We start from the raw sequence: 144179 nt of genomic DNA, 5'->3' as shown, positions 1-144179 counted from the left end.
CTTCATTGGGTACCTCCCCATCTGTTGCTGCCTCTCAACGCACACGTTTTCATCTAATCTTGGATCCCCTCTGCTGCCTTGAAAAACTACTCTGCTCCATCTTCCAGGAATATGCAGTGCTTTCTAATTTCTCCAAATTTGTCAGTATAAGAATATTCAAAGGATTACTTAGTATGCAAAGTTTATTTTTTCCAGTGAAAGAATTTTCACACAGGTATTTCATTTTCAAATGGCAAAGGCAAGAGGGAAATCGAATGAACAATATCGAATGAGTTGCCGATAACATTCAACTGTTTATGGAGATTGAGGCAATTTTACCTTTTAGCTGTCTACATGTTGCTTGAAATTTGAAATTTTTATGCTAGAAAAAAAAAGATAGTTACCACTCTATTACGTTAAACATTTCAGGTGGTTGGCCTCACTAAATGTTACCAAGAGGTTTATTGAAATCACATCTAATATTTCCAATACTACAATTTTCTTTCTTGAAGAAGCTATTTGCTTAAAAATAAAGATATAAAAAATTAATTTTTGCCCCTGGCTGCTGTGGCTCAGTGGATTGAGTGTCGGCCTGCGAGCCAAGTGTCGCTGGTTCGATTCCCCATCACGGCACATGACTAGGTTGCATGTCAGGTCCCCAGTTGGGGGCACGAGTGAGAGGCAACCACACAGTGATGTTTCTCTCCCTCTCTTTCTCCTTTCCCCTCTCTTTTAAAATAAATAAATAAACAAAACAACAAACAAATAAATTAATTAATTAATTTTAAAAAATTAATTTTTAGTTCATGATATAATGTGGAGAATTGAGCATATTACACCCAGGATGTGTAGAGGTAAATTTTATAAACAAATACAACATTTTTTCATGAGAAACAAAAAATAGTTGATTTTCAAAGAGATAACTTTTTCCTAACCTAATTACTCACACATCAACACTATCAAAAAGTTGAGAGCGCACGCACACACACACGCACACACACGGAGTTTTACATTTTTTTTCCCAGAAATGAATATTCCTTAAAGTAAGCAGCTGATTTGTGATATCTTTGATATGGTGCTTCTATATATATATATTTTTTGAATCCTCATTAGAGGGTATGTTTATTAAATTTTAGACCGAGAGGAAGAAAAGAAGTGGGGGAAGGAGGGTTGAAAAGAGGGAAGAAGAGAGAGAGACAGAGAGAGAGATTCATTGCCTCCCATAAGATGCATAAGGATCAATCTCAAAACGTAGGTATGTGCCTTGACCAGGGATCAAACTGGCAACCTTTTTCTCATGTATAGGACAATGATCCAACCAACTGAGTCACACTGACCAGGGCAGGTATAGGTTATTTTTAAAAGTGGTTGGTCCTCTAGATGACAAAAGAACAAATATTCAAAATAAAATTTTTGAAATGCATATATATTTTTATTTTACTTACTATGTGCTTACATATCAAACTGATTTTGATGTGATACTTCATGACCTAATATTTTAATAATAAAACTACAATGCCAAATTGCTTGTCACTTAAGAAAAATGTAGCTAAACCTAACTTATTATTGTTTGATTGTTGAATATGAGACTTATTAGAAAGTGTATTAAAACAATACATTATGAAAATGCATGTTCAGTGTATTCTCCACATATGAAATTTATTAATTAAAAAATAAAACAGCATACCCAGATTAGAAATTAAGCATTCCATCTTATATTTGACATTTTAGTTAAATATTTGAAATATTAAACAATATTCTTTAATTTTTACCTTTTTAAATTTTGAGATAAGTTTACTGAAATAAGTGACATAATTTGTTTGATTTTTTAAATGTAGAGTAAATTAATAACATTTAACAATATTAAAAATACAAGGTTCTAATTTATTCTTTGATCTTTTTGAATTTTGAGATTTAGTGGAAGCATTTAAAATTAATTAAGTGACTCTGTGCATGTTTTAAAATGGTACTCTTCCCTTTGTTTTGCCAGTGTTACAAAGAGATCTTTCTCTTCTCTCACCATGAGAACCTGGTAGAGTTACTGGAGGTGAAGGTCATACATGTTTGGGAACCTCAAGAGAAAACATCCAGGAGTTTCTCACAAGTTAGTTCATCCTGACCCTTCACAATATTTGTTAAGTTATAATTTCACTGTTTCTACCATTCTGTACTTCTGTTCAGCGCAAGCGAATCTCAACTGTATTTTTCTGGATGTACTTCTCTCCAGATGCTGGGGTGACGGTTTGCCCTGTACTCCGTTCCAGGAATGGAAAAAAAAAAGTCTCTAACTATTACTCAAAAAAATGTTTTGTAAGGACAAGATTAGTGTCCTCCAAGTTTTTTATATATCAGATATGCAACTGGAAGATTGTTTTATTTTTTATTATTTTACAAAACAGAAAGCGCCCGTAGAGAGTTTGAATATATTTGTTATTAAGTAAAAACATATATGTGGGTTCTTGTATCTCTGTTCCTGAATGACTTTACACTTGCTTTAGAAAGAGAGAGAGCATACATTTTACTGTTGAAATACGTAGATCTGAACATAAGATGGCAAGTTTTAGAAGTCAGTATTATAGCAACCAAAATATGATTAAACGATGTATGCAATCTTAAGTAACCAATTTCTATTACATTTTGAAACCCAGGAATAGTAAATGTGTTTATCAGCTATAGCAGCTGGCTGAGTCATTGTGCATTTGCTACACATATATATTACTTATGGAGAAACCGGATTCTCAGGAAGTAAAAAAAAAAACAAGCCACAATATGTGTGTATCATACCACTATTCAGGTAGAATTGTGGGTTGCTGTAAGATGCTAAAAAATTGTGCTCTGTAGTATGTGAGTTATTTTAGAAAAATAGAAATAAATTAGAGAAACAATAAATTACACAAAATGACAAAAAAAAGTCTAAAATGATTTCCATAGTATTGTATAGAAAACATAACAACTCATATTTTTAAGATATGTATAAATTAAATTATGGTATTTTTCAATATTATTATTCTCATAAAAGATAACTACTTAAAAATAACAACAACGTATCCTTATCCTTATACAAACTACATAGCCTCACACTACATAACTTGAATATATGAATGCTAATATTTACAAATAAAATAACAGTTTATAAATTGACAAGACAAATTGAATAAACTTTAAAATTTGCTATTTTTATATATTGTTTGTCTTTTACATAATTTGTTTTTATTCTTTCTATTACCAGTCAAAAAGTCTATGTGCTGAATGCTTCAAAAGGCCAAAAGTCAAGTGTCTTCCTTTGATTAAGAAGGCATCCTTCAGGAAGAGGCAGGTAAGAACAGTTCCTCAAACCAATCTTTTGTTGTTGTTGACAATACTTCAGATGTGTCCAGGTCTCGCTTTTGCCCCCCATCTCCGAGCCCGCCCTGCCCTGCCCTTCACCATATTGTTATCCGTGTCCTTTAATCTCTTCCAGCCCTCTCACCACACTGCCCTCTGAGATCGATCAGTCTGTTTTATGTTTCCATGTTTCTGGCCCTATTTTGTTCTTTAGCTTGTTTTGTTTATTAGATCCCACATATGAATGAGATCATATGGTATCTGTCTTTTCACTGACTGGCTGATTTCACTTAGCATAATAATCTCCAGGTCCATTCCTGCTGTTGCAAAGGGTAAAAGTTTCTTCTTTTTTAACAGCCATATACATTTTTAGTGAGTACACGCACCACAGCTTTTATCCACTCATCTACTGAGGGGCACTTGGGTTGTTTCCAGATCTTGGTTATAACACTGCTATGAGCATACGGGTGCATATATTCTTTCTGATTGGTGTTTTAGGCTTTTTTTTTTTTTTTATGTTAAGGGAAGAAAAAATGGGAGGGGCAAGAAGTAATTTATAACCCACAGACTTTTGAGCACCTGGTTTATTGACCAGACTGATTTGAGTCTGCTTTTCAGGCTCCAGCAAATACTTGATAAACAATAATTGTTTTGTGCATTTTTTCTCACTGGCTTATGTGAAGCACCATCCTACAAGAAACTGTTCTTTTAAAGACTCAAGCTGCAAGCAGAATTCCTCTAATTATAAGCATGTATCTAGCAAGCACTATTACCCTGAAGGCAGTAGGTACAATGCAGACTGGGATTAAATGGAGTCAGAGAAAATGAGCATTTCACTCTCTCGCATTTCCAAGAGCTTAAATTTTATATTTTGTTACCCAAATATTCTAACCCAATTATCCAGATGTATCACAGGATCCAGAATAGCCCCATCAGAGCATCTTCCTGTAGTGACATGATAACTTGAAAATCAAATCTGTCCATTTGAAACTAGGCCCTAAACTGAAATCAGGCCCTAATAGTTTGTATTTTCGTTGTGGTGTGTGTGTGTGTGTGTGTGTGTGTGTGTGAGTGTGTGTGTGTGTGTGTGTGTGTGTGAGTGTGTGTGTGTGTGTGTGATTCAGGATATTACAACAGACCTCCTCATCTAACTCTTGAGACCACCAGACTAAACCAGATCAGATTGGTCCCAAAGGCTTCCAAGGTAAAGTTAGCAGCCAAGTGACCTTAAGCTGACCTCAGGAGCACAGCAGACACACAATTTATGGAACTGCGGTAACAGAGATGCTACTGCTGCTGAGCCCTTTAAAGGCTAGAGGTCTGTCAGTAAGAAAGATCTGGTGCTCCGTCCAAATATGGACACATACAGGAATAACCAAATGAAACATGACGGACTGGGATTTCTATGTTCCCTCTGGGCTTTCCCATTCTTACCTTAAATGGCTTAGTTCTAAGACTGTCGTCCATTCAGACCCCTTAAATTAGATTTCATAAATATGTATAGTTTCTCCTACCTTTATTTTAAAAATATACTCCCAGTCTTTATTCAGGGAACTGGTTTGAGCTTTGTCTCTGGTCATATCTGGCTATCTGAAAAATAAACCCCATTTCTCTGAAAAAAACAAAAACAAAACAAAAAATAAAAAAAACTGTTACCTCAGATATGGGTGCTTTGTGCATTATGAACAATGGATCCACTGCCTTTGTTCAGTAATATATTCAGAGAAAACCACAAGACTGTTGCTCGATATTCTATTCCAAACCCATTTTTCAAGCTTAAAGTAAATATGATTGGATATCTAATGGGTATTCATTTCTACCTTGATAATGTGAGGATTAAAAATAATGTTTCCCCTACCTTCAAGTTCTGTAGCTGAGCTAATGATCAAATAAACAGAAACAAATTAACAGGAGACAATATCCAAAGTTTATTATGTGAATCTGTTTGGTAGAATAGATAGCAAACCAAGGCAGAGAGAAGGAAGACATGCCTCACCCACTGACTCAGCAGTCCTGGACTAGTCCGATAAGAATGCCAGGTGTTCCCAAATACCATGCTGGCATAGGAGGATGAAATGCCTTTGGAGTTCTATGTATCATTTCCACCAACTGGTAAAGGAAGCCTTTGAAACTGTGTGTTCATGCCAAGGCCTGGAATGGAGAAGAGGAGGGGGTCCACAGTGCCCAAAGAAAAAGCCCATGAAACAATTGTGGTTAATTGCCTACCTTTGGCCACCATCTGGTTTATGAGGAGGTCCCTCGTACTTACCAAAAGAGCCCCTGAATAACTTTGGGTAACTGGCCCAACTTGAATAAACTGCCTCCTGTCATCTATCTGCTTTACAACAAGATGAACAAATGGGGTCGGGAGTAAGATAAAGATTCGGGCTACATGTGAGTAGTCACGCCCCCCCCCCCCCAGCGGGGGGTGGGGGGGTGAAGCTGGCACCACTTTTACCCACCAATCAATAGGTAAGTCCCTCACCTTATCTCTCCAACTATATACATCCTGAGGACAAAGGACTAAGGCTCTTACCACCCTTGCTTTTGCCTCCCAAGCCTACGCCTTTCACTCCCACCTTGGCAGGGCTCCTTCTGTTCCAAGAGCATGTATCCCAGTAAACTTTAGCTGCATGCTAACAGACTTGCTTATCTGTAATTCTTGACTGTGTTGGCAAGAAAAACTGAGTTTTACCAATACCAAATGCGTAATTGAGGTGCCATGAGAAGGAGACCCCAAATGCATTGGGCACTTGAGGTTTATATACCTTTATGGATGAAGGAGAAAAGGCGACAAGGTCTGGAATTTCAGAAGAGAAAAAAGGAAATTCACAGGTAGTGAAAATGAAATTGAACCCCCAGTGGCAAGAAAATTCTTGCTAAGCAACCTGGAAACAGACACAGAGGGGAATCTAGCTAAGAGGCCCCTGATTGAGTACTTTCTCTCTAAGGCTAAGCTGAATATGCTAAATTCCCCTTCCTAAAGCAGACTTTTTCATCTTAATCTCTTAGGCAGGAAAGATTTTCGGAGTCTTATTTTCTTTTAATCTTCACCCAAAGACACGCTTGTTGATTTTAGAGTGAGAGGAAAGGAGGGAGAAAGAGAGGGAAAAACACATCAATATGAAAGAGAAACATTAATCAGTTGTATCTTGTTCATGCCCTGACCGAGTTCCAAACCCACAACCAAGGCATGTGCCCCTAACGGGAACTGAACCCATGGCCTTTTGGTTTACCAGATGACACTCCAAACAACTAAGTCACACTGGCCAGGGTGAGTCTTCTATTTTTTTTTAATGATTGCCTTAGAATTAATATCTCAAAAGGCACATTTTTTTTTTTTTGTAGGAGAAAAATTTGGTCCTTTTCAAAAACTTTATAGTAGCCAATCTCAGGAAGAAGCCAAACTACAGAAAACAGACTAAAGAAATGAGAACAATCTGGGACCAGAGTGACATCACTAATCACCTGATCTTCTGAGTACACAGAAGCATGGACCAGACTAGTTTCTGTATTTTATTATGAATGAATGCGTTACATTTAAATCTATTTTTACTTTTCTTGCTACCAAATATGTATGCTCAAAGGTATCTTTCAGTAAAGGTAAAATCATGACTTTTAGAAAGTTGTAAAATAAACATGTATTAAGAATTTTCTTTAAATCATAAATGAAGGAATCAGATGGATCTATACAATCAGTTTAAAGGATAATGAAAAAGTAGACACATTTATAGATCAAGCATAAAAAATAAACTTGCTGAGGTCTGCTGAACTGTTTTAGGAGTGGATGGGGAGATTGGGGGCGGGGCAGTAAATGTCTCCTCAGGATAGAATTCTTTGAATCTCTGTTGCCATCAGTGCTTTACAATATATCTAATTTTATAATAATTCAAACACAACAAAAGACTTGAAACAGGTACACCAGATAAATGTGCTCATTCTAATCAATGATTAATTTTCTATTGGGGGCCTCATATGGGTAAACAAAAATTATTTGCTCCATTGAGAAATGGATAAGAAACCATTTTCTTTCTTCTTCATTTTTGTTGAGTGTTTCCTTAGAGACATAGTGAATCTGGCTCAAACATTGTATAGAGATAAATCTCTCTAGGGATTAAGCCCATTCTCCAGTTTTTACAATGTAGATTTATCTCCAAGTTTGCAGGTTTAATGACCTCTAAATATGTAAAAAATGCTCCAACAGAATAAGCTCAGGGATCTCTGAGGAGACATGCAGGAGAATATCAGGAGGTGCAACCCCTTTGTCCCTTAAGGAGATAAGAAAAGTTTTAATCATTCTTTTTCCTGCTTTACTGTTTAAACTTGTGTGATAGTCTGCCTGCCTTTTGGAATTCATTTTCATGCTACCTTATATGAATGTAAATCTGTTAATGCTTTACTCAGTAATTAACCATCATTTAACTGTCTTTTATATCAGTACAGAAGGGTCTTTTAGGAGTGTTTTATTTCCCTACCAATAACTAACAATTATTTTTGCCTATTCCATATTTACTTACATATCTTCATTGATATATATGATCTAGGGATTAAAATTATTTAGATGTTTAAAAAAAAAGAAAGAGGTGGCCATGGATCAATTATCGCTACGTCTTTATTTTGATGTAGTTTTTTAAAAAGTAATTTACTTTTGTGTTTACTTATTTTTAAATATTTTAAATATTATCTATTATGTTTTGAGAGAGAAGAAGGGATGAGAGAGGGAGAGGAAGATACTGATTTGCTGTTCCACTTATTTATGCATTTATTGGTTGACTCTTGTGTGTGTCCTGAAAAGGGATTGAACCCACAACATTGGCATATGAGGACAATGCTCTAACCAACTCAGCAAGACAACCTGGGCTTACTTACTTATTTTGACTTTATTTTATTGCTATGTAACTTAGGAAATAATCCCTTGAGATATTCAAATACTTGTATATTATCTGGAAATATATACTCTAAAATCTCCTGTGTTTTAGTTGCCCACTGTAACCCCAAATATTTTGGGTTTTAAAGAAAAACAAATAAAAATTTAATTAAATCTCCAGAAAGTTACATGTGTTACTTAGAAAGGACATTATGTGAGAATGTAGGCAATCTGAATAAAATATAAACTTTTAAAAATATTTTATTAATATTTATTCAATGTTTGTGAAAGTTGTACCATAACTGTAACATGTTTACAATAGAGAAAACAGGTTATGAAATACATACCAACTATACTATCTTCTTATCGTGTTTGTCTTGTTTCTTTGGACTGTATTTTTTTTCCTTGCCTTGACATGCCTTAAAAGTTTCTGTTGAAAGTCAATCAAGATGTATTCTGAATAGGAACTGAGGTTGAAGGCCTTCAGTGTTAGTTATGTTAATTTGGCCAGGAGTTAAGCTATAATTATGTTTGCTTCAGCTGTAGGTGCCAGATAAATCAATTCCTCTGTTATTTTTGTTTGTTTGTTTTTTTCTTTCTCTCCTTTTGTTTTTCTAATAACTTTTCTTTACATAAAGCCGTTCCCTTCTCTTTCAGCCGTGCTACTATAATGGAGTTGAGGGGGTGAGAAGGTATGGAGGAAGGGAAACCTTCTATAAGCTTATAATTAAATCTGTCTTTTAGTTGTACTGTGTTCCTGGGCTGTAACCGTCACAAGGGTTCTTAGATCCTCTCCCCTTAGGTGAGACAGGAAAACTAGAAAGGGCTAAAGTGGGGGACCTCTCCCTGGGTAAGATAAGGCTGCATATAGCCTTTTCTGCTAGAGAGTGGGTCTTGCGGATAATGCTCTGGTCACAAGTCACAATGTTTATTTTTCCTCTGTGCCAGTCAGTAAGGATTTTTTTTCTTAGCTCTTTATCATGAGAAGCTAATGCAGAGGAGATGTAGTCAATGATATTGTAATAACTCTATATGGTGTCAGATGGGTACTAGCCTTATCAGGGGATCATTATGTATATAAGTCACAAAAATGTCTAACCACTATACTGTACACCTGAAACTAATAACATGTCAACTTTAATTAAAAAAATAAAAGTCTGTAGGATTCCTAGAGATTATACCCACAAAAGTGTGGGGGGGGATGCTAAGGCTTTAGTTCCTTGGAGTTTTTCATTCACATACAAACCCCACTTAGCCTTCATCAATTCATGAAACTTAAGAATTAATTGTTCTTAGTTTATAGTTCCAGAGGCTTCTCTGCCATAAGAAAGTAGCTCTTAGCTGTGATCTTCAATATTTGTATATCTCTCCAGATTTCAGAGTGGCAGTTTGCCATGAGACCTCAATTCTCTAGTGGATCCAAAAATAATGTTGATTTTTTTCCAGGGTTCACAGCTTTTATTTTTTCTTGTTGTACAAATAGGAGTGACAAATTCTAAGCTCTTTACATGTCAGAAATGAAGTTCGTATTATGTGCTTCTTTCTATCCAGCCTGAACTTCTGGCTGTTTCTAACCAGTCTATTTTTTTTCTTTTTAAATGCTTACCCCAGCACACGTTCAATGATCTGAGAAAGAGAGAGAGAGAGAGAGAGAGAGAGAGAGTCAGAAAGAGTCAGACAGACAGACACAGAGACAGAGACATCGATGTGAAAAAGAAACATTGATTGGCTGCCTCCCATACACATCCCAACTGGGGATCAAACCCTCAACCTAGGTATGTGCCTTGACTGAGAATTGAACCTACAACTTTTGGTGTACAGGACCATATTCCAACCAACTGAGTCATCCATCCTGGGCTGGTCTCTTTTCTCACTTACTATCTACCCTGATTTTATAACACAGGTTTCAGAACTGGCTTTCAGGATCATAAATGTCCAATGGCATCTCATTGTACTTATCCTAAACAACCAAATGTTTTTTGCAAGTATCAAGGCCTCCATGACCAAGTGTCCTCAAACTCATCCCCACCTGCCTTACTATGTGCTGCTGGGCTTTCTTGTTGTGCTGAATAAGCCAGATTTGTTCCAGATTCTTCTGAACTATTGTACTTGGTGATTTCTCCACCATAAAACTTGTCAAGGTGGCTTCACCCTTCCCTTCATTTAGGTTTCTTGAAAATGTCTCTTTAAGATCATAGTCACTGTCTCACAGTTGTAACTGAAACCAACACCCAAATAGACCCACTGCACTATATATATAGTCCCACTAATAAGCTCCATTGGTGCAGGAAACCTTTCTCTCTTGTTTACTACTGCAAATTTGGCATCTAAGGTATATGTGAAAGGTAACTGGTAGAGGATCAATAGCATTGATTCTATGAATGAATACATATCTGATATCCAGAGAAATGTGCTTCTAAATGTTGAATGGCCAATGAAGTTGATGGGAACATAAAATCAGTAAAAGGACTTTGTATGTATAATACCTCTGAATTTTGGAAGAAGAATGCTCTTGTAAATTATTTATCATTCCTTTAGTAACTCTGTTGCTTATTATGTGATATGGACTTTTATAGTGATATAAGAGGTCTTACCTAAAAAGGAATTGTAAAAATACATGACAACACCCCTGTGGGTTAAATAAAGACAAAGAATTATATTATTATTTTTTGAGGTTGTTTTTATAATTCTTTATTTAAATTATTATTTATTTATTTGTTTGTTTATTTATTTATTTATTTTTAGAGAGGGGAGAAACATCACTGTGTGGTTGTCTCTCACTCCTGCCTCCAGCTGGGGACCTGACGTGCACCCTAGTCATGTGCCCTGACTGGGAATCGAACTAGTGACACTTGGCTCTCAGGGTTTTTTTAATTCTTAATTGCCTGTCAGCTTCTATGCATTGCTGTGTTAGTAAAGAATTCTGAGATTTATCGTTTAATTGGTCTTGCATTATTTCTGTTAGTCTACAAAAATTAAAAGAAATATTTTAAAATTTTACTGTCACATTCAAAGAAGAAGTCATGATCACAGTCTAAAATTGTATAATAAACTACTTATTCTATAGATATGTTTTGAGCAATTAAAACTCTTAAAGAAGAATTTCAAATATTGAAATATTGGATGTGGAAATTTCAGCATAAAGTTGCAATTCTTGGAATTGATATTCTCTGCACCCCAGGAAAACCATAGCATGCTGCTGAATTTGATCATTTTAATTCCTTAGAATATATGCTGGAGATTTGACACCAATATTATTTCATTTATGTCTATCCCATTAAATTTTATGGTGGTTGCCTCATCAATGTTATTTAAATTATAATAATATGTGACACCTTTCAAATATTAAAAAGTAAAAATTAAGTTAAAATATAGCTTTTTATTTTTGAAGAGGTAAGTGAATAACATAAGCAATAACTTCTTTTCTTAAACTGAACAGTGGAAGGGTCCTAAGAACTCACAGGCATGTTGACAGATCTGTCAAAATAAAATTAATGTTAGGAAAAAAATATCAAGGACTTTTAGAAAGTGGATAGGTTGATATTTATGTGGTAACAGAGACTCGGAGGAGAAGGAAAAAAATTCTCATAGGTGGGAACTACGGATGTTTAGGTAATTCTTTTAACTCTATTTGGTAGCCATTGAAGGAGAGTCAGATGAGCACCTGTTAGATTCAGCAGGTTGGCCTCTGATGTCTTTTTGAGCCCTGGCAGTGTGGTCATGGTTGGCAACAACAACATAAAGACAGGCTGTCCCCTTAATATTCCCTTTTATTTGCAATATTACATACCTCAAGAGTTAGAAGTAGATATGAGGGAATTTTTCTACAACATTTTTAATATCTAAGTAATCATTCCCATTATTAGCTTAAAATTAGTTCAAATCTTTGAAAGCTCTCCATTATTTTATAAAAGAAAATGAATATCCAGATAATTATGGGAATATGTTAATTTATCTTTTATTCCTTTGGAGATAGGTAAGAGCTTTGCTAGAGGGCATTAGCCAAGAATAAATTAAAATTGTATAATGACTATTACATTAAGTTTTGTTTGATGCTTTGTTTTAATTTTTAATATTAATAATGATTTTCAGTGTTGAAAAACACTAAATTTTGCTTAGAAAATGCTACCAGAGTATTTTTCTTTGTGTGTAGTCCAGCTTGGAAAATTGGATAATGAATCTACATGTGAAATAAATACAATTGGATGTTTGTAAAATGACTACATTTATTAGTTACATCATTAAAGAGAACTTCAGAATTCACATATGTTCTTTTCTATATACCTTCATCAGACAATTGATAGCACCTTCTAATTTTCATTCATCTTTTATGTAAGTGATCTACAAATATGAAGTTGATTGCCTCTAAACTTTCACTTCTATCATATTCAACGTCACAATCCTAACATAGTATTGAGTAGCTGAGGGCTAAATAAAGAAAATTGGTACATGAGTTCCTGAGTTTAGATTGGGAACAGACTATTAACCTATGGAAACTAGGAGATAATAAATATGTTGTTTTTAAGCCTATAGTTAACTTGATATTACCTTGTTATGCAGCACGAGAGATCTGTTTGTCTGCATTCTTCATAATATTCATGTCAAGAATGATTATTTTTTGCTAGGTGTAAACACCAAAATTCTGATTTCATATCTGAAATATGTGGAACTGAAGTACATTTATTGGTAACAAATTCATCAGAAATGAACTTTAAAATAAAGGTATAAGGTATGTATTAAAAATAGACAATAATTAATAAATGCTGACTTCATACATTATGCTATTTGCTTATATTTATCCTATAAGCTAACCTAATGAATAACTTACTTACTAGTTAATAACTTCATTATTAGTTAGTATGTGCATCACTCTCTATGTATGCAGTAAAGAATTGCATTAGCTCTAATTGTTATCAATCGCTACTGAACATAATTCCTTGCTTTTAACCGACAAAGTGAAAAACAACAGTACCAAAGCAATTAACACTTAATTACAAAAATATTAAATAGCAAAACATCACTTCAAATCCATAACCGATGAAATTATCACTTGAGTTTAAATAAATAACTCAAATAACTATTTTGGAGGAAATGTAGATAAACTCAGGGAAATGGTTACAATCTGTAGTTAAATATTTATATCTGGATATGCTTGCTTTCTCTTTCTCCGTGCATATGTAACTCTTTTAACAGTCATGCCAATTGAAAATATTACTATTTAATACATAGTACCTAGCACTAAAAAATATTTGTTTTGTTTCCGAACTTGGAAACTAAGAAAACTCCTACATTGTGCATGAGTGTGTATGAGGGAACGGGGTGGATAAGTCGCACAGTAAACTTTTAAGTCAACATAGCTATTAGTCCGGATTAGATAATGTAAATAAACTGTGCCTTTTACTTAATGACTTTGACTGTATATTGTAATATTGTTTAAATAGATCTCTATTATTAATTATGTAAATTTATCCATTGATTGCATGTCTGGTACCTAGATTCTTTAGAATACATATTCTTTTTTGCTCTATTTTCCTTATAAGTCCATCTCCTCTAATATTGGTAATTTCTTGAAGTATTCTGCTTACAGATTTAAATACAGTTTTACATATTATTATCAATTGACTCAATTACTGCTGAAATACAACTTATGTAACGTTCATTTTTATTTTAAAATGTCCCCTGTCATCTGCATGTTGTGCACTGAATTATTATACTTCACTGGGTGTTTCTTGTAACTTGCTCAGCTCACTGGGGATTGATTTACTGCCTATCTCTTCTCTAATCATTGACTTTAAATGAATATTTTATCTTATCTCTGAGTAATAGAAGGACATGTCTGTCTTTTTTTTCTTTCCTTTTTTCCTGCTGGACACAATAGATTCCAGACAAAGGGGATGTTAGGATAAACTTTTTATTTAATATGGTCTTTGAATTTAACTTTTTAAAATAATTCTAAATTCTCATTACACCTTATAGAATAAAGGGGCCATACAACTGTATTTAATGAGTTGAATCATAAATATATCATTTTTATATTCAATGCAAAGAAAAGTTTATTTTCACACTTCTAAAATCCCTCCAAAATGCTAGAAGATACAGTTACACAATGTGAACAGAAACAAGGGATGTTGAAAATTTGGTCAAAAAGATTATCAGTTTTCAAGAGGATTCAAAAAACATTTTATTAAACTTAAAAGCAAACAAATGAACCCTCCATAGTTCTTTGTAGCTTTGCATCCTTGCAGTCTGCTACAGCTAAGTACCAAATAACCAGTTTTAATTATTTTATTTAAATTATTTCAATGCAAACTTAAAAATGTATTTTAAATCAAAAGAGATTATAAAAGAAATTGTGAAATTGTTTAACCATAATGCTTAATAATATTTTATAAAATTTTCCAGTTCTAATTATCTATATTTAGAGTTCATATTTGTAATTTATTATATATGTTTCAAATTATATATACATATATGCATGATATTTGAATTTTTTGACATTTTTGAAATGTTCAACATTTAAGTATTTTTACCAATCCTGTTATGTCTAGTGTAGTATGCTTTAAGATGCCTTATAGAAAATACTGTCTTTTATTTCTAAACACATTAGTGATTTAGGAAAACAAAATTTTTGATTTACCATGTATCTCAATATATTTAAATTTTTTTGTTCACATTTAGATCTATTCAAAATATTTTTACACTAAACTAATAAAGTGATTAGTTTTGACTTACTTTTCAAATCTTCAATGTCACCTCACAAAAGTTTAATCCAAAATAATCTTAGTAGTGCACTTACTGACATAATTGTAAAAATATAAATAATTTCCCCAAAATCTCAGTATACTTTTTTCTGACAGCTATACTGAATTAAACAATAAAAATAAGTGTCAATTGAGTGCAAGGAGCAATTAAGTATTTTTAAATATTTGTGTAGTTACCATGTTAATCCTCAATGAAGCTTTCAGTTTGTCATGCTTTTCTTTCTCCTTCTACAGGGACTTAACAGGCCTATTATTTTGTATTTCACAAGCAAGTTTTATTTCCAGCTTAAAATTCATTATGTTGCCATGTCCTTATGACTTTTGATTTTCATTAGAGATCATTATACTATGGGGAAATAATCATATCTCAGAGACAATATAAGCAGGCTCTTCTCATCCTTGATTAAGTAGTATTGTATTCTTAAATTAATGTCTGAACACTGAGATCAATTAACATCTTTTAAAGAAAATATTTTTTGCCCAACACATTGCATTTAAATTGTCTTGAGAGTAGTTCATTGTCATAAAGTGTAATTTAAGAAAACCTTATCACTGTTTGGTTACAATGACATGGAAATTCTGATAAATGCTAACCCCTACAAACAGAGAAGAAAATAGGAAATGAAAAATCTCTTTAAGATGTTGAAATATTTTAGGATAGATTTTCATGTCTGATGATTAATGTGATAACATAAACTCACGTAGAAGGCTTACGGAATAATAAAGGAGAAATAATAGTGTCAGTGAGTGTTTTGCATCTCTGGAACATTTTGTCCAAAGGCTAGCATAGCTTTCTCTCAGGCAGTAATGCCGCTAACAAAAAATTCAAAGAGTGCTGTTGTCAGATGGACAAGATCAGGTAGAAGCATACATTTCTTATGTGGGTGAGAGAACGAAACACTCTTGAGAAAACCAACAACAGCAATGACAAAACACTTTACTTAGCTATGACTGAGTCTAAACTAAGAAGTGGCCCTTGGTCCTAGGCTCTAATGAGCAGATGTTTCCAACACATTTGGTAAGTTACAAACAACCTCAAGAGATGAACACTTTGATTTTTCACATCAACTCATCCTCACCTTTGCAATCCAAGTTCCGGTTCTGATTGTAATTGCGAAAATTGCTTTTTCCTCCAGCCACATGAGTAGATACTGAGAGTCACCCCAAGGAAGACATTGAATGATAGGTTGTGTGAAATCAACTCAAATCTCGGCCCAGTGACTCAGCCAAAGTAAGCACTTAGAACTTGACTTTAAGGAAAAATAGCATTGCTTTCACCTTAGGTGAAAGGGAATAAAACACCCAATAATTAAGAATCACAACTGATGCTTTAAAAGGTACATAAATGGAAACATACTCTCTATAACTGACATAGAATATAGACATTTCATGGACATCAGAGTTCAGGAAATACAGATGTTTTCTGGCTCATTAGAGGCATTTAAAAATGCCAATGTTTTGGAGAAAGCTTAAAAATTTTATCTTGTATATTTATCATCTGTTGACTGTTTTTATTCATAACATGTACCTGGATTTTGTGCATGTTTTGTAGCTTGTCCCAACAAACACACTATGCTTTTATTTTTTTATAATCTAAAGAAGTAAAGATTAGATATATATAGCTATTTGTAGTACAGACATGGTAACTTTTGCACAATACATAATACAAAAGTATGTGACTATTGGATTTGACTAAACTGCTTTGATAAAAGTGTAAATGGATATATGCCAACATACTATTAAATGAAAATATTGGGTATACATACAGTATTAAATATTTGATCTCCAATCTTTGAACAATGAAGTTTAACATTTCACCAGAAAAATTGGAACTTTTAGAGAAAATTTAAAATTGAGGAATATGAAAAATATTTTTCAGAAATATAACAATAGTACTGCTATTTATAGATATAAATACTAAAAACTTATTGTAAATACAATAATATTTTTAGTTGCAGGAATGATACAATGGAAAGTTCAAAGTAATTAAAAATACCCTAATTAGAATCATAGATCTTTCAACAATATTGTTGTAAAAAGCTTGCCAATTTAATTAATTTCTCTGTACTTGGATTATTATTTTAAATGGTAGTGAACATTCTAACCTAAAACCTTTGTTATGAAATATTTACAATTCAATGCAACAGAAAAGTCCTAAAGGCTGAACATGCAAAAGCATGCATTTGTTTCCCCTTATAAACATATGTCTGCCTTAATATGTGTTTAATAAATATACAAAAGGTAAAATTAAAGTGATTTAAAGTAATTCCATTATAATGCAGGAGCTCTAAAACAGGGGACTGCTTAAATGTTCATGGGATTCTGAAAAAGAACACCCATGCCGATGTGGACATGATATATATTACTTACATTACAGGAAAGTATACTGATGGCAGCAGATCAGTGTGAAGGAGACCATACCTCCTCCAGTCTGAGGTTTGTTACAAGGGGTTCCACACAAAGGAGGTCAGTGTCCAATGTGTGACTAAACTACAGGATCTCAGTGTGTACCTGCAGAAAGAAAAGATCAGGAAGCAGTCACATGACAAGAAAACATTCCCAAAAGGAGATAAGGAGGGAGTTAACAATCATTCCCAAAACAATACACATTCCTTCTGGCCAGGGTCGCTCTGGCCAGTCTCCTTCACAGGCGGTGGGAGAACCATGTCCAGCATTAACCCTACACCCATCCATGCATGTGTAAAATAAAATAATTAAAATGCAAATGCAGAAATCTAGTTGTTTTATTTTTACTCACTTTTTTTATATTACATCTCCCAATATCATTTTGTATGTAGGCAGTAGCAAAGACTAATTAAATTATGTATTCCTCATCAATATTAACTTTCAAATATAGCACAAATTGAATAAGTATTATTTACTATACAACATTGTGAGCACAGCTTCAATTTTTGAACTAATGCTTTTGTTTGTAACATCTGACTATTGAAAGATGCCACTTAATACTATTGGAATATTGCGTCCGTGGAATTTATATCTATTGGGTCGAGTTTTAGAGAAGTGCATCACATCTGAAATGGCTTAGATAATACTCATGTCTTATCAACATTCTAACTGATTTTTCATAGACATAAATTAGCTGGTTCTATTGTGTATACAAATGGGAAAAGAACCAAAATTTCCATGATATTTTGAATAAAAATAGCAAAGTAGGAGGACTATCCCATTAAAAAGTAATAAATACCTTGGGGTAATTTAGATCTTCTCATGCAGAGAAGACAAATCTGTATCCAGAGTGTTTACTTCATTAAATACAAAATGCTCTCCTTCTATAATGGAAGCAGTCTGATGTAACCAACCTGCCAATCACCCTGAAAAAGGGTGCCTAATCTGGGGCTTAGTGTTAGTCTTTGCTTCTGACAGACTATGTACTGACAGTCGGCCTTGGTGAGTGGCTGTCCATGTTGCTGAGGTTGTGCGGAACTTCCATTCCTGCCACTATGGCCACTGTGTTCATGAGTCCATCGGGCAGTTGTAGAGGTTGCTGGGGAAAGAAGCTGCCTTGTATCCTCAAAAGAGTTTATCTTATTCACTTGATTATTAAATTCATCTCTGATGGGTTAACCTTTTGGTCAGCATGCACAACTGGCAAACATACCTCCATGTTTTTGCTCATCCAGAGCCATTCACATACCTCTTTCCCAAATTTCTTTATTAGCACTTCTCCAGTCACATTCCTTCCCAGTCCCTGACTATGTAGCCAAGTCCATAAATCAACCAATGGGTCTGGCCATTTTTCACTCAGAGCAAAGTACAGCTTGAAGTTTTACCTGCTGGGCAGATTTTCCTCCACCATTGTCCTTCAAGAGTATTGTAGGAACGGGCTATAGGGCTCTAGCTAGCCACTTGAGGTGGTGCCTGCTATCTTGCATAGCCATTTGTAAACTTTTATGGTTTTCGATCCTCTTTTTCTCCCAGGACCAGGACAGGATCACACGTAGCATCTAGTTGTCATAACTCTTACAGTTCTACAGCCATTATATCTTAACACTGTTGAAAAATATAGGCCAGTTATTTTGTATGTCTATAAGATGACTTTGTCTGAAGTTTCCTAATGTTTAATTTCACATTATACTCTTCGTCAGGCACATCATACCATCTATACTGTGTCCTTCTTAGCGCCTTATGAATGAAGATACAGATCATTATTTCCCCAGTATTGATAAGTTAGCTTTGATCACTTAGTTAAGGAAGAGCTTACAAATTTCTTCCTCTGTAAATTTAATTAATAATTAATTAGTAACCATGCTATATGAGATTATATAAATATCCTGTTTCTTATTCAGCTTTAACCCATTAACTTTATTCTGTATTTTAAGAATTTTAGGTACTTGTATATGTATCTATATGTATAGATATAGATATAGATATGTTTATATTCTATTTTATTTCATTTAATGGGTTATATAATACATTGTGACATTATTTACTTTGATATTCAATATGTGAGGAATAGAACTTCCCATATATCCATTCAAATTATGTTCTTGTCCATCTTTCACGGATTGTGTTTGAGTCTAGTTATAGGGCTCTGCAAATAAAACCTAAAATAATTCAATAATATTTGAAAGAAAAGGCAATATATCTTAACCATTTATGTAACAGAATATTTTCAAAGGTTGAAGAAAAGCATTCTCTGAATTCCAGTGAGAAATAGTTGACAATGCCCTCACTTATTGTTGTGACCCAATGCTTTAGATATCAAAGGAAACCAAGTTAATATATTGGGCAGCAATAAAGAAGGAACCATTGGAAAAAACTCTAGCTTCTTTGACATCAAGCCTTGAATGCCTTGATAAAATCATAGAAAAACATTTACTGTACATTATATTTCTGGAATTCTTCCTAAGTCCATTGTCATTGCCATTAATGACAATTTGGGGGATTTACACAGTCATTGACATTAGATTATGAACAGTGAAATGAAATAAAAGAAAAGAAAATTGATGGCAGTTGTATAATAGTAGCATAAATGGTATCTTTAAGTTCTAAAATTATATATTTATTCAAATATGATTCCAACAAAACCATGAAAAAAGACACATAAAAATAGAAAAGAAACATCAGCAATCTGATTGGTAAGTATTACTTGAAACCATATACACTTTGATTTCTTGACTTACTATTTTAATAATATAAAAGTAATAGTAAGTTGGCATCTCTTAGCCATTCAAATGTTAGTTCTGATGTAACAGATATTAAAAACAAATCATTAAACACACAAGCAAAAAAAAAACCTTTTGGCTGTTATTTTGTTGATTTGTTGATGAATTTCTCCTTTTATAACTACTCACAGATAACAGGTGCTCAAATACTTCTTTCATGATTCCATTTATTCACATATATAAAATTTCTGGGTGATTAATGAAATTGTACAACTTTACAAAACTGTATGACTTATAAGTAACATTTAAATTGTGTAATGGATATTGAATATCCATGGTCTTGTGTCAACTGCTGCTAATGTGACCACCTCTGTGTTGCTTGCAATTGATTTCAGCAGATGCAACTTGAAAGTACCTCAATTCATAGTCATTCTACTTTCTTCTGGCCTGTGTTGATGTGCTTCTACACACACAACTCATAAAGGGCTCATGCACATGGGCAACAGCATGGCAATTGTGGGGTGAGGGTGTGGGTGGAGGTGGAAGACTGTATGAGGGATATAAGCAGGAATGGAAAACGACAATAAAAATAAACTCTTAAAAATGAATAAATAAATAAAAGCAAAAGGTGCTTAGTGAAAGAAAGTGGCTGAGATTGGACATCCTTAAGAGTGAAACATTTGTGAATTGGAAACTGTAGTTGATGAACCAAGCCCCACCACCACCACCAGAGTTTAGGAGAGTTTCAAGGGTTCCTACCAGATACCCCAATCTGTCCCACTTGAGGCAGCCATCCCAGCTCCATAGTGTATCTGCATGCTGGATTTCTGTTCCTTGCTCCATCCTTCTTGTCTTCCCTTTTCCCCTGGATTGCATTCCCTAGCTAAATGCTAGCAAAGAAGTCATTGCCTCCGTCTCCTCGTTCTGCAAAACCAGATGAGAAAATAGGACATCCTTTACATATAAATATTCTGCTGATTTAGATTTAACCATCGTGAACAATTTAAATTTGGATAAAATGCTGAAAAATAAGGCATAAGGTAAACTAAAGAAAAACTATTTAACTCTTTACATTCATTTATTTTTGCCTTTTTCTAAGACATTCTCTTGACATAATGAAAAAAGTGCACTACTAATAAGTGGTCTTTTTAAAGTGTCTTTAATCAGTATTGTACTAATTATGTTTCTAAGCATGTAATTGTCTTTGCTCTTCTGAAATAGGGAACAACAACAACAACAACAAAAAAAAAAAAAACTTCAGTCTTCATGAGAAAAAAAATTTGTCCCCTAATGGGAGAAAAACAATTTCTTTAAATTCCTGAAATTATAATCATATAGGTTTCTTCTAAACCATAATTACACTGTGTCCCTATAATTTATCTCAGTACAGATTTAGCTCAAGTTTTGTGTAAGATCATTTTATGGTGATAATACAATAGCTTCTCTTCACATAACTCTGCTATGGCTAAGACCCCTTGGCCCATATCGTCACAGAAGGCATGAAAAGTAAAGAAGTTGAATAGAAAGGGAGATATAAAATTATTAGTAATATTTTTTTAAATTAGCATTTCTGAAAGCTCCATTTGTACTTATTTTCATTTCCTATAAAATATCTCATTACTTGCATACTTTTCTGATTTCCTTGTATAAAAATACTTACTTTTAATATCAAGTTCTTAAGACAGTTACAGAAAATAGGAAATTATTGACATAAAAACACTCACTAACATGCCTTATTTCCTTCATTGAATATATACTACTTACGTACTGTATCCTTCAAAGAGGTATACATTTTAAGAAAAAAAACATTTATTTGATAAAGCATGAGCTTCTTTGTTAAAGTTACTTAAACTTACTTGTGTAAGTTTCCTGCAAAGTTCAAATTAAAATCTATTTTGTAAGCCCTTTTCAGTTCTATGTTGTACCAGAAGGTGGCAGGAGTAAGGCGCACAATTCCACAATCTTTGAAAAAAGTAGAAAAAATGTCCCTTTTCAATGCCTTGGGATGGCAGTCATTTTAACTCCTATGTATGCAGGTGTCTCAGACCACTCAGTTCTAGCCCTTAACAGATTTACCCCTTTCCTTAAGTCAGTCACGACTATAATGTGGTCACAAGTCACTGCCAAGTTCTAATAATGTGCAGTCTCTACCATAAAGAAGGTCCAAAGCATACGGTGCACATATATACATATATATTTAATTGGGGTGAGATTGCTTAATAAGATTAAGTGTAGATTTCTATGATACACAAACTGTATACTGCATTGTGTGCCCCCTGCCCAAAGTCAAGTCATCTTCCATCCTGTACATCCCACATATAGGTGAACTTACATGGTTCTCAGTTTTTTCTAACTGACTTATTCCACTTAGCGTAATATCCTCAAGATCCACTCATGTTGTTGCAAATGGTGGTATTTCATATTTTCATATGGATGAGGTATAGTCCATAGTATTTATGTGCATCTCTTTTTATCCAATCATCTATCAAATGACATTTTCTTTGTTTTCATGTCTTGGCACTGTGCATCGTGCTGCAATGAACATAGAGTTGTGTGTATCTTTGCTAATTAATGCTTTCAAGTTTTCAGGTAGATACTCGTAAAATTGACTGTACTCGGTCATATGGTAACTCTGTTTTTAATTTTTTGAGCAACCACCATACTCTCTTCCACAGCGACTGTACCGATTTACATCCCCACCAGCAGTGAATGAGAGTTCCTCTTTCTCCACACCCTCTCCAACACATGTTATTACTTGTCTTGTTGGTAACAGTCATTGTAACTGATGTGAGGAGGTTTTTTTTCGTGTTTCTCTAATAGCTAGTGAAGTGGAGATCTTTTCATATATCTGTTGGCCATTTATAGGTCTTCTTGGGAGAAGTGTCTGTTTATGTCCTCTGCTCATTTTTTAAATTGGATTGTTGATTTGTTTGGTGTTGAGTTGCACAAGTTCTTTATATATTTTGGATAAGAACCCCTTGTCGGAGTTGCTGTTTGTAAATATCATCTCCCATTCAATTCGTTGCCTGTTTGTCTTATTGTTGGCTTCTTTGTTGTGCAGAAGATTTTTAGTTTTATAGAATGCCATTTAGTTATTTCTGCCTTTATTTCTCATGCTTTTGGCATCAAATTCATAAAATCTTCCCTAACACCAAGGTCCATGAGTTTAGTGCCTATATTTTCTTCTATGTTATTTATTGCTTCAGATCTTATATTCAGTTTTTTGATCCGTTTTGAATTATCTTTCTTTGTATACGGGGACAAAGTGTAGTCTAGTTTCACTCTTTTGCATGTGGCTTTCCAATTTTCCCAGTGTTTACTGACAAGCCTTCTTTTCTCCATTGTGTGTGTTTGGCTTCTTTGTCAAAGGTATTTGACGATATGCGTAGGGTGGTATGTCTGGGGTTTCAGTTCTGTTCCATTGGTCTATGTGTCTGTTTTTCTGCCAGTAGCCTGCTGTTTTGATTATCATTACTCTGTAGGATAATTTGAGGTCAGGTAGTATGAAATTTCTGGTTTATTTCTTTTTTCTCAAGATTGCTTAGTTATCTGGGGTCTTTGTGGTCCATACAAATCTGATAAAGCAGGTCCAAAGCATATTTCGAATGTAAGTATAGATCATTTAAATTCTAGGTTATACCAAGCACTCTCTGGGATAATGACTCTATTCATATGACGAGGAAAAGACTGAAATAAAGCAATCTTGCCTTTGACATATCAAAGGTATTTTAGTACATAGTGTATTTTGCCTTGTTTTTGAACAAATGGGTGGTAAGTTATAAATTATATGCCTTATTTAAAATTATTAAAGTACTTAAGGTTTCTAAGGCTAGTCCTTCTTTGTCCTTGAAATCCTCTCATATGTTTCTGCTTCTATTTCCCTGTCAACAAATGAACACATACATAGGTGGTGGAAATGTATCTAAAATGGTTTTGTTATGTTGAGTGGGCTGAGTAATGTCTATATATATTTTATACTTCTATTCTCTGAATTTTCTTGCTAGGTCACTTTTCTTAACTGTCCCTACGTATCTTCCATGTAATCTTTCTAAAAGTATATAATCAGATTGGAATACAATGTAATATACTAAATTAATAAAATGATTGTCCTTATAAATTATATTTAATAATTATGTGTTTATTAAAGATACTAAAATTTTATTTTTTTGTATTATCAGCTTCTAAAAGGTTTACAAATATTTGTCTAAAAATTAAAATAAGGTAGTCACTTTAAAATTCCTGGCACATAATCAATATATATGAATTATATTTTAGTGTCCTTTCCCCATATTAAATGTGTATTCAAAAGTAAAAAATAGATTCTAAAATAAAATACCATGAAAATAATTTTAGCTTAATATCTTTTGTTATGAAATTACAGAAGACATTTTGGTCAATTAGAAGGGTGTGTACAATGTTATCAATTGCAATAAAAGATAAGAAAAACCATTTAAAATTTAATGACCAGCTATCTTAAGGCTTGCATAAGAATACATAAGGCATCCAGAGGCCAGTATACAAAATAATGGCAAAACATTAGGATAAGAATATTATATGATTTTTATGAAGTTCTTAATATTTGTCACAATACAAAAAGTGACTTTTTTCAGTTTAATTAAATAGAAGCTCTCAGTTGTAAAGTAACATATCTACAATTACACAATCAAAGGAATAATTGGTATTGCAACCTGGAAAAATACAGTTAAAAGCTATTGCTCTTTCTTTTGCTCATGTCACTGTTTCCGATACTGTGTACTTCTGTATTCATGCATCTTTCCTATGTTCCACTTTCCATCCCCAGAATTTCAGCCAAACACACAAATAGTTACACTACTTAAATGTCAGCCTGAACACTTCCCATTTTCAAAGTAATAATGTTGTTAACATTATTAAAATACCCTATTACTTCTATATTGCATTTTAACAATATAATAACCCTGATATGATTTGCAAAATAACACGATGATTAATATGTGAGAAACGTAGTTCTAATTTTAGTTTTATTTTTCTCCATATTACATGATTTAATTATTCCAACAACCATATAAGGCAATCATGACTATTGCAATTTATAGTCAAAAGTTGAGAGGGATAGAGAAATGCAGGACCATGACTGAGGTCACAATGCCAAAGTAGAACATACATTTGAATCTAGGCCATTTAGTCCAGCTCCTGTTTTTTTTTTTTTGTTTGTTTGTTTGTTTGTTTTTTTAAAGAAAATCTCAGTAGTGCAGATGCTGTTTGTAGGTGTAATTGGAAAACATATCTTTTTAGACCTGATACTCTGAGACTGCTCCTAAAAGAGCTAGTCAATCATCACAGCATAATTTGTAGGTGACAAGAGCGGGAACAAAGCAGGAATCAGCAGGGAGGAATAAAATGGAGGTCATGGTTGCCCAGGGGGGAAGAGTTGTTAGGACAAAAGCATGAAGCAGACCACTGACAAGAGAGTGGATTTCATTCGTAACACTCGTCTAACCTTAAAAAACGGTTAGGCCATTTGATTAGGAAGAAAGGCAAGAACAATTGCTAGTCTTAATGATGTGGTCATCTGACAAGGCAAGCTATAAAATGTGATTTCTGAATCAGCATATAATTGGTTTAAAAATAATATGGAAAGATTTGCCGTAGTATAAACTCTAACAGAATATCCATGCTAATATATATATACAGTCCATGTCAAATTCTGCTCTAAAGGTACTGGTTTGGCTCAGTGGATTGAGCGTCGGCCTGCGAGCTAAGTGTCGCTGGTTCGATCTTCCAGTCAGGGCACATCAGAGAAGGAAAACTCTGATTCCAAAAAACCTCCGCTGCCTTGCGGCATACCTCTTCAGGGGAAAGGCTAAGGGAGTAAACCCTGACAGAAAATCCGGAGCCGGAGTCCCTAAGGCGGTTTGACGTTGTAGTCAACACCGGCAACTCCTGCGGCGCACCTGAACCCAAGCTGTATTGACTCCGTCTTTCCCTTGGACCCTTCAGCTGCGAAGAGAGGGGGGGTCTGCTGCATGGGCAACAGCAGACCCTCCATATTACCCTGCCCAGGCTCTGTAGCTTCAGCGTCATCGCAAGATGTCGATTCAACACGGGAGGAGACAGATACCGTGTCACTCCCGAGTCGGACTGCACAGCCATTCTCGGCGGTGCAGATAGACTCTTAAGAAGCTACACCATCGTCTCTCGAGACGGACGGCTGCCGACGACGATATATATATTTTACCTTTAAATACTTTTAGTATGATTATCATTTTATTCTGTATCAGAAGTGTAGTCTCTCATGATAAAACTAATTTCAAAATCTTCTGTTATTTATTCATATTTTTGTTTTCTTTTTAATTTCTAATGTGAGACTCTTAAATAATATATTCCTCTAAGGAATATAAAGATGAAAGAAAATCTTGCTGGAATTTAAGAGTATCCAAACACCACAAGAATGTAAGATTAAAACCTCAAGTTTATATTTACAATAATAGTGCATGATTTTCTAATTTTTGCCTTAGCTAGCTGTGAAAGTTTCAGGAATTTCAAATCCATTTAAATTACATTTTTATGGAGATTTGATTATAGTCATTTCAAGCCTAACACATTTCAGCTTAAGTATTTCCAATTCACTTACATGGTAAAATTTTTCATTAGCATAAAACTATCAATGTAACAAAGTGTAAATACATTTCTTACAATGACTTTCTGATCAAACAAGTGTGAGAATACAAAAATGATTCAGAACTGAGAAGCTAATTGAAGTAAAAGTGCTTGAATCTATTAAAAGTTTTGATCCATCACTATCTGAGATGCTTCAATCAACTACATTTAAAGATGTCCCTCATTACTTACTTGGGGGATTGGTTCCAGTAACCCCATGGACACCAAAATCACAGGTCCTCATGCCCCTTGTATAAAGGTGTGATACAAAAGGTACAGTCAGTCCTCTGTACCATAGGATTCTCAATCATGGATCAAAAATACTGTTTTTATGCCATGATTTGTTGAATTTACTGTTGTAGAACCCACAGATACAGAGGATCAACTGTATTTTATCAGATTTTTACAAACACTTCATATAAAGCAGGAAACTTTCGAGAAGAAAATTAAGTATTCATTGGAAGATATTCACAGGTTGGTCTGGGATCTCACAAAGACAAAATGTAAATGCTAGTTGAATCTTTACCTTTCAATCAAGAGAGACATCAAGTTGTCTGGAAACCTCATCAATAAACTTCTACTTAATCTCCTCTGTCGCAAGTATGTTTCATTTTCACTATTATTTCATGGAAGCCTGGGAAACTGTTAATGTGGGCTCTTTGCTTTCCCAAAGAAACTTGGAATTCTATTAATAACATGTAAGAGATTAACGTACTTTATGAAAACACCTAGCTAGGATGGACAAACAATACCTCACACTTGTAGATTTAAAATATGAACAAAATGAGAAAAGAACAATTCAATCCATAAATTAATGCATGTGATAAAAATCATATAGTTTTATATGTCTTGTTATGTCTGTTGATCTTTGTATGTCTTATGTCAGTGCATTCTACTGACATAATTTCAGTTTGTGAAATTTCATCATTCATTATTTATTCATGAGTAAATCAACATATTTATTAAGAAGTCAATCCACTATATACTTGGAAACACTGAAACTCTCCAAAAAAAGCACAGTGAGATATTTATCCCCAAGTCTCAGAAGAAAAGTAGGGAGACTCATATGAGCTAAAATTTTATACCAAGCAAGGATATTATTAGAGTTCATTTTCATTCATCTGGAAATAGTGACAATACTATTCTACCTATTTAATTGCAATGAGACATATAATAATTTTTTTAAATGTTTAATTCTAAGTAAGAATGAAGAGATCCGAAACGGGAAGGAAAAGAAGGAAGCAGAAAAAGAAAAGTAGAAAAAAATAAGATGAAAGTTGTTTTAGAATGATTTAATTTTTTGAAATTTTGTTCTGAATGGCTTTACCAATATTTAATATTCAGATGTATAACTTATGTGAACAGAAAGTTCATCTTTTATTTCACTCTTGACTGGGAGTTTTCTATTGTGCAAACAAAAAAAAATTAATTCATTTTGTATTTTTGACATGTGTTTTTAAGCTATTAAATGCTTGACAGTTTAAAGAGTGCAAGCATTTATATTTTAATAAGATTTTAGAAAATTTATATAGATTTAATGCCTTATGAATTACAGCATACCTCTGCATGTTCTGTACAACTTGTTTTTTTGAAGGTCTCATTTAATATATTGCATCTCCTTTGCTGTAACAACCCATTACTATACGATTTAGTTTTATTGCTTTTTTGATAAGGCTATCTCCAAATTACAGCATGTCTAGAACTTGTTGGATCATAATTTAACTTTCATGGTGAAGAAACAACATATTAGTCCTATCTTGGCAGATTTATATTGACTTCATGTTTCAACTGGAATTATCTCCAAGCTATTAATTCTGGAGTATTTTATTTTTCCTCTGGTAATTAAATGGAGTAGAATCCCCATTTTTTCAGGGAGTCCAGAAAAAATATCTCTACAGCCTGACCCTTCTGATGTCTCCAGGACTTTTGTCATTGTTGTCGCTGTTATTTTTTTTTTTCTTATTTACTTTGGAAGCCTCATCTTCATTACACAAAGTTTAAGAATTATTTATCATTAAGATTTTTAAAATATTTTTCTACTACTTTTAAATATCCCGTCTTTTTATATGCATTATCAAAATGAAAGATTTGTTGAATGATTATTTTGGTTTGATGAGTTTACTTAATCATCCCATCTTATTCTCAATCTAAATTATATTAATGATGTATTTTCAAATGATGTATATATGTAGTATTGATATTCAAATATACATATATTTATTTAAAATGTAAATTACATAGTGCTTAGGGAAGTGCCTGTCTGTTGAACTCATGAAACTTTATATGTGTGTGTGTGTATATGTGTGTGTGTGTGTGTATATGTGTATATATATCCAAGTTGTTTTCAATAACAACCACACTTAATCAGTAATTGTTAATTGTACCTTATTGCCTAGACTTGGTTATGTAGACTTAGTTTTTAAGAGGGCTAACCACATTTCTAATTTGTTAGGTTATTTCATAGTATTCATAGGCTTCATTTAATTTCTTTTTGACCTATTTGTATAAAATGTAGAAGTCATAATAGAGAACTATGGCTCAAGAGAATAATAATTTAGTTCAAACTACAAATAATTCTGGGTAAATCTTACATAGGAAAATGAAATACACAATGAAGTTTTGTAGCTTTCTTTCAGACATTGCCAATGGAAGGCAGACGAGTGAAAGAAAAGTTGAATTAAAAAGGTCCAATGGGAAAGGTGAAACTCCTAGGCAGTACAATCCAATAGCTGGAATTAATCTTCAAAGATAAAGTAGGAACATCAACAGTAATTGGTAGTCAAACTGAGAATTAGAATTAGACCACAAAGATTTTGATGGCAGCTAATCGTTCATGACAGCCCAATGACTAAAATATAAGGAACGGTTGTTAAAGACTCACAAGATCTGTGTAGTCAAACTAATTAGACTTTGTTAAACAGGAATCAGACTTAAGCCAGTCCGACATATAAAAACCATGATGTCTCGTGCAATTTCTATAGCTGAACCAATAGAAACAGAATCTTGAAGTAGATAAATGAAGACCAGGTACAAGTACTGAAGAGTGCTGCAGTAGATTCAGAAGCATGCATGGTAAATCTTCCTTCCAGTTTTTCTGAGCCATCTAACTTTGCACCGAGTAAAGAGAAATGCACAGAAAATTGAGATATAATTGAACACTGACCCAGGGTCAATGTCAATACCTAGATTAAGAACAGTACTACAACGTGCTGTTTATCAAGGTTGAAATTTTGGAAAGGATTAGGCTATAAATGTATTTAGCCATAACTTGTCTACTGGTAGATCCAGTTTTTCTTTGGGTAATTTTTTGTAACTTACTGAGTGTTATAACAGAAGTGTTAATCAAACTCCAGATACCTCATAATAATTGTTTTACAAATGGAGTGCAATTTTTATTAAATGATTAAATGAAAATCTCTTAACATCTTTATTTCTACCAAAACAAATCAAAGTTAAAAATATATATTTAAGAAGTCTAAAAACTCATATAGACCTTTTTAATGCTTTTTACAACATGAGTTGACCCATGTTCTTCACTTTATTAAAGGCAATGAGCATAAATAGTAGAGTGCTATACAGATATACATTATTATTTAGAAATAATTGATTTGGCTGTGAAGCTATAGAAATCATGGTTAACTAAATTTTGAAGATTATGTTTGTAGGAAAATTTTTCTATTTCTAATTATAGAACTTTTGTTATTATAATTTAATATTTAAAAATATTAGTGAGGCTGTATAGTTGTATTTTTTCTAGTCGTTGGTTTATATACTTTCTCTATAAATATATTATGATGCATATTTTTTCTTATTAGCTATTTTAAACTGAGGAATATGCTGTTGTAATTTCACTTAGGTAGTTATTTATCTTTGCTTTGGACTTTGTTAGTGTTAGTGTTTCCATAAAAATTTATATAGTTCTTATGTACTAAAATTTATCATTTTTTCTTAAAGCATTTTGAATTTATATTTTGTTTAGGAAAGCTTTTGCTACCATTAGATTTTTAATGAAATTACCAAAGTGTTTTTCTTAAAAGTATTTGCAAACAAAATTGATGATTTTTAAGAAATGAAAAAAAGTCTTGAAAAACAGTGAAACTGACACAGGTAACAACAAAAAGTCTAAAATTCGTTAAAACAATTAAATAAATTTAATCTGCCATTAAAATTTATTCCACAAAATAATTTTGTACCCATTTGAATTCATCATGAAAGAAATACAAATAATTATGAAAAAAATTACACATCCTCAGAAATTTGCCAGAGAATTGAATAAGAGAAAATGCTTCCATATTAATTTAGTGTGGCCAACATTATCTCAATAGAAAAATAAGACAAGATATTACAAGAAAGAGAAAGTGTAAGTAAATTGTAACTGAAAACAGCAAGCAAAAAAACAGAAACAAAACAGAAATCTAAGACAATATATTTAGAAAACATAAATGCATCCATATATATTTTTAAAAGAAAAATAATTTATTTCATGCAGTTGATTCCTACTGCAGGCGTGCACATTTTTTTAAGATTTGAAAATGAGTTACTGACATTTAGGAAATTAAGGGATAAAAGAGACCAGGAAACTATTATGAAAAGAGATTTGGGAAAAACATTTGATAAAATTCAACATAAATTTCTAACACAAAACTAAGAAAAGTTGACACAAAAGAACATAAAAACACGTTTACAGTAGAAAACATTTAGCAAACATGGCTTACAAGACAAATCCAACTACTTTTTGTTATAAAATGTGAGTATAAAGGAAGAGAGTCACAGCTATTCATTTGCATATTATCTCTGGCTGTTTTTTTTTTGTTTTATTTTTTTTATTTTTTTGCTCCATTGTCATTGTCTTTAGTAGTGACAGAGACTATGTGAGCCCTAAAGATGAAAACATATATACCTATCCTTACATAGGCAAAGTTTGCTGACTCCAACCTACAATAAAAGATTTAAAATTTCTTAGTGATAGGATTAGAAATAAGAAATATTTCTGTTATTCTACTCATTATTTTAATAGCGTACCTAGCCATTCCATTGACAAGGAAATAATAAAGGGCATAAAGGCTGACAAATAGGAGATAAAATATTTTTCACATTTAATGTGGGATTTTTAATTTAATATTTATTATGTATTTTTTTCATTACCATTGAGTCCCCTTTTACCTCTTCTGCCCACCCCCTCAGCAATCACCACACTGTTGTCTGGGTCCATGAATCCTTTTTCCTTTTTGCCCAATCTCTCCACCCCCTAACCCCACGCCATTAGCTGTCATCTATCTGCTCTCCATCTACTTGGAGATCAGTTTTGGTTGTTAGTTCAATTTGTTCATTAGATTCTGCATATGAGCGAAATCATATGGTTTTTGTCTTTATCTGGTTTATTTCACTTAGTATAATGCTCTTCAGGTTCATCTGTGCTGTCACACAGGGTAATACGTTTTTCTTTTTTATGGTCGAGAGTATTCCATTGTGTAAATATCCATAGTTGTTTTATTCACTCATCTACTGATGGATACTTGGGCTGCTTCTGTATCTTGGCAATTGTAAATCATGCTGCAATGAACATAAACATAATTCTTTCAAACTAGTGTTTTGGGTTCCTTTGGATAAATACCCAGAAGTAGGATCACTGGGTCAAAAGGCAGATCCATTTTTCATTGTTCGAGGTATCACTGTACTGCTTTCCACAGTGGCTACACCAGTTCACATTCCCAGGAATAATGCAAAAGGGTCACCCTTTCTCCACATCCTCACCAGCACTTGTTTGTTGATTTATTGATGACAGCCATTTTGACAGGTAGGAGATGGTATCTCATTGTGGTTTTAATTTGCATCTCTCTGATGATTAATGACATTGAGCATCTTTTCATATGTCTATTGGTCACCTGTATGTCCTCTTTGGAGAAGTGTTTATTCAGGCCCTTTGCTCATCTCTGTATTCATATATAACATTCTGTGTGCATAAAAAATCTATAAGAGTTATAAAAACTAAAATATCTAATAAGTAAAATTATTATTAGATAAAGATCAATATAAACATCAACTTCATTCTTCTATTGCAGTACAGCAACAGGAATGAAAATATAAAAAAGATGTTTTCAAGATATTAAAGAAATTTAGTCACTTGAAATAGTTCTACTGAAAGGTATGCCAGGTCTTTATATAAAAAATAACATTGAGATAAAATATATAATACTACAATACACTGAGGTGTATAAGGTTTGTGTATTTGAATGTTCAATATTTTTAAAATTTCCTTCAACCAATTTGATCATGCTTAGCATACACGTAGGTTAAGATTTGGTAGAATCCAATAAAGGCCCCTAAATATTTTTAGGAGGAGAAGCAGAGTAAGAAATTGACCAACTTACTCCCAATGTACCATGAAATGCCAAGCAACAGGATAGTAAATAATAGCTTAAAAAAATATGATGGAGGACTTATACTACCACATTCATTATAAATCCAACTTGATAAGTAATTTTTGTGAAGAAAATTGTTAAAAGACTTTAAAGACCTAAAGTGATTAGAGGTGTTTTTTTATTTTTTTCCCCATAATAAGACTAAATATCATGCACATGTATCTCTCCTCAACATTTTTTCATAAAACTTAGTTATTTCTAAAATATATAGCGAAAGAAAGAAAGCTCCAGGACTAGCTAAGACACTCCAGAAGTAAAAGTAGTAGTTACTCAACTATCTTACTGGTATTTTGAGTTATCATAAAACAATTTAATTAAGTTAAGGTGGTATTTGGACAAGGTTAGAAATATAGATCATTGGAACTGAAGAGAGAAGCCATACAGAATTGTACATGCATGAACACATAATTTATAAGAAAGAGGACACTACTTTTTCAATTACATACTTTGATTAAATTCAATACCTATGTAAATAATAGTGAATATTTACTCCTACTCTACCATATGATATTAAATTAAGTTGGGTTATACATATGAAGGTAAAAAACTTAAAAGAGAAAAATATTTTTAAAGAATACATGTCAGAATTTCTTCGTGAATTTATATAGGAAAATATACTTAAAATGTATATTCAAACACTAACTAGAAATAAATGATTCATTTGGATACATTAAGTTAGGAACCTCTGTTCATCAATAAGCAATATTGAGAAAATTAATATACACCATAGAGTGAAGGAATATAGTTACAAAATTTATAACTAACATTGGTGCCATATTTACAGTGTATAAAAAGTTCTCTGGCTCAGCGGCTCTCAAGCTGGCTCGGGCTCTCTGGCTCCTGGGTGGGCTCTCTTTGGCTCTCAGGTTCTTCTTCCTTGAGGAAGCCTGGATGATTATGCTGCAGCTACCTGCATTTCCCAATGGATAGTATTTTGTATTTCCCTGGCTGGTTTGGCTCAGTGGATTGAGCGTCGGCCTGCGAGCTAAGTGTCGCTGGTTCGATCTTCCAGTCAGGGCACATCAGAGAAGGAAAACTCTGACTCCAAAAAACCTCCGCTGCCTTGTGGCATACCTCTTCAGGGGAAAGGCTAAGGGAGTAAACCCCGACAGAAAATCTGGAGCCGGAGTCCCTAAGGCGGTTTGACGTTGTAGTCAACACCGGCAACTCCTGCGGCGCACCTGAAGCCAAGCTGTATTGACTCCGTCTTTCCCTTGGACCCTTCAGCTGCGAAGAGAGGGGGGGTCTGCTGCATGGGCAACAGCAGACCCTCCATATTACCCTGCCCAGGCTCTGTAGCTTCAGCGTCATCGCAAGATGTCGATTCAACACGGGAGGAGACAGATACCGTGTCACTCCCGAGTCGGACTGCACAGCCATTCTCGGCGGTGCAGATAGACTCTTAAGAAGCTACACCATCATCTCTCGAGACGGACGACTGCCGACGACGACGACGATGTAAATGATAAGATAAATAACTAAAAAAATGTGCAAAATATGAATAAGCACTTCATAACTGATGTCATTCTAGTGGCCAAAAACAATTGAAAATGTGCTCAAGCTCATATTCATCAAGGGAATGCAAAATTAAAACTGAAGAATATTACTATTTACCTACAAACTGACTGAATATAAAAATTGACTACTGGTAGGATTGTAAGTTGTTTTTAAAATTCTGGAAACCATTTGGCAGTATATACAGAAATTGAACATGTGCATAACCTGTCAACAATCTCAATCCCTGGGCAACAAAACAATTGAAAATAACCTATATGTCTGAAAGTAACTTAAATACATAAATATAGTATAGAACAGGAATATTTATACAGCAATAAAAATTATTTAACTGCCAATATACAGGAACCATGAATGAATCTCACAAACTTCATATTGAGAGAAACATACCTAAATATATAGTTCAAACAAAATTATTTAATTTATATAAATTTAAATGACAAGCAAATGTGTTTATGGTGCTAGAATTTGGGATACTAGTTACCTCTAAGAAGGGAAATAATTAACATTTGATAGAGTTTCGCAGGGGCAGTATTGCAACTATGGACCCATCCGGTAGTTTGTGTTAATTCATCAAGCCATACACTGATGATATGTGACTTTTGTACATATAGGTCCAGCATCAGTAAAAGAGTCAATAAAATAATAAGAATGAAATGTTCCATGTGTCAGTATATAATAACCTCAAAATCAGGAGTGAGAATTCTGTATGCAAGATGTCTTGATTTGCACCCAGGCTCTGCCATTTACTATTTGTATAATCATAAATGATTTACTTACATCCTTCTTCACCTCTCTTTTACTACCTATACACTTAGAATACCGTAGTAATCCCTATTTCTTTTTGGAGATTAAATAAGCTAACTGATGTAATGCCTCTGAACAGGGCCTAGCACATATAAAGCTCAAATTACATGTCAAGAATTTCTGTTTATTGAGATTAAACTTTAGTAACAGAACAATTTGTTGAGCTGGTGTTTGTAAGGAAGCCAGTTAGTTGAGATTTCTGGTGAAAATGTGATTAGCATAATAAATAATGAAGCTACTCTGGTGGCCTTTTGACTCTTCTGATTCAACCGAGTCCTGGAGAACTGCCCAAAATAGGAGTAGTGGTTTCACAGGCATGTGACCTATGCAGTCCTAAAGGCTCCACACTTAGTTCAATGCCCTGTTGTTGACATCTTGCAATTGTTAGCAATTTTTGAACAAGGGACCTTGCATTTTCATTTAGCACTAGGACCTGAAAGCTATGTAAGTGACCCTGCTCAGAAGTGTTTGGTCAAATGCTTAATCTATGTAATGTCTACTGACTCATTTAAAGGAATCTGCATGGGGTGGGGAGGATGTATAGAGGTAGAGGAGAAAAAGCTATATTTTTAGTCCATTGGACAATTACTCACTATCTCTATTCACAGCCACCTATAAAGAATCCTAGTGCTTCCCTGGCCAGGTAGCTCAGTTGGTCGGAACATCGTCCCATACACCAAAAGGCTGAGGGCTTGATTCCTGGTCAGGGCATATAGTTAAGTTGCAGGTTCGATCCTTGGTCTGGGTGCATAAGAGAGACAATGGATAAATTACTCTCTCCCTCTCTCACACATTTTTTCCTTTCTCTCCCTCTCTCTCTCTCTCTCTTTTCCTTCCTCTCTCTCTAAAAATCAATAAACATATCCTTGGGTGAGGATAAATAAGAAACTCATTAATTAAAAAAAATAGGTCTAATACTCATGAGAATTATCACTACTCTTGAATTCCATCTCTGTCTACAGATGATTCTAAATTCTATAATAAAGCTGTGGGAATTCTTTTTACTAGGAGGTGATTATTAAAGGAAACTATATTCTGAATACAAATCTCATATTTTATAAAAAACAAGTATAAAGAACATATCTGAATATATTTGATTGATATATTTACTTTTAGGAAAGATCTCTAGCAATGTGAAAAGTTCAGTAAAAAATACTGAATATTTCTTTCATAATAAGTTCAAGATAATTGTAACTGACTCTAAAACAAGTATTGCTTCTTTTTGAAGCAACATTTCATCAATTATTTTGACATAATAAAACACATTGAAAATCTACGAGTTCAAAAAGTTAAGGTCTAAAGAGTTGTTGACATTTTGAAATAAGACAGGGAGGTTTAAAATTCAAAGGATGACTTCTTAATTTCTCATCAAGAAACTATGAAATTTGCTAATGTTTATACAGACTGAATATACTATTGCTTGAATTTTTGCTTCTTTTCTGAAAACTATAATGGATCTAAATGTAAAATTTATTAACAAGTCAAATTATCTTAATATTGAATTAATTTTATTTACTCAAGTACATTTCTCACACTACACGTTTATTATAGTTAATATTTTGAGAACATGTTTCTTCTGTTTTGTAGTGATGCCTACTATATCTAGTCTAAGCAAAGCTGAGACAACAGATTATTCATTGAAACTTATAAATAGAGTGACTTACGTAATTAACCTAAAAATATTACATGGTGTAGGAATAAGAAGAATATGACCGGGACTTGACATTAAACAAAATTCTAACTCAATACATTTTATTGGTTCAGTACAGCTATCAATCATTTCCATTGTTTAACACTAACTTTTCTGCCTGATCTTTAGAATATTTAGACTAATCTTTATGTAATTTTCTCCAGTTTATTTGAATGAAAATCTCAAATATAAGGAATAGCAGTGATTCCATAAACTATATATGCATAACATTAGACATAACATAGATAAGGATAGCTGAAAGATATATCACTATTCAAAATTTAGAATCTTACTAATGCTTACAGAGGACTGTTGTAATGGTACATAAACTCCCAAATAGATAATGAGTGACAGTAAATAGGTTATTGAAATTGCTACAAAAAATTACCTGCCCAACACCACTATGTTCCTAAGCAAGTCTTTATTCTTATTCTTAAACCCGTCTTACCCAAGCTCCAAGGCCATTCATTATAGAACTAGAGGTATGATTATGAAGAAATGATTTGCAAGGTCAATGTCAGCATATGCTGATGCAATTTCCAATTGTACTTTGTGCTAGTATTTTACAAAGCTAGACTAATTCATATATTTCACAGATGTATTATTAGATCTACAAGAGTTATTAAATCCCCAGGTTGTTTTTATCTGATTGTCATACATCTGTTTTCTTTCTTTCTTTCTTTCTTTCTTTCTTTCTTTCTTTCTTTCTTTCTTTCTTTCTTTCTTTCTTTCTTTCTTTCTTTCTTTCTTCCTTCCTTCCTTCCTTCCTTCCTTCCTTCCTTCCTTTCTTTCTTTCTTTATTTCTTTCTTTCTTCTTTCTTTCTTTCTTTCTTTTTCTTAACTCACCTTTCTTAACAGTTCTCCTCATGGTTATTATCTTCTCTTGAGACCTGAGAACCTAACTCATTTTCTTGGTTGTAATCTGTCCCCCTCTACACATCTGTCCTGGCCTCCAATAATTGTGGTGGATAGGTCTGCCATCTGCTTTTTCTTGTTTTGCTCTAAATATGCAACTTGCCCTTAGCTTCTCCTAGTTGAGTTGTATTCACATTTTTTACTCATCTGTTCATTTTTTTTAAATGAACATATAACTATATATAATTTTAATACTGTTTGTTAGTTTCCGAGAGCTGCTATAAAAGAGAACCACATGCTAGACGTCTTAAAACAAAAAATGTCTTACAGTTCTGGAGGTTGAAAGTATAAAATTAAGGTGTTCAGAGGTTTGGTTTCTTCTGGAAACCTTGAGAGAGAGTCTGTGCATTGCCTCTCTCCTAGCTTACAGCAGTTACCAGCAAAACTTGGTGTCCCCTGGCTTGTATATGCTTCACCTTTATCTCTGTCTCTGTCATCACTTGTCATCTCTCCCTTTGTGGCTGTGTGCCCCCTTCTCTCTTATAAAGACATCAAATCACATTGAATGAGCACCCACCTGAATTCATTATGACTTCATCTTGACCTATTTATATCTGTAAACACTTTGTTTACCAATAAGTGCATGTTTACATGTCCAGGGGATTAGGACTTAAACATGCATTTTTGGTGTATACAATTCAACAAACACTACTATGTCTAAATCACCTAATAACAAACACATTATAACAGGTAAATAAGAGTATTTATTATAAAACATAAACATTTACTATACATCAGAAATTGCTTTGGGCACATTATATATAACATAAAATATTCCTTACAATACATCAGAAAAACAGATATTACCATAATCTTTATGTTACCAAGCGAGTCAAGCTCTACATCAGAGTTCTTATTGCCTGGTCACAGAATTGATAAAGAAACAAAATTGGATTTGAACTTAATACCTACACCATACGCTTCCCAAATTTTTCAGAATACCTTTGTGCTTAGGCTAAAATCTAGCTAAATATTTTTCTGAGAATAAAGCATATCTAAAATTGAAACATATTATATCTAATACTAAATTTCACATTATTTTTATCTGACTTCATCAGTAGTTATCCATCTTTAACAACACCCTTTTCTTTGTTCAGGCTTCTAATATTACAACATATTTTCTATGCCAACTGTATAATGACATCAAACTCAGAAAAAAAATTTTTTGAGGTGAGAGTCCCAAAGCCAATTAAAAAACATAAAATGTAAAACCCAAAGTGAAACAAAGGTAATATATAGCTATTTATGCACTAGGGATACAATGGCCAGAAATTCAATCTATTACACATATGAAAAATGAAGCTTCTTCCAGAACACATAAATGGAAATGCTTAAAATTGTAGGTCGCACTGATGTGGAATAAAATTGAATTCCTTCAGTGACTGACCAAGGTACTGTCAAATCCAAGTCAGCAAACAATACATTGTGCATTTCAAAAGAAGGACCTCTCAACTAATGAATACAAATGTCTCATTTCAGCCAAAATATAAGAAGATGTATTGATACGAGACTGTTTTTTCCGTAATGGTCTGCCTCATTTCTAGTGATGGCCAACCTCTTCGTCATCCTCTAAGAATCAGAGTCACTAGGGAATATTAATAAAAATATTTTTGTTAAATCTTCTCTTTAAATTATAATTTACTGCTTCATCTCAAAAAAACATGCATAATTTGAATGAATCTTCCTAAGTCTTAGTCCAAAAGTTTTAGTTTACAATCTTCCTGAAAGCCTCCTTGCCTTCAGCTGAGCTCCAAGTCTTTTCTATGTGACCTAGAATATTACATTACAGTAAATTTTCCTCTTCTTAATTCATAAATCAAGATCATAAGCTGGTTTAAACTTACCTGATAGCAGAGTGGCTCATACCATTGTTAAAATAGAAAAAGGAAACAGCCATAGCTGCCCTGCTTTAGTGTCATTGTCTGAAGGTAAACTGGGTAATAATTGAAGCATTGTTCCCTTGGAAGAGAGACAGCTGTTTGTGTGCTTACTTGTTCGTTTGTTTTTCTTTTTATTGTTCTTATCAGTGCATGTGAAATACATTTGGTTTTGGAAATAAATATACATTAAAAATAACCATTGAAATTGTCAATAATTTTGCCATTGCCAATATACCTTTCCCTATTTTTACATGTACTAAATTTCACATGTTCTGCAGCTATTCTCTCAGGGTTCATGTTATAGTTATTTTTACATAGACAAGAAAGTCAGGTATACTAGAACGCCACTGAGACATCCATGGTTCTCAAACTCCAAATACGTAATTCCTTTGAAGTGTATGCAATTAATAATAATTATATCTTGAGTAATATGGACAGATATAGATAAAGTCCAAAGAAAAGGGAAAGTCTTGTGGCTTCATTGGAATCTCTTTGTCCTTTTATCAAGTAATTACACACCTGGCATGTATGAATGGTGGTTTTAAAAATAAAATGCAACTTCAGTTCAGAACAAGGATACGTTATATACATGAGGATCATCTATTAGAACAAGTGAAATTTGTTTTTCAAAGCTGCTTGCTTTGCTGACTCATAAACAAAATTATGTGGAAGGGGAAAATAATTGAAATGCTTAGAACTAACACCCATTCCATGAGAGGTGATTAATCCTACTTCAAAAGGAAAAAAACATATAGAATCTCAGAACTGAAGGTCACCTCCAGGCACAGCTAAGCTTATCTACTTGGAGCAGATTTTTTAAATCCTATATTTAACAATATTTGTGATTTATATCTCATACCTCTCTCTAGAAACATAACTGTTTAGTCAACTGTTTAATCAATAACATCTCCTTAGATCTATGGTTCTGTAATTTTATTATACATAAGAGTCACCTGAGAAGCCTGTTAGCATCATAGATTGTCAAGACCAACTTGCAATATCCTGTTTCATTTAATGCACTTGAAGGGTGCAATAATGGATAATATAACAGCTTCCTTGGTGAGTCTGGTGGTTTGTGGAACACACTTTGGGAAACACTGTACCCGGTTTACTCGGACTTCTTTAAAATCCTTTGCAATGACTTGCCAAATTTCTGACTCTGAAATCTTGCCACACTAAATATCCAAATACTATTGCTACCTATACAATTACAGGTGTATTACAAAAACCAGTAAAACTGTGAAATGGTCAGGCATATGTTAGTGCTCAGATTAACAGAACTGGTGACTTAACTTTAGGGCAACTAGCTCTTTATCATTGTCCTGGTGTTGTAATTTTCCACTTGTTTTATTTCTATCTGTGGTCTATTCTATTCCTGTATCTTTTATATCCAATGTAAATATCAAGTCCCTTATAACTTGCCAAGAGGATCTAACCTTTTTTGAGCTTTAAGTCTTTTTTACTAGTGCCATTTTGACTCTGCTGTAAGGTTGAGCTTTTCCATCGATCCTCAATAGCACAATAATGGCAACCTTTAAGTCTGCAACTCCACACATTAGAATTTCCTTCTTAAATTTCCCTCATGCAAACTGAAAAAATCCCAGCTACTAGCATTCCAAAGTCCCAATATTCTATTTATATAATTACATATTTCCATGGTACACGTTCTGTAACTAGTTTATATTATTCTTCAAATCAATGTCATGGAAGTAAAGTCAGGGGACTTCCTCAGTATCATACAGTTTGATTTGAAAAATAGACTTTGCTGAGAAAACATCTGAGTCAAGGGTAATAGAAAACACAAGTCCTTCATCCCAAAGATACATGCATTCAGTGGAAAATAATCTCATTCCATACCATTATTATCCATTCTTGTATGGCAGGAAAGAAAGCAACCTTGTCTATCTTAAAATTAACAGAATTTTTGGGCACTAAGCGTTAGCTGTTTCTAGGAGTTGTCAAATGAAATCCATCTGCTCATACTATGGAGAATTTGAGGTGCCTGCAAAGTGACAACTCTTCCTGTCACTGAGGAAAAAGACATCAAAACCTTTAGAAGTGAGATAATACGGCCTGACCTACTGAAAAAAAGGAGTGGTCACTGGCCCCTGCTAGATCAATCTCTAGGCCCTCCAGAAAAATATGAATGGCCTACTGTGGTCACTTTACACAATTCAAGGAGCAAAGGTTTACTTCTGTTTATCCAGACTGCCGTTCAACAACTGCCATTTCAGCCACAAATTCCACCTTACATGTAAGGAGAATCAGGATGAGGAATTTTGCTAAGTTATAGTACTTATGGTATGATGGCTTTTTAAATTGTATTTATTATATTAATACAAATTAAGTAAATGTATCACCACTTTTCTCTAATATATATTCAAGAAACACAAAACCTTTACAATTTGCCTATTAAAATCTTCATGTTCATAACTCTTTTGGAAGCCAAAAAATAGTGGAATAAACAAAGTTTAAGAGGGAACTATCTGACCTCTAGGCTGAGTTCACACATTATAAGGTAGATTCGACTTAACTTTTTAAATTTTTAATTTAATTTAATTTTTTAATAAAGTGAACAAATTGAATTTTAGGGTCACAAGATGACTACAAACATTTAAATTATATTCCACTAAGATGTTAAGGCAAGCCCCTTAAATTAACTCTATGCCAGCTGTTACTGGTATTTTTTTTACCACATCTTTAGGTGTTTTAACTTCTTAACAGAAAAATATCCAAATTCCATAAGATGGAATGTTTCTGGTACACATCTATCTACACAACATAATCACCTTACATATCGTACATTCTGGCTTTCAGTCACAATTTCTTCTAAATTGGTTTATTTTGCTAACAGCCATTTGCTCATTCTGAAATACCTCGAGTGTCTTGTTTCTTATTCTATCTCTGTACTGAGATTAATAATAGCTGACTGCTGTTCTCCTCCTTAATATTTCCAATTATTGAGTTAATATCACCCATTTATCTAGTTTTTCTTGAAGCTAAAAAATCTGAACTCATTGAGATGTTAAAGGCCATTCTCTGTTACTAATTTATCAATTTAAACTTACCCGTTTCTTCAGGAAAAAAATTATAAAATCCATATTCTAATGACAATTTTCTAATACAAATTATTTTAGTGAGAGTATAGCCACAGTGAAATAAACAACTCTATCCAAACAATTGGGGAATCGATGTAAACAATACATTTTATAGATGATGGAAAACGTGCAACAACAGAAGTAATAATTCTGGATCCCAAAGAGCTGGCCAAATTAAGCAAAGAGCTGTTATCACAGAGAGCTGTTTGGATATCTATGAATTACCCAGAAAAGAGGCAGCAATGACAAAAATTTGCTAGATACAAAGTAAAGTAACCACATCCTCTGAACCTCTCATCCTCATATCCCACCAGCACTTCACAATGAGCAAACGCAGGCAGAAGTGAGTTGGCGCAGACTAAGAAGAAACAACCTGTGAGACTCATCCCCCTGTGATGTTAAGCAGAATAAGTAATAGGACATAGGAAGTGTTTGTCACCCAGACTGCCATACGTATTAGTGGATAATGTTTATGACAATAATTATTGAATTTAAAAAATAGATGATATCCTCAGGACTAATTTCAGAATTTAAAAAAAAAAGTGTATTTCTCTTATTTTGATATTAAATAAATATAATATGATAATTATGTATGGATACAAAGCTAACATATAAACACTCAATATATTTATAAAGTATTGGGAGGAAATAGAAAAATCTCAGTTAAATATTCACATGTAGTTGTAGAACATCAGTAGGCACACAATTTATGATTAAGAAATGCATAGTACTCTTTAGTGAAAAAATATAAAATTGGGCTTAATAGAATAAATTCTATGATGACAGACATCAAGAGAGAGCCACATAGAGCTTTGAGGTGCAGGAGTTCAACAGATCCAACCTTGACTTCTCTCCCTACATATTTTAAGATTATGATTTCATTATTCTGCAGAATGCATTTTAAAATTCTTTGTTTATTTTTGAGAATAAATATTTTTAAATTAAATTTGTGCATTGCATTTGTAGATTAAATTTAGGAGACTTGACACATATGTGAACACCACGGAGTCTTCCTCTCAAAGAACAGAGCTGGGAGTCCAGGGAGTGCAAGGCAGTGAGAGTTCACAAAGAAAAGTGTCAGAGGTGAGAGCATCATCACACTGGCAGAACCCCAGGTGAATCCTTTTAAGTAGAAACTGTCCAAGGTCAATGTATATGTCTGCTGGCATTGCCATAACATAAAACCACTGAATGGTTGGTTTAGAATATAGAAATCTAGTTTTTCACAGTTCTATGTAAATAGCAGTTTTAATGTTCCTCCCATTAAACTATCATTTTTGTTTTGTTTTGTTTTACATTAATATACTTCTCTGTCTAGGCATCTTTGTATACAAGTGATATTGATATGTTAAGGTTTCTTATATTTGAGTCATAACAAGTTATGCATTTTTCTTATTGATAATATTTCAAATGAATGCTTTTCCTGCTTCATGAATTAATCAAAAATATGATTCATTTTTATAAAAATTATGATTGCATAACAAAGTGAAAACATCCCTTGCGGAAAAACAATAGCCATTAAGTCACGGTATGTAACAGCTACTTTTGGTACAAGTGTTCGCCAGCCCAGCACGATTGTTTTAGTTCCCCAAAGCTCCAAAGACTATCACAGCTCAATTCAAAGTCAGCTGCATCAAGCCCTTCAGACTTGCTTCTCATTTAACAGCTAAAGTTATCTAAATTGGTCTATTCCCACTTGCTGCAATTGATGGTCAGAAAGCATGTTTTGGCTTTTCCTTTTCCCTTTAATAGCCGCAGTCATCAAACATTTATTGCATCTACTGTTTACTAAGCACTTTGCTAGGCACTAGGGATGAAGAAATCAAATAAGACTTTGTCCCTGACTGCAAAGAGCTTGTAACCTAATTTACAAGTCTAAATATGACTTCCAAGCCTCGTAATGCTATGGTTCCTCTCAATATAAAAAGAAGTCCACTACTTTCTATCACCTAATTCCTGGTAAGACTGCTTTTGGGAAACATGAAGTCAATTTTGAGACCTAAAGGCAGATATTTAACATGTAGTACGCATTTTCTATGTACCAGGAAATATGCTAAAACCTTTACAAAAATAAAACAAATGATCCAAAAGCATCCATTTTATATTCAAAAATAACTTCTGGGAGACAGGTGAACCTCTCCATTTTACATTGGCAAAAACTGAGGCTTAGAGAGGAAAAATAATTTTCCCAAGGTGCCTGACACATCCATGGGAAATTCACCAGGATCCAGGATGCTTTCTCCACAGCCCATGCTCTGTTATCTAGTCTTGCTGCATTGCTGCTCGGGGACAAATCCACTTATGCTGATGAGAGGAAAGCCATTTCTAAAATAGTCCCAGAAATAGCGGCTTTATTTTAATCCTTAACTCAGTACACAGCAAGAATGGATATGAGGACTTGTCACCGGAATCAAGTTTAGTATTGTGATTGATGCCAGCTTTGTATCAGGCTACTCAGAGCCCATTGAAATTAGACTATACCTGACATCATAATGCATTTTGTTTTATAAGTGTTCTTTAGTGCCAGATTTCTTATAATCCTCAGAGCAGGTATAGTTTTCCAAAACAGAGAAATGTGAAGATAAAATGTGGGAATGATCTCAAACTAATGATAATATTGAATCTTGGAAAGTCACAATTTGGTTCTGGCTTGGACCTGTTCTTTAATTAGACCAGAAAATATACAGTTAAAATTAACAAGGGACATGCTATTTATTTTTTAATTTTTGGCTTATATGTTTTTTTTTTTGTTTGTTATGTTTTTTGGTCAGAGGCTACTGCAAAAATTATACTTTGAAGAAATGAAATTTCCAGATCTTGCAAATTAGTTGTCTGTTGGAACTTTATTACCCATTGAAGCTTGGTTTTTACCTTCCTCATCAGTTTCAAACAGCCTTTTTCCCTTGCTGTTCACAAAATTGGCCTTGATTTGTTTTTCTCCTGCTTTATTTATAAGGTTCTCTCATTTTTTTTTTTGAAAAATATGTGTTCTACCAACTATTTAATCGCTTGCTCAAGATAAACCTGACCTCTGATGTCTTCTTTGATTTATCATGACTCAGACAAGTTCTTTCCTACTTCATCTATTACCATATCCTCAAAACTTTTGCATTGGCTTTGAAGCTTAACAATATTTCATATGTATTTATTTTATATACCCTAGTACTTGAGCTCTTATTGCTATCTTCTATATTATACTGCATTATTCAGGCAATTCAATAGTTTCTTAAGAAGTGCTGTTTTTTGAGAATAATTTAAAAATAAAATCAGCCCTAGATGGTGTAGCTCAGTGGATTGAGGCTGGCGTGTGAACCAAAGGGTCACCAGTTCAATTCCTAGTCAGGGCATATGCTTGGTTTGCGGGCCAGGTCTACATTTGAGGGTGTGCGAGAGGCAAATTCACATTGATGTTTCTCTCCCTCTTTTTCTCTTTTTTTATGTAATTAATACATAAAAAATATCAAAGCATCTACTTTTATAACTATCAAACATTGTCCCAGATGTTCCATTATTTTTATTATATTTCAAGTCTACATAGTAAAATCACAATTGATTTACCTCACTTCATAGTTTACAAACTAAAACATGTCCACATATGTATTTTTCAATTGCTCTTAACTAAATTATGGAAAATAACAGTAATGTGTTGTGTTTTTCCAGTTTTGTAGTTTATGAGACCAACATAAAATAACTTCAATTGACTTTTTCAAAATTACATAAGTTTTAAGTTGCAAAAACAACACCAGAAATCAAATATTTAAATGACAAGCTTAACCTAATGTATTTGTAGTTCATCTGTGTGTTCTCCACTTTTGAAGGTATGTTAGCATGATATATTTATTTACCTGTTACTAAGTTTTTAAAATGTTAAAATAAGCATTTAAACATGGTCTTGTCTTTAAAAACACACACTTGTAAACCAATATCATGACTGCATTTTGTAGATATTATTCATTTGAATCACTAAAAATGACATCAGTGAATTTAAATGTTTAAACTTTTATTATAGATTGTAGACTACTTCATTAGAGGCCAACCACTCCAAAGCTTGCAAAATAATTCCATTAAAATGTCAAACCTCTTCTCAGTCCTTTCATCATTCAATTATGCCTGTTTGGAGTAGATGTAACCCATCAGCTCAGCTTTAATAGTAATGTACCATGTTTTCCTAATGGTATGAGTGAGATGTGAAATAACCCTTACCCTGCAAAATGGTCTTCAGAAAAAGTATGATCAAAAAGAACTGATGCTATTTGATCTTATAGCAGTACAAATCATTTGCAAACAGTGTTGCATTGACAAGTACATTTACCATTTCTCACCATCAGTTTTTCCACTTGTATGAAAAAGCATAATACATGGAATATTCTATATCAACAAATGGTATTTTCAGAAAAGATCATCTGAAGCCCCCCATTTTTTTTACAAATGGCATCATCACAGTTTATTTTATTCCTTTTTATTATTGTTTATTCTATTATTGTTGTCCCAAATTTTCCCCTTTTTCCCTCCTCCATATAGCCCACCCCTTGGCCCACTCCATTCCCACATCATTGTCCATGTTCATGGGTCATTCATACATGTTATTTGACTAATCTCTACCCCTTCTTTTAACCCACCCCCTTTCCTCTGGCAGCTGTCAGTCTGTTTCCTGTTTCCATGTCTCTGGTTCTAGTTTATTCATTAGGTTCCTCATATAAGTGAGATCATATGGTATTTGTCTTTCATTGCCTGGTTTATTTCACTTAACACAATAGTCTCCAGTTCCATCCATGTTGTTGCAAAAAGTAGGGATCCCTTCTTTCTTTCTGCTGCATAGTATTTCATTGTGTAAATGTACCACAGTTTTTTAATTCATTCATATGCTGGTAAGAACTTAGGCTGTTTCCAAAACTTGGTTATTGTAAACAGCACTGCTATGAACATAGGGCCACATACATTCTTTTGAATTGGTGTTTCAGGACTCTCAGCGTATATTCCCAGCAGTGGAATCACAGGGGTCAAAAGAAAGTTCCATTTTTAGTTTTTTGAGGACATTTCATACTGTTTTCTACAGTGGGTGCACCAGTTTGCATTCCTACCAACAGTGAACCCCTTTTTCAAGAAATGCTCAAATGCTGGGAAACTGCAACGTTAGTGTTTATGAGTCAGTTATACTACCGAATGACAAGAGCTTGCTTTGTTAAGACCAATGATTTTATATTAGAAATATTTCAGCATTTGGCAGCAGGAAGAAGGTTCTGCCATTCAGTCACTGAGAGTTATAAGTGTTCTAGGTCTGAAATATAAAAAGAAAAACATAAATGAAATCAAATATATCTCCCACTCTCAAAGAGCTTGACCTAATTGATGAATCAATACTATATGTAGACATAGAATTATCTGCAGACTAGAAAAATATAACTTAGATATTACAGAATTTAAGATAAGGGAAATTTACCTCAAAATTAGGAAATAATGGAAAATCTTCATGAACAAGATAGGAGGGTTTATGTTTACATATGCTTTAAATTTATACAGAAAGAGGATTCTGGTTAAAAGATACAAAATAAGCAGAGGAATGGATACAAGCGATTAGGGGGCATATGTGGAAGAAACTATGTAGGTCAGTTCTGCTGGTAGTGAGGTGTCATAAGAAGGAGCTTTAAAATTCATGTAGGACCAATTATTTGGGACATTAAATTCAACAGAACATCATTAACGCAAGACTAAAAGATTAGATTTTATTGTAGAAACTAAGAATCCAATGGAGATTTTAAATAGGAACAGAGTTCCTCTTAGAGAAATTTTGTCTGGTATCAACTTATACATTTGTTAAATGAGTTAGAAACTGAAATAAGAAAATTATCTTTGAGCTACTAAATTTTTTTTAAAATTCCCATCTGAGGACATGTTTATTGATTTTAGAGAGAGGGGAAAGGAGGGAGAGAGAGAAGGAGAGAAACATCCATAGGTCATCTTTTTCATGCGCCCTCACTGGGACCAAACCTGCAACCCAGGCACTCAAAATCAAAGTCTAATTGAGCAACTCCTACTTAGTAGTTAGAGAAACAAAGTGTGATCATGGATTTTATAATCAGTTCAAATTTCTTCAAGTATAAAACCAATATAAAAATGGTTTTAAAATGTGAGAACTCATTTTGTGCCCATGTGATTGTCTTGGGAAATTACTAGAGGATAAGCTTCAAGCAATCAAGAAATGACTTGGGAAATTATAGCTGAAGGACTAGCAGTGATAATTGAATATATTTATTTGTAGAGTAAAAATTAAAGCAAATATGAATATTAGAGCAACAGAAAGATTGCAAATGTTATATCCTCTAACCAGGTAAACTTGATTAAATTAAAACAAAGTAATTGAACGGTGACTATAGTCAATGATATTTTTGTGCATATTTGAAAGTTGCAAAGTGAGTAAATCATAAAAGTTCTCATCAGGAAAAATAATTTGAAAATGTGTATGGTGACAGATGGTAACTAAACTTATTGTCAATCCACTTATTATGTTCTACACTTAAAACTAATATAATGTTATATAACAATTATACCTTAATAAAATTAAAAAGAATGGCATCTCTAAAATTCTAAAAGGAATTTCAGAAAAAATTAGAGGATGCATGATTAAAAAGGTCTACTTAAAACTAGAAAAACAAAAATACAACCAATATTCAGATTTTGTTAACTTTTCTTTTAGTCTTTTCTATTCTTAAATTTGGTATTATTTCATTCTAAACTTTTTATATAGATGGCAAGAACATCTTTTTGTGCCAAAAACAATTTCTCCAATTTGAATTGTTTTATTAAAGTTAACTTTGAGATGATAAATATTGCTAGATTAAAGACAACACACATTTAAAAAATAAATTAAAAAGTTTAACTCAAGGAAAAACAAAAAAGAAAAAGGAAAGTAGAGTGAGCTCATAGATTGGCTCAACTATGTAATACTGAAAGTCAAATGATATCATTTAGTTGGAATACCAAGTTGAAATTTAAAAAAGGAAATGAAAATATGGATGTGTGAGCATTTCCTTGTCCTGGATATTGCACGAGATTGTACTTATAATACCTAGAATTTTGGGAGGAATTGGACAATTGTGATTAAAATATAGTAACAAAAATTCATTTATAAAAGGAAACAAACCACTTTTGTATGCACCTACATATTTATGTATATTTAATTATTCATTTATTCATTTCAACCTGTATAACATTTATAACCATATATATGCATTTTAAACCTATAGGTTATATATGTATATATCATGCATATATTAACTTTAACAACTGTATTATGACATTTGTTGTATTTACAGTTGAGCTATTTACATTTACCTCTAAAACATTCTTGTATATATTCTTGTATTTTTAGTACCTATGTACAAATTGTCTTGCACATATTAAATTGGAATTACTAGGTCAAAGATATGTCTATGTTCAAATATAAAAGTTTCCTAAAGATATTGGATCTACAAAATATTTTGACAGTTGTTTTAAAACTATATTAAATATTTAACTACTCTTTTGTTCAGTTTTTATGATAATAGATAAAATATATAATTAAGCTAGCAAACATTTGTTGACTACTAACTGTATGATGAATATAGCTGATATGAAACTGAATAAAATATGATGCTTTCAAGAAGATCACAAATTTGTTACAATTAATGGAATTACAGTAATGTATTAAAGTTGCATATATCATCGGTATGTTTTTTGTTATTAAAATCACTTTTTATTGCAGGATTTCAAAAAATAGATGGCTATATCCACTAATACCAGGAATATAAGAGTGAATAAAAATTAAATTTATTATCAAATTTGATTCAGATTTATTAATCAATATGTACAAACCATATTGCCTCATGATACTCCATTGATATCTAAATTCTCCATCTTTATTTAATTGCAGGTTTTAAGAAAAAAAGAGTAATGATGAATCAATAAGAGCTATACTGTTACTTAATAGATTAAGATAAATATAACTGGATAGAAGACAGAGAAACCATTTGCAGAGCAAATAAAAGCACAAAATAATTAATCTGAAATTCAAACCTTTATGTTGTATATCACTACTTCATCATTATCATATTTAATCTTGAGAGTACTTATCTAAGCCTTGAAAATAATTTATACATTAAAAAGACTGAAAACATTTTTAGAGCTTAATATTTTTTTCTTATGCATTTCAGTTGTATTTTTACATTTTTTGATATAATAAAGCATAATATGCTGAAAATGTTGCATATTTTCTTCCATATGCAATATTTATTTATTTATTTATTTATTTATTTATTTATTTATTTATTTATTTATTTTTGGTTTTTCAATTACAATTGTCCCCTTTTCTCCCAGTTTCTCTCCCCCATCCAACCCACCCCCTCTCCCGCAATCATAACCCTCCCCGTTGTCCATGTCCATGAGTCATTTATACACATTCTTTGACTAGACCCTTCCCTTACTTATCCCCCTTCTCTCCCTCTCCCTCCCCCCCTATTGACTGCTATTCTGCTATTTGTTCTATTTAGTTCTTTTGTTTGTGTTGTTCTTTAGTTTGCTGTATTAGGTGATATCATATGGTATTTTTCTTTCTTTGCCTGGCTTATTTCACTAAGCAAAATTCTTTCTAGTTCCATCCATGTTGTTGCAAATGGCAGGAGTTCCTTCTTTCTTTCTGCTACATAGTATTCCATTGTGTAAATGTACCACAGTTTTTTGATCCACTCATCTACAGATGGGCACTTAGGTTGTTTCCAGCACTTAGCTATTGTAAACAGGGCTGCAATGAACATAGGGGTGCATAAGTTCTTTTGAATTGGTGTTTTAAGATTCTTCAGGTATAATCCTAGTAGTGGAGTCGCTGGTTCAAAAGGCAGTTCCATTTTTAGTTTTTTGAGGTAATTCCATACTGTTCTCCATAGTGGCTGCACCAGTCTGCATTCCCACCAACAGTGCAGTAGGGTTCCCGTTTCTCCACATCCTTGCCAGCACTTGTTGTTTGTTGATTCGTTGATGATGGCCATTCTGACTGGTGTAAAATGGTATCTCATTGTGGTTTTTATTTGCATCTCCCTGATGGCTAATGATGTTGAGCATTTTTTCATGTGTCTATGGACCTTCTGTATGTCCTCTTCGGAGAAGTATTTGTTCAGGTCCTTTGCCCATTTTTTAATTGGGTTGTTAGTTTTCTTGATGTTGAGTTGTATCAGCTCTTTATATATTTTGGAAATCAGTCCCATGTCTGTGATGTCATTGGAAAATATGTTTTCCCATATGGTTGGTTTCCTTTTCATCTTGCTGATGTTTTCTTTTGCTGAGCAGAAACTCTTTAGTTTGATGTAATCCCATTTATTTATTTTTTCCTTTATTTCTCTTGCTTTAGGAGATGTATCCGTGAAGAAGTTGTTACGTGAGATATCTGATATTTTCTTGCCTATGTTTTCCTCTAGTATTTTTATGGTATCACGGCTTAAATTTAAGTCTTTGATCCATCTTGAGTTTATTCTCATGTGTGGTGTAAGTTGGTGGTCTAGTTTCATTTTTTTGCAGGTGCCTATCCAGTTCTCTCAGCACCATTTGTTAAAGAGGCTCTTCTCACTCCATTTTATGTTCTTGCCTCCTTTATCAAAGATTAGTTGACCATAGAGGCCTGGGTTTATTTCTGGACTCTCTATTCTGTTCCACTGATCTATATGTCTGTTCTTATGCCAGTACCATACTGTTTTGATTACAGTGGCTTTGTAGTATTGTTTGATATCTGGTGTTGTGATTCCTCCTGCTGTGTTCTTCTGTCTCAAGATTGCTTTTGCTATTCGGGGTCTTTTTTGGTTCCATATGAATTTATGGAGTATTTGTTCTAGGTCTGTGAAATATGTCATCGGTATTTTAATAGGGATTGCATTGAATCTGTAAATTGCTTTGGGTAGTATGGCCATTTTGATGATGTTGATTCTTCCCATCCAAGAACATGGTATTTGCTTCCATTTATTTGTATCTTCCTTAATTTCTTCCTTCAATGTTATGTAATTTTCAGAGTACAGGTCTTTTATCTCTTTGGTTAAGTTTACTCCTAGGTACTTTATTTTTCCTGTTGCTATAGTAAATGGTATTTTCTTTTTTGTTTCTGTCTCTGATATTTTATTGTTGGTGTACAGAAATGCCTTAGATTTCTGTATATTTATTTTGTACCCTGCTATTTTGCCAAATTCACTTATTATATCGAGTAGTCTTTTAGTGGAGTTTATAGGATTTTCTAGGTATACTATCATGTCATCTGCATATAATGAAAGTTTTACTTCCTCTTTCCCAATTTGGATGCATTTTATTTCTTTTTCTTGTCTGATTGCTGTGGCTAGGACTTCCAACACTATGTTGAATAGGAGTGGAGAGAGTGGACAAACTTGTCTAGTTCCTGAATTCAGGGGGAATGTTTTTAGTTTTTGTCCATTGAGTATGATGTTGGCCTCAGGTTTCTCATATATAGCCTTAATTATGTTAAGGTATGCTCCCTCTATTCCCATTTTGCTGAGTGTTTTCATCATAAATGGGTGTTGTACTTTATCAAATGCTTTTTCGGCATCTATTGATATGATCATGTGATTTTTGTCTTTCATTCTGTTTAGGTGATGTATTATATTTATTGATTTGCAAATATTAAACCATCCTTGCATCCCTGGAATGAAGCCCACTTGATCGTGATGTTCGATCTTTTTGATGTATTGCTGGATCCTGTTTGCCAATATTTTATTGAGGATTTTAGCATCTATGTTCATCAGTGATATTGGCCTGTAGTTTTCTTTCTTTGTTGTGTCTTGACCTGGTTTGGGGATTAGAATAAACTGGCTTCATAGAAAGAGTTTGGAATTTTCCCCTCTCTTGGATTTTTTGGAACAGTTTGAGGAGGATAGGAGTTAGTTCTTCCCTGAATGTTTTGTAGAATTCGCCTGTGAAGCCATCCGGTCCAGGGCTTTTGTGTGCAGGGAGATTTTGGATTACTGTTTCAATTTCCTTCTTTGTTATTGGTCTGTTGGGACTTTCCACTTCTTCTTGATTCAGTTTTGGAAGGTTGTATGTTTCTAGAAATTTGTCCATTTGTTCTAGATTGTCAAATTTCTTGCCATACAGTTGTCTGTAGTAATTTCTAACTATCATTTGTATTTCTGTGGTATCAGTTGTGATTTCTCCTCTTTCATATCTGATTTTGTTTATTTGGGTCTTCTCTCTTTTTTTCTTGATTAGACTGGCTAGAGGCTTCTTGATTTTGTTTATTTTTTCGAAGAACCAGTTCCTAGTTTTGTTGATCTTTTGGATTGTTTGTTTAGTCTCTATGTCATTTAGTTCTGCCCTGATCTTGATGATTTCCTTCCTTCTTCTTGCCCTACGCTTTGTTTGTTGTTGTTGTTCTAGTTCTTGTAGCATTATGGTTAGGTTTTTTATTTGAGATTCTTCTATCCTTTTCAGATATGCCTGTATTGCTATGAACTTCCCTCTCAAGACTGCTTTTGCTGTGTCCCACAGGTTTTGGGCTGTTGTGTGCTCATTATCATTAGTTTCTAGAAATTTCTTGATTTATTTTTTGATGTCATTGCTAATCCATTCATTATTTAATAGCATGTTATTCAATCTCCATGAGTTTCGGTGTCTTTGATTTTTTTCTCTGAGGTTGATTTCTAGTTTCAAGGCATTGTGATCTGAAAGATGCTTGATATGATTTCAATTTTCTTGAATTTGTTGAGGCTTGTTTTGTGTCCTATCATGTGGTCTACCTTTGAAAATGTCCCATGTGCATTTGAAAAGAATGTATATTTTGCTTCTTTGGGGTGGAAAGTTCTATATATATCAGTAAGGTCCATGTGGTTTAGTGTGTTGTTCAATGCCTGTATATCCTTGGTGTTTCTTTGCTTTGATGATCTATCTATTGTTGATAATGGAGTGTTGAAGTCCCCTACTATGAGTGTGTTGTTGTTGATATCTTTCTTGTGGTCTTCTAGTATTTGCTTTACGTATTTGGGTGCTTCTATGTTGGGTGCATATATGTTTATCAAAGTCATATCTTCTTGATGGATTGTTCCTTTAAGTATTATGAAATGTCCTTCTTTGTCTCTTTTTATTGCCCTTGCTTTGAAATCCATTTTGTCTGATATGAGGACTCCTACTCTGGCTTTTTTTTTCCTGTCCGTTTGCTTGGAATATTTTTTTATATTCCTTTACTTTCATTCTGTGTAAATCTTTTGTTTTGAGGTGTGTTTCTTGTAGACAGCAAATATGTGGGTCCTGTTTTCTTATCCATTCCGTTACCCTATGTCTTTTCATTGGAGCATTTAATCAATTTACATTTAAGGTTATTATTGACATATATTTATTCATTTCCCTTTGTATCTCTGTTCCTCTACTCTTTTTTTGTTTTTTTTTCTCTTCCTTTTTCTCAGAATATTCCCTTTAGCATCTCTTGCGGTGCTGGTTTGGTGGAGATGTATTCTTTCATGCTTCCTTTGTCTGAGAAACTCCTTATTCACCTTCTATTTTGAATGAGAACCTTGCTGGGTAGAGTATTCTTGGTTGTAGGCCTTTGTTTTTCATTACTTGAAATATTTTTGACCATTCCCTTCTGGCTTGTAATGTTTCTGTTGAGAAATCGGTCGATAGCCACCTGGTCGAGTCCTGTCTCAGCCAGCGGGCAGAGATCCGCTCTCCTCCCAACCCCTCTCCAGGGTATCCTGTGGTCGCCAAAAAGCCTTTGTGTCCTTCCAGCTGTGGCTCGGGCAGCCACCCCAGTCAGGAATCCCGTTTCGTCCCCTTTTTCTCCGCTATCCTCACTAAACAGGTTGTTCCCAGATGGATTTTCTCTAATCCAGCAGTGCCTTGGCTCAACTCCTGCCAGTGTCCAGCTGGTCACCGAGATGTTCTGTCTGCAATTAGCCCAAACTGCAGATGGGTCTCGGGAGCCTGAAACTGCAGCCTCCCCTCACTCCTCCGCCATCTTTTCAGGGCCCTAATTTTTTTTCTTAATCTTCAATTGAACACTCATCTAGTCCCCAAGCATTGCCAAATACATGTACAAGTTTATATAAAATTATATTACACTGAAACGTGATTTCACATATCCTCACCCTTATGTAAGAAAGTTGCATTTCCTTTAGATCTTTCATCAATTTGGATCTGAGACTTTTAATTTTTAGGTGATTATTAAAGAGAATAGTTCCTTTTTTGTTTATTTGTATTGTTTAAGCTATTACAGTTGTCCTCACTTTTCCCTCCTTTGCCCATCTGCACCCAGGCCCCCTGCCCATCACCTTCAGGGTGTCACCTCACTCATTTCTGTATCTATGGGTCATGTGTATATATTCTTTGGCCTATCCCCTCACCCTCTTTCATCCAGTGCCCCCTTCCCTCCTGCAGCTATCAGCCTGTTATATGTATTTATGCTTCTGTTTCTATTTTGTTTGTTAGTTTATTTTATTCATTAGACTCCACATATAAGTGAGAAGATATGGTATTTGTCTTTCTCGTTCTGACTTATTTCACTTAGTATAACACTCTCCAGGTCCATCCATGTTGTGCATAATGTAGGGCTTCCTCCCATTTTTCTTCTGTATAGTATTCCATAGTGTAAATGTACCACAACATTTTTACCCACTTCTCTACTGGTGGGCACTTAGGCTGTATCCAGTTCTTACCTATTGTAAATAATGATGTTATGAACATAGAAGTGCATATAATATTTTTAACAGGGTTTTCAATACTTAAAAAATATATTCCTAGGAATGGGATCACTGGGTCAAAGGGTAGTTCCACTTTTAATTCTTTGAGGAAATCCCATACTGTTTCCCACAGTGGCTGCACCAGTCTGCATGTCCATCAGTAGTGCACTAGACTTTCTTTTTCTCCACATCCTCATCAGCATTTGCTGTTTGTTGATTTGTTGATGGGAAAGTGGAGAGAAGTCAGTATCCAGAATCCAGGAATACAAAACCGTGTTCTTGTGAAGTACAATGTTACTTAAAGTAATAAATTTTACACAAGAACATAGCCAGACATGGTATGGCACAAGGGAGACTCATAGAAACAAACAACTGAATCCATGGTTTTCCCTTACTCTGATATTCTTCCTGAGTGTCTTAGTCTGGTCTGGCTTCTCTGTTAAATTATCCTAGAATGAGTGGTTTATAGACTATAGAAATGTATTGTTCACAGTCCTGGAGGCTGGGAGGTCTGTGTTCAAGGCATCAGTGGATTTGGTTTCAACTGAGAGCCACTCCCTGGTTCATAGATAGTTGTCTTCTTGCTGTGATCTCACGTGGAGAAAGAAATAAGAGGTCTGCTTTACTGCCCTGAGTTAATTATCTACAGTGTCCCACTTCCTAATAACATCACACTGGGGATTAGGTTTTAAAGTGTGAATTTAGTGGGGACACAACTATTCAATCTATATGATTCTGCCTTTTCAGCCCTGAAATTCGTACCTTTCTCACATACTAAATACACCCATTTGAGCAGAATATCCCCTAAAGTCCTAACTCGTTCCAGCATCAACTCAAATTCTACAGTCTGGAGTTTCTAAATATCATCTAAATCAGATATGGGTGAGACCAAGAATTCATCCAAACTCCTCTCCACCTGTGAATCTAAACATGTTATGTGCTTCTAAAACACAATCGCGGAACAAGTATAGAGTAGACATTTTTATTCCAAAAGGAGAAATGGGGAAAAAAATAAAAGAATTACAGGTCTAAGATAAATTCAGAATGTAATGGGAAAAGCAGCATTTAACTATCAGTTTCAAGAATAATCCTCTTTGGATGCTTTGCCTTCCAGGGCCACTGCAGTTGTCCCAACTCTGTTTATCTCATTGACAGGAATTTTCTTCCTGGAATTGTCCCAGATGACAGTTCTGTCTCAGATGATTTTCTTAATTTTCAACCTGAACATTTTGGGGAGAGGAGGCACAAAGAGTCTTTAGCCAAGGACTCCCCATTAACCAAAGCAAACCGAAAGCCAGAAAGCAAGGGTGGTAGTTGTTGTAACTCATATGGGTCAGCCTCTTAATATACAGAAAGTGATGGGGGAAATTGAAGAAAGGATCTCAAAGGCAAAATGAAAACATAATGGTGCACCATTTTTAATTAAAATGTAAATTATCAATTCAACTAATACTATTAGTTTTTAGATATTTATTACATGTTAACAATAAGCAAGTTATTGAGTTTGACTCGAGAAAATATAAACGTCGCATGATTACTTTTAAGAAATAACTATATTAAGAAAATATAATAAATATAAGTATATAAAAATATGTGAAAGAACTGACAACACACACATGCAATTATTCTTTTTTTAAGTATGTTTTATTGACTATGTTGTTACAGTAGTTTCAATTTTTTCCCCTTTGCTTCCCTCTGCCCAGTACCCCCCTTCCCTCCAGCAATCCCACCACCCTTAGTTCATGTCCATGGGCCATGCATATACATTCTTTGGCTTCACAATTTCCTGTATTACTCTTAACTTCCCTTTGTCTATTTTGTACTTATCAATTATGCTTCTTAATTCCTGCACCATTTCCCCATTTCTCCCCCTTCCCCATCTCAGCTGATAACCCTCTGAATGATCCCCATACCTATGATTCTGTTCCTGTTCTGGTCTTCTTTGTTGGATTTTGTTCTTATTTTTTATATTCAGTTGTTGATAGTTGTGAGTTTGTTGTCATTTTAATGTTCATAATTTTGATCTTCTTTTTCTTAATTACTTAAGTCCCTTTGACATTTTATATAATAATAGCTTGGTGATGATGAGCTCTTTTAGCTTTACCTTGTCTGGGAAGCACTTCATCTGTCCTTCAATTCTAAATGATAGCTTTGCTGGATAGAATAATCTTGGTTGTAAGTCCTTGTTTTTCATCACATTGAATACTTCTTTCTAGTCCCTTCTTGCCTGCAATGTTTCTTTGAGAAATCAGATGATAATCTTATAGGCACCCCTTTGTATGTAACTTTCTGCCTTTCTCTTGCTACTTTTAAGATTCTCTCTTTATCTTTAACCTTTGGCATTTTATTTATTTATTTTTAAAAATAATTTATTTGTTTGTTGTTTAGTTATTTATTTATTTTTAGAGAGAGTGGAAAGGAGAAGGAAAGGGAGAGAAACATCACTGTGTGGTTGCCTCCCACTCACGCCCAAAACTGGGTACCTGACGTACAACCTAGTTATGTGCCCTGACTGGGAATCAAACCAGTGACACTTGGGTCACAGGCTGACGCTCAATCCACTGAGCCACACGAGCCAGGGTTAACCTTTGGCATTTAAATCATGATGTTTCTTGGTGTGATCCTTTTTAGGTCTAGCTTGTTTGGGACTCTCTGTGCTTCCTGGACTTGTATGTCTATTTTCTTTGCCAAATTTGGGAAGTTTTCCTTCATTATTTTCTCACATAAGTTTTCAATTTCTTGCTCTACCTCTTCTCCTTCTGGTACCCCTTTGGTTTGGATGTTGACACATTTAAAGTTGTCCCAGAGGTTCCTAAGCCTCTCCTCATTTTTTTTTCAATTCTTGTTTCCTCATTTTGTAGTGGTTCACTTTTTTTTTCCTTCCTTATATTCCAAATCATTGATTTGAACCCCAGTTTCCTTCTCTTCACCTTTGGTTTTGTGTGGACTTTCCTTCATTTTATTTAGCACAGCCTTCAGTTCTTCCCTTATGCATTTGCCATACTTAAGCATATCTGTCAAGTCTGTGAGCATCTTTATCACCAGTGTTCTGAATTCTTCATCTGTTAGGTTGGCTGTCTCCTCATTTGTTAAGTTGGCTATCTCCTCGTCACTTAGTTCTCCCATTGGAACTTTGATTCGTTCCCCCTTTTGGGCCATACTTCTCTGTCTCCTCATCTTCACAGGCTCCTGTGTTTGTTTTCCTCTGTGACTTTGGTGGAACTGTCACCACTGTTACATTGTAAGGGGCAGAGCTTTAGGTATTCGTCAGTAGAGGGCGACCTGTTGCACCTGGTTTTGGCGCTGTGGGGGGGGGGGACCTGAGAGGGAACAATGCCACTTTCTCAGCTCTCGTCCCTTTTCTAGGCACTTCTCCCACTTCTGTATGAGACTGGCACCTCTCTAGCTGTTACCCTGGCCGTTGTTCCCAGAGTGGGTGGGTCTGCAAATGTTCTAGGACTGTGAGGGCTCTTTAAACAAGTGGACTCTGCTGAGAGATTGGCAGTTTCTTCCTCTGCCTGAACCCCTGTTGGTTTGCAGTCAGAAGCAATGAGGCTTTATTTTTCCTAGCACTGGAACCATAAGCTGCGTGATCTGGTCTGGTGGTGGAAGTGCTCGCCAGGTATCCCTCCTGACTTTTAAAAATGTGTGACTGTGCTTTCCAGTATCCTGCCACTGCCACCACTGCTGCTGCCACCACACCACATCCTCTCTGCCCCTGCTCCGCCCCTCCTACCTGTCTGGATGAGTATTTCTTCTTTATATCTTTGTTTGATGGACTTCCATACAGTTCCGTTTTCTGGAACTCCTGGTTGCCTCTAGTTTTGAGGTAGTTGTGTTCCTTCTTAGTTGTGGAGGGAGATGCAGCATCTCTGTCTACACCTCCATCTTTGCCTGAAGTTCACACGCAATTTTTCTTGATGCAAAGATGTGATGGATGCAATGATACTGGGCTTCACTCAATTCATGCCAAATTGCCCAAACTACCTTTGTGCTCCAGGAGTAGAAACATGAGTATTTTGGGAACACCAAGAAGTCCAGTGTCAGCAGTGATCTCCAGAATAATCAGAGGACCTTCATGAAGATAGTCTCAATGTGTCTGCTTTAGTCTGAAGAGTTGATTAATGTTTCTGCATTATTACAATAAGGACATTCTAAGATTTTTAAATTTATAAATATCCTTATTCCTTGAAGTCACTTTTATTAAATAAATTGATATATAGATAAATAAATAAGTAAAATGTAAAAAGATGATTTGAACTTTATCACATTTGTTTGATATTGAACATTTTTTTAAAGTTCAATTTAGGTAAGATTTGATGGGGCATTGGTATAAGTCAGCTTGTCAATATTTTCCCTACAACGTCTCTTCGAATTTTATGACTAAATTATTGATAATTTCAATTAAGTATATTATATAAGGCATGATGATTTAATCTGTGAAGCAGTAGAGAGATTGCTTTATCAATCATTTATTTCTATGTAATCAAACATGTTTTACAACCATTACAATTTGGAGGTAAAAGTATATAAATTAGACTGAATTTGGGGACAGACTGGAGACAGGAGAGGCTTTTAAATATAGCTGATGAGATTAATAATGATTTATTGTTTCAAACCTGATTATGTAACATAACTGCCACTTATTATAATTTTATTATCAAATCATAATGACTTTAAGCTATTTCCAAGAAAAAAAGTCAGCTTTTTTTTAAAAAAAGTCTTATTACACCAAAAAAATCAAAAAAGTACATTTAGAGGAGGAGTCAGGAGTTTCAAACTTCCTTTGAAAGCTGACCTACATATAGAGTGAAGCAAATGTAGGTTTGCAATTGTTCATATGGAAAATGATACAATAACTAATAAATAATACAAGAAAAAAATCCTTTGTTTTGTGCACTCATAACTGTGAACCTACTTTTGCCTGGCTTTGTATTTGGGTCAATATATTTTTTAAGTGTTTCTTTGAAGAGGGCTGTACTCTAGAAAACTAAGTTTACCAACTTTTGGTGTCAAACATTAATACCAATAATTAAAATGCTAAGAGGCATTTTATATAAATGTTCTTTAGAAAGTTGCTCAAGCATAGAGAAATGAAAGGGGAATTTTTACTTTGAGATGTCAATTATAGATTCTATTGAAAATACTACATAGCTTATTAAAATACTTAGAACCTCATTTAAGTTAATATTATTATGTAAAATGCCATTAAAATTTCCGGTTCTCCTGGTAATCAATGTTAAATGGAAGAATGGGTAAGCTCAACATTTAAGGAATCTTTCAAATTACTGCCAATCTTCTAAATAAAGACTTTTAATTATTTTGGCACATCCTAATTTATCATTCAATACAGAAAAGAAAATGATCTGAATAATACCATTGGTTCTAAAATTTCTGGATATACATAGAGAGTATGTGAACTATGAGAGGTAGAAATTGTGAGGAATTTTAAAGCAAACGATAGTAAGGAATCTCAAAATAATTTGGGTGGGGGTTGCAGCAAAGTAACTTTGCCTCTTTGTCTCTTAATCTGCAAAATACAAATGATGCTATTCCATATGCTGCTGTGTGTTTAAAATGAGAAAATTATGGGTGAAAGAATTTAAAAGCTATAGAGGGAAAACATAAGATTTCTTTCCAGTGGCAATGAATAAATTAGCATAATGCTATATGATAGGATAATTTTACAGGTTAAATGAGATAATGTAATAAAGTAAATAACAAAATGTTATCTACTAAAGAAAAATAAGCATTTATGATAGTGAGAAAGTAAAAATATACCACTTTGAGCTTATTTGTATCATTTTGTAAAGACAAATGGCATATTGAAATATATCACATTCTGTTTAATGAGTATAGAATGTATTGATTGAAATATATTCTTTAGTTTTATATTTCATATTCCATACCTAAAAATTAAAATTAAAAATCAACAAACATCTTGGCCTAAAACTTGTTTCTGTTTAGATCATTCAATCTTTCCCCTAATCTCTTTGGTCTCTCCTGCAGGAACATTAGTGCCGACTGCTTCTCTTTTCAAAGAATCTACTATCAACTTCAGGTAAACATTTAACAACTATCTGGTGGCTAATGTGTCTTGTATTTTATTTAAAAATATAATAAAAAATGGTTATAACAGGAAAAACATTGAAATGTGCAGCTCAGTGTTGTTTTAACTGTATGCTTGAGAATATATCCTTTATTAAACAAATTGTAGGCAGGTTGCCAAACAGGCACTGAAGTAAAGGCATAGGTTGGGCAAGACTTGCTTTCTCTGTCTGCACAAATGAAATATGAGTTTTCCAAGAAATTGAAATAGAAGTTTTGGAGAAGTTATATAATTTGATGAAACAATATTGCAAATACAATAGAAAATATAATTTATCTAGTGTAGCTCATTCTTTCAAATCTGAAAAGGCTTATTAAACATTACATTATGTAAAATTTGAAGAATTTTGTTTAAAAAGTATCATTCTATATATCTTCACTATTCTAACATTGATTTTCATCATGGCTCTCTATTCACTAACTTCAAAAACAAGTCAGAGCTTAATCAGTCTTTTCTTTCTTTTTCTTGGTGGAAGAACATCTGTATCACTAGAGAATCAGATCTAAATTGACCAAGACCAAAACCTCATAATATAGGTACTGAGTGAAGAATGTGATAAACTCAGGTGATTTTGAAATTAATAAAAAAGATAGACTACAAAATGACAAGACATAGCAGGTTAGACGCGAAGTCTGTTTGAGCTTCTTCATTCAGGATCAAAGTGACTTTTCAGTGCTGTGATAAACAAAGATCATGAAATAAAATGATGTTAAAAATCACAAGGAAAAAAAGATAACCTTGACACATTTGCCCTATTTCTGTGCTTTATTTGATATCTATCAGAACCAGCATAAATGACAATTACAAATATTTTGATAAATGGTTTTTCTTTTGTGAGTAATACAAAAAAGAATAAATACAAATAACAGCATTGAAGAGAAATAAAAATAATAGATTTTCAACAAGATGTTAAGTCATATTAATCTTGATGTCTTCTGAAGAATTTTCAGTGGTATAATTTAATAAACAAAAGAGTTCATGCTAATGTTACAACTTTGGATGTTCATTTTTAATATATGAGGAAAATAGTAGTAATGCAAGCAATGTAATTAAATATAACCTTTGCTTTTGGTAGTATTTAAAAATGTATTTGATGTGTTAAAAAATGTTTTAAAAAGATCATGTGTCCATTATATTACACCCCTGTTTAATTGAGAAAACCTGAAATATACTATATAAAGGATGCAATTAAAGATTTAATTTAATCTAAAAATTATTTCTGAAGAGTAGTAATTGGTACAAGATTGTGAAAGTATTTTTTGTGTCTCTGATTGTAATTCACATACATTAATGAGGGAAAATAGCCACTATTAAATCTCCTAAAGTATAAGTTGTTCATTTAATTATGTATTAAAACTTTACCAGTGTTATGCTAGGTCTGTGGATAAATATTGGGTTGACCAAAAAGTTCAGTTTTTTTTTTTTTTATTCCCATAAGATGACCCTAGTAGTGTTTAGTTGTGTTTAACTTCATTCAAAACAATTTTGTTAGATTTTACTGTGACAGCTGTCATATCAGCGTGTATTAAAAAAAAAAAAAAGTTATCGAAATTGGTGAATTTTTGTGTAGTCATTTTAATACTTAAGATGTAAGAAAATATGCAACATTTTCATTATATTATGCTTTATTATTTCAAGAGAGGCAAAACTCAACTGAAGCGCACACAAAAGAGGATTTGTGCAGTGAATGGCAAAGGTGTTGTGACTGGTGGGGTCAAATGTGTCTAAAGTGGGTTGTGAAGTTTCCTGCTGGAGATTTCTCACTGGAAGATGATCCGGTAGACCAGTTGAAGTTGCTAGCAATCAAATCAAGACACTGAGAATTATCGATGTTATACCGCACGGGAGAGAGCCAACATACACAAAATATCCAAATCAATAAAGTTATTGGTGAAAATGGAAAATGGGTTTTTATTTTATGGACAAAAGCCATACTTTTTTTTTGGCCCACCCAATAAGTAGAGGAGCAGAGGTCTGGTTCTTAACTCAAAATATAATGGAAGGAAAAAGAAAAAAGAAACACAGAAAATAAAATACTCTGTGATAATGCATGAAACAAGGAAAGAGCCAAGCATGGGAAGAAATGTACATTTACATCCACTCTGGCCTCTAATGACTTTCAGATACAGTCACAAATTGTCAACATGTCTCCCAAGGTCCTGCAAGGTCTGGCCCCTGAGCGATATGATGCTTGCTTACTCTTTCACCTTTTTTATATTATGTACAGTCACAAAATACTAGCCATACTGTCTTTCTATCAAATACTAGAATAGGCTGGGATTGGTCTCCTTGATTGGAGCTTCTGTACTTGCTATTCTTTTATGCCAACATTAATTTTGTATGATTCTTTCCGCAGGTGGCTCTTTTTCTCCTGGTGTCAACACTGATGTCAACCTTTCAGAAAAACTTTCTTCTCCTTAGTAACTAAAACAGTTTCTCTGCCTATTAGTTGTAAGATTGTATTCTTTTTATTCTTATAGTAATTCTTTATACAATTGTCTCTTTATTTGGTTGTCATCCACACTAGAATAGGTACATTATGAACGTAAAAAATGGATTTGTGATTTTGCCATGGCATCCTCAGTTCCTGGCATAACATTTAGCTGCCTTAACTTCCTCATTTGTACAGTGGGGATGGCTTATACTATGATGGTGAATTTGTAAATTACATGAGAAAATGCATCTAAATATATTTTTTTAAGTGCTAGGTTATAGTGGTCGCCAAAAATGTTAGTTATATATTTTTTCAGAACCTAAATCTTCTACATGCTACAAGTGTTTGGTTACAAAAGAAAACAAACTTGTGTTTAAAATACGTTTGCTATATAGAGATACAAAAGTTTTGTAGTTTATATATAATGGGTATTAATGGTATAATTTATATACTTAATGGATGGTATACACGTATAAATATACAATAATAATCGGTGATTTTTCTACCAGAAATTACTTATTTATTGAAATATTAAATGTGGCTTTCTATGATTTGAATAAAATTTTCTTAAGTATCATCAAATCAGAAATAAAATAAAGACAATCACATATTTCTAATTTTCTCCCCCACCTCCTCAGTGTGTGTATGTGTACATTTATGTTAATGAAAAGATCTTGTATATGAATAAAATAGGCTTTAATATAATATAAACTTATAAACGAAAATATGCTACTATTAGACAAATGTAAATTAAATGAGAAAATGGTGTGACTTTCGCTAACTTTCCAACTTTTGGCTGACATGCATATTTCTCATTATCAGATTAAAATTAAATTAGTATAATGATGGACAATTTCAAAATAAGATACCCTTGTAAAGAAAAACAGCTTGCATCTTTACTGCTTTCTTTAAAACCTGATTATTATAATTATTTGATAGTCTTTGTTACTGTAATTATTGAAATAATATATGAACCTGTGGTGAACCTATGGCATTATGGTTACAAGAGAGAGAAGGCAAGTGAGAGCAGTAACATGTATAATACCACTCACTTCTAAGAAAAGAAATAAATATAAAGCAATGCACTAAAAATAGTAAATATGAAAATCAGAAGAATTATAATACTTTTTAAAAGTCTTTTATTATACAGGACATGATTTCCATTATTATACCATATGCCTGGCAAAATAGTGATTTTAAGTGGAAGAGAAATTTCAAATGAGAAAGAATTCCTCGTTTGAAACAATGATTCAAGGCAAAATGGAAAGATCTAAAGATGTTCCCTAAACAACTTTTTTACTAAACCCAAGCGCCTCATTAGGCTACGACTGGTAGTGAAAAATCTTTTCTGAAACATTGTGCTTTAAAATGTATTCAAGTTGTCATTCTTTCATTTGAACATTAACAAAGCTATGACATTTCAATTTCCTAACTTTATAAAATGTAATAAAACAATACCATTTTATGTTTTATCTTCTCCCCTTCATCTCTGTCATATTTCATATAGTCATTTTCTAAATAACACTCTCTACTGCTGTTTGCTCTCAGTAGTAATTAAGTTTTCTTGTGATTTTTAAATAGTAGTCTTCTATGCTTCTTTAGTAATTTTATGCTCTATTTTCTCAATTAGTATTTGCAACTATGGTCAATATGCCAGTACAAGGAGGGCTCATAGCTTATATGTTATGATTTTTTAAAAATATGGACTATTTAGATGCCACTTGATGATAAAAAAGAAAGATACAGATTTATTGTAATATTATTCTCTAGTTTATATTTTCCTTCGGGTTTCTATCAGACTTAAGCCAATACAAATATATATCTGTTCAACTACTAATGCCTCCAAGGAACCTAGGATAGAAGCAGTTTAAAAAGTCAACCTACTATTTACTTTCTAAGTAACATGTTAGCATGTATGGAACTGGAATGATGGGCTGAACATGTATTCATGATCTTAATTGGCTAATCTGATAGATAACTAACCATCTCCCTTTAGTTTCTCTGCAGTTATTTTATACCTACTTTTTAAAAGGCATTGCAAATAACTTAAACAGTACCGTACTTTGAAAGGAAAACTATATTTTTATTAAAAATACTGAGAAACTCATTAAATCTGCAGCAAAGCTGAAATATTGTCAGGAACTCGAGACAATGGCTTTTAAGGAAAACTTATTATAAAAAGGTATCAACCATTTCAAAGTTTACTTTTCGGAGCACACCTTTTAATTGGCCTATTTTATATTATAATTCTCCTATGTTTTGTTCAAAAAAAAAAATAAGTGTACCTTGATTAACTTCTTCTGGGGAAATATAACCATAGTTTGAAAAGTAATTTCTTATTCAAAAAAAAATTTAAATGCATGCATTTTTATCAAAAGATAATTTGGGGCTAGTAATAATAATTCTCTATCATCATGACCTCTTTCACTTCCCAACCTCTTTTCAAACCATTATCTTTGGTATCTCAATTGTTTTCTTAGTGGCATAGTAGGTAGTTTTTGTTTATTTGTTTATTTATTTGTTTTGTCATGCAGGCAGCAGAAATAGGTGGAATTCAGCAAAAAAAATGCTTCTTATTTTACCGGTGAATTAACCAAAATACCACTCAACCTATATAACAACAAACAAACAAACAAAAACTCAGATGCTAATTAACAAAGCTTCATCCAAAATAAGACCCAGGAACTGCTCTGGTGAAAACACAACCGCATTGATGTACAGCCCCACACCTTGCAGATTTTACCACTTGAACTGAACATGAGATTCTGCAGAAAGCCCGTTACAACCATACCACAAATAATGCTGCAGTAATGGAACAGTTATGACCTCAACTTGACTGGCAACAGCAACAAAATAAAGTACATCAAACATTTAAAAATTTTACTTCATAAAAGTGAAAAGAGTATTCACTCTTTGAGAAAAAATCAAACTGTATATCTTAGAGACCATTGGTCCATATAATATAAAAGACTCATAACTTAATAAAAAGACAAACTAATAAAAATGAGCAAATGATTTGAATTTAAATTCCTTGAAAGAAATATAAATAGCAAAAAACACATGAAAAAATATGGCACTGTTGATGTGGCTCAGTGGATTGAGTGCTAGCCTGTGAATCAAAGGTCGTTGGTTTGATTCCCAGTCAGAGCACACACCTGGGTTGCAGGCCAGGTCCCCAGTTGTGGGTGTGTGAAAGGCAAACACATGTTGTTTTCCTCCCTTTCTTTCTCCCTCCTTTCCTCGTTCTCTAAAAATAAATAAATAAAATCTTTAAAAAAAGAAAATATATGCACTGTCATTAGTCCTTAATGAAATGCAAATCACAACTACAAAGCAATGGTATTTCACTTCAACTGGATTAGCTAAAATCAGAAGACAGGAGTTAACAAGTGCTGGTGACAATGGGAAAACTTGAAGCACGCATACCTTGCTAGTGCATCATAAACTGGTACAAACCAACTGGAAAAGTAATCTGGCAGCCCTTAAAATGTTTAAAACATACATTTACCGTATGATGCAACAGTTTTTTCTCTTAGATGTAGTCCCAAAAGAAGTAAAATCATATGTCCACAAAAGATTTTGTACACAAGTGTTTATATTAACTTTATACAGCATTATATGAAATTTACAGAATAGCCCCATATATTATATATAGAAAGGAAATTAGTGGTTGTCTAGGGTTGGAGAGGGAGAGGAATTGATTGCTAATGAGGACATTATGAGTGATGAAAATGTTCTAAATTTAGGTTTTTGTGATGATTATAAAACTCTATGAAAATACTGAGAAACATATTGTATTGTGCACTTTAAATGGCTGAATTTACGGCACTACATCTCAACAAATGTGTTAACAATACAAATGATCCATGAGAAAGAGTGTAATTTATTGGGAATATATAAAAATAGTATAGTCAATTAATTGAGGGATGATCTGCAAAGTGTTTTTTCTCTCATATGCAAGCAAATGAAGGTTTATTAAAACAATTAAACAAAAGCCAGACATACAGATCATGTTTTTAGCATATACATTTATAATTGTTTCAACTTTCTAAAATATTGAGACTTCAATATTTTTTGAAATATCTCTTTTTCTCTAGAAATATTGATTGCATTAATGTCTACTTTACTTGATATCAGTTTAGTCATTCCAGTTCTCTTTGATTACTGTTTATATAGTATACTGTATCCAATTCTCTTGAACTTTCAGACTTGATATTTGAATCTAAAGTATATCACAGGTAGAGGGTAGACAGTGTATCTTTAGATCATGTAGTCTCTTTATGCAGTCTGATAACTTTCACTTTTTGAATAGAATGATTTTTTTCATTTTTGAAAGTATCAATTTATATAGTCGAATAGATATAGTTGAATGTGTATATATATATGTATACACAAACATATGCATATGTATACAAATCTATACATATATGTAATATATTATAATTTTTCTCTTATCTATGTAATATATGTAATATATATGTGAGAGAAAAATTATAATCTTTTTTATTTTAAACACATATATGCCATTTTTTTGGTGCTTTTGATTATTTTCTGTGAATTCCAGTAAAAACATTTTTTACAATCCAGTTTTCTAACTTTATATTAATTTTTAACCTTCCATAAATGCTCATACTTGTTGCACATTTGGGTTTATTGTGACTTTTTAATTTGATTTTATCTGCCAGATCTTTTATTTATTTGCTCACCTAAGGGAGTTCTCTTACTATCTTGTAAAATTTCTATGTGCATTTCAGGGCTCAGATCACATACATATCACTCATTAACACTCTCTGAGCCCTAATCTCAGCATTATTGTCTCCCTGTAGTAGTTTATTTGCATTTCTATGGTATTACCTATTTTTGTCATTTATGCCTGTCTAAATTACTGCCTTTCTTTTAAAGTCAAGAAAAATACCTTTGGTTCCCATTTATTGTGAGCCTTGTGCAAGAATCAAAACAATACCCCCAATATACAAATGTTTAATAAATTTGAAGAATTGAATTCAGTGTTCTTATAACCAGTATTATTTTACAGATCAAGGTATATTATCACAAACCTGTTACACTCAATACATTTTAGTTATTATGGTTATTTTTGAGGTGACTCTGATGAGGAGGAGGAAAATGATCCAGGCATGATGAGTGATGTACTCAGGCTGTAAAGATTAATAAGACAGAGTCCTTCTCATTCTGTCTGTGAAACATGCATAAACAAATAATGTAACATGGTGTTTGAAAGGACTGAGCTTGACTTACTCACAGGGTACATGGGGCACTAAAGTAATATGTTTTCACTTTCACTGGTGGATGGTTTAGCAGTGAAACCTCATAAAAGAACAGTTGTTTTGAAAGATGAAAAGGATATTGCAGCTAAAGTAAGTTAAAAGCAACAAAAAACATAACATGATGTGTTTGAGGTATTACACTTCATCGTTATGGTTGTGGCCCAGGTTGCAAAGAATAAGCACATTATAAAAAATTTGTGCATATGGCACAGAGTATTTATTATACTGTAATTTTAGTTACTTGATCAGGTTTCCTTTTCATTAAACAAGTCTCCATTTGGAAACTGAAAATAATACAGGTAAAAGATGAAAGATAATAAGGTGTTTTGGAAAATATCTTCTTTGTAGTGAAAGATACAAGATGAAACTATGAGAAATATTAAGAAATTATAGTCAACAGAATTGTAGATCTGATCTCTAGAATTTGTAACTAAGGCCAATTTGATTTATATTAAAAAAAGAAAACTCACAATGTACATTACCAGGCAATGGGATGATATGATGTATTCATAACTCTCTGTGATTTTAGTTTTAATTAAAACTTACATAAAATATTTTAGTTTAGTTTAGTTTTAGTTTTACTGTTGACTCTGTTACAAGTGTCCCCATGTCCCCCCTTTGCCTGCCGCCATCCAGCCCCCCACTCCCTTTTCCTTGGAACATCACCACACTGTTCTCTGCATTCATGTGTTACACATATATGTTCTTTGTAAATCACTGGTGTGGTTTTCAGTATTATTTAATCATTAATTAAACTGTAAGGGAAAATACCAACTTGGCAGCAAATATATTCATTCTATTTGCTTAAAAGTAATCTCTGAAATATTGAACATAACCATTACGCACTGATGTCCAGAAAACTAAAGAGTCAGACAAGCTTCCTGGAAGTAGTCCTCCTGGAGACTGGAAGTTCTCAGTGATGCTTCCCTCAGAGAAATACACATTTTACTTTTTAGGATTTCTTACATGTTTCTGTTTGAAATACATTTTCACTGCTAAAATATTATTTACAAATAACTTGGTTTTTAAAAATGATTGATAGTAATCTTCCTATTTATAGAATGTAAATAAAATAGTTGCTTCAAAGTTATCAGAAATATCTTAGTGTAATTTATTATCCCATAATTAGCCACATCATAACATAACCAACTATTTTAAAAAATATTTTGGTACGATGTTATGCTTATGTTTACCAAAATATAAGCTTTAGAAAAGTTTATTCCCTAGCACTGATCTCAGTTTAAATTTGTTTTCTTGCCCATCCTTATTTTGCTACCATAATGGTACTTAAACAAGTACATATAACCTTGTATTGTTAAGAACTCTCCAGAAAGTCAATGTTCTGACATGTAAGCCTGCAACTGAATTCAAATTATATTTCTTTTACTCTCTTTTGGAAAATTTGGAAACATAATTTAGGAATCAATGAAGAAAATCACTAGTCCTCCAACACAGTGGTAGAAATGAGACCATAGAAGATTTTAAACTCTCCTGTCCCGGTTTAGAAATATTTCCTCAACATCTAGTACAATTTCAGAGATGGTGTTATGACTTTAATGTGTTCTAGAAGTTACTTATGTAATTAATCTAGTATCAATTTATGTATAAATGTGCAAGTGAAAAAATTTTTCTTGTTAATTTATTGTTTTTTCAAAGTTAAATAAATATTTAAATTCTATGCCCACATGTCTACTGCATTCTTTGACTGCTCTGGAAAAATAATGTATTTTTCTATTGAAAATTTGCTCATTTTTTAGGTGACTATTTCTATTTCTTACATATTTAACCAATATTTTCTTAGCTTTTGATAATGATTGAATAATCAAAACATAGTTAATTGAAAAATATGACTCGTCGTCGTCGGCAGCCATCCGTCTCGAGAGACGATGGCGTAGCTTCTTGAGAGTCTATCTGCACCGCCGAGAATGGCTGTGCAGTCCGACTCGGGAGTGACAATCCCTGCCGCACTTGGTACAGGTGAAGGCAGATGGCTGTTGTTGCTGCTGTTGACGCTGCTTCCGCCTCGATCTTTTCTGGGCCGCCTCCTCGTTGCGCGCAGCCTCTGCACGTGACGTACCTTGCCTGACCGCGAGCCTCCAGGCTAGGCGGTCGTCTGCTTGAACTTCCCATGTGTTGGGATTGATGGAGCATTGTGTCATGTCCTTTTTGCAGATGTCTTTGAACCGCAGTTTTGGGCGCCCTGTCATCCTCTGGCCTTCTGCTAGCTCGCCGTAGAGGAGGTCTTTGGGGATACGGCCTGCATCCATTCTTTTGACATGGCCGAGCCACCTGAGGCGTCTCTCGCTAAGAACTGCATGCAAACTGCTCATATTGGCTCGCTTCAGCACCTCGGTGTTGGGAACCTTATCCTGCCAGGCGACATGCAGGACGCGTCGCAGGCACCTCATGTGGAAGCTGTTGAGTTTCCTTTCGTGCCTTGCGTAGGTGGTCCACGTCTCGCTGCCATAGAGGAGAGTGCTGAGTACGCAGGCTTGGTAGATGCGCAGTCTGGTTTTCTCAGTGAGGCTGGAATTGTTCCACGCTCGCCGGTTCAGTCTGGCCATAACTGTGGCTGCCCTGGCGATTCTCCGGTTGACCTCCAAGTCGACTGACAGAGAGCTCGAGATGGTGGACCCGAGGTAAGTGAAGTCGTTGACAACCTCCAGGGTGTATCCGTCGATGGTGATGCATGGGGGAGTCCCCGTGCCTTGAGCCATAACGTTCGTCTTCGTCAGGCTGATGGCTAGTCCAAACTCCTTGCATGCGTGGGAAAGGCAAGTGACTAGCTGCTGGAGTCCCTCTTCGGAGTGTGATGTCAAAGCTGCGTCGTCGGCGAAGAGCATCTCACGGATGAGCACCTCTTTGACTTTGGTCTTGGCTCGTAGACGGGCCAGGTTGTAGAGCTTGCCATCGGATCTGGTGTGAATGAAGACACCCTCGCTGCAGTCCTTAAAGGCGTATTGGAGGAGCATGGAGAAGAAGATTCCGAACAGCGTAGGCGCGAGGACGCAGCCCTGCTTTACTCCGCTGCTGACTGGGAAGGCCTCAGAGGTTGCGCCGTTGTAGGACACCGTGCTGTGCATGTTGTCGTGAAAGGACATGACCACAGCAAGCAGATGTGGTGGACAGCCAATATTCCGTAGCAAGCTGAAGAGTCCGCTTCGACTGACCAGATCAAACGCCTTCGTGAGGTCGATAAAGGCGAGGTAGAGTGGTTTATGTTGCTCGTGACACTTCTCCTGCAGCTGGCGTAGGGAGAAGATCATGTCCACTGTTGATCGGCCAGCTCTGAAGCCACACTGGGACTCTGGGTAGACGCGGGAAGCAAGGGTCTGCAGGCGGGCAAGAGCGACCTGGGCGAATACTTTGCCGACGACGCTGAGGAGAGAGATGCCCCGGTAGTTGTTGCAGTCGCTGCGGTCTCCTTTGTTCTTGTACATGGTGATAATGTTGGCGTCTCTCATATCCTGGGGGATGTAACCCTCCTTCCAGCAGAGACAGAGTAGATGGTGGAGCGGCTGTAGCAGGACTGGTTTCCCGCTCTTTAGGATTTCTGGAGGGATTCCGTCGCTTCCTGGTGCTTTCCCGCAAGCGAGGCGGTCGATGGCTTTGCCGAGCTCTGCCGCAGTAGGTGGGGTGTCTAGCTCCTCCATGACTGGTAGGTCTGGGATGGCGTTAAGAGCAGTGTCTGTTACGGTGTTCTTCGTTGCGTACAGCTCGAGGTAGTGCTCGGTCCACCGCCGCATTTGCTGTTCCTGGTCAGTGATGACCTCACCTGTCTTGGACTTAAGGGGGGCGATCTTGGAGGGGATTGGGCCTGTTGCCTTCTTGATACCCTCATACATTCCTCGTGCGTTGCCTATATCGGCGGCTTCCTGAATGCTTCTGCACAGGTTTAGCCAATAGGTGTTGGCACAGTGGCGGGCGGTCTTCTGGACTTTGTTCCTGGCAGCCCGTAGAGCTTGAAGTGTACTGGGAGTGGGCGTGACCTTGTAAGCCAGTAGGGCCTTCCTCTTAGCCTCGATCACGGGTTCCATTTCTTCCCAGTGAGCCTCGTACCAGTCAGCGTTCTTCCGCTCTTTCTTCCAGTAAGCAATAATGGCGGAGTTGTATATGGCGTCGCGGAGACATGGCCAATTGGATTCGATAATGTCATCTGCCGCCACTCCCTCGCCGAGTGCATCTTCCATCTTGTTGATGAATTGCTGGGTCTTAACTGGGTTGCTGGCACAACTGGTGTTGATGCGTGGGCGACCCTTCATCTTGGAGTGGTGCAACCTCTTCGGCATTATGCGCACCTTGCTTACCACGAGGGCATGGTCCGTGTCGCAGTCTGCACTGTGGTAGCTGCGGGTGAGGAGGGTGCTGCCAATATCCGTTCTTCTGGTGATGACGAGGTCAAGCTGGTGCCAGTGGCGGGAGCGGGGGTGCCTCCATGACACCTGGTGGATCTCTTTGCACTTGAAGAATGTGTTTGTCACGCACAGGCCGTGGTGACACAAAAGTTCAAGCAGTCGCTGACCATTCTCATTGATCTTTCCTCTCCCAAAGTTTCCGAGGCAGGTGGGCCAGGCCATGTGGTCGGCTCCTACTCTTGCGTTGAAGTCTCCAAGGAGATAGAGAGCGTTACTTCTGGGAATCTTGGATAACGCTTCGTCCAGTGCATGGTAGAACTGTTCTTTCTCTTCGGTGGTGGCGCAGAGGGTTGGGGCATACGCGCTAAGAATGCTGACTGGGCCGAAAGTTGTTGACAATCGGAGGGTAAGTAATCTCTCTGTGCCTCCTGTGGGTGGCTCTATGGAGTTAACAAGCGTGTTCTTCACAGCGAACCCAACACCGTGCTGTCTTGGTTGGTCCGGAGACTTCCCTTGCCAGTAGAAGGTGTAGTTGGTTTCTCTCATAGTTCCGTTGTCGGCCAACCGGGTCTCCTGTAGAGCCGCAATGTCGATGTTTAGTCGTGCCAGTTCCCTATCGATGACAGCGGTTTTCCTGGCACCCTTGATCCACGGAAGGTCTGCAGTAAGTCCGGGACACATGGTCCTGATGTTCCAGCCAGCGAGGCGAAGAGCCGGAGGCTTCTTTCTTGTTGTTTGCTTGGAATTAACTGGTGCGGGTGTTTTGTGGCCCACTTTTCGAGAGGCGCCTCTCTGATCCCCACGCACCCAGTGGGGCAGGCGAGCCATGGCGAGACGGTAGCTGTCCAGTGAGGTGCGATGACCTCTCCCACCGTCAGAGGAGACCCCTGGCGCTCGTTTCCTTCGCCAATCGGATGAGCTTATAACCGGTATCTGTCTCCTCCCGTGTTGAGTCGACATCTTGCGATGACGCTGGAGTGTCCTCTCAAGTGAAACTGAAGCTACAGAGCCTGGGCAGGGTGATATGGAGGGTCTGCTGTTGCCCATGCAGCAGACCCCCCCTCTCTTCGCAGCTGAAGGGTCCAAGGGAAAGACAAAGTCAATACAGCTTGGCTTCAGGTGCGCCGCAGGAGTTGCCGGTGTTGACTACAATGTCAAACCGCCTTAGGGACTCCGGCTCCGGATTTTCTGTCGGGGTTTACTCCCTTAGCCTTTCCCCTGAAGAGGTATGCCGCAAGGCAGCGGAGGTTTTTTGGAGTCAGAGTTTTCCTTCTCTGATTTTAGAGATGTCCTTAAATTAACTCATTTATTTATTTTTAATTTACCTATCTATCATTATATATCTGTGAGTAGTGTTCTGAATCCTAAATGTTAATATATAATTCATCTGTGAAAGTATAATTAATAAATGTTAATATTTCACCAAATGATAAGCTCAAAAGGTAGTATATGGTAAAGTAATACAGCAATTATTCATAGTCAATAATTATACAACCAATAGTCATAGTCATTGATTTAATTTTGAGAGAAGACTAGCCCAGCTTTAAATGTTACTCAAAATTGACCTTTAAAACTATATACCCTTCATCAATCTTGTATGAGAGTTCCCATTTTTTTCCTTCACTAGTTTTTTAAATGATTTTATGTTTTACCAATTTCATTGTTGCATCAGTATTTGTTTTCCCTATTTTTGGTGAATTTGACCAGTATTCCATGTGCTTGAAGTAATTTAAATAATTTTATAAAGTAATATATTTATATTATAATTTTAATAGTGTGCTTTATATTTTATTTACTGATTTGTAAGTTCTTTATAAATGACAAAGATTAATTCTAAATCTTTTTACATATTTAAAAATTGTTTCTCTCTGCCTTTTAACACTATTCATGAATACTTCCAAAATAAATTTTATTGGGACTTTTATTAAGGTGTTATGGAATTTATAGGTTTATTGAAATGAAAATCAATGTCCTTTGATAACGTATCTTTACATCCAGGGAATTATCTACCTTTTTTATTTATGTCTCCCTATTAATATCAAATAAATTTTATAGTTTCATTCATACAGTATGGACACTAGTTTAGCATATTCCAAAATATTTCATAACTTTTGTTGCTAAAAAGTAGATAATTTTTATATCTAACTCATATTTTTTAATTTTGATAAGTAAAATGCTAATAAGCTTCACATATTCAGATGTCACTAAAGTAGACAGTCCTTAACACATCCATATCAATAAATATATCTCTTATATAAGATTGAAATTTGTAGAAGTATAAGGAAAAGTGATTTATAGGCCTATTAGAGACCAGCCTAAAGAGGCTGTGTATTATTCATCTCATAAATTATTATAAAAATTAAATGATATATATTATGAAACCTATAACCTGGATAGTATCATACATATATAAATAAAAAGCTAAATGTATTTTATGGTGATTAAATTCAATTAAGGAGAGACTTGCAACTGCAAACTTAATCCTGACTTTTTGAAAAATAATAAAATTGATAATCAATCATAAATTTAGTTTTTCTCAAATACATACAAGAGCACCCCTTCACTAAAGAGTGCAGAAGTTCTGTTTTATTTTAAAGAATAAAATTAAATTGCCTGTATTAAAGATTGCAATATACCTGTAAGGTTTTTAGATATTGAATCAATCAAATCTCACTAAATTAAAAAAATAATAATAAAAATCTTTGGTAAGCTAGAAATTAAAGGGTAATTTATTTTTCTTTTAAATAATATTTATAAAAATCTACAGAAACTATCATGTGAAAGGATTATTAGGACTTCTGGTATAATTACTAGGAGGCCTACTTCTCTTTGTGGCATTATTTTATAAATGGTGAAACAGGATTCAAGTGGTTAAGGTAAGTTGTCTAAGGATGTACAGCTAGACAGCAGCTAAACAGAGTTCAATCCAAGACTTTGGGATTCATAGCCAGATTCTTTACTATGGATTAGACTGTCTTTGATTTTATCAACTGAATATTGACTACTAAAATATTTTTATTTCTAATATTGAAAAAAAATTTCTCTAATTTAGACAAACACAAATGAAGCTCTGGTTCTCTGCTTCACTTCAATATACTATGTTTAACAGAGCGTGTTTAGTGTAGATAGGCCCTTGGCCAAATGCAAGGCTCTGAAGGACTGGAGAGGATGGACTTGAGCATGAACATTTTATTGAGCTAATTGGGGGAAACCTATAAAATGTCTTCCAGCAGGTGATAATTTGAGATCAAAATTGACAGAGTGGTTTGGCCCATTGAAAGGTTATTAATATATTCACCTTGACATCATTTAAGTGAATAAAGATGTCAGGTTTATTAAAATGTGTTACTGTAGGGTAACAATTGCTATTTACTAGTGGAACTCAATATAGTCTATGCACTGCAGCTATTCAAAATGGGAAAGTGTATATAATTTAATTGTAAGATATTAAAAGTAGAACAAAATGTTAGGTCTGTGGAAGTTAAACTGATTCATATTTGGATTTATTATTATTATTATCAGTTTACAGTTATCAATTATTTTATAACTTACTGCTTTCTCAATACATGGATTTTGAAATTATTTCTCAAAATAATTACAGAAAGAATCCTACCGTTATACCCTAAAACGGAGTATATGAAATACATCTGTTTAGGTACAGATATTCACATAAGTGGATTTTTATTTTGGCCTGTGTCATTTCAAAGCATACCTTTAGTCTATATGAACTTTGATGGCAAAATTATTTTAAAGTATAATTCAAGAATAGAATTTCAAAGATGTTAAGTAAATAAATGGGTTTAAAAATCTTAGAAAATAATTAGTTTAGGTTGAATTTAACCAGGACTTGATTAATTGTCTTAGTTCTAAATCAATTAATGAATTTGACTTTATTTTTAATGACAAATATTGCTGCAATATTTGATAGATTTTCCCTAGAATGAATAAAGGAATATAAAATATATATATTTGTTACTTCATATATTTTATTATTCCAAGAACATTTTAATGTATTTCTCTTGATTAACAACAATGTTCACAAAAAAAGACCAGTGCTTACCACCACAGTGCAACCTTGTTGACAACTAAAAAACGAAACAAACCCATGCATATTTAATATTTAATAACAATTTACAAAATTACAAATAATAATAATAGTAATGGATTGTGGTGTTTGAACTAAGTCACTTCTTGCTAATCACGTAGTTAAATAATAACACTAGAAAGTGTGTTAAAGCAAGATTTTGCAAGTGACTATATTATAATAAAATTTTTAAAAGACAACTAGATTTCAATAAACTTAAAGTAATTTAGCAATGTTGCTGCAAATGAAAGAAAATAATGACCTTATTCTTGTTGGAATATGATTAGTACTAGAGATGAAGGCAAATAAGAAAGGTGGTCTTAGGCTACCTAATCACTAATTAAAGTGCAAGAGGCTAACTGGGTTCATTTTATTAAGCATAAAATGTGGGTGAAATTACTTTCTTAAAATTAGAACTGTCTCTATTTTACAATCTTAATCCTACATTGCAGACCCAGCCTTTGATTAAAACAATGTTGATTTAGTTATATTATATGCTGAACACAATATATTAGGCATGATTTTTCTGTGTTCTAAATTTCAAAATTTAAACAAATTATTGCTAAAGTTTTTATCAAAAATTACATGTAGTCAATAGAATAAAATCACTTTTTTTCAATAGTATCAGAAAGTGAGCTTTTACAAATGCTCTACATTTATATGCAATTGAAATCTTGTTTACTAATTGTAAATACTTACTATAATTAATTAATAAAGCTAGATTATTTACTAAATACCATAAATATATCTCTGCCTCTTAAAACACAACTTTCTTGTACTCTCTGTAGCCTAATACACAATTATAAGCTTTCATTATTGTATTGGACACTGTTGTATTCAAGGGATGATTATTAAAGTTTTAAAAATAAAAACTTCAACTTCTGATTGAAATTTGGAACATTAAAATAACACTCGATCTAATGAGACTATTTTTACAAAATAAAATAATAATCATATACTTCATTGATGCTTTCAAAGAGCAATGGACATAAGAGAGCCTCAAAGAGCTGAATTTCACGGCGAATAAGCACCATGCTGGGAGGCAGAAAGCTGTTTCAATAATGGATGAAAGGGCATAATGTGTTCATTATAGAGTAACTATAGTTTTCCACGTTGTTAAGAGGTGTATATCTTTTAAACAGGGCAAAACTATAACCCATAAAAGAAAAAATAATATGTCCAATTTCATCAGAATAAAAATGTTACTTTCATCAAAGATGCCATTTTCGAAAATTGCAAGAACCAGACTGAAAGCAAATATTTCTAATAGTACTTGTATTAGAATACATAATTACTCCTAAAATCAATACTTAATACAAAAAAATATTTAAAATGAGTAAGAACTTAAGAGGTACTTCCCATCCACATGCAATATATAATTAGCCAATAAATACAAATAGAGATGAGCATCTTCATTATTCTTCAGAGGATTTTTAATTAAGTGATAATGAAATCTCAACCATAAAAATAAAAAATAAAACAAATTAAAAGTGTGATAATACCAAATGTTGGCAAAGAATTGGAATAACTATTGTAAAACAGTAGAACTTTTCTGAAAAAACAAAAACACAAAACTGCTTAATGTGTTTTTAAGGGTAAAAATATATCTTCTTTATGATCCTGCAATTTCACTCACAGTTATTTTGTGGACATGAGAAACATGACTTCAGACATTTATACAGTAATATTTTATATAACAGCTATTGCTAATATCCAAAGTATGGAAACAACCCAAATGTCAGCATGGAATAATGATAACACAGTGTGGGATATTCATTCAATAAAACATTTCTCAGCAATAAAAACATGCTAATTATATACAAAATGCCATGTATACATAAAAAAAATTATACCATATAAAGAAGGCAAAAAGAAAAAAATATTTTATTTCCACACTTCTATGAAGTTTTAAAAAAGGCTAAAGTAAACATAGAGTTCGCCTTGGAGTTTTAGAGGAGCGGTGCAGGCCATGGATTGACTTAGAAAAAGTCACTGATGGAAATTTGGGATAAGAAATGGTCTATAGGTTGATTGGTGGGATGGTAACAGGGGCATATTCATTTATCAAATGTATCAAAGTGTACATTTGAAATGGATATAATTTTGTGCAGGTAAGTTATGCATTATAAAAAAATGCAAATTGCAGTATAGAATACAGAGACCGGAAAATAGTGTCATATTGTGTATAATACACAGTTATTTATAATTCATTTCTGGAAAAAATAAATTTACTTGAGTCAAAGCAACAGAGCTTTAAAACTGAAATTTTTTCTTATATTCATCATCGTGATGGTGGCTAAAAGGAAAGAAGTTCAAGGGAATAGCAGGCATGTGAGGGAGATAAGATAGATCGATGCGTTCTCCAAGGAGCCAAGATGTTTTGGCCTGGGAATTTCTTGGGGATAGTTAATGCTGAGAACACTGTTTTCTAGTTGAGCAGGGAACTGAGTCTGAGGTTCTCAGGCTATTTTTGGTAGTTTCTTATGAATGAAACTATTATTGACAACAATATCATTTAATCTCATGTTTCCAACTAAAACTAAAACTAAAGCTAAAACTATCCCTCAACATTTAACTGGATTTCGATATTTATGCTCAATTTTCTCAGAGACTTTTTATTGCTTAGCCAATTTAATATCATGTTCTGAATTTGTGGAACCAGACATATTTTTATCTACTAACTAGACTTTAATAGATGGTCTCAAAATATGTGACAACAGACCCACAAATTTAAAATCCATGATTTTATTTAAAAATGTAAAGCGCTTTGTTGATTTTTTTTGCAAAAGGTGGCTTGGTACATATAATGTTTATGGAATCTGGGTGAAAAATCATGATTTTTCTGTTAGTGCTCATGGCGTTTGGCTCCAGATTGTAAGGCTTTGACATTTCCTGGTCGTAAGTTCACGGTGGCTGTGTGCGTGCTATACATCTGCTTGCCCTTCAGGAATGCCCGTGCCCCTTTGTCTATTGCTTTGTACTCTACATGCAAACAGTCCTGTTGCCCAGCTCTGTTGTTTGCTCCCTATCATGCCATATGCACCTTCAAGGGAGCACAGTCACCTGGCTTTCTTTTTGCTCTCTGGGAATACACCAGCTTTAAATTGCCTGCCTCTCTCAATCCTGCTAACCATTGTTAAATGCTCTTCTAAGCCGGTTAAACAAACTTAACCCCTAATTGACTGTAGCTAGATCATGTCTAAGTTAGGGTATCCGTCCTAGTGATGTATCTTGTGTCTTAGGAGGGTTTCCCCATATCATCAAACTCCTGCCCTAATTTTATCTCGTCCTTAGTTTTGCGCCCTCAAAGACAGGCTCAGTGTTCTCCGGTTCCGGTTAGTATATTTCTAATGGAAGCCCTGAGAAGACGGCTTTTTGTATGCAACTCCTAACTTAAGCTCTGTTTGTGAGGGTTTCCACTTCAGAGATAGCTGTCTCCAATACACACTGCCAACCACAGAACGAGATAAAGGGACAGGCTGTGCACAGAACAATCCCCCACATACACACAGATACACCGTACACTCCCCCCCTGCAGTTCTTACGCTTTAGATAGCTAACCATATGGACCCCTTGTTTTTAATTCTCCGGCTTAATCAAGAGTTGGGAGCCTATTTACATGCTGTCTTGGATAGTCTATTTCTTCAAGTTTTCAAGTTGAGACAGTTATTAAAAACAAAATGACTTCAAGTTGCTGAAATAACGATTGAGTCCATATTTTTAAAAAGACAGCACTTTTGCATATGTTATTACTCATGCTGGCACCCAATTGGTGTCAACGATGGTTGTCATTTATAAGCCCTCATACTGTGGTGACCTATTATTATCACCATTTTACCTGCCTTCGATCAGGTCTTAGGTTTTCAAATGCATCTGGTGATTCAATTTCAGATTTCAGTTTGTAATATACAATGGAGCTTTTCCAAGTTTAAAAAAGCTATAGCACTTCATAGTTTGTGTGAGTGCCTAATAACAGAAAAATCTTAACTCCTACCTTCTGTTCTTCATGTATTTCTGTATTATGTATTCATTTCACTTATACATAAACACATAAGCATACATACATCATATATATATACATATATATATATATGATGTATGTGTACTTTCAATTAGACTATCGGTATTATTTTATGAATAAATGGTTAGATAAATTAATTTATTCCCATGTGAAGCTCTTCCCCACCTTAGGTAGATCCAAGTATATTTATAAGATATTATTATCCTTCTTTCTAAAGAAATTTTTTCCCTAACATTTCTTGCAAGGCTGCTGTACTGGCAACAAATCTCCTCATTTTTTATTTTTAATCTGAGAAAGTCTTTACTTGTCATTCAAATTGGAAGGATAATTTTTCAGGATACAAAATGTTTAGTAGATGATTTTTTCTCTCAACACTAAATGTACTTCACTCTCTTTTTGCTCACATGATTTGAGGGAAAAGCCAGATATAAGTTCTTTCTTTGTTCCTGTATATGTAAGGCGATTTTTATTTTGTTTTGTTTTGTTTTTGTTTCGTAACTCTTGTTTCTTTTAGAAATTTTTCTTTTTTGTTTGATTTCCTTTAGCTTCAAAATGATAGATCTACATGTATTGTTGGCATTTATTCTACTTGTGGTTTCCTGAAATTCCTAGATCAGTGTTCACATGTCTCATTCTTAGTATCATTGTTTCATATTTTTTTTTGTTTCTTTTTCTCTTTACTGTTGACATCCCCTTTATGCATACATTATGCTTTTTGTAGTTATCCCGTAGTCCTTTGATATTATGTTCTGAATTTTACAATGTTTATTCTGTTTGCTTTTCAGTTTCAGAATCCTCTTGATATATCTTCTAGCTCAGAGAATCTTTTCTTCACTGTGTCTAGTCTCCTAGTAATTCCATCAAAAGCATCGTTCTTTTATGTAACAGGTATTTTTCCCTTATTATTTTTTCGTGGTTCTTTTTTAATATTTCCATTTATCTGTTTACATTGCCATATATTCTTGAATGTTGTTTATTTTACCAATTAGAGCTCTTTCCTATTAATAGTTGTTTTAAATTCCTGGTCTGATAATTTTAACATTTGTGCCATTCTGATTCGAATGCTTATTTTGTCTCTTCAAATTCCGCTTTTTGTCCTTTACTATGTCTTACTTTTTTTGCGGGGAGGCGGGGATAACCAGAAATGCCAGCAATGCACAGAACTTTGGCAATGTGACGGTGATGCGTGCACATGCGGAAGAGTTCCATTTCCTGTCGTTAGACATCAGTCATTACTTAGCCTTTGCTCCTGGACTCTGAATTTCCAAGAGTTTTAGGAGAAAGATGTATTCCCAGAGTAAGGGGAAAAAATCACTTCAGTTAAATTAGGTGTCAACGGGTATAAATGGTTTTTAAATATTTGAGACTAGATAAAATCATCAAAGAGTAAGTGTAATTAGAGAAATGAACAGGACCAAGGAACTGAGACATATGACAAGGAAAAGAAAAATAAATGGCTGGTAAGAATAGAAACTTATCAAGCAGAGTAAGAAGAGCTGTCAGTGAGATTAGAGGAAATCCAAGGAAGTGTTACATACATTGCAAATACCATCAGATGCTGTCAGACCACATTCATAAGTAATTTATTATTATCATATAAATTTGAGCATCCACAAGCCTCATGTTCCAATATGATGCATCATAGGTGTGTGCAAAAGGACTATTCTTGTACATGTATTCTAGAAAATTTGAGTATGAATGCTAACACTGGCATTGTTTAAATTAATATAAATCTGAGATAACTCAAACTAACACTGACAAAATAATGGATAAATACACTATAGTATATTTACATAATAGGGTATTATCTAACTATAAAGGTACATAAACTATAGTTATACAGAATATATTGATTAATGTTATCAATGTGATAAGTAAAAATCAATCTCAAAAAAAAAACATTCAACATATCTTTAAAACAATAAAATTAAAAGATCAAAGTTAAACAATATGTATTTTTAGACATGCATATGTTTTATTTTTTTCCTGTGGGCATGTGTGTGTATGAGAGTGGCCAATATCTATATAAAATAATGAATGTAATAAAACAAGATCAGTATAGACATTTCCTTGGGGTAAATGGGCTAAAATAGAAATACTTAAACAATTTTAGTTATTGCCAATATTCTAGTTCTTGTATAATGTATAGATTTTATGAATGCTTGATATATCATTAAGATATGGATAAACTAATAATGAAAATGTATGTTGATACAAATATATTGTATAACAAATCCAATAATGTACACATGAGATAATAATAAATCTCATATAACTGAATAAGAAAAAATCAATAAAAGAACAAAAAAGTAGACAAATGCATTTAAAGGGGAAACTACCTGATCAATGAACAGCTAAAATATAACCAACATTATTACTGAATAGGAAGTAAATTAAAACCACATTTAAAAAATCTAAGACCTGATAGATATTTTTGAAGTCTGAGGATATCAAATACTGAGAATTATAATAAAATATTTAACAAAAATATTTATATAATAAATGTAAACATATAGATTATAAATTCTGACCCTGCAGTTTCTCTTCCAGTTAAAAATTCTAAGGAAACTTCTTTACAGTTATATCAGAAAGAATATTCATATCCATATTTGCTGCACTTAAACAAACAAAAAACAAACTAGAAGACAGAAAATTTCCAATATTAAGAGAATGAAATAATAGGTTGTGGAACACTCATATAATAATTCAACATACAGCAATGATTTAGCAATTTATGTATAATCTAGATGGATCTCTCAAAATAACATAAAGCTAAAAGTGTTTCAAATTTATACACAAAGTATAATACATTTATATATCATAATAATAAGCAAGAAGATGATAAAGACAACATTTAAATTAATGTCTATATTTGGGAGGTATGATTGGTGAAGTACTTAATAGGGGCTAATGATACTAGTAACATTTAATTTTATTTCTTTGAAGAAAAAGTACAGACATGAGGGGGGTGTGTCTGTGTGTGTGTGTGTGTGTGTGTGTTGGATGAGAACTTCCTCTCTAAGCCTTTTCTTCTTATCTAACAAACTTTTATCAAGAGCTAATTCACCCACAAAACCTCAAGTATACTGGAATCCTCCAAATTTAATCTTTAATGGATACCTGTATATGAAACTTCAAATGTATATAGCTTAATGTCACCTTGAAACCTGGACTACCTATGAGGTGCATCAAATTTATCACGTCTCAACCTGAACTTGTGCTATTGAAACCAAATTTATCTATGCTCCAGTGTCCTCTGCCACAAAAAATTATCATTTAAGCAAGGCTCCTTTTAGAAACCTTGAAGTCAATAATAAATCATTCCTCTATTTACTTCCTCATTTCAAGCAATTTAAAATTGTGGTAATTTTATTTTTTAAGTAATCTAGTTAATATATTTAGTACTGATGTGTAATATTTAATGCTTAATCAAAGGCAGCAAAAAGTAAATTTTCTAGGCTTATTTAAGAGAAGCAGCAAGAAAGCCATTTTCTCTTCTTTATAATTCTTCTGATATAAACATTTGTAATTAAAATACATTATTGTTGACATTATTCAAGTCCTGGTGATTTTAAATATGTATTTTTTTTCCATCTTTGTTGGAACTTCTTAACTAACGTGCTTTATCACTCACAAGTATTTCTATTTTTATAATTGTCCTTCCCCTAATACATTTTGCATTCTTTCAATAAATTGTATAAAGTGCAGGTAAGGTGAATTATTTGAAATGTAAATTTAATGTCATTATTCTGCATAAAATACTTCAGTTTCCACCTACTAGTTTTAGATAGAGGTCAAATATCTTAATATGAATTAAAAGATTCTCCATGATTTGAATTATAACTTCTTTTGATGAATTGTCTCTGGTCTTTTTATATCATATGGTGACACTAATTACCAGAATATTCTCAGTTTTCATAATTAAGGACGGAAATTGAGAAGGAGAGTAGTTCACAACTGGCCTTACACATACAGTAAATACTTTATATTTAGTTAAAGATTCACAGTTAATTTTAATGTGCGACATAGTAATTTTACATACACACACACACCACACACTCCCCTGTAATAACAAAACACATCTACATAAATACATATATTTTGAACAAATCATAGTGGATGAGTATTAATCTTTATTGTTCTAACTACAGAAAATTTAGAAGAGTCATTCACTTTGGCCATCTGCTCTACTTTCCACCCATTCGTTCTAATAGAAAAGAAAAACTAAACAATCTGTGACTGCCAAGAATATAAATATACCTGCTGGCAATGATCAATGATCTGTTATAATGGACAGTGAATCAGCAGTATGATGAATTTCATCTCACTTGAACAAAAATTCTGAACTGTGAGAAATAATGTGAATTATCCCTACAAAATGATAATGACACAAAAGATGAAAGCAATGAAATAATAATTTCTTAATTAATTTGTTAAGCAGTAGCCTGGTAAGTATATAGTTAATACCTAATTTTACCAATTATAACTCTGAATATGAGTTACAGTGATTTTCTAAGTCGTCGTCGTCGTCGGCAGCCGTCCGTCTCGAGAGACAATGGTGTAGCTTCTTCAGAGTCTATCTGCACCGCCAAGAATGGCTGTGCAGTCCGACTCGGGAGTGACATGGTATCTGTCTCCTCCCGTGTTGAATCGACATCTTGCGATGACGCTGAAGCTACAGAGCCTGGGCAGGGTGATATGGAGGGTCTGCTGTTGCCCATGCAGCAGACCCCCCCTCTCTTCGCAGCTGAAGGGTCCAAGGGAAAGACGGAGTCGATACAGCTTGGCTTCAGGTGCGCCGCAGGAGTTGCCGGTGTTGACTACAACGTCAAACCGCCTTAGGGACTCCGGCTCCGGATTTTCTGTCGGGGTTTACTCCCTTAGCCTTTCCCCAGAAGAGGTATGCCGCAAGGCAGCGGAGGTTTTTTGGAGTCAGAGTTTTCCTTCTCTGATGTGCCCTGACTGGAAGATCGAACCAGCGACACTTAGCTCGCAGGCCGACGCTCAATCCACTGAGCTAAACCAGCCAGGGCAAATTTTCTAAGTAATGATTAAAAATAAACTATAAAATATAGCTGAAAACATCACTTCTATCAATGTAGCTAGCTAACCATATTGCATGCATATGTATTGATGTATGTATACATATATTATAAAAATTTATATTGAATGTTTCATATATATTATAATAGCATTAGAAATTGTATTTGAAAACATGTTAAAGAAAATGGAGGTAAAACACTTTTTTAATTCAAAGAATCTTGAGGATGAGTGTAAGTTTCCATTGTAAAATCTTCGTTAATTCAGGAATTCTATATTTAATATCTCAGATGGGGACCCATGACACCTAAAATTGTTCAACAATGCAGTGATTACAAGAGAGTTATTTCCATTTTTGATCAATTTAAAAATTTTAAAGTTTACTCAATGATTTTTATTTTCAACTGATTGAGTTTTACTATTAGCAGGTAAAATTTGTTCAATTTTAATTAAAAATTCTTGTTAAATATTAAAGGAAAATAACCCCTTAATATTAACATAATTGCAAAGGCACAACAGCCAAGTTGTTTATGGAAAGCATAGTGTAAAAATAGGTTAAATTGGAACTTTTGAAGTATAGCATTTTATATTAGCGTATATTAGTGTATTTAGTAATATGCTTGGTGATATGATAACTAATAGGACAGAATGTGTCTACATGGTATTTATTAACCCAGAAAATGTCAGTTTCCTTTGTTATATATTTTTATAGTGATAAATGTAATGAAATAATAAAAGAAAACTAAAGTACATAAGAAAATTTGAAAATACTTGAACTTTAAAGTCTGTTCACTATATATTTTTCTGTTTAAAGATAGTAGTTTATATTTGCTTATTTTATGTTTAAATGAATGGCCATGATCTATATAATTTTTACACTACAGGATTCAACTGACACGTTTTGAAGGGTGTAGTCTTATTATCTCTTTCTTAGCATCTAAATTCTTAAAGTGTCAGCTGATAAAGAATAAAAATATGTTTGAAAATGATATAATTAGGTACATATTTGCTCTTATGCGTACACTATTAGGTTTTTAAAATATATTTTAAAAGAGTATTATAGCCTTAAGAAGTACTGGGAAGGTTAGATTGATAGTAATTTGTGATGGTAAATTTAAGTTAATGCTGCTTTTTTCTTTTTATTTTGTTTACCAGAATTTTTCAAAACTAAGTAAAAAATATGAAGAAAATTAGGAAATATTTCTGTCACTATTATACCTTCATTGCTCTTTTTAGTCTAAACACAACAATTTTTATAAACCATTCCTGATACTTCAGTATTTTATTTTTATATTTATTGATTTAAATAAAGACTTGAAACCATAAAAACCACATAAGAAAACAAAGGCAGTAATGCCTTGGCATTTCTCATAGCAATATTTGTTCTGACATATCTCCACAAACAAGGGAAATAAAAACCTAAATAAACACATGAGACTACATCAAACTAAAAAGTTTTGCACAACAAGGAAAATCATTAACAAAATGAAAAGACAATTCACTTAATGGGAGAACATTTTTGCTAATGATATATTTGATCAGGCGTTAATATCCAACATTTATTAAGAACTTATACAAAACAAAAAAATAAACAATACACTTAAAAATAGGCAGACTACCTGAATAGACACTTCTACAAAGAGGATATAGAGATGGCCATCAGGCATATGAAAAGATGATCAATATCACTAATAATTGGAGAAATGCAACTTAAAACCACAAGAAACAGACTGACAGTGACCAGAGGGGAGGGAGGAGGAGGCGAAGAGTAGAGAGAAGGGGAAGGGTCTAGTCAAGGAACATGTATGAATGACCCATGGACATGCACAACAAGGTGGGGATTGACTGTGGGAGTGGGGGGATGCAGGGTAGTGGAGAGCAACAGGGGAAAAAATTGGGGCAACTGTAATAGAACAACAATAAAAAAGGAAATTAAAAAAAGAAGTTGAGGTAGCTCTGGGAATGGAAATGAGAAGGTACTTTTAGGTAATGGTAATGCTCTCATTCTTGATTAGAATCATGGTAAAAAGCATTTAATTTTTTCTAAGTAAATAAGCTATACATTTTTATTCCTTTAACATTTTAAATTCATGTAATATTATCTTTAAAATATTATTCACAATATTCAAAATGTGTATGCACACTATGCTTCTCAAATCCAAAATCAAAATGGAGTGACTATTAGTTTTCTTTAGCCTATTTTATCTACTCTCAGGAATAGATAGATTTATATGAGATGCGATTTCTCCTTGCCCTGAATATGGGATATGAACAGACATTGCATGAAATATATAAAATGAGAGGACAGAAGGACTAATGTGGAATGGGTGAATTCTAAACCTAGCAGATATAGGTATCAAAGATGTACCCGTTTTTGTGTAAATACACAAGAAAAGTAACTAGAGGACTTAGTTAAAAATCATTAGGCTTTTTCCAAATCTAATAACATCATTACTTACGGATGTATATAATATATTTTACATTTCGATAGCTTAAATGTCTTAAATTACAGAAATCACTAGCTTTGTTCAAGAAGCTCCATTGCAATATCCAGGTTTGCAAGTGGGGAAGGAATGGATATTACAACTTTACTTCTAACATGAATTTTACATAATCAGGTGACATTTTGGCCCTATGATAAGGATGTTTTAAGGCTTAAGTGAGAAGTTATGTGAGAAACTTGTTTTACCCTTTTATCCAACAGCATTCATTCATTCAACAAATATCTACCAACACTATTCTAATGTTAAGTATATAATTTTATTTTACTTTTTAATGATTTTATTTAGTCGCTTATATTTAGTGAGAGGGAGAAAGAGAGAAGGAGAGACATCAATGAGCAGAAGAAACATTGGTCGGTGGGCCTCTTGCCCATGCCCCCCCAACCGGGGACTTGGCCCCCGACCCAGGCATGTGCCCTGAAAGCGAAATGAACCTGCCACCTTTCGGTTTGTGGAATGACACCCAACTCACTGAACCACACCCGTCAGGGTAGTTTATGATTTTTAAAAGAACAAGATATATACTGGTTTTCTTGGAACTTAAACTCTGGCTAGAGAAATTAATACAGACAAGTAATAAATAATCAAGAGAACTGGAAAAACACTAAGTAATCTTAAGAAAATAAGCAAATTAGTGTAACAAAACATAGCTTTAAGGTAATCCAGTTTAGATAAAATGGTCAATGTCTCACTGAAGACGTGACATTTCAGCAGAGACTTGAAAGATGAGAAGAAGCCAGTCGGTTTATGCATTCAGAGGAAGATCTTTTGATGCAAACAACATTTACAAGCAAGAACTTGAAGTACTTTAGGAAGTTACTATAATAAGGGACATGAAAGGGGTTTTTAGAAGGAAATAATTCTGAAAAGATAAGATAAAAATCCCATCGTAGAAGCTAGTTGGTAAGATGTTAGAACTTTATTCTAACGGAAGCACAAAGCCACTAAAATATTAAGTGAAATGTGTTAGTACCTGATTCAAATCTAGAAAGATCTTTCTGACTATAGCATAGAATCATAATTAAAATCAGACAAAAGTTAAGAGGGGGTTATAAATTAGGCGATTACTAAATTTGACTTAGAAGAATTCTGTAATATAGGCAAAAATGATGAAGATACTGTATTCGGATTTGAAATTATTAAGTTTTTATTTACAAACTGGATATGTGAGATAAGGAAAATGAGAGGTAGATGACAATCATTTTTGTCTGAAGGCGTTTTGGAGATATGTTACTGAAATTTACTTGGGAAGAAACTGGCTTAGGTTTGTAACAATCAAGTGATCCATTGGGCATGTGCACTCGGAGATGCTTCCTTAAAAATTCAAATGCAACTGCCACCTTCACAATTTCTATCCCTTTTTGAGCTTTAATTTTATACTGAGCACTCATTATCAACTGATATTTTATGTAATTATTTTACTATGTTGTGTCTCTCCCACCAAATGAAACGTTTATGTGGCTAGCAAATTTGCCTGTTTAATGTTTCATTCTAAGTACCTAGAACAGAATAACTGTTTTGATGTAGGTCTTAAATTAATAAATTGTGAGTAAATACTTTAATTTATAATTTAATAACACAAGAAATAATTTGACTCAAAACAAAATTTTGACATATTAATATAGATGTTATTTAATGTTAGAGGGTTGAATAAGCTAACCTGGTAGATTTTTTGACCAAGTTTTAAAGTTTGCCAAGGAAATGATTAGTCGTTAGAAAGTACAATACATTCTAATATTGAGCCAAAATGTCCCTTTTTGTCACATTCACCTGCCTGCCCCCAATTCTGCTTTAAGATTTCTTATGGCATTTTCAATACATCACTTTAATATTGGAACACAATTTAAACAATCATGAAGTCCTAACTTTTGCTAAACCAACTTTACTTCAGACTTTTAATGCTATTTGATTTCTAGTTTTCTTGGTTATTCTCAGTAGGTAAACTCAATATCTCAACATCTTTTTGTATTAGGAAGACACATAAATTTATTTAAGACTTTCATTAAATTTACTAAATATTTTAATTTCTTTAAAAGTCCATTATCTAATAATTTATTTCTATGTTGTTAATGCATCAAGGAATAGTAAGTTCAATATTTGGATATTCCTTCATAAACTCCAGCAACTAAGAGAAACACAAAGGAGAACTAAGAGGCTTACCCACATATATGACATATTAATCAACAATATGATTTGGTATTCAGTGCTGTATTACTTAAACTTTTACTAAATAAAGGTATATGACAATATCTTATTCTTTAATGTCATCAGGTTGTGAATATTCCTTTAGAAACCATTCAATTTACTCGGAGCTTAAAGAATCGAAAATTATGAGTAATCTCATCTTTTTACTCTAATCTTGTAAGATTAACATGAGATCTAAAAATGTCTTTGATAATTACAGTTTAACTAACAGAATATAAAAGCAGGAAATAGAAGCATTTTAAATGCTACGGTCACTTTTTGGTCAGTGTCTAATCCGTCTCTATGCATTTTTAAGAATGAGGCATCTGTAAGGGAAATAATAAAGCTCACCCTAGGAAAACAAAGAATAAGCTTTAAAAAGGCAATTATTTCTGCGGATGCAGCTAAATCTAGAATTGCCCTGCAGGTAAGTGTGATTCTCTAGTACAATTAAATAGTTCATTTACAAAAGTAGAATAAAGCAAATTAACCTGAAGAGGAGCTCTTTTGTTTCACTTTTGACCACAGTAGTTTTTCCAAAAGATCAAATTTTAATGGAAGAAAATTTAATATGTTTATATGATGGAGACAAAATAATAAAATAACAAAGCCCTCTCCAACCAGTTCTTTTGAATATAGAGACTAAATAATTGCTCATGTGAAGTATGCTTACGGATCTATTTCATAGCATTTCAATTACATTTGAATGAATAAAATTGCTGGAGGACTTTTTTTTCCATCTTCTTCTTAAAATTGGGCAATAATCTGTTAAAGTCATTGCTAGATGAACCTTCCAACATGCTGTGTTCTGATTCTAAACAACCTAGTTTAGCTCTTATAAATGCAAGAACATACCCTATATTAATCCTTTGTGCTTAGCCTCTCAGCAGGATGAATTTAAAGTCATTGCAATGGCCCCAAGCAATATTTTTTAAAAAGAAGCATAGAAAAACCCTAATAGATCATCCCGATCATTTGGATGTCAGAAAAATAACACTCCTAAATACAGCCTCCAGTGTTTCATCTCAGATTCATTTTCAAATTCCAAAGTGATAGAATTTTAATATCCGGAAGAGATGTTAATCAAGAACAAATTTATAGTTATATAAAAATAGTTCAGTGGGAATTTGCTCTTTAAGATTCTAAATTTGAGCAGCTCATCATACTGTGTAGCCTAAGGGAACAGATTTCCACTCAAAACTGATCAAATCCGGGGACAGCCAACTGACCTGGAGTCTGCACGATCCTTTCCCATGTGGGAAGGCCACCCTCCCCTCCACACCCCCACTCTTATTAGGGTTTTCTGGACCCAAGGGTAGGTAGGACGATAACCATGTCCAGCTTGAAGCAGCTAGAGGAGCCAGAGACCTTCGCCCATTGTCCTTTACAAGATTACAAAGGCTCTTAATATCTGAGAGGGAGGGATAGTTATTTTTCATGAACCAGGGGTATGGACTTGGGGCGGGGGTTGCTGGGAGAGGGAGATGCTGGGTGGAGGGGAGTAAAGGGGAGAAAATTGGAACTATTGTAACAGTATAATCAATAAAATACATTTAAAAAAAGAAAAGGATTACATTAGTTTTAAATAAGTGTAATATTAAGATTCTATGAAACAGACTATATCATAGTCAAATAGCATGACATATAGAAGCAATTAGTTAAAATTATATCAATATTGTTGCCCTGGCTGGTTTAGCTCAGTGGATTGAGCGTCGGCCTGCGAGCTAAGTGTCGCTGGTTCGATCTTCCAGTCAGGGTACATCAGAGAAGGAAAACTCTGACTCCAAAAAACCTCCGCTGCCTTGCGGCATACCTCTTCTGGGGAAAGGCTAAGGGAGTAAACCCCGACAGAAAATCCGGAGCCGGAGTCCCTAAGGCGGTTTGACGTTGTAGTCAACACCGGCAACTCCTGCGGCGCACCTGAAGCCAAGCTGTATCGACTCCGTCTTTCCCTTGGACCCTTCAGCTGCGAAGAGAGGGGGGGTCTGCTGCATGGGCAACAGCAGACCCTCCATATCACCCTGCCCAGGCTCTGTAGCTTCAGCTCCACTGGAGAGGACACTCCAGCGTCATCGCAAGATGTCAATTCAACACGGGAGGAGACAGATGCCATGTCACTCCCGAGTCGGACTGCACAGCCATTCTCGGCGGTGCAGATAGACACTTGAGAAGCTACACCATCGTCTCCCGAGACGGACGGCTGCCGACGATATCAATATTGTCAATATAAAACTTGAGTATTTTTTAGTTATATAGGAAACCCCATTTTGATCTAAAATAAGCACATGGTTTATAAATTATAAGAAAACTTGCACAACTAAAACATATTTATTTAAAAAATACACAAGTAACTAGCTATTTATACTTAAAATCTAAATATGTAATAAGACATCTTACTGCACATGATTGTTTTTAGAACTTCAAAATCACTAGAAATTTTCACATACCAATTTATGTGAATTTTATTAGGACTGCATTTATTTAGCATTTAGTTCTGGTTCTCTATGTGGTGTCTGCATTATTATGAACCTGAAGTTGGGTATTGAACATAAAAAGAGAAAATCTCTCTTGTTCTTTTATACTTGTATGCATGGGGAGTATGTGACCTGAAGTGTTAGAATTTACTTTTTTTCTACTTTAGGAATACATTTTAAATATGTAAAAGGAAAAGGTGCACTATTATATATATATACTTTTAATTATTCAGGGAAGAAGGTTAGAAGTGTTTGCATAAATATTTAGGAATGTTGGATTTTCATAAAACTGTAATGAAGGAAAATTTATTACATTTAAAATACAGGAATAATGTGATGTGGCAAGTATCCCATGTTAAAGGGTTAATCATTATATTATGGCTATTCTTTTGAAATTAATTCCCATCATTTGACTAGCATATTATTTTACAACTTACTGAAACAATTATTAGCTCTGTGAAATCAGACAGTCCACATGTTAAAAAGAGTAGAATACATTCTTTTCAAGAACATGTGAACATTTATAAAATGGAATCATTTCTGGCATATGCCAATATACAAATACATGGTCATTGACTGTTCTTTGAAAAAATAGATAAGCCAGTCCTTGTCTGATTCTAAAGTTAATTTCTTTACCTTCATTTTAAACAGAATGTGCTTATATCTCTTACCTTGATGGGTCTATTCAATGTATTAGTAGCTTAAGTAGCCTTATATCCAGGTTCCCAAATTTATATGTTGAATCATATGTCTCAGTAAAGACTAAAAATATCCATAAGCTCCAGAAGAAAAGGAGAAAGGAACAGAGTAATAGAATTTTTCTCAATTAGATCACAGAAAGAATAACAGTGGTATTCAGCTCTGGAGAAAAATGGGTTTTCACAGGATATATGGTAGTATTTCAGATCATGTTGGTGACATTATTATTTAGCATATGGAGATAGCTTGTTAAACAAACATACTTCATATGCATAGTTTTCTTAGGGGCCTATGCCCATGATCAATAGTATGACATTATTTGACTACATTTATATACAATATTTTAATACCAAACTCTTATAGAAGCTAAACTGGAACACAGGCTTAGAGTGTGTATTTTATCAAGTATTTCTAGGAGCTTTTACCATGTCATTGAAAATATTGAGACTAGTATGCACAGGTCTGCTACTGGCATGTTTTATCCACAGTCCCTTAAGGCCTACATTTTAAAAGTTGTTGATTTTCAGTTCAGTGTTATAATTATACCTGATCTACTTGATTTTTTGTTCAGTATATGGAGAATTAATGCATATGTACTCACATTTTCTTTTGAATGAAGGAAACAAAGTTTAAAAATTCTTTAAATAAAGATATAAGTAGATGCTAGAAATCTGGACAACTCAATTAGTAACATCCCTTATAGAATGCTATTGTTAAAAAAGCCTAATTTCTGAATGTTTTTCTGTTATAATTTCCAAGGGTATTTATCCTATATAATCTCTAAAATGAGGGCTTTAGATGACACGCATTCTGTTTTGCTTTTTCACTTCTTGTTTCCAAGTCATGGAGGCAAAGAAGTTTTAGTTGGTAATCCAGCTCTTATTGATGTTTCATTCCATTTAAGTAAAAATATATTTTATACTTACAGGAATAAAGATATATGAAGCTGGAAATAAAATGCGCTAACGTAACAGAAATGGTATATAGAGCCAGCTTATACCTATTTACAAGTGCTGTTTGTGTGCAGCTGTTACCAGTCACTCAATGGTCCATGATGTCACCTAAGTACCAGGATGGCAGCAACGGTAGAGAATGTACAATGCAGAAAATATAAATTGTACCAGCATAAGTGATTCACACTACCTGCCTTCTGTTAGCATAAAGCCAGAAAAGACCAAAACATTGTAATCTTCCTTTAGAGGAAAATCAAAGAATATAAAAACCATAATGCACACAAAATCTCCAAAACAATTTTCATGTTTTAGTAAAAATTAAAAACCAAATCTCATCAAAAACAATTATTTGGAAGATTTAGCCAAAATCCTCACCTCACTTCTTCCTTCCAAAAGCCAAAAGGAACATTCTGGTTTCACTTTGGGCTTTGACATATGCTTTCACTTGCAGTAGTTTTTATTCTATTGTAAAGGGTTGTTCTATGATAGATCTTTTCTCTTCTTCCTGTTAAAATGCTAGATCAATGTACTGCAGTTCTAGCCTCTTCCAGGTACCATTCAGCCAAGCTATACCATTCGGAATCAAAAGTTTCAGGAAACATCTTTTGACCCTGTTCCAAAATTTGCAGCCATATCCCCCTTTGGAGACATGTTTCTGTTTTATGGTCAATAGTTTAGTGATCTTTCTATACAATGTAGATGATTTGCCTTGGTGGAATTCTTAAATTCAAAGGAACAGATCACTGATGATGAGTCCCACGGGAATCATACTGCTCTTATAACTTCAGAGAATAAAGCATGTTGGGACAAATTAGGAAAAAGAGAGCTCTTTGAAATTGCTGTGCTCTATTCTCAATACCTTGCTTCCTGCCAGTGACATAAAGCCCTTGGACATAGGCAGATACTTATGACCTCTGTAATGTTTTTTTTCAATTTCTGAAAATAAAGCATCTACACTCACAAGCATGCCTATCAATAATAATATTCTAGATAAAGACAACTGTTTAAACTGGAATATCCCCCCAATTTTTCATGAACTAATTTAAATGTATACACATATACTGCCAAAATCCTTAAGAAAAAAATTGTAAAAGCTGTGGCATAGGTGGAGATTCAATCTATTATGTTGTTGACTGTAACTCGTCTCAGTTACACTTTAGCATACAAAATATGTGCTGACAAACCCTTGTATAATATCTCAGCCTTCTTAAGTAAAGTTAGAAAGCTGGTCCCATCCGGAAAAAGCAAAATCAGAAATGTCTAGTAATTTTAGTTTGACTGAATATTTTTTTTTTTGTTATTCACATAATCTTTTTATTTATTTATTTTTAGAGACAGGGGAAAGGAGAAAGAGAGGGAGGGAAGCATCACTGTGTGGTTGCTTCTCACTCGTGCCCCCAACTGGGGACCTGACGTGCAACCTAGTAATGTGCCCTGACTGGGAATCGAACCAGCAACACTTGGTTCGCAGGCCGATGCTCAATCCACTGAGCTGCAGCAGCCAGGGGGTGACTGAATATTTTAATTGTGTATTATACCTAAATCACGCCTACTCACTAACCACAAGACAAAATATTTTTATTTAATACTTTTCTATTATGTGATTAACAGTTATGTTTTATTCAGAACACATAAGGAGGCAAGAGTGAAAATGATGAGCAGAGAGGTGCATGGGGTTCAGAGTCCAATTGGGAGCCCAATGGACAGGCATACGGTATAATTACGTATTTCCATATTGCATGGAAGATCAGTGCTAACAAAATATGGCAAGAGAAGAGAAAAATGTTCCAAATTTGCTAGCAGATGAGCATTTCAAGTGGAGGCCATCCAGCATTAATCAGACATACTGCAAAAACACTTTAAATTGTATTATCAATATTTTCAATTTAAGGTCACTCGCCTCCAATTTATAACCATTAGTAAAGAGGGTATATTGATACATGTTAGTTATACAATGTTATTTAAGTAGTCAAATTATGTGTACAATTTTTACTCACAATTAAACAAGTCTAATTTTTTTACATTTATTTATAATATATAATTTATTTATTTTTTTTAATTTTATTTTTTGGTTTTTCAATTACAGTTGTCCCATTTTTCCCCCATTGCTCTCCCCCACCCAGCCCACGTCCTCTCCCACAATCATATCCCTCCCCGTTGTCCATGTCCATGAGTCGTTTATACACGTTCTTTGACTAGACCCTTCCCTTACTTATCCCCCTTCTCTCCCTCCCCCCTATTGACTGCTATTCTACTCTTTGTCCTATTTAGTTCCTTTGTTTGTGTTGTTCTTTAGTTTCCTGTATTGGGTGATATCATATGGTATTTTTCTTTCTTTGCCTGGCTTATTTCACTAAGCATAATTCTCTCTGGCTCCATCCATGTTGTCGCAAATGGCAGGAGTAACAAATCTGATCTTGAGGCACCTAAATATTTTAGATGAATAAATGTCACTATAAAAATAATAATGTTTCTTGTAGGACAAAGATTATTTTGTCCAAAGTAATATCTGAAAGAGTTATCTATTCTGAAATTTTGCAAATAATACTTTCAAGTATAATGGCAAAATAATAAGCCTCATTTGGAAATAAAATGTCCACTGCATTGATATTCTTACCATTTGGACCGCCCAAAGCTGTAGCAGACACACATCAGCTGCTCAGTTAAGCCTGAGATAGATCAACTTCATGTATATTTAAGTAAACACATACATTTTAATTATTTCTAAGTGTACCATTTAATCAAATGTTTGAGAAGTACTGTTCGAATTGCCAAGACTATAAAATATAATTTTAGGAACATAACACACTAAAATTAATGCCCATGCTCAGTTATCTGGCTGGGTTAATGAAATGTTAATTCATACAACAACCTAATGTAAATCAGGGATTTGACCTATTCCTCCCTCTCCTTATCTCCTTAATGAAATTAAATTTTAGTACCAGGAGGCATTGCTGTTAAGAAAACTATTCTGTCTTCACTCCAAATGCTCAAATGGATAGTTGAAAATGCTCTAACAAATTGTTAAGATTAGGAAGGGGATGCTATGTTATGAACTCCCTTCTATTTAGTTCTTGAAACGTATGTACCTACCGAAAGGTGCAGTATTGTGTTTCTTTTAGTCATACATTAAGTTTTACAAGATCACTGAGGGAGGGTTAGATTTAATCTAGAAGTGTCTTAGAATCAAAGACACTCTTTGGTTGAATAAAAAGCCTATATCTGGTATTGTAAGTTATTTTATTATTTTTTATTGGTTCTAGAGACAGAGACATGGAGGAAGAAAGAAGGAGCGAAAGATTGATATGTGAGAGAAACATCAATCAGTTGCCTCTTGCATGCGCCCCAGTCCAGGACAGAACCTGAACCCCAGGAAAGTGCCCTGACTGGGAACTGAACTGGCCATCTTTTAGTTTGCAGGATGACACCCAACCAACTGAGCCTCATAGTCCAAGACAAAAGTCATTTTATTAAATAAAGCTGACATTTTCCACTCTCTGTCTTCTTTTGGATCTTATCATTCACCACTTAAGAGAACTCATTTGGATTCACAGCTGTAAATTACATCTATTCCTTGATGATTCCTGCATGCTATATATATCTGATATGTATATATATATATATCAGATATAATGTGGTACACAGCCAAATGTATCCAAAAGAAAATTTAAAAATATATTCCAAAAATAATTTTTTCTTCAAAAATTTTTATTTTAATCAAATAAACCTCCGTTTCTTCTGTTGCCTAGGACAAAGATTCATTCTTGACTCTATTTTCCTCTCCCATCCATTACCAGTCTCAGCAAACTATCAAGTCCTATGGAAGATTTCTTTTAAATATATGTAAGCTTCGTCTAACAATTTTTACTACGTGTATTGCTATACTCTATCCCAACCACTGACCTTCCTTCCTTTGACCATTTTACTAAACCTCTAATTTATAGATCTACTTTCATTTTTGCCACTTAACAACCCATTCTACGTGGAAATCAAAATGATTTATAGGTTTAAAGTCCTTCAAAAGTATAAACAGATGCACAGATACAGAGAACAGGCTGACAGTTTTCAGAGAGGAGGGAGGTGGAAGGCAGGGAGAAAATCGTGAAAGGATCGAGAAAAAAAAAAAAAAACAACAACTCATAGACACTGACAACAGTGTGCTGATTACCAAAGGGAACAGAGAAGCGAGGGAGGAGGAAGAAGATATAGGGGATAAATAGTGACGGAAGGAGACTTGACTTGGGGTGGTGAACCACAACACAATTACAGATGATGTGTTATAAAATTGTACACCTTAACCCTACACAATTTATTAGCCAATGCCACCCCGATTAACTTCAATAAATAAAAATGTTAAATGTATGCAGTCTCAGTCAATATAAAATAAATGTCTTCAATATGGTATATTGGTCTTTCATTGTGTGTCTCCTTGTCTTTTACCTTACCTTTGGTTTCATCTCTTTAACCTACATCAATTCACTTGAAGCCATACCAGTCTCAGTCTAACTGATATTTTAAAAAATATCTTTGGAACTGATTCACATGTATTTTTCTTTCTGGTCAATAACACTCTTATCATTCATATCTGCGAGGCTTATTCTTTCAGCTCTTTTATGTCTATGATTATTGCTTTGTTCTCTGATTAAAAAAAATTTGCAACCACCTCATATAAAATATGGGTGCCCTTCATCTTTCTGTATCTTTATTTTATTTTTTCTTATAAAATTTATAAGGCATTTTCAATTTTGTTTTCCCTTACCGCTTTTCTAAAGGGTCAGATCTTTGAAAACAAGACCAGTGTCTTGTATTCAAGTGTCTCAAATAGGACTTTCACACAGCAAGAGTTTAAAGATTATTATTATGGATGAATGAATGCTTGAGGAAGGAGACAGAGTTATTAATTATTGCAGTTCTTCAAACACTACTACCCCATAATATTTCTTGGATATACCCTATCTAAATCTCTCCTATTATTGTGAACTGAGTTCAATCCCTCAAAACCTCTCAGACGCGCTACCACGGCGGCATTTTAACTGATTTCTCTGTTGTCACCTTTGGTTTGTGAAATTCATCTTCACACTGAATACATTGATAAATGGATGAATCAAGTAATCAAAGAACGGAAGTGAAAAGGAATCTTACCAAAATGTTAGCAAAATCCAAATTAAATCATGCTCATAGTTATATATTAAATACAGTTTGATATGCGACACCTCTATTTTTTAAGCTGGCTCTTTATGGTTTGTCTACTGTGAAAGTTTCTAGTATTTTCATTTTGTATGTTAATACTTTTTCTTTATGTGTTAACAAAATACAGTTGCTTGTTTCTACGTTGCTTCATGTAGCTTGTCTTTGCCGCTTCTGTTCATCTTTGTGATATAACTTTCCAATCATCCTTCAGGTATCAGATCATATTTCATCTTATGAATCTTTCTCCTTTTTAAGAATTCTCAAATAACTAAACAACACTGTGTGCTAGGCCCCAAGGTGGCTACATTGCACACAATAAATAATTTAAGAAAGGCTATGGATCTATCATTAGATAATGGAAGTACATGTAATTAAGTTCTTAAAGTTCCACAGCGTAAAGCTATCAGTCAATATTACGTGCGCACGATTCCAAAATTACTTCGTTCTGTTCAGTATAATATTTGCTTTACATTGTAACATTTATAAAACGTAGTTTCATTATTTATTTCATTCAGAATTCACACCAACACACAGTAGTTAGAGAAGGTGTAAAATGGACTTGAACATCTCAGAGGTGTAGGTAAATATTTATACTAGCTTATAAAATTCCTGTCATAAAGATAAACCATGAGCTCTTTAGTAAACAGGAGCAAAAAGAAAGAATCATCATGCACAGGATATTAAAGCAAACCACCTTAAAAAAAAGTGAAAGTACAGTTGTTTTTTAATATGTTAAAGAGAGTCTGCTGTCACAAAAACATGTTGTGATAGTTGTTTTCTATCCACTCTGTGGTTCCATGGCAGTCATTTGACATGGCTGGGAAAGTCCCTTAAAAACAAAATGGCAAATGAAATGTTCATTTTAATATTGCTCAGGAGTTGCCAAAATTAGATGGCTAATTATAGGATCACTAATTAGAAATACTCCATCTCTATACATAAAACATTTTTTTAAAAAGAAAAGCAATGCTCATTTTCATTTAGAGATAAGCATTATGTAGAATATGGCCCTAATTACTATTTTCAAATTTCTCTAAAGCCACATGGAATTGTTTGGGAAAAAATAAAAGGATTGGAAAGTATTTTTGGATTAAGCAACTTTGCTGTTTAGTGAAAGAAGCATCTTTCTAGTTCTCTGCATATTGAAAAGTCTTTTCCCTTGGTGGAAATCATTTAAATCCATGAAAAAAAGTGCATTTCAATTTTGTGGTTTTATAATGAGCTTTGCATTATATACACATTTTCAGTAATCAAATCCTAACTTGTGGTACAGAACATCAATTAGTTTAGAAAGCATTGTTTATAGCCAATATATCCTTGTAGACATTGCATAACTATAACAACATACTCAGTCAAGAACAGCCTGAAGGGAAATGTAAAGCTTTATTGTTCGTAGAACCATGACATTATAATACCATGCTTTGTGCAATACGAATTTATAATTTGTTATCTCCGTCTTTTTTTATAAGCTTTAATTGAGGATGAATTCTTGGGATAATTTTTAACCCATTTTTGATGTGTCTTAAAATGTTCAGCTGCAGCATTTAGAAAGCATTTTGATTAAAAAATTTTGCTTCAAACTATGTTAAATATTTATCATGAATTCATGTATTTAAGAAATGTATATTCTACATGTGTAGCATTTTATCTAAAATTGCAAAATAAATGAATACAAATCAGTACTTACATCATTGGTCTCCCACATTATCAACCACAGGAAACTATTATTTCAATGGCTTATAAAGGAAGCAATTATTGAAGAACTATGAGAAAAACACTAGCTAAAACTTGAAATATAAAGTATAGCTCCAGAAAAAAATAGTAATAATAAAATAAAATATAGCTCTGGGAAGAGTTGTGTGCCTATATAGGGGTGGATAAGGAGTTAATTTCTTCTTAGTATTGTTTAATAAGTAAAAATTTAAAAAAATAAATCCCTAGTTTAAAATAACTTGATTTATTCACTTTATTTTATCTGCAAACTATATTTAAATGGCCTTTCTCATAGGTTAGAAATTTAAAGATTATAGAAAAGGTGTTAACATATATAGGTTGGTACTAAAATTGTATTTTATTTTTTGTGATATATGTTCAAATTATAATATAGTATAAATAGATTTATTTAAATTTTCTCTAGCACAACAAAAGAAAAACCTTCAGGTTAATTATCCGAAGACCTATTTTTTAAAATACCTTTTCTTGTTTAATTTTCACTGTATTTTCTACATTCAGAATGTTTTTTCCCACATACATCATTACATACTATAAATAACTCTAATTTTTAATACAGTGATGCAAACACATTTATCCAAAGACTACCCTTAGTAGCCTGTTTTATAATATTTATGATTGACAGACATAATCGTGCATCTCTGACATCCTTTTCTCAATAAGAACACCTTATCTACAATTGGTAATTTATTCAAATAGAAGAAATAGTGCTGCAACATTTTGTAGATGAAAAATTCTTTTTTTGTTGTTGTTAGAAAAAGCCATGAAGTCGTGTTTTTAGGAACATTAAAGATATGTATAAATCTGGGGCTTCACTCTAAAGTGTGCATGTGTTTTGCAAATGCAGTGCAGATTTAGCATCTCAAAATGAGTTTCTATTTTTGTGTATTTAGTTTTGTACAGCTTTTGTCAGTTTGCTTAATATCACAGCAGTGGGAACCGTTTTCTGTTGGCATCAAATGTATCCACAATGATAACCAACAGGTGACAGTGAGCTTCTTCTCCAATTTTTGAAGATGTAAAATCTCCCCCTTGACACTTGGTTATAAAATTACAGTAGCTGAGACTTTATAATATATTCAGTTGTGTGTGTGTGTGTGTGTGTGTGAGTATTTTTAAATTTATTGACACTATTGCAGATTTCCCCATTTTCCCTCCCTTTGCCCACATCCATCCACCTCCTGCCCCCACTTCCTTCTGGCCATCACCACATTGGTGTCTGTGCCTATGGGTGAAGAATGTACCCTCTGGCTAATCCCTTTAATCTCTTCACCTTCTTTCATCCAATCTCTCGCTCCCCTGTTCCATGTATCCATGCCTCTGTTTCTAATTTGTTTATCAGTGTATATTGCTCATCAGATTCCACATACAAGTGAGATCATGTTGTATTTCTCTTTCTCTGTTTTATTTCACTTTGTTTAATAGTCTCCAGGTCCATCCATACTGTTGCAATAGGTAAGATGTTTTTCTTTTTTACTGCCATGTAGTATTCCACTGTGTAAATATACCACAGTAGTTTTATTCACTGATCTATTGATGGGCACTTGGACTGTTGCCAGATATTGGGTATCATAAATAAGACCAAAATGAACATGGGGGTGCATATATTCTTTCAATTTAGTGTTTCAGAAATCTTAGGTTACATTCCCATAAGTAGAATTGTTGGGTCAAAAAAACAGTTCCGTTTTTAATATTTTGAGGAAACTCCATACTGTTTTCCACAAAGCTTCACCAGTCTGCGTTCTCATCAATAGTTAACTTATGATAATCTATTTAGTAACTACCAAGTTTTAGACATCTTTAATTCATAGTTTAACTAGACATATTTTCTATCTGCATAATGCCAGTGCTTGTTTACTGAAGAACACATACAATCAAATAATAACTGAGCCAACTCTTAGCCTAAATATTTTAATATTTATAGAATTCATAAAATACATGATTAATATAATATTTTAGAAATTCAAAGATATTAACATGTGATTTGGGGATTTTATTACTTGGCCTCTTTCCTAATAAAAACATGGGTAAATTTCTCCTATTTTCAATTATTATTTTACAACTGGTTCATTCCTAGAAAAGACTGAAATTTACTGTAGGAAACTTGTTTTTTTGCTGCATCTGCACTGAAATACATAACACATCAATACAACTTTGAAGTTTTAAGGGATCTTACAATTCAACAATAAAAATACTTAAGAAGACCCAAAGTGCACAGTAGTCATTCTAAACCAGATGGTGCAAGAAAAAAATCAAAGTGATCAAAAAATATATTTTTATTAAGTACTCAAATGTACTAGGAACTCTTGTAGCTGCTTTATATATTCAATTATCAAGGCATTCTTAGACTATGCTATGATCTCATTTTCACAGGTAACATTACATAACTAGCACAGAATGGTAACTGACACATGTATGTATGACTCCAAATATTTTCTTATTTTCCAAGGTAGCACTGACTACTTACAAATATATGTTTTTGAAAACGCTAAAATAATGAGATTCTTATTAAAGTATCAATACATCTTCATTAGAATTCTATTATTTCATCTATTCAGCATTTACATATTAAATATCTACTCTCTTTAACGTGCATTTAACAGGCATTCAGAGCCCTGCAGTGACCAATACTGATTCTTCCTGCCCTTAGAAGTCTTGTGCTCCATTGAGGAAAACAGGAAAAAAAATGAACATTTAATTATTTGTCTTTAGTAATTATGTTAAGCAGTATAATGAGGAGTATGTACTACCATAAATTGTTTATAAAAGAAAAATCTCAGTGGTTTGTTAAACCAAGATATGATTTTCTGATTAAGAAATAGCTCATATACAATTTTAATTATAAAATGGTGCAAAAAATTGACAGAAGGTTTTAGGTAGATAGACATAATAATGCCTCCCCAAAGGCCCCCATGTCTTAATCCTTGGATCCTCTAACTATATTACATGGCGAGTCTTTGAAGCTGTGATTAAGTTAAGGATCTTGAGGTGGGAAGATTATGCTGGAATATCTGAGTGGTGCTAACATAATTACAAATACGTTTATAAATAAGGGACAACTAAAAAACTCAGAGTCAGAGAAAGACATGTAGTAATGGAACCCAAGTTCATAATCTCATAGGTTTTTTTTTTTTTAAAGATGCTCTCCTGCTCACTTTTAAAATAAATAAAGAGTTTACAACCTAAGGAACCCATGTGGCCTCCAGAAAATGAAACAAGAAAGGAAATGAATTGTGCCCTAGAACCTGCAGAAGAAAAACAACTGTCACCGTTTTTATTTTAGTCCAGCAGACCCAATTTAGACTTTTGATCTCCATAATTTTAAATTAAATAAATTTGTTTCATCTCAAGTCACTAATTATGTGCTAATTTGTTATAAAAGCAATAGAAAAACACTGCAGCAGAAAAAAAAAAGATCACATAAACTCTGAGGTATGGATGATCATGCAAATACAACTTACCTCTGAAGAGACAGAGAAAATGTCTAAATAATTTTCATCATATCTGTATAAATTATTTGACTTCCTTTTCTTCCTAGGCTAGAAAATCAGCTCACTTAAAGGGATATAAATTCCAATTAGCATTAGGTATGTCAGTAGCAACATTTAAAGTGAAAAACAGAGCAACATCAATGTGATAAGCAAGGAAAGAAAGTAGAAGGAAAGAACGCATATGCAACTGACCTCTATTTTAATTATCAAAGCTATAGAAAAATATTAGGGATGTAAGAATTCAGAAAATATTACACTAATGAGACCATAATCTTTCCAGGAAACTAAATGTGTCTAAGAGCTTCAACTACCTAGGAAATGATTATAGAATCATCAGGAAAGAGGCTGAGCTTAAAATATATTTAACTGCAGATCTCAAATTAAGATAAAAGAGAACTTAATGATTGAATATTTGTATGCTTACTCTAAGGTAAATCCTTCAATGATGTTGATAAAATTAAAACTATTGAAAAGTTAAAGAGAAGACACAGGTAAAATATAAAGTAATATAAGTTTCCTGATTGCATGGTAAGGAACAATTCAGTTTCAAATAGCATCATGTAAAGTTTTTTAAATTTGTGAACAAGAGTAAACATATGTAACATCACATAAATAGACACTAAAAAGACACTGCTATTGAGTAAAATTAGATATTGGAAGAGAGGAGGGCAGAAGATAGGAAAATATTATATAAGTTTAATAGTACTCATAATGGAGAACCAATAAATATAAGGTCAAAGCCCGCTATGTGCTTAATGCATCTATCACATTGGTAAACAAAGCAAAATTTAACTACAGTTTGGGTACTAGAGACAGACAAATGTGATCAGAAGAATTAAAAATAACTGAATGAATAAAAGAATACTACAAAAACATCAAACAAACAAAAAAGAAGCAAAAGTTGTGATACTAGCTTACAAAAGTAAAATTCTAGTTAAAGTTCTAAGTGAGACAAATAATCTATAGGTCTTAATGCACAAAAGAATTAAAATAGCTGTAAACAACTATGCACAAACAAAGCACAAACTACAGGATGTGAACTATAGAAAGTCACGCATAATGGTAGCCAATAATATTCCTCTTTTAGGCTAAAACAGATCAGTGTACAAAAGTTTCATAATGGTATGAGGAATGTAAGCGATGTAAGATGAAAATGTAAAAATATATAAATAAATAAATAACTATATACAAAATATTTATAAAAATAAACCCTATAAAGAATCTCAAAAAAACTGATATATTCAAAAATATTTTTATAACATTTTGTTAAACTAAAATAAACCTTGAAATTAACACAAAATTGAAAGAGTTTACCTTGATATTAAAATGAAAACTTCAGGTTAAAAAAATCAAAGATAACTTTTAAAATTCTCTACAATACAATTAATATTTTAAAAACGTAATATACCCAGATATTTTATATAGCTGAAGCAGTTTTAGGAAACAAGTTCATAATATTTACATACCTATATTACTAACTACAATAAACATCCTAACCCAGAACTAGAAAATACCACTAAAATTCATTTTAAAAATAGCAAAAGAAAATGCTTCAAGAATAGAGGGAAGTAAATTTCAGTTAGAAAACATAAATTAGAAACAATAACTGAATGTACACTTATGTGGTTATTTTAAAAAGCGAGAAATAGTAACAACTCATTTATTAATTTAATCTAGGAAAAGGGGGGTTCTGATTATTTCCTCGTCATCACTGTGCCTGTCCTACCTTTCCTTTTTTGATATTCTACTCCATAGTACTGTGACTGGATACTAAAAAACTACACATTCAGGACCCTTGAAGTTGGCTTCAGACTAGAGTTCAGAAGGTGATTTTAAAAGTTTCTGCTTCTGGGCCCAAAATTGTGTTTGCTGCCTAATACTTCACTTTGTTATTGCAATACCGGGATCTAGGATTCTAGATCTGCTCCATCCAACATCTGTTTGGATGTTCAAGAACCAAATGAGAACCAAATGTGAAGAATACAGTTCAGAAAAATAAAAACCAAACATTAGGGTTACATATAATTAACTGCACAATATTATAAATAATAGACACAACAGAATAACAAATAGCAAAATTTCTACTCCAAATATCAACTGGTTGAAAGATAAAAATTAAAGAACACACTTCATTATAAATAGTAACAACCAAGATAAAATGCCTAGGGGAAAATAACCAAAATGTGCAAAATGTAATTACATGTAATCTTATTGTATAAGAAGCCTTATTAGAAAGAAAAAGAAAAAATACTTGCCAGTAGTTGTTAGTGAAATAACAAAATGCCAACAAGATAGTATATATAAAATAGAAGAATTGTATTTTTTTTTAATTAGTTTTTTATTTTAGAGAGAGGGAGATTGAAAGAGAAAAGGAGGGACAGAAATATTGATGTGAGAGAGAAACAGTTATTGGTTGTCTTCCTACCTTCCACATGTGCCCCATCCGGGGACCAAATGTGCAACGCAGCATGTGCCCTGACCAGAATCTAACCAACGACTTTCTGTTTTGCCAGTTCACACCCAAATGAGCCACACCAGTCTGGATTATTTTAATTTTTTTAAGTAGAAAAATAACAAGGTCAAAACAAGTAGGAAAACCCTCACAAAGAAGAACAATGATTAGGGTGAGGCAGAATGGTGTTAGGGTAGCAGCTAGAAATGAGAGGCCAGAGGGTGAAGAAAGACAAGTTCCTTGCCATTACCAGCTAACAGAAAACTTAATACAGGAGGCTGGAAGCAAAAGCAGTCCTCTGCTCTATTTAATAAGATTGGCAGGTGACCCGAGCTGTACGAGCAAAACAGTACAGGAGAAAGGGGAGTCCTTGAGATTGTACTAAGAAGAGGGGGCCCCGCAGCAGTCTTACTAAGATTGCCAGGTGTCCTGAACATCACCAGCAGGAAGAAGAGGAGTAATTCTTGAAATTCTGTACTGGGAAAGGGAGACCTCTGTAAAAATTTCACTAAGACAAAGAGCTTTTACTTACTGAGAAAGAGGTGGGGGAGAAAAGGACTCTTGGCTCATGTCTCTCTTCCCACTTGTACCGATGAAATTGGCTCAAACAAAAAATAAAACTACAGTATAAACATTACATAAATAAATCTGTATAATATTGACACAGAATTTAGCATTTTAAATCATCTTTTCTTGTCTCTTGTAAAAATAAAAACTTCTTTTAAAATAAAGCACGTATATTCTAAAATAAAAAAAAAAAAATTCCGCTAAAACACAAGGCTCAATCCAAATAAGCTAAACAGTTACCATATGACAAATGTTCTATTTCAAATTAGAGGGGAAAACAATTTTTTAATAAATAATCTTGGGACTATGGGTACTAGTCAGTTAGAAAAAATAAAATGTAGAATTGTACTTCAAAAAACACACCATACTATAAAAACTCTCAATTGGCTGAAAATTCAAAAGCAAAATAGAAACACAATAAAATTAAAAAAATTAATTATAAGGAGAAATGAGTTAATTAATTTCATATACTGAAAACAGAGAAAGTTTTCTATCTATGATTCAGAACCCAATAACAATTAAGGAAATGATTGGAAAGTGCAATTCAGAAGCATTGAATTGTAAAATAATGTATATATAAGTATATGAGTACATCATATTTAATGCATATACAAGGTCTTTCCAGAAGGTATCCAGCCATGTTATATAAGAAATAGAGACATTTATTGAAGAAGATACAAAATACAAGAAATGTTGTACATAGAACAATGATGCCTCAGTCCCCTTCAAAGTAGGCACCTTGGGACTTCACACAGTTCTCCCAGTCACCTTCAGCTGCCCCAACATATTTTTTTGAATCTCATCGGTAGTCTGAAATCTCTTAGAAAAGCCAGAAGTTACAGGGCACCAAATCTGGGCTGTAGGACGGCTGAGTCACCTGGGTGATTTGATATTTTGCCAAAAAACTCTGCACATGTCTAGACATGATGCGTGAGCAGATTGATTGTGTTAATCAAGCTGCGAATCACCAGTTGCCCATAGCTGCAGCCTTCTGAATCATCCAAATAGTTTCCATGCAGGAATGTTTAAGCTTAATACAAAATTTAATGCAGATTCATTGCTCTACTCAGTCATTTTGAATGTGATGGCCACACAATGCACATGCTCACTCAATTGCATGTACCGCCCCCACTGACGAGTACAGTGAAGTAGTCATTGTTCGCTCATGAGCATTCCAGTCCACCCTCCTTGGCTGCCAGGTTACATTAATGTCGTAAAAACTGATCTTGCTGTATTAACACTTACTGGACTTTTTCTGGACAGACCTGGTATATAAATTTATGGATATAATTGCTACTCCTTAAAATGCATCATTAAATCAATTAGTTTTTTTTTAATATGTCAAGGTACTTGTTACAAATGAGTTAAGTAGTTTTGTGAATTCACTCAAAATACGGAGTAATTTTTAATATTTGGAAAAACCTTAGTTTATGAATAACTAACAAAAAAATGACTATCAAGAATTTTTTGCTAATTCAAGTACTATCAAATGCAAGGGCTGCGATTGGAAATGCAGTCTTTATTCTTTCACATGCACTTTGCTATAACCACTTTCAAGGTTAAGGTGAAGCAAGATCTGAATTTCAAATTATACAAAGTAGCCAGCCAGGCAAAATGAAAGAAGACTGGAGGAGAAATGGAAAAGAGGGTACTAAGAGGAAGTCAGAAGCTTAAAGCAGGCGTTATCTGATTCCTTTTTCTTTTTTTTGCACGTTTCTGATTGGTGTCTTCACAGAAGGTTTTCTGTCGCATACTGAGAACTCTAATTAAGAGAGTTATCTCTATTTGTGCAAGCTTCAAGGGGCACTTCAATCAAGTAGAACCTGTTAAAGTGTGAATAAGAAGAGCAGGGGAGACCGAGTGTCATCTGGAGAAGTCAGTTGGCTGCCGACCAAGACACATCAGAGGACAAGCTTTACTCAGGCAAAATGGCCTCAGTCTGGACTGGAGACTTGAGGCAGAAATCAGCTCTGCAGGCACACTGGATGTGTATCTGTTTCTCAGAGCTCCCAGAGGCTGACATGTAAGTTCAAATATCAGTTTATTTTATTGCAACAACACATACTATTTACTTCTCGTTTGATTAACATATTTCCCCCACTGAGATGGATTTGCACTAAAAGCCGACACATTTTTCGAGAATTGCTTCGTAGTCATGAAATCTGAATAAGGAAAGCCTTTTCAAATAAGAATTGCTTCTTATAGTCAACTACATCTATCCCCTCAGTAGAATTATTTCTGTCTCTATGCCAAGAACCTTGTTACACTAATAAATAAATAAACAAACAAACAAACACTAGCATTATTTTCTTCTCAAACTTTCATTTTTCCCTGTTTTCGCAATTGACCAGTTTCTCATATTGACACATTTTAGAGAGTATGCCTTGACAATGTTAAGATATACTCCTTTCTCAGAAACTTGGAGACATATTAGCTAATCCAGTAAAAAAAGAAATAAATTAGGGAAATCTGAAACCACAGAAATTGTTAGAAATATGTGAAATAAACAAGAGTTTATATATCAATATATGCTAAGTAATTTAGGAAAGCTCCAATTCTAATTATAATATTCTGGCAATTTCATAGAATCCCATTCAAAGGTTAGATCAGGACTGGCTTTTGTTAACTGAAAAACATTTAATTTATTTTATTGTTTTTATTTTTATTTTTAGTGAAATTTAAGTTATGAGAATTGAAGTAATCTTACATTCATCATTGTTTCAGGAAAGCATTTATATATCATCTGTGTGTGTGTGTGTGTGTGAGAGAGAGAGAGAGAGACTTTTCCGAGGAAAAAGTAATATATATATATGGATATTAGAACAATGACCAAAACTCAGAATTTAAGCATTGCATAGTCTTTCCCCATCTCTTCCTTTTCAATTCTCAACCATTGCCATCTCTGTTCTGAATTCTGTGCCCATTAATTTCTTGCTTGTTTTTTTATAGCATTTGATAATGTCTGTATTTATGGTGAGAGAACATGTGAGATAATTCAACCACAGCTATGAAGAACCTCCGAAAGAGTCAAAGGCCCTGTAATGGTAAGAGAGCAAGAGGATTAGCAAGCATTGGGTAAGAGGTTTATCCAGTGTATCTGGGAAATTCTTTGTCAATATCTTTGCTCTGACATCAAGCTCATCCCAATCTAACAAATATTTAGTAGGTTTCAAGTCTATTGTTTAGAGAGAAAAATGTTCTAAGAATTTTACAAAATGTTTTGTCTAACCAAAGATTTGCATTTCTCAGTTTAAATTTGACAGTTATTGTGATTACAATTTGGCATGTACTGTAGCATGTTAGAAGGATAGAACACACAGATAATTTGAGTCTTTGAACATTTATGCTGTAAATGAGATTGTTGTGTTGAAAGCTTGATGTGAAAATAAAACATCTTTTAGAATACTTTAAGGTAAAAATTAAAAATAAGAAGTATTTTTCAGTAGTGGTAATAAAAATAAAAATTAGCACTCAAAATATTTTAAAAGCATGGATTTGGGGCCTGTATTCAAATCCAAACTATGCCAGATAAAAGTCATGTTACTCTCTGATTCATATATTGAAGTTGTAAGTGTAATAATCTGCTAAGTTCTTGAAGTTAATGCCTGTGCTAGTAATGCACTTAACACACTTCCCGACACACAAAAGTACTCGATATGTGATGTCTGTTCTCCTTGTCCTTACTTTTACATTGCAAGTTATATTCTATGTTTTACCAACATACTGGCTTTTTTTTTTTTTCTTTACATGAAGTTGAATTGCATGCCCATACAAAATAATTATTATGGTTAAAAGGCTCTCACAATACATTCCTGAGTATGCAATATATTTTGCTGAAGACAATGTAAAAGCCATATTCTTTAAGTACACTTGGGTTCTTTATGAACATATCACTGAATTAACTACTGTGATAGACTTAAATTACTCAGACAACTTATTTCCATGCATACACATTACATCATGCTATCTATGACCCCAAATATATAACTCTTTAATAATATTACCCAGAAATCTTTCATCATCAGACCTAACTTCAAAGATCACATTACCTAATGTGAAATCTGCTGTGACAAAAGAACCCATGACTCCAGTATGTCATATTGATCTCCCAGGTTCATCAGCTAATCACTAGTACTAATCAGATGTGCAGACATAATTAAGAATGCAAATTGATCCTTAGAAGGCAATTATAAAAAAGAAAAAAAAGTTATTATCAATACAAAGTGCAAAACATGAACAATAAAGGTAGGTGTGCAAAAACTTGACTGTTACAAGACTGACACAAGCTTTGCTTACGTAATCTATTTTTACCAGCAAGTTTTCTGAGAACAATGCCAATTGTACCACACTGTTATATGACATTTTGTCCATAGGGAAACAGCCCCCAGACCTTTAGTTTAAGACCATTAAAAATGAACTCTGCATCATTAAAGAATGAACTACTGATGCAATTATTCCTCAAAACAGACTATTTCTCAAGATACATTTAATGGAAAAACTGCAAACAAATTACCTAGATGCTTATGGAAAAATAAGATTCCCAGTCTCTAGCTATGTTAATATGCGTAAGAATCTATACATATTGTGATGCACAAATTACCCTTATATATGCTTAAATCTAAGACAAATGACTTAGGGAGTTTTTCTTGAGTAGGCAGTCAAAACAAGGAGAAACTTTTATGGTAGAGGCCATAAGAAAAACGCCCTTTGGGAGAAGCAAGTAATATGAACGGTCAAAATGGACAAAGGTGGATACACCAGAGGCTCAACCTTGGCAAGAATGCCATCACCAATATATATGCTCAGAAATATAGCTGTTGCTCCTTCTTATAAGAGAAATAGATTCAAAAGAAGAGATAAATATTATTGTAAATATAAGAGTAGCAATTATAGATGATGCCAACCAGGTTTTAAATAGTTATTTTTTATTTTACTATTTTAAGTATAAATGAAACAACCGTATAGAAACAAACTTCAAGAAAACCACTAATATTACATATACATTTACACATCAAATCATAAATTCACTTGTAGAAATACCCTGAAAATATAACTGCACAAATACATAATTATCTAGGTACAGCTCTTTTCATTGCAACATCATTCATAATAACAAAAGCCTTGGAATTAGCCCATGAAGAAATAATAGATTTGTTAAATAAAATACTATATATTGTCTTTACACAATGGAAGCTCTGCATCTTTAAAATAATCAGGGGCTCTCTGTGTACTGATGTAAAAGTCACCCATATACACTGATTTTTTTAAATCTTATTGCAGAAGAATATATATCATACACTAAATATATATATATATATATATTATATATCAATGAAAGGGAAGAATTATAAAAATGTATTTATATTTACACTAAATTACATTGACTTTTTTAAAATGTATATTTAAAATAGATTTTTATATGAAGAACCAGTAGGTGTCAGGACAGAGTTGGGGCAAAAACTCTCAACAGATACATTTCCATGTAATTTTGCTTTTTGACTTGTGATAGTATATTTATATTAAAACAAAGTCCAGGATATGTTTTCTGTCAAAGTAAATAAAAAATTTTGTGATACACAACTAGAGATATTTCATATATTTCCATATATTTTACAAACACGACACAAATTAAAGACTGTCAGCAAATGAAACAATATTTAGACAAGCAATAAATTGACCCAAATAAATATTGATGGAGCGTTATTCAGTGTTCAAATTATTTCCACTTTTTATCTCTTTTGCAAAATTCCTTTCTTGTCCTTTTGAAGAAAGCCTAAGATAATGACCTTTTGTTTCAATTACACTTCCAACATCATTTCTAATATTGAAACCTGGAATCAATCAATTCATGATGAAGTTACAAGGTATTTGTTAAATAAAATATATTGTTCTTATGCAAACAGAAACTGCATCTCTAAAAAAGATCATGGAGATCTCTGTGTACTAATTTAAAAGTAACCCATACACACTGAATTTTAAAAAAATGTTACTGCAGAAAAGTGTATACCATTAGAGTTTCTATTCTATCTATTCTGTTTCCTTAGAGGCATGAAAGTTTTCTGACATGATGATCTTTCACCTAGACCAATGTTGTGAATACAAAGTTTAGCCAAAGCTAATAGTTAAAAGAAAAGAAATATCTATATAACAGTGCCACCCGTTCTGCCTGGAAATGAATTAGATTGAACTGTAATTTTCGATATAAATTCATTCCTAGAGCTTGGTGTTGTGAGTCAGAATCTGAATATAATCTCTTCCAAAAAGGATATAGACAGCAATATGACAACTGAAGAATTTTAACTCAACATCCTGGTCAGTCATGTTTGTAGTATTTATTTCACCTAGGGTTCTGAAGACAAGGAAACTCGGGGTAGATTTGTTCAAAATATTTCCTTTGTAGACATGAATGACTACAGTAGTATTACTCTAGGACCTTGCACATAAAGTTAAAGAAATATTTGTTAGATATACTGAGGATAAATGTCTAAATGTGTTTTACTTTTTGGAAAGTAAAAAAAAAAAAAATGCACCAACATGTTTTTATTAGTTTCTATTTCTATAGTCCCAAAATTACCTGGAGTACTGAGATTATTAAAAAGTATTATGTTAATTGAATTAAATACCTTATAGGATCTATATTAGAATTAATCTTCTATATTCTGAAATAAATAATTGAATCATAATAGGGTACAAAATGTTTTTTATGGGAAACTGGCTCAGATATCTTTGTTTGATCCTATCTGTCGCACTTATTAGTATTGTGACATTTGAAAAATAAAATAAAATGAAGCTACCAGTGTGTCAATTTCCCCATTTGTAAATTGGAAAGTTTAATTCAAATAATTAATTTATTTATTTTTAAATTTTATTATAGTCTTTAAAGTGTTTTAAGATACCTTAAATCATGTAGTATTCACACTACCCCTGTTGGATAAAGATTATTGCTACTTTCATTCATAAGTGATAAAACTGAAACACAGGCATTAAATAACATTTCCTAGTCCTATCAACAATAGAGTTTCTACTTTGCCGACTTGGCTTTTGAAATATAAAATATGTCCTTTAGCAGATGATTCTAAACTATTATTTACAAAAATAAAAAGACATTTGTATTATATTTTCTGCCTCTAGAAATAATATCTCAGGAATCTGGGTATTAAATGGATCTACAGCTTGTAGCCTGTAGTTTTAAATTGTGGCTTATACATTCACAATTTATTTGTCACTCCTTATTTACTTTGTATGCATAGAAACTTCTGACTAGTACTATCTATAAATTATTCATTGGATATCACATTCAAAATTTGTGGTTCAGGTCAGATTCCAAGATGTTTGTGCTTAAAATTCCAACATTGTCAATGCTAATGGGGATTTCAAAGGAAGAATTAACATTTGGATTAGCAGTGCAAATAAAGCTCTTCTTAAAATCATTGCCCTTCTTTGTAAATGTTGCACTATCTTACAATATTTATCAAACGAAAGTGGGCAAATTATTCCCTCAGAGTTTATTAAACTGATTTATTTCCTGGATCTATATTGATAAGATCACAAATCAAGTTAAAAAACATTTTGATAAGCAAAAATTTTAGGTTTAATTAATTGGCTGTAACCTAAAAATGTAGACTATGGATGGAAATTCAAGAGGACTGGAGAAATGATACTAATCCTGTCACTCAGAATCTGACAAAATTTGCCATTGCCAACAGGAAGGAAAGACACATATTTATCTCCTTTGGTCTTTTTTGGAGGCAGACATATTTGGAAGATAACCCAAAATCAGAAGCTCCTTGCAGATTCAGATGGTTTTCTCCCGTTTCTTTTCTACTTGCTGATCATACTGTGAGAAAATTAAAATTCTTGTTTAATACTTCTAAGGAGACAAATGAGTTGCTCTTTTCAGGTAAACCTTTGGGAAAATATATGATTAAACTTTATTAGTAGGGGAAAAAATATCCAGTAACTTCAGGAATTTCTCTTTGTTATTCTTCTTCCCCTAATCCTGAGTTGTGGAGCTAGGGTAGAGGGATATTCAAGGTGCCATTAGAGTTAAGACAATTGAGTTTTGGAGGGGAGTGGTCACAACTTAGGCTATAACATTTTCTAACATTGCCTTTTGTAGGCAGAACCATTTTTATTTGGATGAAGCCCATTTTACCTTTATGTATGTGTTCTGTGTCCTAAGAAATGTGTATATAGCCTAAGAGCATGAGGATTATCTCCTTCCTGTGTTTGCTCCAGGAGTTCAATAATTTTTTTACATTTAGTCTATGACTACTTTTGGAGTTAGCCCTGGCTGGTTTAGCTCAGTGGATTGAGCGTCGGCCTGCGAGCTAAGTGTCGCTGGTTCGATCTTCCAGTCAGGGTACATCAGAGAAGGAAAACTCTGACTCCAAAAAACCTCCGCTGCCTTGCGGCATACCTCTTCAGGGGAAAGGCTAAGGGAGTAAACCCCGACAGAAAATCCGGAGCCGGAGTCCCTAAGGCGGTTTGACGTTGTAGTCAACACCGGCAACTCCTGCGGCGCACCTGAAGCCAAGCTGTATCGACTCCGTCTTTCCCTTGGACCCTTCAGCTGCGAAGAGGGGGGGGGTCTGCTGCATGGGCAACAGCAGACCCTCCATATCACCCTGCCCAGGCTCTGTAGCTTCAGCTTCACTGGAGAGGACACTCCAGCGTCATCGCAAGATGTCGATTCAACACGGGAGGAGACAGATACCGTGTCACTCCCGAGTCGGACTGCACAGCCATTCTCGGCGGTGCAGATAGACTCTTAAGAAGCTACACCATCGTCTCTCGAGACGGACGGCTGCCGACTGGCTTAAGGTAGAGTCAGTGAACATACTGTGATTCTTTATAAATCTTTAAAAAAGGAATTGAACTTGTTTCACGACGTGAGAAGTGCCTTCGCAGGGCCATTGGGAAGAGGCAAGAGATTAGAGAGTCCCTGTTTTGGTTCGTTTGGGCTGTTGTAACAGAAATACCGTAGACTTGGTGACTTGGAAATAACAAACGTATTTCTCACAGTTCTGAGGCAGGAAACACAGGATCAAAGTAACTTGTGATAGGAATTCAACTTAATTTTTCTGCAAATATTTATTGTATTTATCCAGTCTTGTCTACTGATATATCCTTGCCATGTTAATTTGCAATGACAACTTTTCCTATACAAATTTCCTGTCTTTAAATGGGTCTGTTTCTAAGCTCTATATTTTATCATGCTTGCTTTTAATTTTTTATGTCCCTGTACAAACACCATGCTTTTAAGTATTTTCCTCTATGGTATGGTTTCACATGCACTTGGCTACATTTTCTTTCCCAAATTTATTTGATTCTTAAATAATATGTATTCTTCTACATACATTTTATAATATATTTGTTATAGTTCTCAAAATTTCCTCTAATTTTTATTGAAATATGTATTCTTAATGGGTTGGGATGTAAAGACATCATATTAATTACCTTCTATATAATTGCTCCAGAGAAGGAAAACTCTGACTCCAAAAAACCTCCGCTGCCTTGCGGCATACCTCTTCAGGGGAAAGGCTAAGGGAGTAAACCCCGACAGAAAATCCGGAGCCGCAGTCCCTAAGGCGGTTTGACGTTGTAGTCAACACCGGCAACTCCTGCGGCGCACCTGAAGCCAAGCTGTATTGACTCCGTCTTTCCCTTGGATCCTTCAGCTGCGAAGAGAGGGGGGGTCTGCTGCATGGGCAACAGCGGACCCTCCATATTACCCTGCCCGGGCTCTGTAGCTTCAGCGTCATCGCAAGATGTCGATTCAACACGGGAGGAGACAGATACCGTGTCACTCCCGAGTCGGACTGCACAGCCATTCTCGGCGGTGCAGATAGACTCTTAAGAAGCTACACCATCGTCTCTCGAGACGGACGGCTGCCGACGACGACGATATAATTGCTCATATTTTGAGGGCTTGATTTGTCATTTCTGAGAAGAATATATAGAATTTCCAGTGATAGCAATTTATTTATTTATTTATTTTCATAGTTTTGTCAGGTGAAAATTCATTGTAGTGCGCATATATTATTGCTTTATCTTCTCAATGTATTTTCTCTTACCAATAGATAACTTTCTTATTTGTCCTTTATATTCTATATCTTTTAAAATATATTTTCTTTGATAATGAATTTGGTAACACTGATGTACTTTGACATTTGACATTTATTTAGATTATGATATTTTTTTATCCAAACCATGGTATCAATAAATACAAAATATTGAGCTAATTAACATTTTAAAAATGTACTTCTTTAATGACATACTTTGTTTGTGTGACGAAAACTTCACCCTTTTTGTAGTTATACATTTTTTGTTCAAATGTATTTCACTTTCATATTCTTTTTTCTGCAATTAAATGATTTTATTTATAAATATTTTTTAAAATCAGGAATATTTTGTTATATTTGGGGGATCTAAATTTATTTATCATATTTGCAAGACCATCCAGTGAAAAATAATTCACGTTAATGTTGACTTATGATTCTTCCATTTTTCTTGACAATTGTTTAAATAAAATCACTTTTATTTCTATTTCTGGACCATTTCCTCAACAATTTCTTTGTTCTTCTTTTGTTAATAAAACACTTATAAGCATTGTAGCCCCCCCCCCAATGATTTAGTATCTCATTACTTTTCCTTTTCAGGATTTTATCTATAACTCTTGTCTAGTTATTCTTCCCGATACATTGATACATGATTAAAAAGACTCAGACATCATTATTTTATTTGCAGAAAATATTTCCATGTTCTTTTGTATTGTATTGTTAAAATTTCTCTTTCATTCACTCTTTTCCCTAGTAAGAAGTGCATGTAGAATTTCTTAAGTTAAACTTTAAAAATATATATATATATACATATATATAATGTATTTATTTTTTAGAAAGAGAAAGGGAGAGAGAGAAAGGGAAAGAGGCATTGAATTGTGAGATCAATCAGTTACCTCTCACATACCCTCAAGTGGGGACCTTGCCCACAACTCAAACATTTGCCCCAACTGGGAATCTAACCAGCAACCTTTTGATTTACTGGACGACACCAGAACTCCACTCCAGTCAGGGCTTAAGTTCAATGTCTCATGAATTTTAATAAAAATAATAAAATATTACTTCCAAATTGGCATTATTTTTGTAATTCTGGCTTGTCCATTTCTATCCTACATATATCTCCAGTTTCTGTTTACCATGGGGAAATTTTTATAATATTTACTTTGAGACAGTTCGTTCAAGGCAATCAATTATTTTGTTCGACTTCTGTCCTGCTTCTTGATATCATCATTGAAATTCAGAAGGTTGTATCATTGAGGCATTAAAATAACCTCTGCAAATCTGAAATTCTGTAAAATTTCAGGTAATAATTGCAACATTTCTTGATGGAACACAGCCAAAATTATTAAGCAATGCCTATGAACTATTGTGGGATATTTGAATAAATGACAAGAAATACATTGTCATTTTCAGACCCATTTAAGCTAATGTGATAAGTACATAAATTTTTTAATTCAAAACAAATTAACTTTTAATATATATATGAAATTATTTACTTGTGAAAATATTAAGGATTCTTACTATACTAAACTTACAACTATATTAACATTTCAAGTTGTTGATATATAATGGCAGTACAAGAAAAACTTAACTGAATTTAGATTAGTTAAAATAATTTATACAAACTTTAATTCTATGATTTACTTATTATACATTTTAGATCAATTTTAATATTTACCTATGTATTATTAAATAATGATTATCATATTTATGGTTGATTAAATTTTCTAACATCATTTTATGTAGATAATTTCAGGGAGTAGTTTTTCCTCTTCACACAAGATAAAAACTAATATATTTAGAATTCCCCAGGGAATTAAAATAAAAAATTAAAACCTTATTTAATTTTATGGGGCAAAGTATATGTCAAGTATCTGGGAATCAAGACCCAAATGAAACAATAATGAAAGCTCAATCTATAGTTCTTTCCCAATAAATCATGTACTCTTTGTTCAAGCAACTAAATAAGCCTATTTTTCTCCTATGTATTGGCCTTGATAATGCCTTAATTGTATTTTATCTTAACCAGTTATTTTTATTATAGAAAAAACGTTACCTGGGAATATTATATATTTATCAAATGGACTATAATATATATCTTATCCTATTCTGAATTTTGGTTTTCTTCTTCATCTTAGCCTGTAAATAAAGAGGCAGTCTCTTTAGAAGTGTAATTATTGAGAACATAGGAGCTTATAGAATGATTGTTGGTCATGCTCATTAAAGTTTAAGAGTTATTGTGGCTTGAGTTGGAATGCAAGATCTCTGTTTCATCATTCTATTAATAGTATTCCTTCTCTATGGCTGAATAGAAAATCCATTTTATGTTTCTGTGTTGAATCCAATTTTATGTGAGTATCTTTCTAAATACAGGGTTTCAGGATGAATTATGTAATTTTTAATTTTAATGAGAAAAAAATCTCAATAACATTTTCTATAAAAATCATGTCCTAACGAGCATGGTACAGTGAAATCCGCTTCTCTGTGTCAGGCAGGTTCTAGACATAGCAGTATGTTTTGGGAGTGAAGGGTGAATTTGTGTTAAGTGAAAAATATACACTTATGGTCTCTTTTGTATATAAATGGGCATTAAGCAGAATCCCTAATCTAAGATGATGCTTTGGCATCATCTCTCTTCATGTCCACAATATTAATTTATCAACTTTTCTATCTCTAGGATATGCACACTGTTGATAACACAGTGTCAACCCGAGCACATGACAAATGAGGTGAATGTCACTTTGTAATTGTACAGTTTAGGTTTCTTCAATGCATTTCCCTCTAATTATGACTCTTGCAATGAGGGCCAAAAATATTTTGAGAACAGAATTGAAGTTGAAGAAAATTGGATTAGTTTTTATTTGTTCCAATGATAAATGAGATTTTAAAACAAAATCTGAGTTGTGATGTTACAGTATTATCTAAGGTTTACCAAATTCCTTAATCATCTTTTTAAAAAATAATTTGAATAAACATAGGGTCTCTCCAACATAGTCAGTAAAAAGCACAAGGACATGGAACCAGCCTTTGTATTAGATAAAGAGGCTGATTAAAGCAGATGTTAAATGGCAGATATTGTTGATATAGAGCGAACTGACATAGGCAATTTGCATTTGGAAACTGAATTGTAAATTGAAATGTTTAGGACAAATTAGAAAGTTCAAGGTAAATTAAAAAAAAGAACTGATCTATTTTGTTTAGAAATTCAGCCTTAAATTTTATTAGTTCCATTGTTTGTTTGTTTCTCTCTCTCTCTCTCTCTCTCTCTCTCTCTCTCTCTCTCTCTCTCTGGCTCATTATAGTGGAATTATTGACTTGCATGTTTTAGCCCAACTTAAAAATTGATTTTGTTTTCATTTGTTATGTATGGTCAGGTGGCTGTAATGTGATTTTTTTTACTCTACATTAATTTCTTTTATAATTTTCTTAACACATGTGACTCCATTGTAGGCTGTGAATTTGATTGGTTGATATTTTTGTCAATATAGAAAACAGACAAGACTAGACAGTATGTCTGTCCAATACTGAATACTGAGACACAGAGGGAAAAAATATATGCTTCTCAAACTCATTTTAATTATCCAGTTGTCTAGCAACTTTCTCTTCAACAACATTCTTCCATTAACAGTTGTTCAGAGAGTAAGGCAGAAGACTTTGGAAGAAAATTTAAAAACCCATTTAAAAATTAATTAAAAAGCATGTAATTCAAGATTGCTAGATTATACTAACATTGCAATTTGACAGCAGCATAAAATAGCTGTGGTTCCATTTTCTCCTGTGTTAATGAGTTAATTTATGGCAGTCATGGGAAATGGGAATTCCCCTTCAAGTAGGTAAAATTCACGTAGTGAAAATTATGGCTATTTGAAAGAATCAAATTATAAGGATTGACAGTTTATCAGTTCATAAATTTTAAAATATGAAAACTCTCATATCAGAGGAAAGTAAGTAAAATAGCTATTATGTCTAAAGTGGAACCATTGGGGATACTCTGTCCTAGCTCTTTCTTTTTATCCCTAATCTGTCCCTTCAGCAATCAGCATGGGCTGTGGTGCCTCTCATTCTGCCTCATTATGTTTTTATGTTGGGATATAATCTTTCATTAATCCTTTTTTTTTTGCACACAGCTTTATTAAGATATAATTGACATAGAAAAATGTACATCTAAATATTCAAATGGATAAATTTATCATTTATACATATATGAAACCATAAATCATCATAGTCAAGATAGTAAACATATCCATCATTCTCAAAATTTTCTTTTGCCCTTTTGTAATTCCTCCTTCCAGTCCCTTGATACTATACCCAGTCCACTCCCAGCAACTACTGATTTGCTTTCTCTCATTAGAGAACATAGAGATTAATTAGTATTTTCTAAATAAGTAGAACCATAGAGGATGTATTTTTGTTAATGCTAGCTGATGACTTTTATTAGCCCATATACCATGACTTGTCTTCTGGTTTGTCGAAACAATAGGCCGGACAACATTTGCCACAATAATGTTTATCAAAGCAGCTGGTCACAAAAACTCCTGCACCACATTCATCTGAAGGGCACCGGCAACGAAGGGGACAGACTGTGCATTCTCATCCACTTTGTAGTAACTCAGGATAGACAGCTTAACCTTGGGAGTGGTATAAGGCTTCTTCTTTGTAGCTATCATAAGTTTCAATACAGGGCAAAAAGTAGACTCCTTTGAATGTTGTAGTCAGATAAAGTAAGGCCATCCATTTGCTTGCCAGCAAAGATCAGTCTTTGCTGATTAGTTGCAAATCCTTCTTAATCCTGGGTCTTGGTCTTTACATTTTCTATTATATCTAGATATTCAACATATTGCGGACGTTGGTGTTAGATGATTTTCAAAACTGCAAAAGAGTTGTGGTTTGCATGGCTCAACTGGTGGGCATCGCCTTGCAAAGCGAAAGGCCTCTGGTTCAATTCCTGGTCAGGGCACATGCCTGGATTGTGTCCTGGATCCCAGTCTGGGAACGTGCGAGAGAAGGCTGATTGATGTTTCTCTCACACGTTGATTTTGCACTCCCTCCCTTTTCCTCTCTCTAAAAGTAAATAAAGTCTTTTTTTTAAGCAGCAGAACATGCAATTTAATATATCTAGCTACTAGCGTCCAGAGTCAAATAGAAAAGGAATACAAAATAAAAGAGAAATTGAGTTGAAAAGTACTTAAGAATGTAAATGATTCTATGTATGTTGTACAGCTCCTGCAATTAAATTAGGATTTCTTTAAGGATTTAAGTTCTCTCATTATTATATTTGTAAAATGCACCTCTCTCCCATTTTTTTAATAAAAACTAATGCTAAAAGGGCTCGTTCCATCCCAATGACAGATATTATTTGCTTGTGCTACCAATCCTCACATAAAAGAAAAAAAAAAGTGTACTAGTGTCGATTACTTGTAAAAATGTGTTTCAAGGACCACTGAGTACACACTTCATAAATGTCAGAAGACCTTCAGGTGCTGTGAGAGGTGAGGCTTGCATGAAATGGCAATTCCTTTCTCCCCATGAGGTAACGGATGCCTTTACTCCCCGTGAGTCGCCCATGCACGCCGCTCTGTACTGCTGCCTGGGACAGGTGGCCTGCTTGCTGTTTCTCCACATCCCCTCGCTGCGCCGCGCTGTGTGAAGCTGTGCCTCAGTGAGCACTCGCGGAGTTTCTCCCGAATGCTGTGCACTGGTGGGGTTTCCTGCTAGCCTCGCCATATCGCAGCTGTCGCCCTGATGTCATCTGTCTTCTGTGGATGCCTTCCCCAGTAGCGCTGTGTTACTGTGTGCATCGCCCCACTGCTGAGATCTGGCCAAGGTCCAGGAACTTGAATGTAGCATTCCTTATGAATGAAAGCTTTTGACTTTATGCTCAATGACTGTAAGTCCATTGAAGTTTTACAGGCAAGGCAGAAACAAATTGTATGGATGCTTATGTTAATGACTGCAAAGAAATTTAGTAAATTTACAGAGAATTTCAATGTTAATTTGGACTGAGCAGAAAAATAAAGATTCTGCATTAGTCAGCATTCTTGAGAAAAATAGAACTAATAGTCGTCGTCGGCAGCCGTCCGTCTCGAGAGACGATGGTGTAGCTTCTTAAGAGTCTATCTGCACCGCCGAGAATGGCTGTGCAGTCTGACTCGGGAGTGACACGGCATCTGTCTCCTCCCGTGTTGAATCGACATCTTGCGATGACGCTGGAGTGTCCTCTCCAGTGAAGCTGAAGCTACAGAGCCTGGGCAGGGTAATATGGAGGGTCTGCTGTTGCCCATGCAGCAGACCCCCCTCTCTTCGCAGCTGAAGGGTCCAAGGGAAAGACGGAGTCAATACAGCTTGGCTTCAGGTGCGCCGCAGGAGTTGCCGGTGTTGACTACAACGTCAAACCGCCTTAGGGACTCCGGCTCCGGATTTTCTGTCGGGGTTTACTCCCTTAGCCTTTCCCCTGAAGAGGTATGCCGCAAGGCAGTGGAGGTTTTTGGAATCAGAGTTTTCCTTCTCTGATGTGCCCTGACTGGGAGATCGAACCAGCGACACTTAGCTCTCAGGCCGACGCTCAATCCACTGAGCCAAACCAGCCAGGGCTGTGAACTAATAGTATATATTGAATAATAGGATATATAATATATCTATATAATATATCTATATAATTCATTATAAAGAATTGGCTCACATCATTGTGGAGGCTTGCAAGTGTGGGCCTCCAGGTTTGAGTCCCAGACAGTGGGTGGTGCAGAAGTCTGCAGGTGGTGTGCTGAAAAATTCTCCCTTGCTCAAGAAGGCAAGGGGTTGTTGTGGTGGAGCTGGGGGTGAAAAATAGGAAGGGATTAACAAAAATAAAAAGCCTCATAGACACAGACAACCGCATGGTGATTACCAGAGGGAAAGAGCGTAGGGGGAGGTAGAGGAGCGTAAAGGGGAAATAAATGCTGATGGGAGGAAACTTGATTTGGGGTGGTGAACATTCAATACAGTCTAGTGTTGATTCAGTACAGAATTGTACAGCTGGAGCCATGTAATTTTATTAACCAATGTCACCCCGATACATTCAATTGAAAATAAAAATAAAAGCACTGAAAATGTATTTAGGATTAGAAAAGAATAAAAGGAAGGCTCATCTTTTTATGCTATTCAGACCTGCAACTGATTAAAGGAGTCCTCTCACATTGTTAAAAGCAGTCTCTTCTTTTTAAAGTTCACCAGGTTAAACGTTAATCTCATTCAAAAAATACCCTGCAAGTTAGCATATAACATTAACCATCACATAATGAAGATCTCAGAATCCATGTCATAGTATATTAACTTAGTTTTAAATAAATTATTTCTCTTCCAATTAAATGTTTGTACTGTTCATTTAATCTAGTGCTGTGCAGCATGTCGATATATATTCTTTCGATTCCAAAATTAGTATAAGTAAATGATCTGAAGCTTTGCTTTAAGGAATATCATATTGTCAACACTTATTATTGACATTGTGAAGGTAACAAATCTAGTATCAAGATGTTATTTATAAACAAATATTTCTTCTTTTTTTTGCTTTGATTTTAACTGAAGAACCTAGTAATGAATGACTTTCATTAACATATATATATATATATATATATATATATATATATATATATATATCGTCGTCGTCGTCGTCGTCATCGTCGTCGTCGTCGGCAGCCGTCCGTCTCGAGAGACGATGGCGTAGCTTCTTGAGAGTCTATCTGCACCGCCGAGAATGGCTGTGCAGTCCGACTCGGGAGTGACAATCCCTGCCGCACTTGGTACAGGTGAAGGCAGATGGCTGTTGTTGCTGCTGCTGACGCTGCTTCCGCCTCGATCTTTTCTGGACCGCCTCCTCGTTGCGCGCAGCCTCTGCGCGTGACGTACCTTGCCTGACCGCGAGCCTCCAGGCTAGGCGGTCGTCTGCTTGAACTTCCCATGTGTTGAGACTGATGGAGCATTGTGTCATGTCCTTTTTGCAGATGTCTTTGTACCGCAGTTTTGGGCGCCCTGTCATCCTCTTGCCTTCTGCTAGCTCGCCGTAGAGGAGGTCTTTGGGGATACGGCCTGCATCCATTCTTTTGACATGGCCGAGCCACCTGAGGCGTCTCTCGCTAAGAACTGCATGCAAACTGCTCATATTGGCTCGCTTCAGCACCTCGGTGTTGGGGACCTTATCCTGCCAGGCGACATGCAGGACGCGTCGCAGGCACCTCATGTGGAAGCTGTTGAGTTTCCTTTCGTGCCTTGCGTAGGTGGTCCACGTCTCGCTGCCATAGAGGAGAGTGCTGAGTACGCAGGCTTGGTAGATGCGGAGTCTGGTTTTCTCAGTGAGGCTGGAATTGTTCCACGCTCGCCGGTTCAGTCTGGCCATAACTGTGGCTGCCTTGGCGATTCTCCGGTTGACCTCCAAGTCGACTGACAGAGAGCTCGAGATGGTGGACCCGAGGTAAGTGAAGTCGTTGACAACCTCCAGGGTGTATCCGTCGATGGTGATGCATGGGGGAGTCCCCGTGCCTTGAGCCATAACATTCGTCTTCATCAGGCTGATGGCTAGTCCGAACTCCTTGCATGCGTGGGAAAGGCAAGTGACTAGCTGCTGAAGTCCCTCTTCTGAGTGTGATGTCAAAGCTGCGTCGTCGGCGAAGAGCATCTCACGGATGAGCACCTCTTTGACTTTGGTCTTGGCTCGTAGACGGGCCAGGTTGTAGAGCTTGCCATCGGATCTGGTGTGAATGAAGACACCCTCGCTGCAGTCCTTAAAGGCGTATTGGAGGAGCATGGAGAAGAAGATTCCGAACAGCGTAGGCGCGAGGACGCAGCCCTGCTTTACTCCGCTGCTGACTGGGAAGGCCTCAGAGCTTGCGCCGTTGTAGGACACCGTGCTGTGCATGTTGTCGTGAAAGGACATGACCACAGCAAGCAGATGTGGTGGACAGCCAATCTTCCGTAGCAAGCTGAAGAGTCCGCTTCGACTGACCAGATCAAACGCCTTCGTGAGGTCGATAAAGGCGAGGTAGAGTGGTTTATGCTGCTCGTGACACTTCTCCTGCAGCTGGCGTAGGGAGAAGATCATGTCCACTGTTGATCGGCCAGCTCTGAAGCCACACTGGGACTCTGGGTAGACGCGGGAAGCAAGGGTCTGCAGGCGGGCAAGAGCGACCCGGGCGAATACTTTGCCGACGACGCTGAGGAGAGAGATGCCCCGGTAGTTGTTGCAGTCGCTGCGGTCTCCTTTGTTCTTGTACATGGTGATAATGTTGGCGTCTCTCATATCCTGGGGGATGTAACCCTCCTTCCAGCAGAGACAGAGTAGATGGTGGAGCGGCTGTAGCAGGACTGGTTTCCCGCTCTTTAGGATTTCTGGAGGGATTCCGTCGCTTCCTGGTGCTTTCCCGCAAGCGAGGCGGTCGATGGCTTTGCCGAGCTCTGCCGCAGTAGGTGGGGTGTCTAGCTCCTCCATGACTGGTAGGTCTGGGATGGCGTTAAGAGCAGTGTCTGTTACGGTGTTCTTCGTTGCGTACAGCTCGAGGTAGTGCTCGGTCCACCGCCGCATTTGCTGTTCCTGGTCAGTGATGACCTCACCTGTCTTGGACTTAAGGGGGGCGATCTTGGAGGGGATTGGGCCTGTTGCCTTCTTGATACCCTCATACATTCCTCGTGCGTTGCCTATATCGGCGGCTTCCTGAATGCTTCTGCACAGGTTTAGCCAATAGGTGTTGGCACAGTGGCGGGCGATATATATATATATATATATATATATATATATATATATATATATATATATATATTATTTGGGAACTTTGTTGTACTAGAGTTGTTATCAAAGAAAATAAAATAAATTCATATTATCCAATTTATGTTCATATCAAAATACATATGCTATTAAGAAAGTTGCCTCAAGAAATAAAAAATAGAATTTCAAAAATTAAATACATCTCAGTTGATGCTGAGTGAATTAGTTAGATCATGGTTTGTGTCAATGACTATTGGATTCTTGGAAAGACTTTCACAGAAATGGGACAAATTTTTGACAATGGAAGATAAAGAAATTTCAAAGAATAAAAACAATAAAATAACATGAAAGTAGATGGACATAAATATTATGTGTCTTTACATCTTTGAAAAAAAATTTCAGCACTAAAATGCAAAATACATTTTTGGGAATAAAGAAACTACACTCATGTTCATAATGAAAAATTAGAAACAAATGCATACATAAAATATTTGTAAGAAATAAGGTAGTAAATCTTGCATTTGTCTGATGTTCTGGTTTGGACATTAATTTGGCACCAAAGTTACATGTTGTTCCTCCTTTGCAGATAGCAAGGGGTGTGGATTTGGTGCGTCCAAGCACTCAGGTGTTCTAAGGAAATTAAGAGGTAGAAGTGATCGTTCATTCAACATATTACTTAAAGATCTGCCAGAAGTTTCATTCAAAGCTGAGTGTGCCAAGGTATTAACTCCTGACAGATCCTGCAAAACTTGCAAAAGGCTTTATGGTAGCCACCTTTTTACCTAGCAGGGACTCTCCTTTGGACACATCAACTGGAAAAAAAAAAAAAAAAAGAAATTAACTCACCAAGATTCTGAAATCCTGACAGCAGGAGAAAAACTGGCAACCATTTACTTTGTTTCTTTCTACTCAATAAGCATTATCCCAAAATAACACTTTTCCAATTAAAATAAAGAAGGAAATGGGTTTTTAAAATGTCATTATGTAGCATTTTTATGATTAGAGTATCTAATTCTTTGTATCACTTTCTGTTTAAATCACTCTGCTACACTTAATAATATCACTAATTTTATTATTTTTGAATATGCAAATTTTTTTAAAATGTGTGATTTGGTATTTTAAAAACACAGTGATTATTTTATAATTAAATATGTTTATCTTTGTTTCATTCAACTGCAGTAGTTCACAAGAAATGCAGAATAATCCTATAAATCTATGCAAATTTTATATTTCATAAAAATATATACAAATACATATAAATTTTTTCTCTATATTTAGTTTAACAAAATTGAATCCAATTGAAATGCTGTATTTAATTATAGTTAAATACACATACCTTCATGTAATTTACAAAATGCACTTTCATAAATTTTTGTCTGCTGAAGTTTTTTTGATAATTTTTTTCTGTCAATTTATTGCTGAATAATCAGCCTTAATAAATAACTTCAGTGAAAAAAGTCTAAAGTCTCTTGATCAAGAATTCATGTATTAGTCATTGTTTAATGTAATCCCATAGTTTTGTTTTCTGTTATTTTTGTTTTCTGTTATTTTTGTTTATTTCATTGTTCTGCACATTTTATCTTTTAAAAGGCATTTGGGATCTTTCAATTGTATTCTGTATTTATTTGTTTATATCATTTGGAACGTGGCCCTCTGTTGTGTCATAAGGCCTAAATCATTTCATTTTCAGTGAGACTAGCAAATAATGAGGATACTTTAATGACTTCCTTGTAATTATAAATTAAGTATTTAATTACTGCATCTTTTTTTTTTTTTTTGCTTATCTAGGAAGGTTTAGTTGAGATGCCATTTAACAGTTTTCACCAACCTGTGAACATGTATGTAGCTATTATGCTAAATATTGAAGCTATACAATATTTCTTAGCATATAACATTTTGCTAAATATATATGATAGATTTTGACAAATTACACAATGTTAATCAAAAATACAGGTATTGTTTTTAAATGTTAAACTTTTTAGAATATATACCTTTCCAAGTCTCATTGTAAATGTTGCTAGCTTAATTAGGTGAATTTATTTGATTTCATGAATTACTATTAATAAGTAACATGCTCATTTTTTCCTAATATTTGTATAGCCTAGGAAAGAGCTATAGAAGCAATAATGGCCATTTGTGATCTTTGTTGAGAAAGATTAGATCAAAGAGTTTGTGGAAATGCACACTGAAATCTCTGTAGAACCCTAAATGAGTGAAAATAATCTTTATTATCTTGGTAGCAAATTGACATCTGGATTCAGGTGCAGAATGGGGGCCCCCTGCTTCTCCGCATTAGTGCACTAAATTAGCAATCAACTAGTTCATTGTGAAATCAACTGCTGTTTTCAAACAAAGAATGCCAGCATCCAACGTCAGGGTTGCTAAGTGCCTGATTACAGTAAGACAAGGTTGGCCGCCAAAAGCTCTCCTTCAGTCTGGCTGTAACACTAAAGCCAAGAGGCATTTGGTATGCAGAGCAGAACCCTGGTAAAACATGGATAATTCAAAGATTTAAATTAGGTTGCTTCTGTGCGGTTCTCTTTTTTTTTTACTATCACATCGTTATACTTATCCTGGCCATGGAAAGTGTCTTTTTGGATCTATATGATTTTTATAGGAAAAGATGGAAAGATCCAAGTATTTTTATACTTGTTCTATGTTCATCGGTTTTGCAGTGATTTTAAGACTTGTATACACTCGATTTTATTTAACCCAATTGCTGTAACTATCCCTCAGGCATCCCTTATCGTAATAAGGGACTAACAATCACTTTCCCAAAATTGTATTATATGTTCCCAGTGAAAATATACCCAGAAGCATGTTCTTAGCTAGGCCTGCACACACAAAAACATTCCTAACCCTGTGGAAGCCTTGAGGTTAGCTCTCACCCCTGTTTCTCTACAAATAAGTAAGTTGACTGATGACTTAGGAAAAGCAGGAAAATGGAAGTCATTTCCTTCCAAAATATCTGACATGCTCATAATCTTTGATCACTGAACAAACTACTCCCTCAGTTCTATCCTCAATGTACTTAAAGCTCTATTTTCTCAACCTTGTTTCTTCCCATTTTTGTTCCACCTTGAATTCCACACTTAGCTGATGTAAAAATAAGAAAAAATGATTTAGACTCTCACATTTATATCATGTAAAATAGTCAGCAAAGCTTTGACTCTTTTACTTATATATCTAGCTTCTTTCTGTCATTCTTATCTGGGATATTTTTGTATGTTCCAATTAAACTGGCTACTATAGAATTCATTATTCTGGCAATGGCATTGGGATATAACTTATTTCACATTTTAGGGATTTATCAATTACTTTTGCCTCCTTTGTCATCCTGCAATATTCTGCATGTATTTAGGCCCCCAGCATTTCTTGAGTCTTAATTGGTTTGTTTTTCTCTTGTATTGTCCCGTGAAAGATAATGGGACACTCCCTTCTCACTACCTTAAATAACTAGCCATCAATTATAGGATAAGGATGAATCTCTTCTTGGAAGACATTGAGGATCCTCCATAATTTAAACCCTGCCCATATTGCAAAACTCATCTTTTATCCTCCCCTACCTAAGACTCTATGAACCAGCACGTTAGATTTCTTATAGTTTACAGAAGAAAACATGTTGTTTTGTGCAACATTCATTCATTTATTTATTTTGTCATAAAATACAAACTAGCCCCTACAGAAAAATCTATTGGCTGTTTGCTTCTTTCTTTCTATAGTAGATGCTTCCCTCCTCCTCCAGCTGGTTAATTCTTCTTATTGTTTAATTTTTCCATGTGTTGTAATGGTTAATTTTATGCATCAACCTGAATGGTCCAAGGGGTGCGCAGTTTAAACATTAATCCTGGATAAACCTGTGAGGGTGTTTCCAGATGAGATTAGCATTTGAGGCAGTGGACTCAGTCGAATAAATACCCTTCCCAGTGTGAGTGGCATCAACCTATTCGCTGAGGACCTAAATAAAACAAAAAGATGGGGAAGGAGAAATGTGCCCACTTCTGCTTCCTGTCAGCCTACTTGAGCTTGTATATTGGGTTTTCCTGTCCTTGAACTTGAATTACGCCAGTGGCTGACTTTATCAGGCCTTTGGACTTGGGCTGGAATAATGCCATTGGCTTTTCTCCATCTGTAGCAAGACGAGAGTATATCACGGGACTTCTCAATGACTTAATTGCATGAAACAATTCTTCATAATACATCTCTCTCTTTTTTATTTTTATTTTTTGCATGTATGTCCTGTTAATTATGTTCCTCTGGAGAGCTCTAGTACAAGTGTTGCATCATTCAGAAATTTATCCTTGACCACCTACAGTTTCAAGTGTTTCAAATTTTAACTTTCTTACAGATCTACAACGATCTTGAACTCTGCAACTCTAATTGCAACTCTCTTGCCTCCAGGCATTGTAACTCCTTCTTTGTCTCTTTGTGGGAGGAACCAGATACCACCATTTATCCTTGACCTTAAAAGGGAAATAAAGAAAAATAGTAATAAAATTTCTTACTAAGACTTAGTTAATTCTTTGAAAAACTTTTTAATTGCACATGTCTGGAAAATAACTAAAGGTACATATATCACATAGGCTTAGAAAATTTAGTTTTGTATTAAAAAACAACTAATGAATTACAAATTTCTAACTTGAAGTTGGAAAACACAACTTTTAAATATAGACAACTTGACATTTTAGTCATTAGCAATGGAAGTTAAGACATGAACAAGAAGGAAAATATGTTTATGTTATTGGGACACATTTTCTTCATTTTAAAGAGTTACAGAAGGTATTTTTCAATGCTGGTGTAAAGGAAGTGAGAAAATAGGTTTAAATGTTGTGACTTAAATGGGTTGGTGATTTATAAAGTGGAAGTGGCCTTCTGTTTCAGAATTTCTTTTAGAACACTTGTCCTGCTTTGTGTCTGTAAATTTTATTTGAATTCAGGTACGCAGATATATTCATGTTTTGGGCAAAATAATTTGTCATCATTGTTTAACACTTTTCTATTCCAACCTAATCGTAAGACCTATATAAAATATGCATATAAGGCAATGTCTATTTCCTGTATGATCATTTATAAGCTAAAGTTACTAAAGCTAACATTTTTCCTGGTAACAATGACTACATGATTTGGAGTCATGCCAAATTGAGTTTCAGTCCAGGCTATGTTACTTACTAACTGTGTGACGATTAAAAAGATTTTAACTTCTGTAGTCCTTAATATCTCAGTTTAAAAACAGAAGCAATAATAATACCTACATCAGCTATTATGAGGATGAAATTAGACAACAGGCACCTGGAAGTAATTATATGCCCAGAAATCTTTTTGCTACGTGTCTCCTCTAACATTTGTACTGTTACCTCAAATATTCTCTTCTTAAAATTAAAAATCTGGATAGCTTTTTTTGTTGCTGTTGCAATTTTAAATAATTGTTTGAAGGTTCATCTTGATTTAGGTAAACATTAAGAACTTATTTTCATAAAGAATATCAAGGAACTAGTATAAATGACCCCTGGACATGGACAACGGGTGGGGATTGACTGTGAGAGAGGGGGTGGGTGGGCTGAGGGGGTAGAGAAATGGGGAAAAAGGGGGACAACTGCAATAGGAAAACAACAAATAAATTATGAAAAAAAGAAGAATGTACCTAAATATCTGTCACATAGTGGTATATGTAGCATGACTGCGATCCGAAAACAAGTCTCTTCTTCTGGAATATATAAGTAAATAAAAATATATGGTGTCTGTTTTACAAGATTCTCTTACGTTGTGTATTTCAAGGTGTTAGTATATACAAAATATTAAATTTTATTTTGACAAACATTGCATCAAAACACAAATGGAGTAATACATTATAAAATTTTGCTTAATATGAAAACTAAAATAATTTTATATGCTATCAATATAAAAAGTAGTGTCTTATTAATTAAGAGCAGTGACAAGAAACAGGACCACAGGAAAAAAAATGACAAAAACTAAAACGCTATACCTTTTTTGAAAAGTCAAAAGAAATTATTCATTATTTAGAAGTGTGGATATTATTCAAATACAAAGTTTAACCCACAAACCCATTTTATATGTAACTTAGTCAATATTCATTTTCAAATATTGTCCCTTTCTAACTAAGTTCATTTTTTCCCTTTTCCATATGAACACCAAGTGGCAACATTAGCCCAATTAGAGATTAAACTCAGTCACAAACCTATAATCATATCTCATAATTCTGCCATCATATTTGTCAAATATTTTAACCATTTTATTACCTATTAATAGTACTCTATAATTTTATTAAAAAGTTAAAACTTATCACTTATTTTAAAAAATATAATATTTGTTTCAATGTCTAATACAATAAAGAGTGCCTAGGACACAGTTTGTGAACTTTAATCTTTCATTAGGTATTAACTTGACTCAGAGTGTCCCAGATGTCATGCCAGATGACCGAAGTACACCTTTCTGAAACACAGACATCGTTTCTATTTTCATGAACCTATGTATTTGCACACCTTGAGGTATTAAATGAACAGCTCCAGGAAGTATTTTTTTTCCAGTCTTGTTAGCTTCATTCAAACACTCAACATTATTTACCAGTATATATTATTACTTAACATAATTGGTATAAATAGATTAAATTAATAATTAGAAGGAAATGTTGGTCAACTGAATAAATTACTAGTGAGACATACAGCTTTAGTTCGGCACTAAAGATCAACTATATGGAGCATGCCACGATATGGCTGGAAGTTTTTCAATAGTTTACTAATTACAACAAAATTTGGAAACTTAAGGTATTTTGATGCATTAACGATGAAGCTTCTGTTTACATATTGTAAATATAGCCCAATCCAACTGATAAACAAAACCAATTATCATAGCATCATGGAAGAGACAAGCAGCAAAATAACTTAGTGTACGCATTTGAGTCATATTGCTGAGATTCATGTATTAACTCTTACACCATATAGTTATGTCACTTCGATAAAGTTTCTGGGTTTTCAAACAGGAAGGTGTTCACAATTGTATGTTCTCATACTTTTGTTTTTTAATGAACACATTTGGTGATTTAACTAAAATAAGAAAACAAATGGCTTTATAATTTTGAAATAGATTTTCATAATTAAAGTAAGTGTAAGTCAGTTTGTAACTGACTTACACTTCTAGTTGCGAGGTTACAATAAGTACTCGACTCTCCTCTAATCATAAACAACTGACTAAGTGTCTGGGGGAAGGAGGAAGCACAAAACAAATGCTTTTACACGTGGCACCGCAAACAGTTCAAGACCGCAGTCTGTGCGATAATAATGCTAAATGAGATGCGCAACATGATTATTCTGACTCTGTCTAGAGGAAAGCTCCAAACCACCATATGTGTGTGAGGACAAGTGCGGCATATACGGTATGTGAGTCCTGTAAAGCTAAGATCAGAGTCTAGGGGCATTAAGATGTTTAAACATTGCAAAACAAAGTACTGGAGAGGAGGCAGCTAAGAAGAGACAAACGTTTATAAATAAGAAGAGCCTTCCCGTGAGTTTTGGACTGAATCCCATTCATGCCTACTCTTTACATAAGAGTAGAGAAAGACAGAAACTATTGGGAAAAGAACAAGTGTTGGCATATGAGCAAGTATCCAAGGATCATGAGCAGAGCATCCTTGGAACTCATTACAAGCTATAATGTAATTTTGTTGAAAATAATCAGAGTGAAGAAGCACACTGAACATCCCAGCAAACAGCAGGGGACCAAGAACTCAGTTAAGACCACAAAAAGCTCTCAGCATAGTGTTATGGTTAAACTATAACAAAAGGAAACACTACAGGCAAGTACATACCACAAATATAATAAAATCTAAAATAACCCTCAAGAAGATCAAACTAATTTTCAAGTAAATTGACTTCCTCTCATGATGAAAGTCAGCAACTCCAGTTGTTCATCTGCATAAGAACCGTAATGCGTTGTGTGCAATTCGAAATTATTAGATGTGCATAAAAAAATAATTTTCAAAAGTAACAGATCCAGAAATCAATAGAAAATGAAATAAGAAGCAAGAAGTTTCAAGAAGTTGATGTAAGAGTGATCAGAGAAAAGATGAGCATGTTGAAAAACAAGGTTATCCCATAGATGAAACCTAAAAAAAAGGCATTAAAAGAGAATTCTATATAAGATATAAAATTTTTATATTTTAGTTTTCAAAAATACAGGTTGGGATTCATAGTGTATTAGATAATCTATAAGAAAAAAATGAACCTGCTATCAGGAAAATAGAAAGTATAGAAAATGAAGCATAGTTTGGAAAAAAACTGGAATGAATGAATAAAACTTCGTTAAGTTATAGGATGATATCTAGTGTGATAACGTATAATTTTAACCACAGGGTGATAGTAAATATAGAGGAAATAAAAATGTTAATTACTGATGGAGAAGTAAAGTGCACAACCACATCTGATATTGCACTGACATTCTTTTTCTCATAAAATGACACTCAATTTACACCCCAGAAATCCCACGTCTAGATATTTCCCAGTATATATTAAATCACATATGTGAGTGCACATAGGTGCATATACACAAGCACAAACAATGTTCAACGCTGATTTATTCATAATAGCTCCAAACTGGAAACACCTAAATGGCCATTGGAATAGATTGTATAGGAAAAATCAGGTGTATTCATATAAAAGTTTACTGTTTAGCAGTAAAAGAATGAACTAGGAATGTGTGCAGCAGCATGACTTAACTTCAAAATTGAATATGTTGAGTAAAAGAAGCCAGATTCCCTGGCCAAAAAAAATTGTTTTTTAAAAAGTACATTTGATGATTCATTTACTTGATGTTCCAGCAAAAGCCTATCCAGTCGGAAGTAAAAGAAGTATCAGAAAAAAGCTGGGAAAGCGAGTGAGGTCAGAGTGGATGACAATTCACTGGGAAGGTGTACATGGGATGTTTGTGAGCAGCAAAATATCCTTCATCTTGATAGGGACATGGGTTATGTAGATGTACACATATGTACATACGTAGATTTCCATGCCTAAGATTTGTGTGTGACACTGCATACAAATGACACTCCAATACAAAATAAATTATTGTAATAAAAATAACCTATTCTGGATAAAAATATAACTTAGATATCATCATTTCCTGAGAAATTAAGACTAGCTAGAGAGTGTATTGAAATTTACAGAGATTTTCATGATTACCTCATTTGTTTCAAGAATAACAGAATATTACACTTTTTCACATACAGGAAAAACAATTCTTGGAAGTGATAAAGCTATAAACTCATTTCCTATTACATTAACACAGTTGTGTTCTCCTTGAATGAGCACTAGCATCAGAGAATCATTACTGCAGGACTAAAATTTGACATTGAGTTTTAGGACATTATTGTAATTTCCTGTAAAGACACGGGGGCTTACAGTATTGTTAATACAAGTTTGCATTTACTCTGCTGGTCAGAGTACTGGTAATTTCCCTTAATTATAAAATGTCCTTAAGTTTAGAGCATAATGCACATAAGGGCTAGGCAAAATGCTAGCAATTAATCCTTAAGTAGGAAGCCATGTGGGCAGAATGCAGCGTCGATTATTCTACACTATTTCAAATCCCACAAAGGGGCACTATCATCAAGAGGTTCCAAATAACTGGCTTCAAACGTAATTAAAATTAGTACAAACTGTACTGCCTTCAGAGCCCAGTGTGAGCTGCATAAACTGTTTTGGACAAATGCTTAGCCTAATCTCATATCAATTGCATTTCTGAACTTTTTTCTGTTAAATTCTATTAAACTGTGGCTTGATTTTCTAATGAGAAATTATAGTATTCTTATAATTAAAATGTTAAAGTAATGGCATGCTAGAATAAAGAAGCTAAAAACATTTGTTTGGCTTGTCAATGATCTGTTATCCATACCAGTCTCACATCGGTGATGGTCCGGAACTTTTGATGAAAATTCAGGTTCATCAACTATCCCCCCTTAAGACAATAGTTGGGTCTTCCTTATTTATGAAAATAACTTTTTATTTCAGATTCCATGTGTAGAACTTATTGTCTATTCTATACACACACTACAGATAATATTTCTTCAATTATTAACAAAATATTTTACATATAAAGCAAAAGTAAGATTTATATTAAAGTATACCTGTATAAACATAATGTAGAGATATTATACATAACAAAGATTTTAAGAATCAGAGGTAAAGATTGAGAAAATAATATATAGAAACCAAATAAATGCATATTTGGTTACTTACAAGCAAGAGAAAATTGAATCAAGAATATAATCATTCTTTTATGTTTATTTTCCTAAAATTGTTGGTCAATGTAGTAGGCTCCCTCCTATTCTGCTGTAACAAGGTACTGAAAACTGGGTGGCTTATAGAAACACACATTTTTCTATCACAGTTGTGGGGTTTGAAGTATAAAATCAAAGTGTAAGCCAAGATCATGCTATGTCTTAGAATGAATGGAATAATGTTTTCCATATTTCTCTTTTCACTTCTGATAACTAACTGGCAATGTTCGGTGTTCATTGGCTTCTAGTTTCATCACTGTAATTTCTGCTTCCATTTCTCATGGTCCTTTGTGTGTGTGTCTGTGTGTGTCCAGATTTCCGATTCCCCTCTTTTTATTAGGACACCAGTCATACTCTAATGGATCTAGGTCACACTGTCATCCAACATGACCTCATCTTAACTTGATTACATCTACAGAAACCTTATTTTCAAATAACACCTCATTTACAACTTCCAGAGGACATGACATTTTTAGGGGAAAATATTCAACCCAGGACAGTTGTAAATAATAAAAAAATATATTTTCAATGACATCTCCCATTAGAGCAGTGATTTTCAACTGATGTACCTCAAATATTTTCAAAATATGCAATACCTGGCTATTTAGTCAGGGACACTGACCTTATTTCCCTTAGATTGTCATATTAAAAATGACTATAGCCAATACAGCAATAGTCCATCCAGTGTGAATGATCAAAATTATAACTATGTTTTTGTCAGATTAACAAAAAATACATTTTTTAGAGTGCTGCAGAATTTTGGTGATTACATGTGTCATGAGATGAAAAAGGTTGAAAATCGCAGTTTTGGAGAATCAGTTTAAAGTCAAGTATATGAAATTGAGTAATTTACTCATTTATTTAATTGCTCATTCACAAATACTGGGGAATACCCACAGAGTGACAGTAACTCTGGTAACTACTGGTGATGAAAAGAAAAAAGAAAGAAAGAAAGAAAGAAAGAAAGAAAGAAAGAAAGAAAGAAAGAAAGAAAGAGAGAGAGAAAGAGAGAAAGAGAGAAAGAGAGAAAGAGAGAAAGAGAGAAAGAGAGAAAGGAAAGGAGGGAGTGGGGAAGGGAGAACAGAAAGAAAGGAAGGAAGAAAAAAAAGGAAAGAGATAAAAAGAAAAAGAAGAAAAAACAATTTATGACTACTTTAAATCTTAAAATATTCTCTTTAGCTTTGAAAAATGGATATTGTGCCTAGTTGCTAAACACAAGATGTTCAATGACAATACTGTGATTTCTACACAGAAGGTGTCCCATATGAGCTGTTTCACTCCTAGATGTCAATTTGTTGGTTAATGCCAGTGAAAAAAGGAACAACAAGAGCAATAAATCCTTCCAACAAGAAAAATAATTAGTCTTAGTGATACTGACAATTTGTTGTTGACTTTATAATCGCACTGGTCTAAAAAAAAAAAGATTAATCAAAATTTTTTCTAAAGCAATACCAAACATGGACACTGCAGGCAATATGTACAGAGAGAGAGAGAGAGAGAGAGAGAGAGAGAGAGAGAGAGAGAGAGAGAGAAAGAAGGAAAGGAAGGAAGGAAGGAGGGAAGGAAGGAGGGAAGCAAGGAAGGAAGAGAGGAAGGGAGAAAGAGAGGAAGAAGGGAAAGAAAGAGAGAGAAATAAAGCATTATCAAACTCTATTTATTACCTTCTAAGTTTTGAACCTCAAATTCTAACATGAAACTGTATAGAGCTCATAAGGCTATTTCTAAACTTCATATAATGATTATCTACGTATGTTGTGGAAATCACTGTATTTGGAATTATCTGCAATGGCTACTAAGGACGGAACTCTTTGGCCTAAGACTACAACTTTATTGTTTCAGAATCTTTGCTGATAAGTATAATAATTTACATTTAAGTAAGTTTTCTAACAGATTTTTACATTAAAGTTTAAGAACTATTGTTATAACCTATAAGCAGCACTACTAAGATATCATATAAATCCTTCCACAAATAAATGTTACTGTATGAAAAAACTAAAAGGGAGTAAGAAAGTTGAAAGGAATTAAAATGTTGTTTAAAAACCTACTAGCTATATTCACCCCCTGACGCTACATTTTTTATATATAACTGCAAAAGGAAATTAATCCTGATATAAATATTGTCAAATAATAAGTAGAAAAATGTCAACTAGTCTCTTAAACTAAGCACTAAATTTTAAGGTTCAGAGTGTATATAATCTCCCTTCAAATATTCCTTGCATTCGCAAAGATCAAGTCATGTTATTGTTCGTGTTTATTATACCTCATGTTGTCTAGGTCTTCCTTTTTCACTCACTATTCTATCCCATCGCTAAAACATGAAATACATATTGCCCGAGTAAACAATAAATCTTATAAATCAATATGGGAAAGGTGAAAATCATGCTCTCACAAGTGGAGTAAAATTTATCATTGAGTTGCTCTGCATCATGGGTAAAAAAAAAAACAAACAAAAAAAAAAACAAATATGTACCTGAAGGGCTATGGCTGCTTAATATTGCAATAGTACAATATTATGCCAAGGTCCCCAAGGTGTGAGACCAAGAAGTGACTCTCCTTCTCAATAAAGGTCCATTGGTATAGGCAACTTTTCTTTTTGTTTTTTAAAGAAGGGCACAGTAATTTGCTACTTATGAATTGGTTTGTGTTAACAGTTTACATGACATATAGATATTCTTTTATATTGTCTACTGAATTTGAAAATACTGTAATAATCATTTTTATTTACTGACTTTTTTTTAAACTTTACTGTTAGTTATCAACTGTTTCATTCTTGATCTCTGCCACTACAATTTTCCTGTTAATAATTTTTTTTAATGAAGTTTGTAACATAAACAAATGGTTAAGGTTGGAAGATACTAACTCTTGTCAGAGGATCAAGCCATTTAAGGGAATGACTACTTAGAGAGAAGAGGATGGACAGAACAAATTAGAGAAGGGTGATTTTAGAAAATAACTTAGTTATCTATTAGATCAAAAACAGACTTTATTTGAGTAAAATGTCTTCAGAAAAAATTTAAATGGACAACGTATTCTATTTACAAATAAACAAGCTTTGAGCCTTCTACTTCAATTGTGTGAGCCATCAAGCTCTCTACACATACCTACATGGCCAGCACTTTTTTCTTTTTGATGAATTATGAAAATTATTTTAATAACTCATCACATAGGGTGATAGGATTAGAATATCTGATAAGGTTAGGTACATAAAATATCATAAAAGAAACATCTATTCTCAATTAAATGTATTAGAGTTATTTCCTGATTTATGTGTGGAGCTTTGCTGTGGTCTAAGGAATTGAAAAATATTAAATCATATCAAATATTAAATTATGTAGACATTATTTAAATATTAAATGGTATTTAGAAACAAGTTATTTCAAAATATTACCTCAACATTTTGTACTATTAGTATATTTTCTTGCAAGAAAAGCTCTTATCAAAATATAATATAAAAATTATAAATGTGTTACTCTTCTGTTGGCTGGATTAAAGGAAGAAATAAATCCTTCAGTTGAACTTCTTAATTCCCAGCTCACTTGGGGCATACTGCTCAGTGATTCAGGGTCTGAGAAGGACAATTTGAAAACTAATACTCTAAAATAAAATTAAATACAGTTTGTAAATGTGTACTGTGCTTATCTGTTTTGTTATATTGTAAAATGTATAAAATGTATAAACATATGTCTATCAAAAAAGGGATAACTGTATAATACCCTAAGTCCTTATTGGGTTAGGGGATTTGACCAGATTCATGATCATAAAATCAAAATGTATGGTACCAAATCCTCCCCATGAGTTCAAGTTTCAGAAAAT

This window comes from Furipterus horrens, unplaced genomic scaffold, assembly GCF_987537825.1.
Source record: "Furipterus horrens unplaced genomic scaffold, mFurHor1.1.pri manual_scaffold_12, whole genome shotgun sequence".
In the NCBI taxonomy this organism is placed as follows: Eukaryota; Metazoa; Chordata; class Mammalia; order Chiroptera; family Furipteridae; genus Furipterus; species Furipterus horrens.
This window is presented reverse-complemented; position numbering follows the sequence as displayed.